Source organism: Canis aureus, chromosome X (genome assembly GCF_053574225.1).
Source record: "Canis aureus isolate CA01 chromosome X, VMU_Caureus_v.1.0, whole genome shotgun sequence".
Classification (NCBI taxonomy): Eukaryota; Metazoa; Chordata; class Mammalia; order Carnivora; family Canidae; genus Canis; species Canis aureus.
The window spans coordinates 79549819-79693997 of NC_135649.1; the positions used below are offsets into that span (position 1 = coordinate 79549819).

The window sequence follows — 144179 nt, forward strand, 5'->3', positions numbered from 1 at the left end:
GTGTCCCAAGCTTCTGGGCCCCCTGGGACCTCTTCATGCTTCCTTCAGCTCTTGCCTATGTTCTCCTGTTCCCTCCTCATTGCAGCATCAGCACTGGGCTGTTCCTGACCCTGCACCCTCACCCTCCCACCCCCACTCCCCGGAGCCTCACCATCCAGACTGTGGAGGGGTAATTCTGCTCCTCACCTCCCCATTTGTTTGAGGGCCTGAAGACAAGAAGCCCAGTGGCTGTCCGGCTATCAAAGGTTCTACTGCCAATCTCTTTGGGAATGTAGATGGCAACAGACAACACACAACAAAAGACAAAGGTCCTAGACTCTCACAGCATTCTTTGTCCTAGACTAGCATTGTCCAATAAGTCTTTATGTGATGATGGAAATGTCCTGTATTTGCACTGTCCAGTACAATACCCCCTAGCACATGTGGCTCTTGGGCACTTGAAATGTGGCTACAGCAACATAGGACCTGAGTTTTTAAATTTAAATATAAATAGCCACGTGTGGATAGTGGCTACCATATTAGAGCAGAACAAGACCTTCAGGAGTGAACAGCCTGGCGGGGATAATGTCCATGTGGTATAACAAGTACAGGCCCAGAAGGAAGCACAGCATGGATGAGGGGGTGCAAAGAAGAGGGAAAACCCAGCTTGGGGTGGGTGATGGGCAGGCAAGGAAGGAACTGCCCCTTTAGCCGAGTCTTCAAAGGTGAATAGGAATTACCCTGATAAGGAAGGGCATCTGTCAGAGGGAACAGTGTATACAAACGCCTGGAGGGGTGTGAGTGTGTGATGTGTTAGTGGCATAGTGAGGAAGGAATGAGAGAGGGAAGCCCAGGTGGTAGGCCTGGCATATCCTGAAGCACAGTGGCTGGCAGGCAGCATACCCTCATTCCTCTGTTGCCAATAAGTTTTTTCACCTGAGCCTCATGAGGACCTAAGTAAGACCCGGTGACACATTGAACTAGACCTAGTGTCCCCATTGCACAGTTACTGTTTTCCTCTTTGTAATAAATGAGCATCTTGTGGAGAGCTACATCGACATCATATAAATATCCCGTTCTCCTCAAACTTGCACCCACCAGTTTGAGTATTCACTGATGATTCTCCAGGTTGCCAAGTGGTGATTTTCAAATGCCATCATTCTTTTGACATGGATTAGTTGGCTTTCCACTCTAAGGGAGAACTTTCCCTTCTTCTACAAGTATTTGTTTATATCCTTGTGGACTCTTGATTGTCTATAGTATTCAATAGGTTATAACACATTAGTATCATTCTTTATTATGATGTTCAAAATGCCCCAGATCTGGCCAGCAGGAGGCCCTCCGGGAGCTGGCTGCTGTGTACTTTTGGCAGGTCTCCACCTTTTTTTGAGCACTTCCTTGTTTTCTGGCACTACAAGATGCTCCAGCCCCGTCATGTACTTTCCTTGCCCTAGTCTTGGAATCAGCCACTTTTTCCAAGGAGCCCTGGTTCTTTTTAGTAGAGAATGGCATTTAAGAACCAAGATTTGGGCCAAGATTTCAGTGTTATAGCTATGTTTTAATTAAGAGTTTACTTTTTTACTTGGAAAAAGTCTGAGCATCTATTGAGGATCTACTTACTCCATCCTTCCTTGAAAGAAAAGCTTTCCCTTTCCCTCATTTTATTTATGTATATCAGTGTGAAGTCATGGATTTTTATTCCACTCTTCAATGAGTTATAATCCACTGTCATAATTCATCTGGAATTGTCATTATTTTGAATATGTTTTATTGTTTTTTGTGCGTATATATCCATGAATTCACACAGATACCTTAATACCTTGAGGAGGCTCTTTTAATAATACAGGCTAGAGATAGGAAATGGCTCTCTGGGGAATAGGTTAGACAATGGCAAGGGAAGGAGAGGATGGATTCCAGAGCTCTTCAGGAGTCAGAACTCATAGCTCATACCCACATCAGAACTAAAAGGGATCCTATTTTACAAATCAAAAAAGTAAGGTACAAAGTCATTCTGATCCTGTCCATTCAGAAAACATGGATGGGGTGTGTGGTGGAGAGCTCAATCACTGCTTTGCACCAGCTCTGCGCCAGACTTTCTCTACCAGGTGGGTGGGTGAGGCCCAGGGTGAGCTCCCTGGTGCTTCCCAAATCTTAACTCTGCAGTGGCCAGATGCGGATTGATCTCCAGCAAGACCAGAGGGTTGGGCAAGGAACCCGTTTCCTGAGCACCTTACTGGGGCTGCGGGGTGGGGGTAGAGGGCACCATCTGAGACTTTTACAGGCAGACAGGTCGGTTTGAATACCAGCTCTGCCACTTACATATGACATGATAAGTTTATACTTTCCTGAGCTTCAGCCCACTTATGTGCAGAACATGGATAACTATACCTATTTCATGGCACTAGGCCCTTGATGAATGGCAGTTATCATTATCTCTAATTTTCATAACTACTCTGTGAGGAAGGGATTATAGAGCTTCATTGGATAAATGAGAAAATCAAGGCTAAGGGAGAAGAAGTATCCGGCAGACCTCTGTTGGTGAATGCTAGCTTCAGGAAAGCAGGGCCCCTATCCATCTTGGTCACTATTATATTCCCAGAGCCCAGAAAAGTGCCTGGTACATAAGAGGAATTTAATAAATATTCATGAATGAATGAATTAGATCTCACTGGCTTTAAAGATTCTGTGCAATTTCCATTCGCCCTTCCAGGATGCTGGGGGTGGTGTCTGGGCTCAGGACCTCAGGCATGTGGGCTGAACTGAGGTCCTGAACCTGGTCTCCTGACTCCTGATTTATGTTCTTTGCCCTTTGCTGAGCTGCATCTAGATGGAAAGGCTGAACTTCCTTCAGCCTAGAATTTGACATATTTCCCACCTTCTGCATTCTCCTCACCCTTCTGCCTGTCCTATTCCTAGTGAGAGCAAATGATAGGAAGAGCATTTGACCAGGAGTTTAGCAACTTCCCGTGTAACAGTAGACAAGTTGTTTAATCTTTCTAGAATTTAGTTCCTCATCTACAGAATGGTTAAGTTGACCTACATCTTTCCCAGGACAAAGGTTAAGGGAAATTGCAAAGATTAATAATAATTAAAATAATTAGGCCTATCTGATCCTACAGTGTGAGCTCCTAGTGGTGTGTGCTGCTCTATCAGGATGTCTTCAGCTCAGCCCTGAAGCAGGTAGAATGATGTACCTAACTGGGACATGGTACAGTTAACTGTTCCTGCTTCAAACATATTTAAGCTTGTAACAGATGCTTATTATACACAGGAAGTCTTTGCAAAGAGCATATATTATTTTCAGTCAATATATACTAAGGATACTCAAAAATATATACTCATTTTTCTTTTGTTTACTCAACATTTACTGCTTACCATGCCAAGTGCTAAGGACATATAAAGCCACATGGTTCCTGCCCTTAAGAAATTCAGTCTGATGCGGGGGAGGGGGGGCACAAATTAAGCATTTAATCAGCACGTACACAAGTACTCTAATATGTGCGTAGTAGGTGTTCACCCTGTGTGCAATAGTCCCACAACCAATGAAAAATATCCTCAAATGCAGGAGATGCCTGATGTGTGGGCAAAGTGCTGGTTTGATATTCAAAGTAGTTGCAATAAACCTATTCAGAAACCGCTCAATGGTCACGCACACAATAGGAGTAGATGCATACATAATAGGTACTCAAATGCATATGACAGGTGTTATACACAAAAAATACAACCCATGTACACAGATGTTTGATAAGTACACTGTAGGCTCACAAATGGTATATGTTCCATACAGTAGGCACTAGTAGGCGATAGATGAATATGCTGTTGCTAAACACCCAACAGTTAAAATATATATTCACTCGAGCATGTTTTATAGTACATTCCACAAATGTGAACACAATAAAAGTGCATACAGAACAGTTCAAAGTGTTCATTAAAATGCTGACTGACAATGACTCGTTGGGGGGTATGAATGGAAGCCCCATCTCTGAGAGGCTTCTACACATAACCTTGGATGAAATAAATATTTCCTTCCTTTCCCTGGGACCCAGCATTCCCAAAATCCATAATCCCCAGGGGGTGAGCAGCATCTTGCTCTCCTTCTTTCAGAGGTGTCAGTGCCTAGAGCTGGGAACTCCCTGTCTTTCCCAACCTGTTTGTCAGAATAAGGGATCCCTCGTATTCAAGCACCCAAAGCCGCCTTCTTTGGCCCACACCGGAAGGACCCTGAAGAAGAAAATGTTGGGGCGGGGCTCGGGCCAGAGCTGAGGTCATAGAGGGGGAGCCAGTTTGGGCCCACCACCCACCAACGCCAGCTCCTCTTCCGGTCTGAATTCGTAGCGCGCATGCGCACCACTGGCCTTTAAACGTGCGCCGCCGGTCCATCCGGAAAAAGGACCCGGCGGTTTAATTACAATATTGCTCCTCCGCCGCCGAGGTGGACTATTTGCTCTCAGTCTGGGAGGTACTTTTGAGTTCCCGCTTCCAAACAGGGAACCCACACTTGCAGATTCAGCTCAGTCCCCACGGGATGAAAGTTTCCTAGGGCTTGGCCTCACGCAACGTACACGAGGCTCGGAGGGACACACCGCGGAAGGATCCGGTTTGTTGTGGTGAGGAGGGGGGGGGAGACGCTGACAAACCAAGATGGCGGCGGCGGCGGTGAAGGCCGCGGCGGCAAGGAGGTAACTGTCGTGTTGAAGGCTACAGTAGTTGGGAGGCAGCGGCAGAGTTTGGAAGGAACAGAGCAGGACGAAGAGGCGGTAGCAGTAGCGCCAGCCTGAGCCTCTCGGAGCGCAGCAGCTACACGCCCCCCAAAGCCCTCGGCGGGCGGCGGCCGCCCCGCGTAGGGCCTAGTCCCCGAGCAGTGCCTCGGCTTCATACAGCGGCGTCCGCCATGAGTCCTTAAGGGTGGTCCGAGCCCTCCAGTTCTAGGGCCCACCATGGAGCCGGGGTCCGACGACTTCCTGCCGCCGCCGGAGTGCCCGGTGTTCGAGCCTAGCTGGGCCGAGTTCCGAGACCCTCTAGGCTACATCGCGAAAATAAGGCCCATCGCCGAGAAGTCCGGCATTTGCAAGATCCGCCCACCCGCGGTAAGGCCCGGGGTCTGTGGTCGCCGCAGGCGAGGCCGGGGATGAAGAGCTAGGGTAGCTGGCTGAGAATTCTGGGGCGGAGGGCATCTCGAGGTGTGGGGAAACGGGATTGCTGGGACTGCTGTGGATGTGGCGGTGGGTCGGAGAAAGGGTGATGGGGCTAGGGTCCTCTCGTGGTATGAAGCCCTCAAGGGATCTGGGGTCAGATACCCACCCTCACTCCCACTCCGACTTTTAGGTTCATTCTTGGTAAGGTTCAAAAAAGGGATGCCGAGTGGGCCGAGGAGCGTTCAGAGAAGTACCTGCACATCTCTTAGTTACCCTGGACCACCCAGGTCAAGGCTGCACTGAATAAGGCCATCTTTCCGTTTATTGTCATCGCTTCCCTTAAGGCAGGCAGTGTGGTGTAGTGGAAAGACCACAGGTGTAAATGGAGACAGACCTGAGTTCAAAATTCTGTGCAGCTTACCAGCTGTGTGACCTTGGAGAAATAACCTAACTTCTCTGAGCCTGTGAAATGAGTCCCGTGAATGGTTATTTTGAAAATTGGATTAAACTAGGTAGAGTCTGTGTAGTAGGTGCTAGGTAAGCGGTAATTATTGTGACTGCGAAGGTGTTTGATGTGGTCATTGGTTTGCTTCTATGTGGGTTGATTCATATTTACTCACACCCTGCCAGACCAATCCATCTATGATAAGGTCCTGGCAGATCAGTCAGGAAATCAATCTCTGGGAACGTTCTGTCTGGCTCCCCTGAGATAGGTTTAGGGAATTGTCCCCTTCTTTTCCTAGTGGAAGGCAATATCCTTCCCTGCGTATCACCCCCCAGCCTTGACTTCTACGGATAGGCTTGGACCAGTCAGCTTGGCAGCTTGGTATGGGTCCTTCTCAGATTTGTATGGTGTTCTGTCCCAGGATATAGCAGGTCCCAGACAAAAGGGTATTCTTGGACTTCCAAAAACAGAATGGAGCTATGGAAGTCTGTCTCCTTTGGAACACTCGATTCCCAGAGGTCAATGACAAAGGGCATATCTTTGTTCTTAGGCCTGGCTTCAGGCTGCAAGAAGTCCCCCAAGGGCTAGGATAGGCTGCCACCTTGCTGGCATGGAGGAGAAATGATGATGTGTGTTGCTCAGTCACCACTTGGGATTCCAAAGGCAGGAATTGAGTTTGGAACAGGGTGTTTTTGAGTGGGCGTCTCCCGTCTGAAAAGGGATAGGAAGCCTGACTGCCACCTGAGGAGGGCACCACAGGCCTCCTTATCCAACTTGGTGTTTTCTGGTGTTCAGCCACAGATCTAGGCTAGTTTCAAATGGATCTTTTGGGAGGTGTTGCGTAAACCAATTTTTTCCTAGTTGGAGCCTGGCCACTGATCTCTAAGGTATCCTTGTTCATGGTGAATGAGTGGCATTAGGTAGTTAGAAGTCAGGAAGGCACTAAGCAGAAAGGAGAGGTTGGAGTCCTGGGCAGCCTCAAGGAGGCACTCCCTGGAGTGGTCCAGCATGCCTGTGGGAAAGAAGTATATCTGACACAGGGGGTGGCTGAGGCCTGTATTTCTATTTTTCTGCCTTGAACTTACGGGCAGGCTGGCCTCATGCAGGTGTTACCCTTCCTTAGGGGACCGGGAAGGGAAAACGTGACGTGTGTGTGTGTGTGTGTGTGTGTGTGTGTGTGTGTGTGAGAGAGAGAGAGAGAGAGAGAGAGAAAGAGGGAGAGGGGGAGAGAGGGGGGGAAACCCCCCCCCCCCCCCGCGTGACCTGCAAGGGGCCATCTTTTGTTATGCTTCTCCTCTCCTCTTTACCCCAATAGTGTATTTTCTTTTCCTCCAGTCCTGGAAACCTGGTCTCTTTGGTTTTGTTCAGTTTTTTTTGTTTTGTTGTTTTTTTCCTCCTGTAGGGCTGCTCCTACGCCACCTTTAGGCAGCCAGGCCTTTTGGCTGGAATTTGAAGCACTCACCCAAGTTGTGCTTGGGCCCACAGTGGGAACCTTGTATGGGTGGGTGCTTGGAAATTGGAGGTTTGCCTAAGGGAAGGGTGATTTGGATTTTGAGTTGCTAGATGGTTGACTGCTAGTCTTGGGGAAGATGGGTAGGAGGAGAATGTTGGTACCCGGAGTAGACCCAGGGGATCTTGGAAGGGCCTTGCTTCCTGTATCACGTAGCCAACTTTTTAATCACCATCCTGATAATACCGGTGTGTTTGGCACACAGGTGTATGAGACAAAGGCAGGATGAGGGAGCTCATAGGTCCCATGGAGAACAGGGCAGGGAGGTTTGCTGGACCTTCCACACCTATCTGTTGCACCCACAGCTCCTTCTCTAGGATTCAGTTTTGCCATTTCCTGTCAGGTTGCTTGATGCTGTACTTATATAGAACTCGATTCAGCAAAAAAAGAAGGGTGCCTGGAGTTTTGAGGTTGAATCCCTTTCTACCTGTACTAAGGGGACTGCCCTACTGATGGCTGGCAAGAGGACATGGGGCGCTTGTCTGGGCATGAGACATACCATTTTAGTCTTCTCTCTCCCTGTCTCTATCTCTCTCCTTTTTTTTTTTTTTTTTAATTTGCCCGTGCTTCACTGAGCCCTAGGTGTTTGCTGCAAACCTCTCTCAGCTGAGGGGTTGAGGGGACTATATGTGCATGCAAGTGAGAGTCCTCTGGCCTCTGTTCTAAAAGAATGTGTGCAGAAGAGGCCGACAGGTTTTTTTTTTTTTTTTTACTACCTCCCACTTCCATATGTATGCATGTGTGTGCGTGTACGAACACTGGTATCCTGGTGTAGTGCAAAGAGCCTTGGACTGGAGGTCAGAAGACATGGGTTCTAGTCTTGGCTCTGCCACTAAATCAGCATGTGACGTTGGAGAAACCGCATTTCTTCTCTGGGCCTCATTTTCCCCATTCATAAAATGAATGGGTTACTCGAGGTTCTTTTTACCACTCCCCAGGAGCTGAGGCTCTGGGGAGGAGAGGACTGTGCAAGGTTTGGGGAGGCCATCAGTGAGGGGGTCCCCATAGCCACCCTTTGGGTAGGACACAACAAGCTTAAACATGGCAGGACAGAGTCACCCTCCCCACCCTTTTCATTATCTTTCCCTGACTTCCTTCCTCTCCAAATTCTCCCATTGGCCACCACAGTTGGGTATTCCATCACTTATCTCCCCTGTCCCCCCGACCCCCCACCCCCTGCCTCTTCCTGTACTGGGCAGGTGTTTGAGAGAGGACCCACAGGAAACCTTCCAGACTGGGTGAGTGATGCAGATTCTTGCTTTTCCCTGCAGTGTCTGTCTCAGGCCCTTTAAAGTGAGAGAACAGACGTTAAAGGCCCGAACCTTTAAATCCTGCTAGGATCGGAGCTGAGCTGCTGTGCATGTGTATTAGGTGGTGGGGTCAGCTTAAAATATCAAGTCTTAAGGACAATTCCTTTGGGGATAACATTTTCATTTTCATTTGAAAACCAGTTTAATTTTCCATATCAGTCTTATGAGGAAGCCAGGGCAAGTGTTCATATTCCTGCCTTACATGAGAAAACCGGCCCAGAAAGGTAAAAATCCCATAGCTCATAAGTAGTAGAGCTAGAACATGAACCAAAGTCTTCTGACTCCAGATCCTTTGTGCTCACCAGTAGTTCTAGCCTGTGTTCTATAGCACATGCCTGGGGAATAAGGAGTTAATGTTGATGTAGGGAGAGTTTGGGGTCAACTGTTTTGGGTCCCCTATCTCTATTTCTTGAAATCTAGGCACTGTACTGTTGAGAAGGACTTGGGAGAAATTTTCCAGGACATGTGCTTAGGGCATTGAGTATGGACTTGAGGGGCTGCTAGGGCCCTGTCGTGAATCCTGGGCAGTGGGTAGTGGGTTGGGTGTTTGCCAGGTTAAAGAGTCGGGTGGCCAGAGGTCTGGGGAGGCACGAATGGGATACTGAGCCGCTTGTGGTGCCATCTGGTCTTACACTCTGCTGGAATAACCCAACTCCCTTTCCCCTCTGTAACTCCCCCCCCCCTCCCCCAGGACTGGCAGCCACCCTTTGCTGTAGAAGTGGACAACTTCAGGTTTACACCCCGAATCCAGAGGCTGAATGAACTAGAGGTGAGAAGACTAGCAGCTGATGGCGGGATTGGGCGAATGAATACCTGAGCTCTGATCCCACTTCCCTCATTCCTTCTCAGGCTAAGGTACTTTACCCGACTTGGCCTTTATTCTCTCTTCTGTGAAGTTGCATGGAGGTCATGGAGGAAGCTTTAGAGCTCTGTATATAACCAAGAGCAGGAGCATTTAGCATCTCCAGTCTGATAGCTCAAAGACTGGGTATCTCCGTTTCCCTAAAGGTTTGCTACTTCTGAGACTCCTTTCGGCTAATGTACCATACCTGAGTCAACAAAAGGGAAATGGGTTGGCTGAGCCCTTTCTTTCTTGGCCAGCTGAGTGTGGCCTCATTATCCAATTCATCCACAGCACTGTGCTTCCTTCTATGGGGCTTGATAAGGTGGGACATGAGGTGGATAGGCAGAAACAACACAAGAACTGGTCTGTTTTGAGGCTAGAGTGGTTATAAATTTGAACAGGGGTTAGGCAGACAGGCTTTTCCCTCTCCCTTTTGTTCTGTACAGGAAGTCCAGGCCCTTTGCATGGATAGGGGAAGTTCTCCACTAAGGGCTTGAGAATGCCCTGGGGGTAATGAGAGTGGGTGCTTTGAAGCCAGTTCCAGGGAGGATCCTGGAGTTTCCCACAGAAGATGTAGTTTACAAGTTTGCTACCACTATTCAGTCATTGTTATATATCCACAAACCTTACTAGATGTCCTGGGGAGAGGGCGTATTAGGGCCAACTGGAAACCCATGACCTAAAGCCTTACTTGTTTCTAGACCACAGTTCCTCAGCCTTGACACTATTGACATCTTGGCCCAGATAATTTTTTGTTGTGGGGGGACTGTCCGATATATTGTAGGATATTTGTCAGCACTCCGACTTCTACCTGTTAGATGCCAGTAATATCTTTTCCCAGTTACAGCAACCAAAAATATCTCCAGGCATTGCTAAATGTCTCCTGTGGTGGGAGTAGGGGGCAAAATTGTTCTCCTCATTGAGAACCACTATTCTAGAGTCTGTCTGTATGCTGTCCTGGTCAGACCAAAAGTCCTCTCATGAAGGGGTTATAAGTTCCTTAAAGAAATGGATCTGAAAAAAAAAAAAAAAAAAAAAAGAAATGCATCTGACTAGGTCTGTGAAGGTACAGCTAAGTGCTATATGATGTTACCTAGTATGGGACAAGAGTAGGATTTTTTATTTTTTTTATTTTTTATTTTATTTTATTTTTTTTTTGAGTAGGATTTTTTAGAGGTACTGTGCTGGCTAATGATGAGGAAGAGCAAGGATGAGGCCAAGATTAGAAAGCTAAGTGGTTAAAGTGGAGGGAGTAGAGTTCCTGGCCTCTTCCAGGTTCTCATAGCTAAAGAGCCATAGTTTGTTTATTTCTACAAACAGACCTTAGTTTTCCCCATCTATGAAATAGAACTGTTTCTATTCCTCTAATAGGATCCAAGCAAGGTGGAGAATGGTAAGGACTCTAGTTCTCCCTAGAATCAGGCCCTCCGACCAGTGCAAGGTGTTTCTAGACTTGGGGCTTTGGAGAGTCTTTCTTGGGCCACTGAAATTTCAGGGAAGCATGGTACATGCCTTGTTCCCAGGATCCTTGGCCCTCAGCAAGTCCTGGTTTGGCCAGGTCCCAGCGCCGCTTTGGTACACTATCTTAGTTCTTCAGGCCAGTCTGCCTCCAGCATATACTCTCAACCATCAAGCCCCCACGGGACAAGTTTGGTGGTGCATAAGAAGAGGTAAATGTGCTCTTTTGGAGCCTTCAATCTCTGAAACATGCCAAGAACTTAGATGTAGTTTTGGATATTCCAGAAGGCCTCCATTGTTTTTCTTGTAAGTCCACCCTTCTGGGGTAAGTGGACTGGGCAATTATTTTATTTTCCTTTTATAATCAGTAGATGGAGATCCAGAGAGTAGAACCAATTTGTTCAAGGCTATACAGCAAATCAGCAGGGAACGGCTAAAACTTACTTGACATTTGGGTCTCTTGGTACCTGCTGTTTGACTTAAGGCAACAGAGGCTCTCTGTAGAAGAGATGATGATACATAACCCTGACAGAGATTGAGAGGGTGTGTATGTAAAGCTTTGGCCTTGTGCCGTGACCTTCTCTGTTGGGCTTTTCCTATTGACGGTGGCAGAGATGAGAGAGGTGGGCTAAGCACTGCCTACACTTTGGGACCCATTTCATGGGAGAAACCCTGGATGGTGAGCTGCTCTGTATGCCCTTTCAACTCTTCTAAAATTAGGCCAGAAGACAGGGGTCAGGTGGAGGGGGAGGCCAGCCTCTTTGAGCCATTTCTTTTCCAGGCCCAAACAAGAGTGAAGCTGAACTACTTGGACCAGATTGCCAAATTCTGGGAAATCCAGGGCTCCTCCTTAAAGATTCCCAATGTAGAACGGCGGATCTTGGACCTCTACAGCCTCAGCAAAGTAAGAAAAGGTTTTTCTCAAAACCCTCCCTACCCCTTAATATCCTTGATACTCTGGGGACTCCCTTGGTTTGGATATTAGATCTCTAGGCTGCAGTGGAAGGGGCACAGTCTGGTAACACATGTGTCACCAGAACTTCTTGGCATCTCTTACTGCAATCTGAATCTGATCGGTGGTGGTAGGAGGAGGGGTTAGCCCCCAGTGAGGTAAGGGGCTGGAGTTGTCCTCATCACCCTTTCTGCAGGCCTACTCCCTTATGTACATACACACAGCACATCCACATCCCTTCCTGCTTGTCCCTGCAGATCGTGGTGGAGGAAGGTGGCTATGAAGCCATCTGCAAAGACCGTCGGTGGGCCCGGGTGGCCCAGCGCCTCAACTACCCACCAGGCAAAAACATAGGCTCCCTGCTACGCTCCCACTATGAACGCATCGTTTACCCCTATGAGATGTACCAGTCTGGAGCCAACCTGGTGGTAAGGATGCCAGGCTGGGGTGGAAGAAGGCTTTCCCCCACACCAGATGCAGATTTCTCATACTTGCTCTTAATGGAACTGGTTCAGTGGGCTGGAGACCTGGGAGCTAGACTCTACCCTTTTCTAGTGATGCTTATACTCTTCCCATACTGCCCAGGGTCACACGTCTTGGGGTCGCCCACAGAACGAGCCTACTATCCAATATGTGACAAGGTTTTAACTGATAAAGGAATAGGAGGGAGAGACATTTTGGGCTGGAGAGGTCTGGGAAAAAATGGCATCTGATTTAGTTAGGGAGGTGGTTGTGGGAGGTGGTTTGAAAGTGGAATGACATAAGCAAAGGTAAGAGAAGAATTCTCAAAGTGTGTGCTGGTGTCGTTGATAACGACCAGTGGAACAGGGCCTATTGTTGCGGGTCAGGCAGGTGCAGCTCCACAACTTTGTTTGCCATCAGGTAAGGATAGAGAGGAGTCACTGATGGTGGCCGGGGCCCCATTCCCTGACCCTTACTCGTCACTTGTCCCCAGCAGTGCAACACACGTCCATTTGATAATGAGGAAAAGGACAAGGAGTACAAACCCCACAGTATCCCCCTTCGACAGTCTGTCCAGCCTTCCAAGTTCAATAGCTATGGCCGGCGGGCCAAGAGGCTGCAGCCTGATGTGAGTACTCCACTTCTAACTTAGAGCTTTGGGGGTGGTGATGGGAGTCCACAAAGTTCTGACCAGAGTTCTGTTCCCTGTTTTACTCTCCCTTCACTCTATTTTCCTGAGTTCCGAGCAGTGGTGTGCCCCCCCCCCCCCCCCCCCCCCGGTTTCTTGATCTTTCTCCTTCACTCTCAGCTGAACTTCTGAGCTGTGTCTTGATCTGCTCATTCACTGTCTTTTTCTGTGTCTGCCTTTTTTTCTTACCTGTCTTGTTCTTTCCAGACTCACTCTGCTCCTAGGGCTAGAGCTCTTCTTTTCCCTCATACCTCTATCCTAGCTTGAGGCAGCAGCTTATGTGCCAGGTATTGTTCTAGGCACTGGGGGATACAAGAAGGAACAAGATGGACATTGTCCCCTGGGCTCACCGGAGCATGTTGTATAGTAGGTAATATTAGTCACTGCCATTTACTGGTAGTGCCAGACACTGTTAGATTTCTCTCTCTGTGTTCTCCCCAAGCCCCTTTGTGAACCTCCTTGGAAGGTAGGACTTAATATTCTCATTTTACAGTTGGGAAAGCTGAAATTCCACCTTAATTTCTTTCCAAGAGAGAGCTAATGGGGGAGCTCACTTAACCCTAGTCTCCAAAAAGCAGCCGGCCTGCTTCTGCCTCCTGGCATGAGCTCAAGCAATATATAGTCCAAGCTATCATTCTTTTAGGTTGGAGCAGTTTGCCTCAGATAGAAGACTTAATTCATTTCCTTTTTTTCCCCTCCCAGCCGGAACCCACGGAGGAAGACATTGAAAAGAATCCGGAGCTGAAGAAGCTGCAGATCTATGGGGCAGGCCCCAAGATGATGGGCCTGGGCCTCATGGCCAAGGATAAGACATTGCGGAAGAAAGGTGAGGCCTGACAGGCTGGGGCAGTGTGAAGGATGGCCTCACCTGGGGAGAGGAGGCGGGGCCCTGACTGTTCTAGACCTGTACTTTAGAGCCACTCTTCCCTCTCCCAGATAAGGAAGGGCCTGAGTGTCCCCCCACCGTAGTGGTGAAGGAGGAGTCAGGCGGGGATGTGAAGGTGGAGTCAACCTCACCTAAGACCTTCCTGGAGAGCAAGGAGGAGCTGAGTCACAGCCCAGAGCCGTGCACCAAGATGACCATGAGACTGCGGAGGAACCACAGCAATGCCCAGTTTGTAAGGACCCAGCCCTGACTTCCTAATGCTCTGCTTCTCATCCCTTCAGCGAGCATTTCCCCAGCATGGCTCTGGACCAGGTTGCATTAAGCAGAAAAGTGGGCCTGGTGGGCCCTGCCCTCAGGTAGCTCACTTAATTGGGGAACCAAGGCCAACTCACATGGAACAAAGGACGAGAAAGGGTGATCAAGTGCTGTCAACATGAAGTGCTGGAAGGGTCCAGAGAAGGAGGCTCCCTCCATTGCTTCAGGATAAAGGCTAAGCTCCTCATTATCATGCATGATCCAGTCCCTGCTGACCTCTAGCCTCATTCCCCAGCACTGCCCACCTCACTCCTCTGCTATAGCCACACTGAACTACTTATAGGTATGTTCATTTTTTCCCCTGAGATGCACCATGCTCTCTTTCCCCCATCCCTTTGTACCTGCTATCTCTTCTACCTGGAAGAGTTTCCCTGTGCTCTCCCCCATAGCCAGACTTTAGTTTGCCTGCAGGTTTTAGTCAGTTTCAAATGTCATTGTCAGGTATCACCTTTTCAGTGAAGTCATTCCTCAAAGCTATTCTCCTTATCTCCAGCTGATTTGAGTGCTCCCTTCTCTAGGCTCCCCTGGTACCCTCTATAGACTGATAGTGGCAGTTTCCACACTACCCTTTAATTTTTATGAATATATGTCTCTGGAATACCATGTGCCTTTAGAAGGCAGATGTCATGTCTTATTCATTGCTGTATTTCAGAGTCCAGCACAGTGTTGAACATGTAAGTGCTCAGTGTTTACTGAATTAATAAAAATGGGAGATTTCATGACTGAATGATAAAGACTGCTCTCACAGCTCTACCAGTTTTTTTGGGGGAGATGGTATGTGCATATAGTTAAACTCCAAAACTAGCACGATTAGCCTGTAACAGAGCTGTGAATGATCTAGCCATCAGGCACGGTGGGTTTCTAATGGAGAGCTCTGTGGACTAGGGTGCTGTCTGGAGGACAGGGCTTAGATTGATGAACCGTTGCCTCCTTTTCCTGGCAGATTGAGTCATACGTGTGCCGGATGTGTTCCCGAGGAGATGAGGATGACAAGCTTCTGCTGTGTGATGGCTGTGATGACAACTACCACATCTTCTGCCTGCTGCCTCCTCTGCCTGAGATTCCCAAGGGTGTCTGGCGGTGCCCAAAGTGTGTCATGGCGGTAAGGCCCTCCCAGCCTCACTTCACGTCTGCCTCATAGGGTATTCTTGCCTTCCTTCATCAGGCCTTATTGACAAACTTCCTAGCTCAGCCACAATTCAATGTTTTAGAACCCTGGGGAGGCCAGGCTGGGCAGAGTTTGGGGAGAGAGAAGAGGAGACCTAGCCTTTGCTTGTGTCCCCCTGGGAGCCGCCAGACTACCTGGGGAGGTGAGAGTCATAATTGGATGGATCCTTTGCCGATGTAGAATCATGTGCTAAATTATGTGTTAGAAACTCTGAGGTGTAGAAGTTCAGAGGAAAGGAAAATGACAAAAGGTAGCAATCAGGAAAGGTGACAGGAATGAGATTTGGAGGATAGGAATATGAAGGAAAAATTGTTCTTTTAATTTCCAAGCTTTTTATTCTTTGGTGTTTTTTTTTGTTTTGTTTTGTTTTGTTTTTTTAAGAAAGCTTGGAAAATAGGCAAATTACCTATCATTTCACCACCTAGAGACAGCCATTGTTAATAATCTGGTATATTTTCTTCTCATCTTTTCATTATTGCGAAACTATCTTTAACAAGTTTGGGCTCTTATTACATATTTTCATTTGCTGTCTTATAATCATTTTTCTATGTTGTTACATTTATTCATGGGCAGTGATTTGTTTTTTCTTGTAGGGGAGGGTCCATCATATGGGTATAGTCCTTAGTTCATTTTCCTTTTGTTTTGGTAATTTCATTAGTTTGTAGTGATAATAAGCTTTAACTGGAAGAGGTGGGCAGGCTTTGTAAACTTGGGATGGAGGTGTGCTGGAGCAAGGATGTTTGGGGAGGATGCACCTTAGGGTAAGAGGGGCGGTAAGGAGAGCACCTAAAGCAGCAGTGAGGGCTGAGAGGTCCAGTAAGTCTGCCAGGTCCGTTCCATTAGCTTGCTTCCTTCATCCAAATTCTGGGCACTCATCTACATTTTTCTCTGGGTTTCTGGAGAGCAGATATTGATGGTCTTTTGTCTTATCTTAGGGACTCAAATGTGGCCCTAGAGACCAGGTATGTGTGTATGCACACATATACACACAGCTGAGAAAAGAGACCAGGGCAGTGCATAAAGGCCTTGGAAATGGTGGGAATTCCTTCAGGAAGGAGTTTGGATACCAGGAGCATCATAGACAGTGAAGGCTGTCAGCTCTACTTGGCTCTAAGTGGTTCTGGTCCAGCAGACCAGATTGACATTGATTTTTCCAGACATGAGTGAATCTAACTCTGGGATACATACAGCTCTCACCTAAAACCATGAACATAGGTACAAAGCAAGGTAGTCTTACGTCCTGTCTTCTGAAACAGTCTAACGAACAGGAATAGTGTAGAAGCTAGTGCCTTTGACTTCCATCCTCTGAGTTACTGGAATATTCAGCGCCATTTTCCCAGGCTTGTAGTTCCAGTCTGGGCATAAGAAAGTTTCCTTAGGCACCCTGTTTAAACTCCCTGTTTTAAGCTCAAGAGGAAAACACGGTGGCAGAGGAACATAGGATAGCATATCTAAGTCAGAGTTCATGATTTCGATGGTAGAGTCCTAAAGGAAGAGAAGAGCAAAAGCACAGCAACAGTGCCTGTGGGGAATGAAAAGACTAAGCCACAGCACTGGGAAAAAAAGGTGGAGCTATAAAGTGAGGCCTGCCTCAGGGGCCTTGAGTGCAGACCTAGGGCTCTTCTTCCTCCCTGCTCCTATCCCATATTCCAGCTCCGCTCCTTAGGGTTTTCCACCTCTGTACCCTCTGCTGTGGTGACATGTTCTCCTTTGGGTTTCAGGAGTGTAAGCGCCCCCCTGAAGCCTTTGGCTTTGAGCAGGCTACCCGGGAATACACTCTGCAGAGCTTTGGCGAGATGGCTGACTCCTTTAAAGCCGATTACTTCAACATGCCTGTGCACGTAGGTGACGGAGGGCTGAGGTAGCATCAGGGCTATGGTCATAGATGTTGGTGCCTGAGAGGCTTGGCTCTCTTGGGTCATTGGGGCCAGGATGTGGTGGGCCACAGTCATCTGCTACCCCTGTTCCCCAGATGGTGCCTACAGAACTCGTGGAGAAGGAGTTCTGGCGGCTGGTGAACAGCATTGAAGAGGATGTGACCGTCGAGTATGGGGCTGACATCCATTCCAAAGAATTTGGTAGCGGTTTCCCTGTCAGTGATAATAAGCGGCACCTAACTCCAGAGGAGGAGGTGAGTGGGTGATTCACGGTTATGTCAGCTGTGTGAGTTTCAGCAGGTCATTTAGTATCTCTGTTGGGGTAGGGGGTAATTATACCTGCTTCAAATGGTTGCTGTGAGATGTAGATAAGATGGTATATGTAGAAAACAGCCCGATGATCTGGTATGACATCTCTAGCCATGAGATGGCTATTTCTTTCTAGAACGAGGATAGTATCTACCTTACAAATTTGTTACAAGAACTAAATGAGAAGGTGTATGAAATACTTGGCAGGGTGCCTGGCTCATTCATAAGAAGAGTCCAGTGACTGGTATTGTATGTGTAGGAAAAAATGAGGGCCCAGGCCTACCTCAAGAGAAGGGTGCATTTTGGTCCAGAGCAGGGGCTTTTAGCTTGCAGATATTTTGGTGGGTGAGTATTTCTATAAAACTTCCTAAAATCGAATGGAATTGAAATCTTGTATGTATGCATTTGGCTAGTCGGGGTGGGTAGGAGGTGGAGAAAGTCTATGGTATCTCAGATGTGTCAAAAGGTCTGTGACCTCAAAATTAAGGTTCCCTGGGCTAAAGATCTCAGCTCTGTAGCATAACCCTCATCCCCTTTCCACAAATACCCAACCTGACAGGAGTATGCTACCAGTGGTTGGAACCTGAATGTGATGCCAGTGTTGGAGCAGTCTGTACTGTGCCACATCAATGCGGATATTTCTGGCATGAAGGTGCCCTGGCTGTATGTGGGCATGGTCTTTTCAGCCTTTTGCTGGCATATTGAGGATCACTGGAGTTACTCCATTAACTACCTCCATTGGTGAGTGGGGCCCCTGGGAAGCCAGGGAGGCAGAGTAGGTTCCCTCAGGACCATGTGCATGACCACCATGTGTCCCCTTTCCATGTGACCAGGGGTGAGCCGAAGACCTGGTATGGGGTACCCTCACTTGCAGCAGAACATTTGGAAGAGGTGATGAAGAAGCTGACACCTGAGCTCTTTGATAGCCAGCCTGACCTCCTGCACCAACTTGTCACCCTCATGAATCCCAACACCCTCATGTCCCATGGTGTGCCGGTGAGTGCTCAGGAAACAGGAACAAGGGGTAGGAATGATGTAGCGATGTCCTTTGTGGTGGTGGTAATGGTGGTGGTGGTGGTGGTGATCTTCCAGAATTTACCCCTGCCTCTTTCTCATTCCTTTTCTATCTTAATTTGACAACTCTAGAGACTGTACATAATAGTGGTTAGATAGGCAATGTGGTGGTGAGCCCTCTGGACCTTGTGTTTGAGGGCAACACCTCAGGATGGCTTCTTTTCATGTCTGTATTCTAGCCAGTGGAAGAGGGAAATGGGAAAAGGACAGGGCAAGACAAGTCTCCTTATTTTTAAAGTCTTACATCATTTCCATTCATCTTCTGTTAGTCACACCTTAGTCACATGGCCACATCTAGCTGCAAGGAGAACTGGAAAATGTGATTTTTATTCTGAATGGTCACATTCCAGTTACAAATTCATATTGTTGTGAAAGAAGGTAAGAATGAATATTGGGGGATAACTAGCTGTCTTTGACATGTAGCACTTCTGGGAGCAATGGGTGCTTTTATTTATTTATTTATTTATTTATTTTTACTTATGTAACAAGTCAGGAGTTCTATGGTAGTAATTATTTTGTAACATCTAAGTGTATTAAGTCAACATGTTGTACATTTTAAACTTATACAGTATTATATGTCACACATCTCAGTAGTGCTGGGAGAGGAGTACATAACTTCTTTTTAAAAAGGGCTAATATCTGTCAACACTTAAAGTTGAACCCAGAGTGCTGGACTGAACCTATCCTCCTCTGTGGACTCCATAAAACACTTTGCTGGTTATACAGTCTGGCTTGTCTGTAACAGAATTTCGAGCATTAGCATCAGTCAGTTTTCTGGTGTGGATCTTCAGACAGCCTGATCAGTTCTGTAGGAACAGTAATTAGTATATCTTCCACCTGTGCTTTGAGTCTTATTCTATACTACTTTTCCTCCCAACCCCCGCCCCTCCCCACCACCTTGGCTTCCCTGCCACTTAGTCTAACACATGGGACGTGGTAGGCAGTCACTTCATACTGAATTAATGTCTCCTTGATATCCCCGATCATCTATATAGTAGGGCTTTGGACTAGGTCAGTGATTCTCACCCACAGTTCTTGCCTTCACCTTGATTTAATGCACTACATGCCCTATAATATTATTCATTATATACTACTATATATACTAAGCATTGAGGGATCTAGAGAATTAGAAGAAGTGTATACCACAACAATTCAAGCAGCCTTCCTCCACACAAGATGGTGGGGGTGGGGGGATGGGCATCTTTTTCCCTCACTGCCTCACTCCGTTTAAAAACTACTGGACTTGAGGGGTGGAGATGATTGCAGGCCCTTCCACTTCTCTTCATAAGTAGGCATTGGGTCTGACTTTTCCTCATACTCCTTTCTTCCTGACCCACAGCACGGTGTTAGTCCTTGCCTAGTGTCAGGAAAAATTAATTGTAGGAGTGGAAGAGGATCCTTAAGGATTTAGACAGCTAAGATATATATATATATATATAGATTATATATATATGTATATAGATTATATATATGTACTGTATATATCTATATATATGGCTGTTTAATCCTTACCTCTTTTTAAGAAAACTTGAATACAGATTTTTAAACATGTGCTCTTTGCTTCCAGCTCCACAGCATTTGTCCTGCTCATGGCTCGCCAGCTGCTGCTTCACCCCCCACCCCCATCCCCTACCCTGCCCCTCCTATAGGTGGTTCCCAGCATCTCCAGACTCTTTGGACTTGGCAGTATCCCCTCAATCCAAGGCATCTGATTTTCATATTCTCATGCTGGCAGGTTGCAGTTTAGCCAGCTGAAGCTCCCCAAGGAGCTATCTTTAGCCCAACCCCTCCCCCCTTCCCCTTTGGTGGAAGGCGGCCATTTCTTTTTATAGCTATATAATGTAAGTATTTATTTTCATTATAAAAGAAACCTACCCCCTTTTCAGAAGATGGAAATTTAAAGTGGTCATCCCTATTTCCTCCACACTTTGATACATTTCTGTTATTCTCCTATGTAAATTTTGACATAACAATAATTAGTGTGTGGATTTTATCATCTCTTTTTAAGTTTAATGATCTAGAACAGCACTGTCCAGTTTGGTAGCCACTAGCCACATGCGGCTGCTGAGCACTTGAAACAAGGTTAATCTCATCTGAAATGTGCTGAAAGTATAAAACACATTGGATGTCAAGACTTAGTATGATAATATCTCACGAATACTTTTTTTATGTACCATTTGATACATTGAAATGGTAATATTGTGGATATATTAAATAAAATACATTGAAGTTAATTTCACCTGTTTCTTTTTACTTTTTTAATGTGGCTACTAGAGAATTTAAAAGTACTTATGTGGCTGGTGCTATATTTCTGTTGGACAGTGTTGATCTAGAATGATTTTTGCTTCCTTAGTATAAACTGTTTATAACTATCTTTTTAAAAAAAACCTTATTGCAGTATAATTTCCATAAAATTCACCCATTTTAAGCACACACAGTTCAGTGATTTTACAGAATTGTGCTACCATCACCACAATCCAGTTTTAGGACATTTATCACCCCAAAAAGATCCTCATGCCCTCTTGTAGTCACTCTCCATTCTAACTCCCTAGCTCCAGGCAACCACCAGTCTGCCTTCTGTCTCTAGAGGTTTCACTTTTCTGGAGAGTTCACGTGAATGGGATAATATGTGGTCTTTTGCATCCAGCTTGTTTCACTTAATATTTTCAAGGTTTGTCCACGTTATAGCATGTGTCAGAACTCCGTTCCTATTTATGGTGGAATAATATTATATTTTATGGAAGTACCACATTTTGTTTATTCATTCACCACTTGATGGCTGTTGGGGTAATTTTTAACAGCTGCAGAATGTGAGGAGAGCTTTATGAGCTAACCACATAGAAAGTGGTGAAGGGATATTGATTGCCAAAGTGAGGGTGCAGGCTGAGATGAAGAGTCAGGAGCCTTAAGTTCTCTTTCTGGCTCTGCTATTTGAAGCTTCTCTCGGACTCAGTTTTCATATCTATAAAATTACAGCTGGGTCTAGATCATTTAGCAGGTGTTGCTAGAACTCCTTCTGTGTACAAGGCCTCTGGCCAACATCTTGGAGACAAATAAACCAGTCCTTGCCTTCGGGTATGTGCAGTTGAGTGGAGCTTGGAGGTGAATAAATGTTAGAGGTGCTTCAAAAGAACAACAGACTGGGTCGCTAGGAAGAGGGAGTCAGGAAAGCCATTTGTGGAAGTGGTGATCTTTGGGGGAAGGTGAGAGTTGGCCCATTGGAGCCGTGGCTTCATCATGTGGACATGGGGTTTCAGGTCAAGGGTTCTCAGCAGGGGCCTTGCTGATCAGATTTGCATTTTTTGAAAGATCATTCTAGTGCTTGGTAATGGAGGCCAGTGCAGTAATCCAGGCAAGAAATGCTGATGTTACCCTTCAATAGGGGTAGATTTGAAAAGAAAATGTATTGGAGGTGGGAGCTGATGTATGACCTGAATAAATGTGGAGATGTATTCATGATTGGGAAGATTCAATATTGTGAGGATGTTAATTCTCTCCACATTATTCTAGAATCCTAGCAGAGGAATTGTTGGGTTGAAGGGTATAAACATTTTATACCTTGATCTAATTAGCAATTTGATTTTCCAGATAGTAGAAGTTACTGGTTCCATTACCAACCTATTGGTACAGGTCCCATTACCTGTACCTATTTAACTGTGTGTTCATCAGCATTGAATGTTCATCTTAATGAGACTTTTAAAGATGGCAAATTAAACACACACATGGCTGCTTCCATTCCTTACTGAAACCACTTAAACAGCACAGTTTCTTTTTTTTAAGGTTTAAAAAATTACTAAAATGGAGAAAATGAGACGATACAATAAAATTCTTGAAACTAAAAAACGGATGAGGAAACTGAGTCTTAAGCCAGTATTGAGACATCTGAGAACCAACCAGCCTGATTTATACCTCAGAATATCCCCCAAAGGTTCAGTAGTCAGTGACACTGGGTATTCTGGGAGGAAGGATGAATGAGGTGAAAATAAGGATTGGTTCATGTCTATATAGGAAGCTGTGAGATTCCCCTCCCACACTGGGCAGCTGGAAATGTGACCCTTCCTCACTAAAGTAAAAGACTTTACTTTTGAAGAGGTTAAAACATCTCTGGACTGAGGTCTTCTAGGTACTGTTGAGGGTGGAGGTAGAGTGAAAATAGTAGGATTCATCGTTGTATACATAGTGGATGCTGAGGTTTCCAGCCATCTTCTTCCACTTGGCTCTCAGAACATTGGCAGCTAGATCTTTTTCCTTCAGCCAAAAAAATGGGAGAGTTTTCTCTGGAGAATCTCAGCAGCCTTAAAAGAAAGACCTAGAGTTTCCCAAACTGAATGGCACTTCCAGATCGCCCTACAGTGAAGCTCACAGTTGACAGACTTCACCTATATACTCAGAACTTCCATTCAGCTTTTCCATTTCTTACTCTTAAAAGTTGACAGTCACAGATAAACAAACAGCCGAGGAACCTCTAGAAAACAGAACCAAACAAGGCAACTTGGATAAATAGGTTGGGCAGGCAGAGAATTAAACTTCAAAAAGAAAAGGGAAAGAAACCTCAAGATCTTCAGAGATAAGGGTGCCTGGGTGGCTCAGTTGGTTAAGCATCTGCCTTCGGCTCAGGTCATGATCCAGGGGTCCTGGGATTGAGCCCCATGTCAGGTTCCCTGCTCAGTGCGGGGGAGCCTGCTTCTCCCTCCTCCTTGCTCATGCACTCTGACTGTCTTTAGAGAGGAGTATATAGCGCAAACAGGATACTATTTGAAAACATCCTGAGAACAGAAAAGAGCTCTTAGAAATTATAGTAAAAGTGGAAGAAAAAAAGTTTAGAAGATAAATGGTTAAGGAAATCTCTCAGAAAATAGAATAAAAAATAAAGATGGGAAATGGTAAAGTTGAAAGAAAATTTGTTCAGGATGTTCAGTATTCAAATAATGAGTTCTGAAAAGAGAATAGATGAAAACAGAAGCAAATCATTAATGAAATTCAAGAACATTTCCCTGAATCAGAAGATTAAGTTTTCAGAATCAAAGGGCCAGCCCAGGACATGAATGAAAATAGATGCATACCAAGGTATATCTGATGAATTTATATATCAAACACTGGGGTCAGAAAAGTCCTACAAGCTTCCTGAGAGAGAAAACAAGTTTAATTCAAAGCATTAGAGACCAAAATGGCTTAAGACTTCAAAAACAACACTAGAAGACTAAAGCCATGCCTTTTTTTTCCCTCAAGATTTTATTTATTCATGAGAGACCGAGAGAGAGAGAGAGAGAGAGAGAGAGAGAGAGGCAGAGACACAGAGTAGCAAGCTCCCCACAGGTAGCCCGATATGGGGCTCAGTCCTGGGACCCCAGGATCACACCCTGGGCCAAAGGCAGACGCTTTAACCACTGAGCCACCCAGGCGTCCCGAGCCATGCCTTTACGTTGGTTTTCAATTTAGAATTCTAGAAGGTCAAATTATGAAGCACTAGAGTAGAATAGAGACATATTTGAAAAAAAGTTCTTCCCATCATTTCCTGGGAAGCTAGTGGAGGATGTACTCAAGTATAGTGAAAGAATAAATACCAAGAGAGGAAGACCTGGGATCTAGGGAATGGAAGAGATCATCGTGGGAAAGTGAAGGTCCAGGGAGGACAGATGGTTTGGGTTGGAACAGATCATAAGACTGCTACAGAAAGGTGAGAAGTGATAGGCAAGAGGAGGGTTAGACACTTGTTAAAAGGTTGGGATTGGATTACTAATACATGCACAGAAAACTAAGCAAACTGAGAAATAATAGGCTATCCTTAAAGTCTAGAGGCATTTTATTTAGGGCTGTTAAGGTAAATGCCAAAATAATCAGAAGAGGTGAAAGTGATTTGCTCTGGGGATTGGAGAATCCTGGGCCTGCTGATTTTCAAACAAATCTTGTAGAACATTTGGCTCTTGGAACTGCATGTGTGACTGATAAAAATAATTTTTAATGAAAAGTGATATATTGCATTTTTATAAAAATTACAAGGAAAGTTGAAATATGTTGGTATGTACGTTTCCTACTTTTGACTCAGATCTTCCTGTTGCTGCCAAGGTAAACTTCAACTTTGAGAGCAGAGGCCAGTTGTCCTTCCTTTTAGAATCGGAGGATCTGAGGATCTGTCCTCACACTGTTCCTTCAGGCTCTCCTTTTTTCTCCTTAAGGATCCTGCACTTAAATCAGGTTTCTCCCAACTGTGGAAAACTGTCTCCATGACCTTGGCTGCCTTCTTCCCCAGGTTGTCCGCACAAACCAGTGTGCAGGAGAATTCGTCATTACCTTCCCTCGTGCTTACCACAGTGGCTTCAACCAAGGTTACAACTTTGCAGAGGCTGTCAACTTTTGCACTGCTGACTGGGTGAGTCTGGAGTGTGGTGGGCTGGCTGACAGGGAGAAGCAGGAGGGTTGTGGGGAAGCTGAGGCACCCTGGCCTTCAGACTTGGCCACACTCATCCTTGAATCTGCCCACAGTTGCCGGCTGGTCGCCAGTGCATTGAGCACTACCGCCGACTCCGAAGATACTGTGTCTTCTCCCACGAGGAGCTCATCTGTAAGATGGCCGCCTGCCCAGAGAAGCTGGACCTGAACCTGGCAGCAGCTGTGCATAAGGAGATGTTCATCATGGTGCAAGAGGAGCGGCGCCTACGAAAGGCTCTGCTTGAGAAGGTAGGGTGAAGGGGAAAGTGCCCTGAACTAGGTACCCTATCCTGGCAGAAGTGGGAGAAGGAAGAAATAGATGTAGCCTCTCTTCTTGGGGTGTAGTAAAAAAAGAACTGGATGCATCTGGGTTGGAAATCACATTCCATTCTCTGCCATTTATCAACAGCCATGAGCAAGTTAATTTACTTCACTGTCTATATCCATATCTGAAAAATGAGTATTATAATGTTTATCATTTTGGATAGTCAAGTAGATTAAAGATTATGTTTGTTAAGTAACTGACCCATAGCAAGTGCTGGTGTCGCTGCTATTTGTCATCTGTTTAAATAACCCAACAGCACTGACGGGCACATGAAACCCCCACTGCAGGTTACTTAACCTCTCATGGTCTCACTTCCCTGCTCTGTAAAATGTAAAGCTTGAGGAAGGTTATTTACATCAAAGTATCTATTAATTGTACTTGCATTGTAACAGCTGCTTTTATTCGTAATTTTAATTCATGAAAAAAGAGATTGAAATATGGAACATTTCTTAGGAAATGTCATCTTAGTACATTCAAATGATTCAGTAGCTCAAACCAGGGTGATACTACCAAACACAAGGCAGTCCTTTAATTTAATTAAATTTAATTAATTAATTTTTTCTTTTTTAAAAACTTAGAGAGGGAGTGAACAAGAGAGAACACAAGCCAGGAGGAGGGCCAGAGAGAGAGGGAGAAGCAGACTCCCCACTGAGCAGTGATCCTGATGCAGGGCTCAATCCTAGGACCCTGGAATCATGACCTGAACTGAAGGCAGCCCCTAACCAACGGAGCCACCCAGGCATCCCTATTTTATTTTACTTTTTAAGGCAGTGTTCCTTTAATAGATTTCTCATAAGCATGTGGTCAGTTGTGTTTGTAGATGAGTGGGATTGCTACTCATGTAGTTCAGTGGCCTTCTTAAAGCTCCACACCTGCCCTGTTAGATAAGTGACTTAGTGAGAGTCCTTCATAGTATTACAAAGGAATGCTCGTCCTGAGGGACCCCTTGCTGTCCATTTAGGATAATACTTTCTTATTTTAAAGCTCATTTATAACTTTCCCATGAGCATGGGCTGTAAGGAGAATTGCAGCTATGGTAATGTTGAAAGTCTGTGGTGTTAGTTGGTAAGCCCCGGGTCTTTTCCAGGCATCATTTTCTCTCTCTGTTCAGTGCTATTATTAAATGATGACTCTGGGGTTGTACCAGACTATAAGAAGCCAAAGCAAGGTGGGAAGACTAAGTATTCTCATCCTGATGTTGAAAATTTTTTATACTTGGCTCTTACCTTAGAGGAGGGTTCTGGACCCCATAGTCTTAAAAATCTGTAAAAGATTGTGTGTGTGTGTGTACTTTTATGAGGAGAGGGTGTGTGTGTGTGTGTGTGTGTTTGAGTACTTTTATGAGGAGAGGGCTCCTAGCTTGCATCCAATTCTCAGAGGAGTCTATGATTCCTTTGGAATATCCAGAAGTGAGATTGCTAGATCATAGGGTAATTCTATTTTGAATTTTTTGAGGAATGTACATACTGTTTTCCAGGTAGCTGCATTGATTTACATTCCCACCAATAGGGCACGAAGGTTCCCTTTTCTTCACATCCTTGCTAATACTTATTTCTTGTCTTTTTGGTAATAGCCATTCTGACAGGTGTAAAGTGATACCACATTATGGTTTTGATTTGCATTTCCCTGATGTTCGTCACATGGAGCATCTTTTCATGTACCTCTTGGCCATTTGTATCTCCTTGGAAAAATGTCTGTTCAGGTTCTCTGCCTATTTTCTTATCGCTTGTGGGGGTGGTTTTTGCTGTTGATGTTGGGCGAATTCCTTATATGTTTGGATATTAGCTCTTTATCAAATAGATGGTTTACAAATACTTTCTCCTGTTCTATAGGTTTCCTTTTTATTTTGTTCATGATTTCTTTTGCTGTGCAGATACTTTATAGCTTAATGTAGTCCCATTTACGTAATTTTGCTCTTTGCTTTTTGTTGCTTGTGCTTTAGGTGTCCTATCCAAGAAGTCATTGCCAAGATCACAGGTCAAGGAACTTTATCGCTGTTTTCTTCTAGGAGTTTTACGGTTTTAGGTGTTAAGTCTTTAATCCATTTCAAGCTAATTTTCTTGAGTGGTGTAAGGACCAAAATTCATTCTTCTATATGTGGTTACTCAGTTTTCTCAGTGCCATTTATTGATGAGACTGTCCTTTTCCTATTGAGTATTTCTAGCTCTCTTATCAAATGTTAGTTGGCTGGGATCCCTGGGTGGCGCAGCGGTTTGGCGCCTGCCTTTGGCCCAGGGCGTGATCCTGGAGACCCGGGATCGAATCCCACATCGGGCTCCCGGTGCATGGAGCCTGCTTCTCCCTCTGCCTGTGTCTCTGCCTCCCTCTCTCTCTAACTATCATAAAAAAAAAAAAAAAAAAAAGTTAGTTGGCTGTGTATGCAAGTGTTTATTTCTGGGCTCAATTTTGTTCCACTGACTGGTCTGTGTGTCTGTTTTTAAGCAAGTACCATACTGTTTTAATGACTATAGCTTTGTAGTATAGTTTGAGATCAGGAAGTATGATGCCTCCAGCTTTGTTCTTCTTTCTCAAGGTCAAGGTTGTTTTGGCTTTTAGGGGTCTTTTGTGCCTCCACTAATTCTAAATGTTAAAATACTTTACCAAGTCCTTAGTTGCCGTACCTTTGTTAATCTTCATGACAATACAATGAGGGTATATTATCTCCCATTTTATAAGACAGGGAAACGGAAACAGAGAGGTGTAAATAATGTATTCCATATCATACAACCAGTAAGTAGCAGAGAGGGATTTGTAATATACAGCGGACTCATCTGATGCAGAGGTTAGACGTTACAGTCAATATAGAACGAAAACTTAGCCAGAATTTCCCTTTAAAAATCCCTACAACTAGCCATAATGCATAGCATTATACTGTCTTTTAGTATAATGAAAAGCAAAGCTGGCTTTTCTTCCATTTTTGGAACAGAATGCTTTTTTTCATCTGAGTAACAGATGAAGTGATTGGCATAGGTTTGGAAGCCATGTTGTTGAAAAAAAAATTTATCTTTAAACACTGAACACAAGCACAGAATTTTATTTCTGTGAGTTTTATATGTGTGTGCAGTGTGTCCTGTCTGCCAAGCTGCCAGCATGGTGCCTGGAACACTGGGCGCTGAATGACTGGAAGCCAGCATTGTTCCCCTTGTACGCAGTTCTCTTGGCCACTCCCACATATTGCCACCTCTCTGGTGCCTTGGCCCATCACTTTCCTCACCCTCTCTTACCCTAAAGGCCCTTTCTGCTGATCTGAATCTTACCTCATTTTTTTTTTCCTCTCAGCCCACACTGATCTTGCCCTGGTTCATCCGATTTCCCCAGTTTCGAGAGTTTGAACTTCACAGAGGTAGTCTATTCTGTGGAGTTTGGCCTCCACAACTCTCAACCCAGATTATTAGAGTCTAACGCAGGGCTCAGCTGTGGCAGAGACAGGGCCATATCTGCAACCCCGTTCTGATTCTGTATAATGTGTGTGGGTTGAATTTGCCCCCAGGGCATCACAGAAGCTGAGCGAGAGGCTTTCGAGCTGCTCCCAGATGATGAGCGCCAGTGCATCAAGTGCAAGACCACGTGCTTCCTGTCAGCCCTGGCCTGCTATGACTGCCCAGACGGCCTTGTCTGCCTTTCCCACATCAATGACCTCTGCAAGTGCTCCAGTAGCCGGCAGTACCTGCGGTGAGCAGGGAGGGGGCCTACTAAGGAAGTGGGCTGAGGCAGGGATGCAGAGAGCTGGGCTAGATGTGTGCTTCCTTGCTGTCTGCCTGCAGGTATCGATACACCTTGGATGAGCTCCCTGCCATGCTGCATAAGCTGAAGGTTCGAGCCGAGTCCTTTGACACCTGGGCCAATAAAGTTCGAGTGGCCCTGGAGGTGGAGGATGGGCGGAAGCGCAGTGAGTGATGGGGGGATGGAGGGACTGCACAGGCAAGTTCTCTTCCCTTTTCTTCTGTACCCCCACCCCCACCTCCTTCCTCTCCCTTTACTCAATACTGCCTACTCCTTGCTGCTTCCATTCTCTCCCCAGGCCTTGAAGAGCTGAGGGCACTAGAGTCTGAGGCCCGTGAGCGGCGGTTTCCTAACAGCGAGCTGCTGCAGCGACTAAAGAACTGCCTGAGCGAGGCGGAGGCTTGTGTGTCCCGGGCTCTGGGACTAGTCAGCGGCCAGGAGGCTGGGTATGGCAGTGGGGGGTGTCGGGCTCAGATAGCCTGCTGAGGAGCCCGCGCCTAGGAGTAGACTCTGAGTGCCATTGAGCAGATGACATCAGCAGGAAGCTGACAAGCACTGCAGTGCAAGGTGGCCTAAGATGTTGGGAGGGCAAGGAGATCAGGCAGCTAGAATGGAGAAGAGTGCCTTGGTGCTGGGAAAGCTAGAAATTGTTCTTTTTATCAGTATCTGGAGATTTCAGACAGGCCAAGGGATTTTGTGGGCAGGGAGGAGTTGTGGAAGGTTTAGGGACAAGAAAAGGACACAGAAGCAAAAACCTGATCAGAGAGTTCACAGTAAAGGATGGGTTGAAAAGTCCAGCTTCTGTTACAATCATTTAATTTCTAGACTCCCCCCCCCCCCCGCAAATATATCCTATATCCCACCCTCCCCCCATCATTCTTTGCTCCCATCATATGAATGTGCTGATATCTTAAAACCCTCCCTCTAACCTGGACAGTTGGGGGCACTGTGAGTAGGAGAGCTCAAGGTGGGCAGGTATGAGGAAAGGTGTTGGATCTGAGCATGGAGATGGAGGGAGGGAACTCGGCTTGGACCTGAAACCCCACATGTGAAACTCCACAGCCCCCATAGGGTGGCTGGTCTACAGATGACCCTGGCTGAGCTCCGGGCCTTTCTGGACCAGATGAACAACCTGCCTTGTGCCATGCACCAGATTGGGGATGTCAAGGTGAGGAGGAGTGTACTCAGAGTGCTGATGAGGGTTCAGGGGGATTGGGAGACCTGAGCAGCAGGCCACTCTTGGCTATTTTCAAAAAGCATAAGGTGTTTGGGCAAGATAGCATGCATATGTGAGAGGAACAGGAGCTAGGAGGCAGAGGAGGCTTATGGGGCAGGTGACAAGATGCGGAATCAAGGGAAGGTGTCCTGGTGGAGGTAGAAGAGGAGAAAGGAATGAGGATGTCTTTGGGCCTGGAAAGCTAAGTCAAATTCATTAAGGGAGAGGAGAGGTGGGATGAAGAGGGCCGTGGACACCAGTGAGAATGTAGGGGTTTGTGAGAAGGCCAAGCATAGCAGAGTGTTTTTAGGGCAGGGAGGTCTCCTGGTGTTAGACCTCAGAATCCTCTGGGGACTTAAACCATAGATTCCTGGCCAAACCCTATTAATACTCTAAGATCCCTGGGTGGGGCCCAGGAATCTGTTTAACAAATTCCCTGGGGTATTCTGACAGGCAGTGAGTGTTAGGAACCATTGTCTTAGGGCATGGTAAAAGAGGAGAGCGCAGCCAGTGTTAGATGCTCTTCCCAAATACTGGAGGGTGAGAAGGTAGATGGGGCAAAGGTATTTGGTGGTGGGACCTCTAAGTGGCCCCAGCTGAGGAGTTTGTTCTTCCATCTGTATCCTGGTAGGGTATTCTGGAACAGGTGGAGGGCTACCAGGCTGAGGCCCTTGAAGCCTTGGCCTCACTGCCTTCCAGTCCAGGGCTACTGCAGTCCCTTTTGGAGAGGGGGCAGCAGCTTGGGGTGGAGGTGCCTGAGGCCCAGCAGCTCCAGCGGCAGGTGGAACAGGCACGATGGCTGGATGAAGTGAAGCGGACGCTGGCCCCTGCGGCCCGAAGGGGCACCCTGGCTGTTATGCGGGGACTGTTGGTTGCGGGTGCTAGCGTAGCCCCTAGCCCTGCTGTCGATAAGGCCCGGGCTGAGCTGCAGGAGCTGCTGACCATTGCTGAGCGCTGGGAGGAGAAAGCCCACCTCTGCCTGGAGGCCAGGTAGGTCTAGCTTCCACCCCTCCCTCCTCTGCCCCAACCTTCAAAGTTTAGTGGAAGAGCTGACAGTGATTCCCATGGGTGTCCTTGGGTACCAGACTCTGGTGTTGGTGTATTGACTTTCTTCCCCTTTTTTAGTTCCCTAGCTTCTCTCTCTCTCTTTTTTTAAAACTCCGTGTATACATAGAGGCAGAGATAAGCTTATGGGGAAGCAGGGATGGACAGGTACAGAGATGTATAGTGGACTAACTCCACAGGCTCACGTGGGCACACACACACACGAGTACAAGTACATCTGCACAAGTACTAACAGGCAGATGGACAGATGTTGATAGAAGCCACACACTGCAGTGCCAGATCACTAACACCGGTTGTATAGGCAGCATGAACAGGCTGATAGCCTGGTAGATGAGCAGAGGCACGAAGGCTATGGCAGAAGTTGGGTGGGTGCGTGCAGTCTGGAGCAAGCAGGGACTGGCAGCCCCCTGTAGGCAGAATGCTAGCAAGTAGGCCCAAGTGGCAGCTCCGGGGGCCCATGCTGATATATCTGGTAGTCAGTTCAGGCTGCTGCTCAGGCAGATCACTCTAGACTCAGGCCTCTTTTTCCCTTATCTTTAGGCAGAAGCATCCACCAGCCACGCTTGAGGCCATAATCCATGAGGCAGAAAACATCCCAGTTCACCTGCCTAACATCCAGGCTCTTAAGGAGGCTCTTGCTAAGGCTCGAGCCTGGATTGCTGATGTGGACGAGATCCAAGTGAGGACCCTATTGCCCCCTGACCATCCACCCTAGACCTTCACTCCTGCCAGGAGGGCTGGCATGCATTTGGCTGTGCTGAGTTGGGTTGGCTAGAGAAGCAGGCACAGTACATTGAGAGGAGGCAAAACGTGCTTGGCGGCAAGCAACGTGAGGAGGGCTCACAAGGCCAGCCTGAGGGTGGAGAGGTTGTGGAGAGGGTCAGAATGATAGGGGCAGGGAGGATGGAAGAGGCAGACCACAACAGAATGATCAGTCTGATGGTCATGGAGGCTGAATGCGGGTGGAGCCACTGAATGTGGGAGTTGTAGGAGTGCTTTCCTTAGGATGATCCCTGTTCTGTTCTGCCCAAAGACCGCAAATCTGGTGCCTCTTCGCAGCTCTGGGCTGAGCACAGAATGACATCCATGGATGTTGACAAGTTGACTTGAGCTTTCTCTTGCCCCTGTCCCAGAATGGTGACCACTACCCCTGCTTGGATGACTTAGAGGGCCTGGTGGCTGTGGGCCGGGACCTCCCTGTGGGATTGGAGGAGCTAAGACAGCTAGAGCTGCAGGTACTGACAGCGCACTCCTGGAGGGAGAAGGCCTCCAAGACCTTCCTCAAGAAGAATTCTTGCTACACTCTGCTAGAGGTGAGGCCTGGACCCTGACCCACAGCCTCTCCAGCCTCCGGCCCAGCTGCTATGAGATGGCTTCTAGGAGAACATGGGGCTTTGGGTGCACTGGGAGTGAGGGGTAGGGGAAGTTGAGGCATCTGCACCCTGTCTGCCTGCCTTAGGTGCTCTGCCCATGTGCGGATGCTGGCTCAGATAGCATCAAGCGCAGCCGGTGGATGGAGAAGGAGCTGGGGTTGTACAAATCTGACACAGAGCTTCTGGGACTATCTGCGCAGGACCTCAGGGACCCAGGCTCTGTGGTAAGGAACTGGGGCCTGTGGTGATCAGTGTCTGAGTAGGGCAGCCGTAGGCAGACCACTTGCTCCCTGGGCCTCTCACTTCTCCTGGTTTGGGAGTAGGGTGTTAAGGGTGTCCAAGAAGGGAGGGGATGGGCTGCTGACCTCCTCTCCTGCTGTCCTGGGTATACCAGATCGTGGCCTTCAAGGAGGGGGAACAGAAGGAGAAGGAGGGCATCTTGCAGCTACGTCGCACCAACTCCGCCAAGCCCAGTCCTCTGGCATCATCAGCCACGGCTTCTTCTGCAACCTCTGTCTGTGTGTGTGGGCAGGTGCCAGCTGGGGTGGGAGCTCTGCAGTGTGACCTGTGTCAGGACTGGTTCCATGGGCGATGTGTGTCGGTACCCCGCCTCCTCAGCTCCCCGAGGCCCAGTCCCACCTCATCCCCACTGCTGGCCTGGTGGGAGTGGGACACCAAATTCTTGTGTCCACTGTGCATGCGCTCACGGCGCCCACGCCTGGAGACCATCCTGGCACTGCTGGTAGCCCTGCAGAGACTGCCTGTGCGGCTGCCTGAGGGTGAAGCCCTGCAGTGTCTCACAGAGAGGGCCATCAGTTGGCAAGGCCGTGCCAGGCAGGCTTTGGCCTCTGAGGATGTGACTGCTCTGTTGGGACGGCTGGCTGAGCTTCGCCAGCGGCTGCAGGCTGAACCCAGACCTGAGGAACCCCCTACCTACCCTCCAGCCCCTGCCTCTGACCCTCTCAGAGAAGGTAGTGGCAAGGATATGCCCAAGGTGAGCTGCCCACCCCAGTTCTTGCCCTCCAATTACCATCTCCTAGCCCCCTCCCCCATTTAGGCTCTAAGCCCTGTCCCTGCTCTCTGACTTCTGATCTTTCTTGACCCGGCCTCCCTTCCCCCTTGTGCATTCTGTCCAGATCCCCAGACTGCTCCCTGCCACAACCTTTGCCCTCCTCCTCCAGGAGACAGAATGTCCCGAGTCTGGGGTTGGTGGGAGCCCGGTTCTCTAGTTACCGCTACCCATCCTTGCTCTCCTTGATAGGTCCAGGGGTTGCTAGAGAATGGAGATAGTGTGACCAGTCCTGAGAAGGTAGCCCTGGGGGAAGGCTCAGGTAAGAGAGGTAGGTCTAGGTGTGGGTAGGCTGTTTCTTGGGTATCCCCAGTGACCCATGGGGTCCTCGGCTCTGTAGTGAGGCTACAACCGGGAGCAGCTTCTAACCCAGACTGTCCCCTCAACCCCCTAGACCTGGAGCTGCTGTCCTCGCTGTTGCCACAGTTGACTGGCCCCGCATTGGAGCTGCCTGAGGCCACCCGGGCCCCTCTGGAGGAGCTTATGTTAGAAGGGGACCTGCTTGAGGTAACCCTGGATGAGAACCACAGCATCTGGCAGTTACTGCAGGCCGGGCAGCCTCCAGACATGGAGCGGATCCGCACACTTCTGGAGGTGAGGACAGGGATCATGGATAGGGCCAGGAGGTCAGGCCAAGGAGGCAGGGAGCCCAGGCCTGACCACTTGCCCACACCTCTTTCTGCCTGTCTGATCACAGCTGGAGAAGGCAGAGCGCCATGGGAGCCGGGCACGGGGCCGGGCATTGGAGAGGCGGCGACGGCGGAAGGTGGATCGGGGTGGGGAGGGCGATGACCCAGCCCGAGAGGAGCTAGAGCCAAAGAGGGTACGGAGCTCAGGGCCAGAGGCCGAGGAGGCCCAGGAGGAGGAGGAGCTGGAGGAGGAGACTGGGGGTGAGGGCCCCCCCCAAACCCTGCCCACTACTGGCAGCCCCAGCACCCAGGAGAACCAGAATGGCTTGGAGCCTGCGCTGGCCACTTCAGGCCCCTCAGCCCCTTTCTCTACTCTGTCTCCTCAGCTGCATGTGCCCTGCCCACAGCAGCCACCTCAGCAACAGTTGTGACAGTGGCTGAGCCTAGCACAGACCCCCCAACAAAGACCCCCCCCCTTGGCCTCAAGGATCCTCTTTCTGACCATCAAGCCTGCTTCTTGGGAGGTGGGCAAGTAGGGGGGATGGCCACCCCCCACCCCCCAAGCCCATCCCTGAATCCCTTGACTTTTATATTCTGACTCCAAGGTATTGTTCAGACCTCAGCTCCTGGGGGCCGGCCCCTGGAGTCCCCCTCCCTGGTAGCCTCTAACCAGCATTCCCAGACACCTGAGGCAGATAGACAGATGGATAGGCAGGTGGGCAGGGGGGTGGCTGGGGCTGGGCCAGCACCATTCCAGAGACAAGGCCAGTGCATATGCAAACTGGGGGAAACTCCTCTCCCTTCTCTCCCCAGTTCTGGCCCTGGCCAGGCCATGCTACACTAACCTCACCTCCCTCTCACTCTTTCTCCTCTCCCCTTTTCCTGCCTCCCCCCATCCCACTTTCTCCCTCCTTCTCTCTCCTTCTCTCTCCTTCCTCCCCCCTTCCCCTGACTGTTCTACCCAGGAGGAGGAAACTTCACATAGCTGTGCTCACAGTTGTTTATTTTCAATGAATTTGGTTGGGGAGCTGAGCAGGCTCCCTATGATCTGAAGAAAGCTTTTGGTGCTTGTCCTCACAACCACCTCAACCTTCTCTCCCTGTCCTGCCCTGTCTTCTTTCCTCCTCCTGGGTTCATGTTGTAATAAAAGAAGATTGTTGGTGTGTAATTAATTTGTTCAAAAAAAAAAAAAAAAAGAAAGAAACAAGAAACTTGGTTCCAACTGAAGCCTATTTTAATTTTATTTTATTATTTTCCTCTTGTTAGAAATAAAACCCTTAGCAACATTTTTTGGAAATATGTTTCTGAAGTGCATTTCTCTTTGAAGGGGGAGAACAGTGCCTCCATCACCTGTCAGTGGAGCAGCTGCAGTGCTGGCGGGAGCACTAGGGCTGAAGCCTGGGAGCTCTGGGTTCTGAAAACAAGTTCTACCAGGTTCTCCTTACCTGTGGGCAAGACATCCTGAGGCTCCCCTACCCATCCCCAGACCAGTTTTCCCCATCTTCCAGCAGATGGGCCTGACAACCTCGCAACTAAGCTTCTGCCATAGCCCCCTCCAACTTTATGCCCTCTGGTCTGTCCTCATGCCCCCTGCCCCCAGGGGGATTTTTGGTTTTGGCTTTATTGAGACATAATTTATACATCATAACATTTACCTGTTTTTAAATGTAAAATTCAGTGATTTAGAGGGATGTTTCCAAAGTACAGATCTCATCATGTCACTCTTGCTGCTTAAAACCATCCGTGATGCTTTATTGCCCTTAGGATCAAGATTATATTTATGATCTCATTCTTTCTGGAATGCTTTCCTGTCCGACCCATAAGCCATGTTTGGGGAGGCTTCCCTGACTTTTCTCTACCCTAAAGGGTTTTTTCTGCCCCTGTGAATGGAGACTAAAACTCAGATCTATGGTCATTTGCAGCCCAAGTTCACTTTTACAGCTTTATTGTGATATGATTTACATATCCTACAGTTTACCCACTTAAAATATACAATTCAGTGGCTTTTAGTATAATTCTAGTTGTGCAACCATTAATGCAAAAGATTTTAGAATGTTTTTTCATCATTTCAAAATGAAACCACACTCCTTAGGCATCACCCCCCTCCCCGGCCCTTCAACCCTAGGCTACCACTAATCTATATGGATTTGCCTATTTTGGACATTTTATATAAATGGAATCATACAATTTGTGATCCTTTGTGACTGTGTTCTTTCACTTAGCATAATTGTTTCAAGGTGAGTTCACTTTTAAGTATAGATATGAATGGTATCTTTATATTGGACAGATTTTCCCCCCATCTGGGCTGGTTTTTTTTGGTTTTTTTTGTTTTGTTTTGTTTTGTTTTAAGATTTCATTTATTTAGAGAGACAGTATGTGTGGTTCTGTGTGTAGAGGGGAGGGGCAGAGGGAGAGAATCCCAAGCAGACTCCACACTGATTGTGGAGCCTGACATGGGGCTGGATCTCAGGACCCTGACTGAGGTCACAACCTGAGCCGAAACTAAGAGTTGGACACTCAAAATTGACTGAGCCACCCAGGCACTTCCAGAGTCAGGAAAATGAAGGTGTTGGACTAGATCAGGAACTATCAGTACTCTGCCCTTTCTCATCTTGAGTGCTCGCTTAATGGCTTCATTTTGCTCCATTTCTCCCCCTTCCCAAGATTTCCGGTTGATAGGAACCTAGTGATGAATGAGAAGGCCCACCCTCTTCTGGTAGGTTTGATTGGTGGGAGGATCTGGCCAGCCCTGCCTCTAGTCTTCTGGTCAGGAGACACTGGGCTGTATAAGTCAAGGGGAGGGAGGCAGGGGCCAACACACCCCTGCTGGATCCAGCTCAACCCCAGGCCCCAATCTAGGGGGGAAGGGCTGGCTTTTTACCTGCCCACCTGTTTGGAATTGATCATGAAAGCAGGGTTGGAGGAGACAACTCAGAAGAGACAGGCTTGCGAGCTATGATGGACAAGGAAGGGGCTCAGGCTCAGCACTTTACTACCATTCCCACCCCAAGGCTGTCTACCCCTAGAAGTGGCCCAACAGGAGAGGAAAAAGGGTACCTGTGGCCTGCAGCAGCTTCCAGGCCAGCAAGTGCTGGGCCCAGACGGGTCCTTTAGGGTACGACCTGGCCCTCAGCAGTCGGCAGACAACCTTTTCCATCTTGGCACTGCCTGTCCCATTCCTCACAGTGGACCTACATCTGGAGAGTCCTACGGGTGACACCCTAACTCTGATCCCATAAGACCTAGGTCAAGCGTGGCCTCTTCAGAAAGCTCATTGGTGGCATATATGTCCCCCTTTCTCAGGCACTCACCTAGAAAGGGAGGAGTGATGTGTTGGGGAGGGGTTGGGGAGAGGGGGCAGATGAGTGGGAGATGGAAAAAAGGATCCAGGAAGAAGAGAGTATCTTCACTTTGAAGTAATTTTCTATAGTGACACCTCCTTGCTGCTGTTGCATCCTCCCAAACATGGCTCAGGATGGCTCCCGGGTCTGCAAGTGGCAAAGGTGGGAAGAGACCTCACTTCCATTAGGGACTTACCCCAAGTCTTCTCAGGCCCAACTGACACCTTTCCTCCTAGTGCTTCCAACTGTGCTTTACATGGTGTCTGAAACACTCTGGGATTAACAGGTCTGTCTCTCCTGGGAGCTCCTGGAGGGAAAGCAAGGCCCAGGCCCAAGTCCTCTGTCTTGCACAGAAGGAGGGAGACAGGAGCAACCTCTGAAGCCCCATTGCATATGAACTCTATTCCCTTTGCACTATGTAAACCCCACTGGTAAAGGTGTTAACCTATGAAGGTGGGGTCTAGGGTCCAGGTCCATGGTCACTGGGGGCCTAAAGGAGCAGGCACTGACCATGCTTCTCAGAAGTCCTGAAATTGTTGATGGGAGGAGTTTCAAGACAGACACGAACCCTATCCCTGGGACATTCTTAGGAAAGGGAAGGGAGCAGTTCCTTGTGAACTCCCTCTTGGGTGCCAGCCCCACGTAAGACATTTCACAAAGTTCCTGTAGGACATGTGGGGAAACAGACCCCTGGAAGAATAGGCCTAGTGTGGGCATATCAGCCTGGCAGAGCCAGGATTCCCACCAAATCTCTGAACATACTGCTCTGTGCTACATGATAGAAGGGGTCCAAAGTAATCAGCCTGCACCCAGGAAATACTAGGTAGCGGGGGCTCGTTATCGATCTCTGTCACTGGCAGGTGGGAACTCAGCAATGCTACAGCCAGATTGGCCTTGGTAGGTAAAAGTCCATATTGCTGAACTTGGGCATAACCTTCATGCCTGCCTATATTCATGAAGTATTGTTGAGTAACAAATTATTTCCAAAATTTAGTGGCTTTAAAACTATGCCATTTATCTCAATTCCTGTAGGTCAGAAATCTGGGCACGACTTAGCTGGGTTCCAATTTTGGGGCCTCACAGGCTGCAGTCAAGGCGTCAGCCAGGGCTACGGTCATCTCAAGGCTCAAATGGGGAAGGATCTGCTTTCAAGCTCACTCACGTGGGTGTTTGCAGGATTCAATTCTTTGAGGGTCTTTGGACTAGGGCCTCAGTTCCTCACTAGCTGTTGGTTGCCCTAAGTTCCTTGTCTTGTGGGCCTCTCTATAGGGCAGCTCACAACACGGCCACTTGCTTCATCAGGCCAGTCAAGTGAAATGAGAATTGCATGAGTGCAGGATGAAAAGTCTTCATGACCCAATCTCTGAAGTGACATCCCATCACTTTTGCAATATTCCACTCATTAGGAGTAACTCACTAGGTTCAGGCCACACTCGAGGGAAAGGGATTACACAAGGGTGCGAATACCAGGAGGTGAAGATCCTTGGTGCCACCTTGGAAACTGATTACTGTAGTTCATTGGCCCCCAGTGACTTGCATCCCTTTCACGCATTCCCACTTCATTTCAGCATCACCTCAAAGTCCAGGATCCCCTCTAAATCAGGACCAGGTGTGAACATGGCTCCGTGTGTATTCCTTAAGTATGGCTCCTTGAGTACTATTTTTCTCCACCTGTAGATCTGTGAAACTTATGACACAAGTTATCAGTCTCCAACACACCCAAGATGCAATGGTGAAACAGGCACAGGATAACTACTACAGACATTTCAGTTCAGAAAGGGAGGAAATGGGAGACACAAGGAAGTCCCTGCTTTATAGCAAGTCTGAAATCCATTTCGGCAAATGGAAGTTCCTTGATTAGGTCATACTCAACTGCAAGGGACATTGGAAAATGTAGTCTGAATAGGAAGAGGAAACAGGCTTAATGACTACCTAGCTAGTCTCTGCTGCACCTCATAATGTATTTCTCAAAGCCCTTGTAAGAGGAATGTCCACATGGCCAGAAGGTGAGTTAAATGGGTTACACATGATGAGTTAACACCAACATTCTTATTGCCCTAAATATTTGGAGAGCAGCTACATTCACCACTATGCTATCAATACCCTTGGCATTTAGAGATTCCTCCCTCTACATTGTATATCTGGCATCTTTACCTCATTTAACACAGGCTACTGCTGAGTACAGCTTTCAATCAATCAATGGAACAAATCTTAGAAATATTCCTAGCTGCTTCAGCTAGCAGTATATCCAGGATTGCTGATAAGTGCCCCCATATTGAAAAGTTTGACCCTACCAATCAAAAAACTCCCCAGAAGGAAAAGTCCAGGGCCAGAGGGCTTCACAGGCAAATCCTACCAAACATTTAAAGAAGAGTTAATAGGTACCTATTCTCAAACTGTTCCAAAAAATAGAAAAGGAAAACTTCCGAATTCATTCTATCAAGCCAGTATCACTCTGTTACCAAAACCAGATAAAGACACCCACCACAAAAAAAAAAAAAAAAAAAGAGAGAACCACAGGCCAATATTTCTCATGAGTATAGTTGCAAAAATCCTCAACAAAGTAGTAAATACTGGGTATTTACACCCAAAATACAAAAACACTAATTTAAAAGGATACAGGCACCCCTATGTTTATAGCAGCACTACTTACAATAGCCAAATTATGGCAGCAGCCCACGTGTCCACCAATAGTTGAATGGATGAAGAAAAAGAAGTGAGACACACACACACACACCCTCCCTAAGATACTATTCAGCCATAAAAAAGAATGAAATCTTGCCATTTGCAACAACATGGATAGAGCTAAGGTATAATGCTAAGGGAAATAAGTCAGAGAAAGACAAATACCATATGGTTTCACTCATGTGTGGAATTTTAAGAGAAAAACAAGCAAAGGGGAAAAAATGGAGAGAAAGAGGCAAACCAAGAAACAGACTCTTAACTATAGAGAACAAACTGATGGTTACCAGAGGGGAGGTGAGTGAGGGAATGTAAAAAAAGAGAAAAGTTTGAGCCTGCCAAAACCAGATAAAGACATCACAAGTAAAGAAAATTATAGATCAATTATCCCTAAGAATGTAGATGCAAAAGTCCTCAACAAAATACTAGCAAACCAAACTCAACAGTATATTAAAAATATTATACACTATAATCAGCGGGATTTATCACAGGAATGCAAGAGTGGCAGAAAAGGCATAGAGCTAATAAATTCAGCAAAGTTGCAGGGTACAAGATCAACACATAAAAATCAGTTTTGCTTTTATACATTAGCAATGAACAATCCAAAAATGAAATTAAGAAAGCAATTCCGTTTACAATAGCATCTAAAAGAAATACCTAAAAATAAATGTAACCAAGGAGGCCAAAGACTTGTTAGAAAACGTTGTTGAAAGAAATTAAAAGAGACATTCTGTGTTCATGGATTGGCAGACTATATTGTTAGGATGTCAATACTATCCAAACTAACATGCAGATTCAACACAATCTCTTTAAAAATTTCAACAGCCTTGGGATGCCTGGGTGGCTCAGTGGTTGCATGTCTGCCTTTGGCTCAGGTCTTGATCCCAGGGTCCTGGAATGGATCCCCACATCAGGCTTCCTGCATGGAGCCTGCTTCTCCCTCTACCTATGTCTCTGCCTCTGTGTGTGTGTGTCTTTCATGAATAAATAAATAAAAATAAAATCTTTTTAAAAATTCCAACAGCCTTTTTGCAGAAACATGGAAATGCCAATTTGCCAAGAAGAACATGCCAAGAAGAACAAAGTCAAATGGAGAAGTGGTTCTCTTTAATTAAAATTGAAATGTAATTAACATACAGCGTTATATTAGCTTCAGGCATACAATATAATGATTCAGCAATTCTATACATTACTCAGTGCAAGAGTACCAAATCAATTCGATGGGGCAAAGACAGTGTCTTTAACAGTTGGTGATGGTTCAACTAGATTTCCATATGCAAAAGAATGAAGTTGGACCCATACCCACTATTTTTTTGTAGCTAATATTTCCATTTTTCCGTGCCTGAGAGTAGGGGGTAAGAGTAGATCTCATGGAGAAGGTGGTGATGAGCTATTTGGAGAGATGAACAGGAGTTTGCCCGATTATAAGAATAAAGAGGAGAATCAACCTGAAGGTTCAACAGTAGCTAAGCCTGGAGACCAGACAACAGGGCTCAGCTTGTCTTGGGAATAACTAGAACATCGGAAGTAGGGTGGGAGGGACATGAGGTGGAGAATACTTTATAGAGCTATGGTCTTTGAGGCAGGTGGAGAGAGCTCTGAATTGAGAGCCCCACAGATGGTGACCTCCAGAAAGATGGCAGCTTCAAGGCAGTGTTGGAGGACACGCAACTCCCCCCGCCCCCACTTCATGTTCCAGCTCCAACCTCCTCCCCTTGGGCCTCTGCCAGAGGTCCCTCCTTTCTTTCCTGGAAAGGGAGATGAGATGGGGAAGGAGACTTGGGCCCAGGAAAGTTGCCTACAGAACCTGTGGTGAGATCTGAATTTTGTGGGATGCTGGGGCAAGGGGTGGGGGAAAGTGGTTCAGATAAGGAGAATAGAGGAAGGCAGCCATGATAAGGGCAGGAATCTGTGTGTGAGAGAAAGATGGTGGGGAGATACCAAAGAGCCTGCCTTTGAGCCTAATCTGAAAGAGTTTGGATGCTGAGGCTGATGAGGGAGGGGCAGACCCTGGAGGTACCCAGAGGGCCATAACCGTCATTTTCCAAAAGCCATTTCTAGGTCATAATTACCTCTCTCCCTCCCCTGGCTGTACCACCCACTGCCTCCTTCCTAGTGGTTTCCTGACAGGCCCTAGCCTCTTCTGAAGTTCTTCCATCATCCACACACACCTCCCTGTCCTTGAGGAGAGGGTGTCCCATGTTTTTTCCTCATGATCTGCTCTAGGTAAGTAGACCACGGTCTTGAGAGGAGTGAAACCTCCTTTATTCCCTGCTCCACTGACAGATTCTACAGTGCTTCCTTCCCCTGAAAGGACTCCACACAGCATCTTACCAGGGGATTTTAGACAGTGGGGTGTCTATGGGGGTATTCTGATAAAGGGTTGGCTCTGGGGAGGGAAAGATAGCTTCTGAATAAACACAGGGCTGACTGGAGGTGTGTGAAGGGCATAGGAGTTGCATTCTCAGAGTCAGTAGAGAGGTATGAATAGTGACTTTACCGTGGTCTTGATCCAAAGGGAGACTTTGAAAAGAAGGTGATTCGGAGGATCAGAGTTAGGGAAGCTAGTTTGAACAGGTCAAGAAACCAAAGATTGGAAGGCATGCAAGTTCCTCACAGTATAGAGTATAGAAGCCCTGGTTTGGGTCCAGGCTTCCCACAGTACTGGGACTATCAGTGTAGCCCTCACAGAGGGCAAGCTTTGACAATACCTTCAGGTGCAAACAGGTCTACAAAGGATATAAAAAGGCACATGAAGAAATGCCCAAACTAAGTAGCTATCAGATAAATATAAATCTCAAAAAATATTATTAATAAAATCTTTTTTAAAAAGGGATGCTTGGGTGGCTCAGTGGTTGAACATCTGCCTTCAGCTCAGGTTGTGATGTTGGGATCCTGGGATCGAGTTCCACATCGGGCTCCCTATGGGGAGCCTGCTTCTCCCTCTGCCTGTGTCTCTGTCTCTCTCTCTCTCTCTGTGTCGCTCATGAATAAATAAATAAAATCTTAAAAATAGAGATTATTTAAAACCTATTAGACTGGTGAAAAGAATTTTAAAGTGAAATAAGGCCAAATGTTGAGGTGTATGTGTGTGTGTTTGTGTGTGTGTGTATAGGAATCCTCATGAACTGTTGATAGGAGTGCAGATGCTGCAGCCATTTTGGAAAGCTTAGTCAAATTAAGAATATACTCTATGGAAAAAAGAGAAAGAATATACTCTATGAACCCACAATTCCACTCCTTGATATATATCCCAAAGAAATTCTCCCAAACGTGCATAAGGAGACATGTTGGAGGATGTGAATCACAACAAAATTTGTGGAATGGCAAAGAATTAGAAGTAACCTAGGTGACCATCGCTGGTGAGTAGACAGGAAAAATAAGGTATTTGAACACCATGTAGTGCTGTGAGGTAGTTGAGGTTGATAGAAGTCCTACTCAGTCTCTTGAATATATACCTTACAATACATTGTTGCCATTTTTCATCATAGCCAAATAAAAATGGAAATAACTCAAAATGTCCATAACTGATGAATAGATAAGTAAAATATGATCTATCCATATAGAATGGAATATTATTTGTCAATAAAAATGAGTGAAGGACTGACTCATGCTATATAAAAGGATGAGCCCTGAAGACATTTTGCTAAGTGAGAGAAGTCAGACAAAAAAGATACATATTTCATGATTTCATTTCAATGAAAAGTCCAGAATAGGCAAATCTACAGAAGCATAAAATGGATTAGTGGTTGCCTAGGAAGGTGGTGGGGAGAGATTGGAGGGCAATGGGGAGTGACTACTAATGGATGCTAGTTTTCTTTTTGAGGTGATGAAAATATTTACTTATTTATTTATTTATTTATTTATTCATTCATTCATTCATTCATGAGAGATAGAGAGAGGCAGAGACACAGACAGAGAGAGAGGCACAGAGAGAGAAGCAGGCTCCATGCAGGGAGCCCGACACGGGACTCGATCCCGGTCTCCAGGACCACGCCCTGGGCTGAAGGCAGGCGCCAAACCGCTGAGCCACCCAGGTGTCCCGAAAATATTTTATACTTAGATTGTGATGATGGTCAAACAACTCTGTAATTTACTCATTTGAGAGAGAGAGAAAGAAAGAGCACAAGCAGGAGGAGCGGCAAAGGCAGAGGGAGAAGCAGACTCCCTGCTGAGCTGGGAGCCCAATGCAGGGCTCGGTCCCAAGATCTGCAAATCATGACCCGAGCCGAAAGCAGATGCTCAACCATCTGAGCCACCCAAGTACCCCTCCCTTTTTCATTTTCACAATACATTACAAATACATGCAAACACAACAGTATACTTTACCAGAACACGTACAAACAAAAAGGTTATACACTAAAACATTAGCTTGATTCCCTGAGAATGGCAAATGGGAAAGGGGGAAATCAGTCATTCAGTTTATAAGGAGATGAAACTTAGGCACTATAAGGTTTCCTAGAGGGTTTGGGATTAGATTTGGATCTTGCAGGATGTATGTAGGGACTTGGGAGAGTTAAGGGGTGGTCTGAAGTCACGGTAGTGGCAAAATATGCGAAATGGAGCTAGATGGGGTTTGGAGGTGGTGCCAAGAGTCAGCCTTGGTCTGAGAGGAAGGACCAGGTGCAGAGGGGTTGGGAGATGAGACTGGCTAGAAAGGCTCAAGCTCTGGAGATGGCTTCTGGGCCAGTCTCCTCTCTGGCCATGTCATCTCCTCAGCTACTGCCAGGAGGTGCTGCTGGTATTGAACACTTTTCTGCCCTTTTCCTGCTATTCAGGTCTCATTCTCTTCTAAGGACCTTCCCCCCATAATGGTATCCATTGTGTTGTCCTATGATCAGCTCCACATAGGGGGTTGGTAAAAGGCCAGACCTTTCCCCTAGACTAGGGATTAGGGTTGGGCTGGAGCAGGAGCTGGTGCCTCCATTACTCCTTGCTTCCCTTAACTATAGACCTGTGTCCCCAGCTGGGCCTGTCCCGCTATGTGGCTTATGTGGTCATCTGTACAACCTATAGCTAGGCCTGGGACAGCCTCAATATAGGATCCTCTCACAAACAAGCATTGCAGATGAAAATCTGAGGCCCAAAGGGAGCATAAAGGGGCCCAGAAAGAGCAAGCACATAAAAGCATACTCAGAGGAGGAACCACCCACCCAGGAACTACTGAACTGCCTGAGTGCAAATAGTGCCTCCACCAGTTATTGGCTATGTAATTTTTTTCACAAATTAATCTCTAATAGTCTCAGTTCCCACATGTTTATATTGAAGGAGAATAGCTGAATTATAGTACCTATCATGGAGGGTTATTGTGAGAAGTAAATGAGATTATGTATTTATGTATGTATTTATTTATTTATGTATTTTTTTGAATCATATTTCTTGAAAAATGAATACAGACAAACACAGAGTGGGTGCCCAGCGCCCGGGGCTGCTCCTTTCCACAGGCCCCTGCATCATGGGTTCTCATAGCTGGTGTGAGACATGACCCTGGCTGTGGCTATGGCTCTACCTCAGAGGAGTTATGGGGTATTGAAAAAGGATGGGAAATGGGCTTGATGAAAACATGTACTACTTTGTATTTATTTTATATAGTTATGATAAGGGGTGTCTGGGTGGTGCATTTGGTTAAGGGTCTGACTCGGTATTGGCTCAAGTTGCAATCTCAGGATCATGGGATGAAGCCCTGCAACAGTCTCTGCACTCATCTCCAAGTCTGCTAAAGTTTCTCTCTCCCTCTCGCTCTGCCCCTCCCCACCTCATGTGATTGCTCTCTCTCTCTCTCTCCAATAAATACATAAGTGATTACAGCTTGAATATAGTTTGAAGTTCAGAATTGTGATGCTACCAGCTTTGATTTACTTTTTCAACATTCCTCTGGCTAGGGTCTTTTCTGGTTCCATTGCAAATTTTAGACTTATTCGTCCAGCTCCATTAAAAATGTCAATGGTATTTTGTTAGGGATTGCATTGAATGTGTAGATTGCTCTGGGTAGAATAGACATTTTAACAATATTTGTTCTTCCAATCCAAGAGCATGGAATGTTTTTCCATTTCTTTGCATCTTCCTCAATTACTTTCATAAGTGTTCTGTAGTTCTTGGTTAGGTTTATTTCTAGGTATCTTAAGGTTTTTGGTGCAGTTGTAAATGGGATTGATTATTTAATTTCTCTTTCTTCCATCTCATCAAGACAGTATGGTACTGACACAAAAACAGACACATAGATCAGTGGAAACAGAACAGGACCCAGAAAAATGGACCCTCAACTCTATGGTCAACTAATCTTTAACCAAGCAGAAAAGAATATCCAATGGAAAAAGACAGTCTCTTCAACAAATGGTGTTGAGAATTGGACAGCCACATGTAGAAGAATGAAACTGGACCATTTTCTTACACCATACACAAAGATAAACTCAAAATGGATGAAAGACCTAAGTGTAAGATAGGAATTCATCAAAATCCTAGAGGAGAACACAAGTAGCAACCTCTTTTACCTCAGCTGCAGCAACTTTTTGCTAGACACATCTCCAAAGGGAAGGAAACAAAAGCAAAAATGAATTATTGGGATGTCATCACGATAAAAAGCTTCTGCACAGCAAAGGAAACATTTGACAAAACCAAAAGACAACCTAAGGAATGGGAGAAGATATTTGCAATTGTCTTATCAAATAAAGGACTGGTATCCAAGATCTATAAAGAATTTATCACATTCAACACCCCAAAAACAAGTAATCCAGTCAAGAAATAGGCAAAAGATGGGATGCCTGGGTGGCTCAGTGGTTGCATGTCTGCCTTTGGCTCAGGTCTTAATCCCGGGGTCCTGGAATCGAGTCCCGAATTAGGCTCACCACCGGAAGTCTGCTTCTTCCTCTGCCTATGTCTCTGCCTCTCTCTCTGTGTGTCTATCATGAATAAATAAACAAAATCTTTTTTAAAAATAGAGCTACCCTATGACCCAGTAATTGCACTACCAGGTATTTACCCAAAGACACAAATGTTGTAATGCAAAGGGGCACCCGCACCCCAATATTTATAGCAGCAAAGTCCGCAATAGCCAAACTATGGAATGAGCCAAGATGTCCACTGACAGATGAATGGATAAAGATGATGTGGGATATATATAGTGGAATATTACTCAACCATCAACAGGCTGAAATCTTACCATTTGCATCGACATGGATGGAACTGGAAGGTACTATGCTAAGGGAAATAAGTCAGTCAGAGAAAGACAATTATATGGTTTCACTCAAGTGTGGAATTTAAGAAACAAAACAGGATCATAGCGGAAGGGAAGGAAAAACAAAAAAGATGAAATGAGAGAGGGAGACAAACAGTAAGAGACTCTTAGCTAAAGGAAACAAACTGAGGGTTACTGGAAGGGAGGTGTGTCAGAGGACAAAGTAAATGGGTGATGGGCATTAAGGAGGGCACATGATGTAATGAGCACTGGGTGTTATATGCAATGAATGAGTAACTTAGCTCTACATCCGAAACTAATGATGCACTATATGTTAACTAATTGAATTTAAACTAGTTTTTTTAAAAAAGAGGAAAAAGATAAACAAATCTTTAAAAATATACATAATTATTACAAAAAATACACAGTATTAAAGAAGATAGTAAATCTTTAACTTATATAAATATCTAAGTATTTTCACATTTTTAATGATATAATCGAGTATCTTTTGTGAATATACATTTTACATAAGGTTTCATGCTGGAATATGCACACTGTTCCTGATCAGGACTTTTTACTAATGACTTCTTCAAAATCTTGATTGTTGCTATTAATGAGAAATGCTTTTTTTCTCAAGTAGAGGTAGGTACTTGTAAATGGAAAAGGAGACCTTAAAAAAAAAAAAAAAAAAGAAAAGGAGACCTTTTTTATTAGCCAGAATTTCTATTTCATTATTGAAATAATTTAAATCCAGTTGAACATTTTAATACTTTAAAAATACTTATTCTTTCTTCAAGTTATTCACAGATGTTACTCTACTTATTTCAATTTTTTCTTTATGATTCAAACTATAATAGCAACATTACCAGGGGATGATTTTTTTAATAAAATAATTTTTATTGGTGTTCAATTTACCAACATACAGAATAACACCCAGTGGGGGATGATTTTTTTTTAACCTCACTTTTCCAAAGTTGAATTTTTGCTTTGAAAAGAAAATCAAATCTTTGTCAGTGCACATTAATCTATTTTCACATGGCCCTTCCAAATTTTTTTTAAGATTTTATTTCTTAAAATTATTTATTTGACACAGAGAGACAGAAAGACAGAAAGCACAAGCAGGAGGAGTAAGAGAGGGAGAAGCAGGCTCCTCACTGAGTCAGATGTGAGGCTCAATCCCAGGACCTTGGGATCATGACCTGAGCTGAAGGCAGACACTTAACCCATTGAGCCACCCAGGTGCCCTAGTCCTTCCAAGTTTCTTTTCTTTTTTTTTTAAGATTGTATTTATCTATTCATGAGCGACACAGAGAGAGAGGCAGAGATACAGGGAGAAGCAGGCTCCCCGCAAAGGAGCTCGATGTGATACTCTATCCCAGATCTCGAGATCACACCCTGAGCCGAAGGCAGATGCTCAAGGGATGAGCCAAGGATGGTGCTGAGCCACCCAGGCATCCCTTCAAGTTTCTATAAAGTATATTCAGGGACCAAAAAAAGACAGCTAATATTTTTTTCCACAATCTACCAGGTGAGAATGCTTCATGGAAAAAAATATTTTGATTTTTTACTTACAAATTTTTGAAAATATTCTTTCTTTGGATCAGCTCACACACTTATGAAACAGTAAACCATAAACATTAGGATTATGTTCTAATCCTTTGTCTTAAAACAAAGATAAAAAAACAGGTGGGATGTTAGTACCTTGTATTTTAATTAGATCATCATACCAACAGTACCATTCCCCATGGAAATCAGATCAAAAGGCAGACTCTTACAGATAAAGATTCCTCTGTATAAAACAATAAATAAAACAATGTATTGGGCAGCCCAGGTGGCTTAGCGGTTTAGCGCCGCCTTCAGCCCAGGGCCTGGTCCTGGAGACCCACGATTGAGTCCCACATCAGGCTCCCTGCATGGAGCCTGCTTCTCCCTCTGCCTGTGTCTCTGCCTCTCTCTCTCCCTTTCTCTCTGTGTGTCTCTCATGAATAAATAAATAAAATCTTTTTTAAAAATGTATTACTAGAATCTCAGGGTTTTTAGAACAAACTCTAGATGCAAAGCCTTTATGTGTCCTTATCACTGTGGTCTCACTACACAAATTTATTTGTTTCAAAATATTCATAAAAATGTAATGCATGATCCTGGATTGGGTCCTTTTGCTATAAATTACAGACATTATTAGGAAAATTGGTAAAGTTTGAATGAAATATGAGGATTAGGTTGTAGTGATATATTAACATTGATGGTTTTATTGTGATTATGTAGGAGAATGTCCTTATTTATAGAAAGCACACGAAAATATTTAAAAGTGATGGGTGTGCAACTAGGTCTGCAACTTGCTTTCAAGTGGTTCAGGAAAAGAAGTTCTCTATATTGTTCTTGCAATTTCTCTTTAACGTTGTGATTGGTCCATAATAAAAGATAATTAATAAAATATTTTCTTGGATATTTTAACCTGGAAGCATCTGCTTAGCATTGTTGCTTCTCTTGATAATTTTCCATACAAATCAGACATTTAGCCTGAGGAATGAGGGCTTGTAGGGCACCCAAGTCCAAACTTTTTTTTAAAAATAAATTTATTTTATATTGGTGTTCAATTTACCAACATACAGAATAACACCCAGTGCTCATCCCGTCAAGTGCCCCCCTCAGTGCCCGTCACCCATTCACCCCAACCCCCCGCCCTCCTCCCCTTCCACCACCCCTAGTTCATTTCCCAGAGTTAGGAGTCTTTATGTTCTGTCTCCCTTTCTGATATTTCCCACACATTTCTTCTCCCTTCCCTTCTATTCCCTTTCACTATTATTTATATTCCCCAAATAAATGAGAACATATAATGTGTGTCCTTCTCCGATTGACTTATTTCACTCAGCATAATACCCTACAGTTCCATCCACGTTGAAGCAAATGGTGGGTATTTGTCATTTCTAATAGCTGAGTAATATTCCATTGTATACATAAACCACATCTTCTTTATCCATCATCTTTCGATGGACACCGAGGCTCCTTCCACAGTTTGGCTATTGTGGTCATTGCTGCTAGAAACATCGGGGTGCAGGTGTCCCGGCGTTTCATTGCATCTGAATCTTTGGGGTAAATCCCCAGCAGTGCAATTGCTGGGTCGTAGGGCAGGTCTATTTTTAACTCTTTGAGGAACCTCCACAAGTTTTCCAGAGTGGCTGCACCAGTTCACATTCCCACCAACAGTGTAAGAGGGTTCCCTTTTCTCCACATCCACTCCGAGATTTGTGGTTTCCTGCCTTGTTAATTTCCCCCATTCTCACTGGTGTGAGGTGGTATCTCATTGTGGTTTTGATTTGTATTTCCCTGATAGCAAGTGATGCGGAGCATTTTCTCATGTGCGTGTTGGCCATGTCTATGCCTTCCTCTGTGAGATTTCTCTTCATGTCTTTTGCCCATTTAATGATTGGATTGTTTGTCTCTTTGGTGTTGAGTTTAATAAGTTCTTTATAGATCTTGGAAACTAGCCCTTTATCTGATAGGTCATTTGCAAATATCTTCTCCCATTCTGTAGGTTGTCTTTGAGTTTTGTTGACTGTATCCTTTGCTGTGCAAAAGCTTCTTATCTTGATGAAGTCCCAATAGTTCATTTTTGCTTTTGTTTCTTTTGCCTTCATGGATGTATCTTGCAAGAAGTTACTGTGGCCGAGTTCAGAAAGGGTGTTGCCTGTGTTCTCCTCTAGGATTTTGAGGGAATCTTGTCTCACATTTAGATCTTTCATCCATTTTGAGTTTATCTTTGTGTATGGTGAAAGAGAGTGGTCTAGTTTCATTCTTCTGCATGTGGATGTCCAATTTTCCCAGCACCGTTTATTGAAGAGACTGCCATTCTGACAGGTTTAAGGTGATCATCTCATTGTAGTTTTGATTTGCATTTCCCTGATGATAAGTGATGTTGAGCATCCTTTCATGTGTCTTTTGGCCATTTGGATGTCTTCTTTGGAAAAACATCTATTCAAATCTTCTGCTTATTTTTTAATCAGATTGGTATTGTTTTGTTTTGGTTTTTTTTGTGGTTGCTGAGTTGTATAAGTTCTTTATATATTTTGAATACAACCTCTTATTAGATATATCTTTGGCAAATAAATATCTTTTCCCATTTAGTAGGTTATCTTTTCCCATTTAGATGGTTTCCTTTGCTGTGCAAAAGCTTTTTATTCTGGTGTAGTCCCAGTAGTTTATTTTCACTTTTGTTTTCCTTGCCTAGGAGACATATCTAGAAAAATGTTAAAATGGCTAATATCAAACAGATTACTGCCTAGGTTTTCTTCTAGAAGTTTTATGGCTTGGGGGCTCACATTTAGGTCTTCATTTTATTTTTGCATATGTTATAAGAAAGTGGTCCAATTTTATTCTTCTGCATGTAACTTCCCAGACTACCCAGCACCATTTATTTTATTTTTTTAAATTTTTTTATTGAAGTTCAATTTGCCAACATATAGCATAATAGCCAGTACTCATCCCGCCAAGTGCCCCCCTCGGTGCCCATCACCCAGTCACCCCAACCCCCCGCCCACTTCCCCTTCCACTACCCCTTATTCATTTCCCAGAGTTAGGAGTCTCTCATGTTCTGTCACCCTCACTGATATTTTCACACATTTTCTCTCCTTTCCCTTTATTCCGTTTCACTAATTTTTATATTCTCCAAATGAATGAGACCATACAATGTTTGTCCTTTTCCGATTATTTCACTCAGCATAATACCCTCCAGGTCCTTCCATGTCGAAGCAAATAGTGGGTATTTGACGTTTCTAATGGCTGAATAATGTTCCATTGTATACATAGACCACATCTTTATCCATTCATCTTTCAATGGACACCGAGGCTCCTTCCACAGTTTGGCTATCGTGGCCATTGCTGCTATAAACATCAGGGTGCAGGTGTCCTGCCGTTTCACTGCATCTGTATCTTTGGGGTAAATCCCCAGCAGCCCAGCATCATTTATTGAAGAGACTGTTTTTCCCTATTGTATATTCTATATTATCACCTCCTTTGTTGTAGATTATCTTTTTTTTAAAGATTTCATTTATTTATTCATTTATTCATGAGGGACACAGAGAGAGAGGCAGAGACATAGGCAGAGGGAGAAGCAGGTTCCCTGTGGGGAGCCCAATGCAGGACTTGATCTCAGGACCCCAAGGTCATGACTGAAGGCAGACACTCAACCACTGAGCTACCCAGGCGACGCTTTTGTTGTAGATTAATTGAGCATGTAAGTGTGGGTTTACTTCTGGGCTCTCCATTCTGTTCCATGACTGCTCTACTTCAAAACTTCCTTTGAACTGCCCCCACCAATAGTTGATGACAGCAGATAACTTCTGTGGGGCGGAATGCATGTACACACCTGGTCAGACGGCTACAGCTCTTGGAGGGAGGGTGTGCAACAGCTTTGGCAGCATGTTTTCAAATTAGCCAAGCACAAATACTCTCACAAAGGCTCACCTGGACATTATGTCTTCAGGCTAATAGAGAACAGGTGGGGCTGTCTTCTCCTTACAGGAGGGAAGTACTAAAGGATAAATGCTGTGGGAGTGGGTGACTGAAGACAAAAAGGAATATACGACTTCTTTTTACTTTCTCTTTCTCATTTTATTTATTCTCTATTATCCACACTCCCGTTCCTCTCCAAACCCTGCCACATAGACATCTCTTTGAATGTGTTTAACCTACATCTTTTTGCTTAGTTGAGTTCTTGTAAGATGTGTATTTGGTATGTACGTGCATGCATTTTTAACTTATGTGAATAGTGGTTGGGTTTTTTGTTTTGTTTTGTTGTTTTAAAGATTTTTTTAAAGCAACCTCTACACCCAACATGGAGCTCAGACTCACTATACCCTGAGATCAAGAGTTGCATGGTCCTCCAACTGAGCCAGACAGGCACTCCGTGAATAGTATTTTTTTTTTAAGATTTTATTTTTCATTTATTTATTTATTTTTGCTTTACCAATAGTCTTTAATAAATTTCAGGGTACATATAAAGTGCAAGTTATAAAACTTATGCCAGAAAATGAAATGAAGGATTCCCTTACCTATTTTCTTTTTTTTAATAAATTAATTTTTTACTGGTGTTCAATTTACCAACATACAGAATAACACCCAGTGCTCATCCCGTCAAGTGTCCCCCTCAGTGCCCGTCACCCACTCACCCCCACCCCCCACCCTCCTCCCCTTCCACCACCCCTAGTTCGTTTCCCAGAGTTAGGCGTCAATAGTATTTTGTTATATGGTTTAGTTTTTTCTGCCCAGTGCTATGTGCTGGAGATCATCAGTGTTGCTCTGTGTATATCTAACTCACTGATCTAACTGCTGAAAGGCTATAGAGTGCATTCTTCACTATTTCCCTTTGCACTCCCCTGTGATGGGCACCCAGAATGCCTCCCTACCATTGCAAACCACACCATAATGAACATTCTCCTGCATTACCCTTTATGGATCTGTGTGAGAATTTCTTGAGTCCACGGGGGTAATGAATTTGACTGTGTACTGCCACATTCAGCAATGGGATGACTGCCAAAGTTTCTACAAGTGCATGGGGGTCCCTATGCCCCTGCATTCCCACCACAGGATTTGGCACGATTCAACTTTTTAAAATGTTGAGGGACCTATGAGACCTTAAGTGAAATCTCATTGTAGTTTTGTCTTGTATTTCTCTGATAACTAATGCATTTGAGCATCTTTTCTTCTGCCCATTAGCTTTTTTTTGGATTTTAATTTCAGGAAACTGCTTGTTCATATCCTTTATAGACCTGTTTGTGGAGGCCCCTCCAGTGTTTTCCCTCTCTATGTGGGCTCCTTTCATTATCCTGATCCCATGGGAAGGCTGGATCCTAACCAAGGCTTCTGTGTGGTGCCCTTGTATTTTCATACAAATTTTAGGATCAGCTTGTCAAATTCTGAAAAAAAAAAAGCCTGCTGAGATTTTTATAGGTATTATGTTGAATCTATAGAGCTGTTAGAAGGAATCGACATGTTAGCAATACTGAGTTTTCCAATGAGTGAACAAGATATTCCTTTCCATTCATTTTATTCTTTGTTCTTTCTCTTAGCAATACAGGTGTACACGTCTTTCACAGATTTTGTCAAATTTATTCCTAATTCACATTTTTAGATATGAATTTTAAACTGGAACTGGAATTTTAAAAATCTGGAATTTTAAAAATCCTTATGTCTAGTTGTTCATTGCTATATACATTTGGTATAATAATTGTTTTATGTATATTGATCTTGTATCTTGCAGCTTGCTGGATTCATTTATTAGTTCTAGAAGGGCTTTTTGTTGCTTTTTTGGTAGATACAATGGATTTTCTACACAGATGATCATTTCATCTTTAAATACAGTTTTACTTCCTCCATTTCAATCTGGGTGCCTTTTACTTCTTTTGCTTGCCTCATTGCACTGGTGAGAAGCTCCAGTACAATGTTGACTAGAAGTAGTGAGAATGGACACCCCTGTGTTATTTTTGATCTTGGGGAAAAAAACATTCAGTCTTTCATTACTAAATATGATGTTAGATGTGGGATTTTTTAGATGCCCTGAATCAGGTGGAAGAAGCTCCTTTTCAGTCTTAGTTGGCCAAGTGGTTCTTTTCTTTTTTAATCAGAAATGGATATTGGGATTTGTCAAATGCTTTTCTGCATTATTGCAATGATCATATGGGTTTTTCTTGTCTTGGTTTATTGACATGGTGAATTGCACTGATTTTCCAATGTTAAACCCACCCTGTATTCCTGAGATAAACCCCACTTGGTCATGATGTCCTATCTTACTAATATACTGTTCAATTTTTAAAAAAGATTTTATTTATTTATTCATGAGAGACACACAGAGAGAGAGGCAGAGGGATACAGGCAGAGGGAGAACCAGGCTCCATGCAGGGAGCCCGACAAGGGACTCAATCCCGGGACTCCAGGATCATGCCCTGGGCTGAAGGCAGGCGCTAAACCGCTGAGCCACCCAGACTGCCCTATACTGTTCAATTAAAAAAAATTTTTAAATGAAGTTCGATTTGCCAACATGTAGTATATAATGTTCAATTTGATTTGATAAAGTGTTAGTTAAAATTTTTGCATCTCTTGAGGTACCTAAGTGGCCCCGTCAGTTGAGATTCTGACTCTTGATTTCAGTTCAGGTCATGATCTTAGGGTCATGGGATCAGACCCCATGTCAGGCTGGGTGTGGATCCTGCTCAAGATTCTCTCTCGCTCGTTCTTTCTCTCTCTCTCCAAAAAAAAAAACCCATTTTTTGCATCTCTTGAACTTTCACTTTTGATACTGTTTCTTCAAATTTGCCTCACCACCAAGTACTTATCTTCAGTATGAACCCCTCGTCCCGTCCAAATCCTCCAGATCGTGTCTGGGATGGTTACTAAGTCTGAGACTTTTCCCAAACTCAGAGAGGGTCCCAGAAAATTTAAGACAGAGACTGAAAGCATTTCTGATTGGCAAGTCCTACCTCTGGAAGCATGAATCAAATCCTGGCAGCAGCCTTGCCCCTCAACAGATGCAGGTTCTCAGTCTGAAGAGCTATCACACCCTTTAAAGCCTCTCAGTACCTGACAGGTTTGTTCTGAAAAGAAAAGCATTATTAAATGCTTAAGAAATCCCTTGCCCTGAAATAACGCCTCACTGTCACTGTTCCCCCACTTGGTATTGCTCTGCACTAAGGAAACAGCCAATATAGGTCATCTTCTCAAGAGGGGTCCACCCTTAAATACACTACTTCCTGTCTTCCCACTGAGGAATCCTATCCCATTCTACCTAATGAATTTGATATCCCACACCCTCAGGTGCCCAAAACACTGCTTCAAATTCTTGACTTTGTGGTTTTTGTGAATGACCTTTGTCTCCAAGACACTGTCACAGGACAGGATACACTCTCTGCTTTTCTCATTGCACTAAAGAAATTCTACTTCGGGATGCCTGGGGTGGCTCAGCGGTTAAGCGTCTGCCTTTGGCTCAGGGTGTGATCCTGGAGTCCCAGGATTGAGTCCCACGTCGGGCTCCCTGCATGGAGCCTGCTTCTTCTTCTGCCTATGTCTCTGCCTCTCTCTCTGTGTGTCTCTCATGAATAAATAATAAAATCTTTAAAAAAGAAAAAAGAAATTCTACTCCCTTCAAGCGCAAAAGTAATGATGGTAATAATAGCAAACACATAGAGAGCTGGACTTGGACTCACTGTGTGTCAGACACTACTCTAAATTAACTCATTTAATACCCTCAACCACCCTATGAAATAAGTACTGTTATTACCCTCATTTTTACAGGTGAAACTACAAATAAAGAAGTCCCCTGCCTCCCCTATGAAATGACAGATCTGGAATTTGATTCCAGGCAGTCTGCGCCAGAATCCACTGCACTACTAAGGTCTCGAGTGACAGAAGTGTGGCACTGTTCTGTACTTGCACACTAGGAGAGGGGCCCCTTCCCACCCCTACTATTTATACAAACTCTAAGACTTCAGAATATATCGTGTCTTTGGAATCTCTGGTGCCTCAGGTCAAATCTGACATCAGTGAGTTTCCCACTGCTGCTGACACCCAAATATACATATTTGGAAACAAAGACTTGGACTGAAGACTGAGGATTTAATGTCCTCAGAGTGACATGAAAAAATACTGCATTCATGAAGCAAGATCAGGAAGCTCTAAAAAGAAAGGTTCATCCCCTCGGTATTCTCAGGCCCTAGAACATGGCCTCTCAACAAATATTCACTGGAACATTTATCAGATGATCAAAATTATCAGGAACAAAACAGGACTACCTGCTACTACCATATACTCAACCTTGTCTTGGAAGCTATAAAGGAACAGTAGGGCAAAAAAATGAGGTGACTGGTATAACACTAGAAAAGCAGAGATAAAAAACCTATTTGTTGGGAACCCTGGGTGGCGCAGCGGTTTAGCGCCTGCCTTTGGCCCAGGGCGCGATCCTGGAGACCCGGGATCGAATCCCACGTCGGGCTCCCGGTGCATGGAGCCTGCTTCTCCCTCTGCCTGTGTCTCTGCCTCTCTCTCTCTCTGTGTGACTATCATAAATAAATAAAAATAAAAAAAAACTTAAAAAAAAAAAAACCTATTTGTTGCTGATATTATTTTATGCCCAGGAAGCCCAAAAGGTTCTGATGAGAAAAATGCATTAAAATGAATATACTCATGAGGTGGCTTATAAGTTAAATGTATAGAAGTCAATAACCATTATCTATTTTAATAATTGCCTAGAAAAGCAATGGGGGAACTTTTTCCATTCATAAATAAAGGAACATATAGAGAATGACAACAAAAAGCTTTTAGCATCAACTCTGGGAAACGAACTAGGGGTGGTAGAAGGGGAGGAGGGCGGGGGGTGGGAGTGAATGGGTGACGGGCACTGGGGGTTATTCTGTATGTTAGTAAATTGAACACCAATAAAAAATAAATTTAAAAAAAAAAAGCTTTTAGCATCAAGCAATAATCAAAGAAGGATCTTCAAAGCATCCAGAGAAAAAGGACACCTACAAAAAAAAAAAAAAAAAGATCAATCAGACAATAGCAGACTTCTCAACAGCAATAATGGAAATCAGAAGACAATGTCATAATACCTTCTAAGGGTTTAGAGAGAAAAATATAATTTAGAATTGAGTACTCAGCAAACCTATCTTTCAAGAAGAATAAAAAAATAAATGCATTTACACATTTACAGATAAATACAGTTTGAGACAGTTTACTGTGAAGAGATTTGCACTAAAGGATCTTCTAAATTATATACTTCAAGAAGATGGAAAATCATCCCAAAAAAGGAAGACTAAGGTATAAAAAGGAAGCTGAGCAAATAAAATAGTAAACAAGTATTCAAATGTAAACAAGCACTGTGTGCATAAAATAATATTATTAACGTCTATTCTTTCAGTATGTTAATAGCTTCCTTAGGAAAGAAAGCACTAAAATAGTGAACAACAATAACATGTAAATTGGGAGACAGTGTTTCATGAAGTCCTTGTATTGTTTGGGTGGGAGATTACAATACTGGTTAACTGATTTTAGATTAAATACATATGGTAAAATTTTAAGACAAACCACTAAAAAATCTTTGGAAGGACCAATCAAGGAAAAAGAGAAAAGGCACAAATAAGTAATGTGAACAATGTAAAAGATATGGCCGAAATAAAAAAAAATAAGAGAATACAATTAATTTTATAACTTAGATGAATTGGACCTATTTCCAGGAAAATTCATTTATTTATTGGATGAGCCCACTCTACCCTTAACCAGACAAATACAGTAAGTGACCAAAGATGCAAAAATCCTAAACAATTTATTAGCAAACCAAATCCAGGGTGAGTAAAAAAAAAATAATAAATAAATAAATAAAAAATAAAAAAAATTTAAAAAGATTTACTCTAACATGACAGGGTTGGGTCTAATTCCAGAAATGCAAGAGCAGTTTATCATTAGAAAGTCCCATTAACAAAGTGTCCCCATGACTCTGAGGGAGAAGCTCAGTCCTCTTTGTCAGCCCTAGGGAGAGGGGTAGCTGAGAAGGGGACAGATTTCCTGGGGAGGGGGTCTCTGAAGAGGACAGGCTGGGGAGAGGCCTGGAGCCTGTGAGAACATATTATACACTGCTATAATAATATATACACATGGCAACTCTGAAGTAGAGGCACTAACCTCCTTTTGAAAATGTAAAAAGTAAGGCTAAATGAGGTTAGAAAACTTGACCAAGGTCACAATGCTACTAAGTAGTCCAGCAGCAATCCAAATCAAGGTTGATCTAGATCTATGGCTCATGTTCTCCACCACTATGCTGTTTTTCCTTTACTGTTGACTGTGGTAGACATTCAATAAATGGTGGCCATGTGCCAGGTACTTGACATATGTTCTAACAGACACAAAAACTGTCCAAGGTAGGGGCACCTGGGTGGGTCAGCTGGTTAAGCATCTGACTGTATCTCAGGTCAGGTTTTGATCTCAGGGTTGTGAGTTCAAGGCCAGTGTTGGGCTCCCTGTTGGACATGGAGCCTACTTAAAAAAAAAAAAACTGTCCAAGGCATTAAACTCATTTTACTGATGAGAAAACTGATACTTGAGAGGATTAGTGTAAGGTCACACAATCAAGACATGGGGGTTCCTGGCTTGGAAACTGGGCTTGCCAGACTCCACAGCCCACTTGTCCTAGATTGTTACAAGGTGTGAATGAAACCCAAGTGGAGATGAATCTCAATGTTTGAAGTCAAGATAGGCAGGCCCTCTTCACTCCTTGAGAGATGAGGGTCTCTACATCACGGTTAGTGTCAGGAGTCAGAAAAACTCCTCTCCACAGAGATCTCTCTACCCATAGAGCTGAGGGAGACCCTAATCTCCAGGAGAGTGAGAATGACTCCAAACCCAGGGAGGTCTAAAGGAAGCAGGTCACATCAGCAGTATGGTCTAGATACGGAAGCCAAGGACATTGGAAGCTAGTATGGACAAGCTCATGGGAAGTCATGTCTAACCAACTTTTCATTACTTTTCTGAAGAGTTTGAACACAGTATGTCAGGAGGGCCACAAACTCCTCATATCCGGGTTTTAGTGTTAGAGTATCTTAGATGATCTCATGGACAGGTGAACAGTAAGTGTAGTTAGGCAGGTTAGTGCATATCATGCTGCTTCCTATCTTTGAGCCTTTGCCCATGCTGTACCACTTGCCTGGACTGCCCTCCTCTCCTCTTGTTAGTCATCCAGTAGATTATTACTCAACTCTTTAAAGCTCAGTTCATATGCCATCCCTTCTAAGAAATCTTCCCTGGTCTCCTGACTTGGGTCCTATATTCCTCAGAGACTCTCACGTCTATTGTACCCACTGTTACTGCACTGGCCACACTGAATTATGGTTCTGTGTCTGGGGACATATCCTGTTCTTTTCTGGGTCCTCAGTGTAGAGCAGGAGGCCTGACATGTAGTAGGTGGTCAGTTGATTTTGCTCAATTAGACTTATAACTAGTTGGATGGTTACATTGGTAGTGACTAATGAATTCATATTGGTCTGGAGAGGGAAATCTCCAGTGGCGTGCTACAGGGCCTTGTTGTATACTGATAGCATTCTGATGAAATCAGTGGGTGACCAAAAAAAACTAAGGGAGTATGTTACATATTAGACAACAGAATTAGTATCCCAACAGTCATGGGCAAGTAGATACACTGGAGCGACATTGGTCCCAGGACCAACGAGTTTAGGGGAAAAGTCAGGACTGAAACCTCACAACCTATTGCAACCTTGACAATGGAAGAAAAGGAGTTTTGGAGCTGAAACTTAGCTCCCCATGTTGTCCAGCATTATAACAGTACTTACTATGTTCCAGGCTTTGTACCAGCCTCTGTACCACCACCACTTCCAGCCCAGTAACAGAAAAAGTCTAATGGGGGTGATTGGCTCGACCTGGGACCAAGAAACAGTTTCTCACAGAGCAGGGAGAGGGGGATCCTAGCTGGGATCAGACGGCTCAGTGAGAGCTGGGGTTTTGGTTTTCACCAAGTAATAGGCAGGCATGACAGTGCAGTGGTTTGAGGGCTGTTTGAGAAAGAGGTCCACCTTCAAGGCCCTCAGGGCAGAGAGCCAGTCATAGAGAACATGGGCCTTTGTCACCACCCTACCAACCAGGAGCTTGCTTCTCCAAAGAACCCAGGAGCTATCCTTACTGCTTCTTCACAACCCTCACCCTTCCAAACAATGACATCCATGCTCCTTAGCATGGTATGAAGGGCCTTCATGACTAGCCTCATTCTCAATGCATTTCCCAATCATCCACATTAATTATTTAATTAGTTAATTAATTCAGTTTATTCCATAAATATTTATTGAATGTCTACTAAATATTACTATGCACTGTTCTTCTTGGAACTGGGGATACAGTTGTGAACAAAACAAAGTCCCTGCTTTGTGGAGCTTACAGTCTACTGGGAAACAACAAACACCAATCACAATAAATAAATACAAAATATATCAGGGAGTGATCATCACTTCGTACAAAAACATAAGACATCAAGTAGGATAATGGGGTTAGAAAACACTGGTGAATGGGACTAGTTTGGTCAGGGAATGCTTGTCTAGGGAGGTGACATTTGAGCATATGGGAAGTGGGTGGGAAACTCATGAGATTATCTGGAAAGAAGAGTGTTGCAGGCAGTGAGAACAGCAAGTACAAAAGCTCTGAAGGGGGAGGGCACCTGACATGTTTGAGGAATATCCAGGAAGCTGGGGTGGCTGGAAAAAAAGTGAGAAATGGGAAGAGTAACAGGATAGGAGGTCAGAAAAAGCATGGGGACCAGACTGTGCAGGCTTTTGGGCCATGATGAGGGCTTTGACTTTTATTCTGGGGGAGCTGGGAGCAGGGAGAATTTCGAGCAGAAAAGAGACATGAACTGATACAGATTTTAAAAGGAATTTCAAAGAATTAGTAATACTAAGCAAAAGAAAAAAAGATGATTACTAAGAAAACAAAAAGGCATACAACAAAGGATCTATAATTAGAGTGTACTGTGTGGTTTAGACGTGAACAATAATTATAATGTCATACTTACGCAAACAATGATTATTGGTTGAACAAAATAGTATAAATTTTTTTTTAAATGAAAGATGCAACCACAAAGATGAGCAAGCAACAAGAGACTATGAAGGATGACAAGGCAGATTAGAAAGCGAAAAATATGCAGCTTGTACACGTGAAAAATATACTTACTGAAATAAAAAACTCAGTAGTCAGATTAAGCACACAGAGTTGACAGAGCTGAAGAGAGAATCCATAAATTGAAAGATATATCTGAAGAAATTGCTTAGAATGAAATGTAGGAAGACAAGGAAATAGATTATATCAACAAGACATTATGAGATATGGAAGATACAATGAGGCTTATGACTAACTGGATTCTGAGAAAGAAAATATAGGAAGGATGGAAGAAAGGCAATATTTGAAAAGATAATGGCTGAGAATTTTCTAGAAATTATGAAAAACATGAATTCAAAAGCATGAAGCACATTTTTAAAGTAGAATAAAAAAGAAATACATGCCTAAACATGTTAGAATGAAACTGCATACCCTCTGCAGATCCCCCTCTGAGAGAGAGTGAGAGATAATTTCTTAAAAGTAGCTTAAGTATAAGAAAATAAAAACACCTACCAAAAATAGCCATTAGACAGCAGACTTCTAAATACCTATAACAAATTGTCTTTTAAGAATGAGGATAAAATAAAGACATTTGCATATCACAACAACTGGGAGAATTTAACACCAAGAGACCTGTTCTAAAAGAACATCTAAACATTGTATTTATGATAAAAGAAAATGATCCCAGAATCATAGTCTGAGATGCAAGAATGTATGCATGTAAATCCAAAAAAAATACTGTCTATATAAAATAATACTAATGATGATGCAGAATCTGTGAGGTTAAAAAAAAGGAACAAACTGACATACTCAAGACAATAGCATGTGGCAAAGAGAGGAATGATCAGAGATGAAGTTTCCTGCATTCTTCAAGAGGGAGGTTAAAATACAATTTCCTTTAGACCTTGTAAGTTATGCATGCATGGTAAAAGTTCAAGGATAACCACAGAAAGAATTTTTTAAAAAAGAATGCATAAATAAATTTCAAACAGTACAGAGGAAAAAAGTGAATAAGAAAGCAAATAAACAAATCTCCAAACTAAAAAACAGGCCAGAAAAAGAAAAATGAAGCATAGAAAAGGTGGTGGTAGGAAATAGAAATAAAAAAAGTATGATGTTAGAAACTAGCCCAAATATATCATAGAAAATGTAAACAGACTAAACTCACCCATTAAAAGGGATCATCAGATTAGATTTTTTAAAAAGGGTCCAGCTATATGTCATTTTTAAGAGATATTCAAGGATAAGGGTATGAGAATGTTGAAAAATGAAAGGATGGAAAATTCTTCATCACACAAATCCAAATAAGAAGAAAAGCTTGTGTTGTGTGATTAGATAGACTTCAAAAATGTGTTATTGAGAATAGAGAGGGTCATTACATATTTACCAGGAACGTATAACAATTCTTCATTTGAATATTCCTAATAAAATATCCTCAAAATATATAAAAATTGTTAAAAAGAACTCTAAGGAGAAACAGACAAATCCACCATCATAGTTGAAAATTAGCACACCTATTACAATTATTGGCATAGCACAACCAAAAAATCAGTGTAGAAAATTTGAATAATACAATTAACAAACTTGATACTAAACATAGGTGGAACTCTGTGTTCAACAATTAGAGAACACACATCTTATAAAGCACATAGGAAACATTCAAAAATATTTATCATGTACTTAGCCACAATACAAGTCTCATAAATTTTAGAGTTGCTACCACACAGACTGCATACTCAGACCACAATCCAATTACGATAGATTTCAATCACAGAGAGATACATTAAAAATTGCCCGCACATCTAGAAATTTAGAAACACACACCTCTATATAACTCACCAAAGAAGTAACCATGGTGGAAATGCTGAAGTACTCGGAACTGAACAATAATGAAATGGGACATGTTTGAATGTGTAGAAAAGTAGTATTTGGAATCTACATCCTTAAATGCACACACCATGAAACAAAAGAGGCTGAAAAATAATGAGCTCCATGTCCAACATAAGCAATTAGAAAAAGAACAACAGAATAAACCCAAAAAATGTGGACGGAAGTAGGTCAAAAAAGATGAGAGCAGAAATTAAAGAAATAGAAAACAAAGACACAATAGAGAGGAGTAACAGGGCCAAAAGTTGGTTCTTTGAAAAGACTAATAAAATGGACAACCCTCTGGTGAGATTGATCAAGAAAAAAAGTGAGAAGGCACAAATAACCAATATCAGCAATGAAAAAGGAGACATAGTTACAGATTATACACAGCAGAGGACTTTAAAAGGGGGGCCTTTATGCCAAAAACTCTGAAAGTGCAGATAAAATGGACCAATTCCTAGAAATTGATAACTTACCAAAATTGACTCAAGAAGAAAAAACAAATCCTGACTAGCCCTCTGGCTACTAAAGGAATTAAAGAAGTAGGTAAAACTCTTCCTAGCCTAAAACAAACACAAGAACAAAAAACAGGAGGCTGAATTTTCCAGTCGATGTGTAGATCACGGGTAGGTGAAAAGGTATTGGATCCCCTCAGCCCTGGAGGCATCCACGTAGGACGTAAGGCAGTGGAGAACCTAGGCAGGCCAATTCTCTCTATGGGCAGCCTCCTGTGGAGATCTTTACAGGGTGGCCCTTTGTGAGACAAGGCCTGACAAACCCCTCTACAGTTCCCGTAGGTAGTGAGCACGAATGAGTAACATCCAGCACTCAGCTACTGCTCTGTGGTAAATGTGCTAAGCAGAGTCAAGGAGGAGCTCTATCACTTGGACAGCCTCTTCAGTAGCCAGCTTCTGTAGTCTTCTGATCACTGAGGACAAGAGGGGCTGTGGAGCTGCTGGAGGAGTCTGTGTCCCAGTTGCCAAGAAACACCACACACAGCCCAAGTTGTGACTGGCTGGTGCAGGGCTGGGTGCAGGGAGGCCAAGCAGGGGTTGCTGGAGGGTGTAGCTCCAGGTGGTAGCCCTGAAACTCTGTCTTCACGAATACCAGACACTTCTATCCGTTTGTAGCTGATGAGCCCTTTTAATGGTGTCCAAGCTAGCTGCAGGGTGATGGTTCTAACAGTGATGCATGTTCTGCAAATAAGAGCTTCATCATTATTTCAAAATAATTAGGATGAAAGAGTTCAATTGGATTCGAAATCTAATTACACTGTCTCAAGAAATTTTAACAATACACTTGGTCAGTGAAACAAAAAGGGCTGATACCATTTCAACTGTTAAACATTTTTTAACAGGTTTTAAAATTGGCTTTAAATACTTTATTGCTTAATTGTACAAAGGAAGATTTTTGTTGAGGATTCAAATCTCTGTTAAGGATTTGAAGAACACATTAAAAAGTCTTGATTGGGATTTGTGTGTAGTCACTTCAAGCATAAAACCTGACATAAAAATAAGCATGTTATGGAAGCAGATGTCAAGTTTCTCATTTAAATTTTTGGAAAGATTTTATTTAGAAGTTTAATATTAAGTCAATGTTAAAAAGCAAAACACCAGGGAAAGATGGTTTTATAGGAGAATGTTACCAAACAAGTCATTCCAAAGTCATTTAGCATCTTCCAGAATATTGAAAAAAGGGAACACTAACTCATTCTATGATACCAGCAGAACTTGAGGCCAAAAGCAAATTATGATAGCAAAAGAAAGGAAAATTAAAGACTGATTTTACTCATTGACACAGATACAAAAACCCTAAACAAATATTGACAAACTAAATCTGGTACTATATAAAAAGGAAAAGATCATGACCAGGTTGTGTTTAAACCAGAAATGCAAAAGTAGTCTTCCATGAGGAAAATCCATAAACATCATTTACCGCATTATTACATTCCTGGGGGGGAAAACCCCATGATCATCCTAAGAAATAGAAAAGGTAGCTGACAAAAAAAAATTCAACACCCTTTTGTGATTTAAAAACAAAAATAGAAACTTCTTAGCATAGTGACAGGTGGGCACTTGCTTGAATCTGATAAAACCCAGAGAAATCCACAGCAAATATCATTCTTAATAGGGAAAAAAGTTAGTGGTGTTTCCTTGAAAATACCCAACAAGAGACGGATGACCATTACTGTTTTTTCTCTTGAACACTGTACTGGAGGTCCTGTCCATCTCAGTAACACAAGAAGAATAAATTAAGGGCATAAAGAATGGAAAGGAAAAAAACAAAATGATCATTATTTATAGCTGATATTGTTGTCAACATAGAAAACACAAAAGAATATACAGACAACTTAGAAGAAACAAGGGCTCCTCGAGAAATGGTCAACATAGAAAACACAACATAGAAAACACAAAAGAATATACAGACAACTTAGAAGAAACAAGGGCTCCTCGAGAAATGGTCAATTCTAAGGATGGAGCAGGAAAATAAGATGAGTAGGGAGGATCTTATAGTGCCAAAGCAAGGAAGACAGTGCTAAAAAACAAAAGATGGAAGCATGTCAAAGGGACGCTGTAGCCAACCTGAAAGAGCCCCCAGTGGCCAAAGTTAGAACAATTTGAGCAACAAGACAAATGACAAAGGATTGGACTTATAAGTCAAATTCTTAAATAAATATGCAAGCGTTCATATGGATACAAACAGGCACCTGGGTACAAAAGCAAATGGGTAGGTAAATAAACAAATGAGAAGAAATAAATAGTTTTTACAGAAGAATTCCAAATACTACATGTAAATGCACCCCCCTTTCAGAGGGGGGGGCTTAAATCCTCTCCCTCTCCTTGAAGGTAGGCTAGATTCTTCTAAAGAACAGAAAATAAAAAGGGAAAAATAACAACTTCACAGCGGAGAAACTTGGTGAACACTGTTTTAACCGGTGATTAAGGCCAACATTGGTGATGTCATAGGGATATCACATACCTCTGATATAATGTGATGAAAAGGCCACTTCAACTCTATGGTATTCTTTCCAAAAACAACCCCAGTCTAATTATGAGGAAAACTTCAGACATCCAAACTGAGGGACATTCTACAGTACGCTTCAAAACTGTCAAGGGCATGAAAAGCATGGAAAGACTAAGAAACTGTCATAGACCAGAGGACAACAGAGGTGACAACTAAATGCAATGTAGTGTTTTGAACTGGATCCTAGAACAGAGAAAAAGACATTAGTGGGAAAACTGATAAATCCATATAAGGTGTGAAGTTTAGTTAATCATAATATACCAATATGGCTTTCTTAGTTTTGACAAATATACCATGGTGAGGAATACACAGGAGCTCTCTGTACTATCTCTTTACTTACTTTTCTGCTGTAAAATTAGTTAAAAATAAAAAGTTTGATTAAAAAGTTAAAGGTTAGCAAGGTGAATGGTTGTAATATTAATATAAAAATCAACTTCATTTCTATACACCTGCAAATGAGATAAAACATGTTAAGTAACAAGATCTCCTTTATAGTAACAACAAAACCATAGATACCAGGGAATAAGCCTAACACAAGATATGCAAGTCCTTATGTAGAGAATTAGAAAACTATACCAAGAGACATTCAAGAATTTATTTAAAATGAAAGGTATATCATGTTCATAGCTAGGAAGACTCATCTTCATAAACATATCAATTCTCTTCAAACTGATCTAGATTCATTGCAATTCCAATATTCTTGTAGGACATGACAAGATGATTTTAAAATGCATTTGGAATAACAAAGGGCCAGGAACATATGATATTCCTGAAGAAGAATAAGATGGGAAGACTTTGCTGTACTAAATGTCGAGATCCTTTATGAAACCAAAGTAATTAAGGTAGTGTAATTAAGATAGTGTGATACTGGTTCAGGAAACAAAAAGTTGGCCAATAGCAGAGATCTCATAAATGGAACAATATAAATATGGGACTTTGGTGTATGACAGAGATGGCACTTCAGATCATTAGGTTATCAGTGTGGAAAGTAATGAAACTGGCTCCCTTGAGGCACCTAGGTGACTCATTTGGTTAAGTGTCTGCCTTCAACCCAGGTCATGATCTTGGGATTATGGGATCAAGCCCCTTGTCAGGCTCCCTGCTCAGTGGGGAGTCTGCCTCTACCTCTCCCTCTACCCCGCCCCCCTGCTCATGTTCTCTCTCTCAAATAAATAAAATAAAATCTTTAAAATTTTTTTTTATTTTTTATTTTTTAAAGATTTTATTTATTTATTTATTTATTTATTTATTTATTTATTTATTTATTTATTTATGAGAGACACAGAGAGAGAGGCAGAGACATAGGCAGAGGGAGAAGCAAGCTCCATGCAGAGAGCCCGATGTGGGACTTGATCCTGAAATTCCAGGATCATGCCCTAAGCCAAAGGCAGACGCTCAACTGCTGAGCCACCCAGGCTTTCCAAATGAAATAAAATCTTAAAAAAAAAGAAACTGGCTCCCTACCTTATATCTTTATACCACACAAAAATCAATTCCATTTGGATTAAGGACTTAAATAGGGAAAAAATGCTTTTAAACTTTTATTTGAAGAAAATAAAGAATGTCTTTATGATCATAGGTTAGGTAGGACAACACAAAAAAGTGTGCTGGCTATACAGAAAAGATTGAATTTTTCAACTCAACTAAAAATAGGAATTCCTGCTCATGCAAAGACACCATAAAGGAAAAAAAAAGCCACAAACTGAGAAAAGATATTCAACACATATAATTGGCAAATGATGAGTATCCAAATGATCGACTCCTACAAACCAATAAAAATGATAAAAATACCAATTTTAAAAATAGGCAAAAGACATTAGCATTCACTTCACAAAATAAGAAACATGAATCGCCAATAAACATGAAAAAAATCTTCAACCACATTAGTGATTGGAAAAATGCTAATTAAGTCCACATCGAAATCTCATTTTACACTCACTATAATGACAGAAATTAAAAAGTGGGACAATATCAAGTACTAATTAGGGTGTGGACCAATGGGATCTCTTATAAATTGCTGAAAGGTATATAAATTGGCAGTCTTCAGATAGGAATACATTTTGGCATAATACTGTCAAGCTGAATGTTTACATTGCTACTAACTTAATTCTATTCCTAAGTGTATACATTAGAAAGATGGGTGTGCATGTGTAGTAGGAGACATGTAGGAGACAACGCACAAGAATATTCATAGTAGCACTCTTCCTAAGGGCAAAAAGCTGGAAACAATCCAAATGTCTATCATCAGATAAACAGATGAATAATTTGTTTTATGGTCACCCAATGAAATATTATACAGCACTGAGAATGAATAAGCTAGAGTGACACGCAAAAACACAGGTGAATCTTTGAAACAATAACGAGTGAAAGAAGTCACAGAAGAGTGCATACAATATGATGCTATTTTACAAAGCCAAATAAATAATCTATTCATTAAACATTTCCACAAATATGAAAAACAATGTATCAAAAAGAGCAAGGGAACATTAAACATAAGACTTAAGAGAATGGGACTTTATGGTGGGGGATAGGGGAGACTAGGACAGAAAATGACATAGGGATAGACACTATCATTAATGTTGCTTTTGGGTGGGGTTGTGACTTCTTCAATTTTCATCATATTATTTCTTTATAACTCATGTATATAATTTTTTATTATATATCTAATATATTTTTCATGAACAGAGAATAGAAAAGTAGGAGGAAGTGAGGAATGACAGCTCTTTTGGAGAGTTTTGCTGTTAGGGGAACAGGGAAAGTTAGTTGCATGGGGATGTATGATGAATACGGTTTTAAATGTTTTTAAAGATGGCAGCAATAGGATATTAATGGAATGACAGAATAAGAGCTTTGGTGAACTGGCTTTCCCTTTAACACAATAAAAATATGGGCAAACCAAGTAAAATCAACGATCTCAAAACCTGCAATTAATGAAAGACACAGAATGACTTGGAAATCATCTAAGAGAAACTACAGAATCTTGGTATGACAATGGGTTCTGTGACATTTTAACTTGTAGCTAATTCCATCCTCCTTCCCTCTCTAGCTCAGTAGTATATAGTAGGCAAAGGCTGACTATATTGCAGACAGCAGAGAGGCCTGACTGCTTTGGCCAGGAATTTTTTTTTAAAGATTTTATTTATTTGTTTATGAGAGACACACAGAGAGAGGCAGAGACACAGGCAGAGGGAGAAGCAGGCTCCTCGTAGGGGGCCTGATGCGGGACTCGATCCCAGGACCCCAGGATTATGACCAGAGCCAAAGGTAGATCCTCAACCACGGAGCCACCCAGGTGTCCCTTTGGCCAGGAATTTAAAAGGAAATCCCAGAGAATGAGACAACCATAAGAAACTTTGAAAAGCTCTGATACATTCCCAGGTATCTAAAGGGCTGTGCACATATTCAAAGCTATGCACATGCCAAAAAAAGAGCTGGAAAAGGAAAGGCCCCAAGTCACTCACTTCTGGCTGACTGTAAGCAGAGTATGAAAGTTAAGGCTGCCTTTTAAACTGGCTAAAGTTTGAAAGCATGCTTTCTTGCACAGATCCCCTTGGCAAAGGGTGGAAGACATGTGGACAAGACATTTTTTTTAAAGATTTTTAAAATTTATTTATTCATTCATGAAAGACAGAGAGAGAGAGAGAGACAGAGAGAGAGAGAGAGAGAGAGGCAGAGACACAGGCAGAGGGAGAAGCAGGCTCCATGCTGGGAGCCCGACATGGGACTCGATCTCGTCTCCAGGATCACGCCCTGGACCAAAGGCAGGCGCCAAACCACTGAGCTACCCCAGGATCCCCGTGGACAAGACATTTAAAGGAAATCCAACCAATCACTGGCTGACCACCAAAGTATATTTACACAGGTGTGACCTCCTAGCAATCCAGGCTTAAAAATAAAAACAAGAAGTTTTTAAAAATAAGCTAGCAGAGAACTCAGACCACATAGTGCAAGGAATATAGAATCCACTGAATTAGTTGAGAAAAGTAACTGGACAACTAAACAGCAATAAGGAAAATAACAAGGATAACCATACATACATACACACACATTCACATATTCCCAGAAAAACAAACCTTGAGGGTTTGTTTTATACCAGAGTTGTTAGAATAGAGTATCTAAAATGCCCAATTTTGGGGGCACCTGGCTGGCTCAGTTGGAAGAGCAAGCGACTCTTGATCTCGGGGTCATGTGTTCAAGCCCCATGTTGCGTGTAAAGATTACCTAAACAAATAAAAGCTTTTTTAAAATGCTCAGTTTTTGACAAAAAATGATGAGATATGCAAAGAAATAGAAAAATATGTTACATGTACACATAAAAAAAGCAGCCAAAAGAACTTTTCCCTGAGGGAGTCCATGTTTGGAACTTAATAAACAAAGACTTTAAATTATTACTATATTTTCAAAGAAATAAAAGAAAGTATATCTATAAGAATTAAGGAAAAGTTTGAGAACAATGTCTCACCAAAGAGAGAATATCAATGAAGACACAGAAATCACAAAAAGAATCAAATAGAAAATCTGGAGTTGAAAAGTATAATAACTGAGCAGCCTGGGTGGCTCAGCAGTTTAGCGCTGCCTTCAGCCCGGGGCATGATCCTGGAGACCTGGGATCAAGTCCCACATCAGGCTTCCAGCATGGAGCCTGCTTCTCCCTCTGCCTGCTTCTCCCTCTGCCTGTGTCTCTGCCTCTCTCTCTGTTTCTTGAATAAATAAATAAAATCTTTTAAAAAAGTATAACCAACATATGCATAATGGGAGTACCAAAAGAGCAAGAGGAAGAGAAACCGCCAAAACATTGCAAAATTGATGAAAAACATTAATCTAGGGGCACCTAGGTGGCTCAGTGGTTGAGCATCTGCCTTTGGCTCAGGTCATCATCCCGGGGTCCTGGGATCGAGTTCCACATTGTACTCCCCGCAGGGAGGCTGTTTCTCCCTCTGCCTGTGTCTCTGCCTCTCTGTGTCTTTCATGAATAAATAAAATATTTAAAAAAAACAAAAATATTAATCTGTACACGTAAGAAGTAAATGCAAGTAGAATACGCTCAAAGAGATCCACAACTAGACATATCATAGTGCAACTGATGAAAGCAAAGACAAAAAGAAAATCTTGACTACAGCAAGAGAAAAATGACTTATCACATATATGGGACCCTCAATAAGATTAACAGCTGACTTCTCATCAGAAACCATGGAGATCAGGGATCCTTGGGTGGCGCAGCGGTTTGGCGCCTGCCTTTGGCCCAGGGCGCGATCCTGGAGACCCGGGATCGAATCCCACATCGGGCTCCTGGTGCATGGAGCCTGCTTCTCCCTCTGCCTGTGTCTCTGCCTCTCTTTCTCTCTGTGTGACTATCATAAATAAATAAAAACTTAAAAAAAATTAAAAAAAAAAGAAACCATGGAGATCAGAAGATAGTGTGATGGCATCTTCAAAATATTTACAGAAAAAGACTATCAATTCAGAATCTCTGTATCTAGCCAAACTGGTTCTTCAAACATAAAAGATAAGATAAACAAAATCTGAAATAATTTGTTGCTAGCAGACTTATCCTACAAGAAACACTACTTTTAGGCTTAAATTAAGGGACACTAAATGGTAACTTGAAATAGGTATTATGAAAGAAAGTATTTTTGTTTTTAACTCTTATTTTCCTATCTGTTTTAAAATACAACTGTATAAAGCAATAATAATAAAACTGTTGATGGGCTTATAATGTAAGAAGGAATTCATATGATAATAACACTACAAAGAAGGAAAGAGGGAACAGAGGCATATTAGAACAAAGTTACTTTTGAAATCAGAATTAATTTGAAATAGATTGTTTCCAGTTAAGATCTTTTTTTTTTTTTAAAGATTTTACTTATTTATTTATGAGGGACACAGAGACACAGAGAGAGGCAGAGACACAGGCAGAGTGAGAAGCAGGCTCCATGCAGGAAGCCTGACGTGGGACTTGATCCCAGGTCTCCAGGATCACGCCCTGGGCTGAAGGCAGCGCTAAACCGCTGAGCCACCGGGGCTGCCCAAATATCCAGTTAAGATCTTAATTGTAGTCCCCAGGGCAACCATTAAAAACCTAAAAAAATATAATTAACAAGAAAATTTAAAAGTTAAGGTAAAAAATACTTAACACAAAAGAAGAAAGGAACTGAAGAACAAAGGAACAGAAAAGACAAATGACAAACAAAGCATATATTAATTCTTCACAAACTCTTCCAAAAATAGAGGAGGAAACACTTCTCAACTCATTCTATGCAGCCAGTATTACCCTGATACTAAAACCAGACAAAGACATCACAAGAAAACTATAGACCTATATACTATATGAATATAGATGTAAAAATCCTCAACAAAATACTAGCAAATGAAGTCCAACAGTGCATAGAAAGTATCATGTAGGGGATGCCCAGGTGGTGCAGCAGTTTAGCGCCTGCCTTTGGCCCAGGGCGTGATCCCGGAGTTCCGGGATCAAGTCCCACATCAGGCTCCCTGCATGGAGCCTGCTTCTCCCACTGCCTGTCTCTCTCTGTCTCTTTCTCTCTCTGTCTTTCATGAATAAATAAATAAAATCTTTTTTAAAAAGTATTATGTAACACGACCAAGGGTGATTTATTTAAGGAATGCAACATTGGTTTATCATCTGAACTAACCAATGTAATATACTATATTAATAAAGTATAAATAACAGATGATCATCTCAATAGACACAGAAAAAGTATTTCAAAAAAATCCAACATCCATTCATAGCAAAAAGACAACAGAAAACTAGGAGGTGAAGGAAACTTCCTCAACTTGATAAAGGATATCTATATAACACCCACAACTAACATCACACTTAATGGAGAAAGACTCAATACCTTCTAAGATCAGAAGCAAGATAAGAATGTGCACTCTTATCACTTCTAGGCATCACTGTACTAGATAGATCTAGTCAGGGCAATTAATCAAGAAAAGGAAAAGAAAAGGTATCCAGATTAAGAAAAGTAAAACTGTATTTGCAGATGACATGATCTTATATATAGAAAACCCTAAGGAATCCACTAAAAAACTATTTGAACTAATAAGTTTAGCAATGTGACAGGACATAAGATCAAGAAACAAAAATCAAATATATTTTTATGAACTAGCAATGAACACTCTGGAAGTGAAATTAGGAAAATAATTCCATTTATAATAGTAGCAAAAAGAATAAAACACCTAGGAATAAATTTAACAAAAGAAGTGCAAGATGTGTACACTAAAAACTACAAAAACACTTCTGAAAACAATTATTTAGATCATGTTCATGGATTGGAAGGCTTAATATTGTCAAAGGCAATACTTCCCTTTTTAAAATATTTATTTATTTATTCATGAGAGACACACAGAGAGAGGTAGAGTCACAGGCAGAGGTTAGAAGCAGGCTGCATGCAGGGAGCCCGATGTGGGGCTTGATCACAGAACCCCAGGATCACCCCCTGAGCTGAAGGCAGATGCTCAACTACTGAGCCACCCAGGTGTCCCAAAGGCAATACTTTCTAAATGGATATACAGATTTAATATAATCCCTATAAAAATCCCAGCTGTTTTTCTGCAGGAATTGACAAGCTGATCCTAAAATTCACAGGGAAATGCAAGGGACTTAGAATAGTCAAAACAGTCTTCAAAAGAAAAAGTTAGAGGACTCCCATTTCCTGATTTCAAAAGTTATGACATAGCTATAGTAATCAAGACAGTATGGTCTGGCATACTGACAGACCTACAGATCAATGGAGTAGAACTGAGAATCCAGAAAATTAACCTTTACATTTAAGATTTATGGTTAGTTGACCTTTGACAAGGGTTTCCAAGACGATTCAAAAGGGGTAAAAATATTCTTTTCAACAAAAGGTACTGGGACAACCAGATGGCCATATGCAGAAAAATGAAATGTGGACCTCTGCCTCACACCATACACAAAAACGAACTCCAAACGGATCATTGATCTAAATATAAGAGCTAAAACCATACAATTCCTAGAAGAAAAAGCAGGAAGAAACCTTTGTGACCTTGGGTTAGGGAGTGCTTTCTTGGGCTATGATGTAAAATACTCAAGTGACAAAAAATTGACAAATTGGACTTTCCTCAAATTAAAAACTTTTGTGCATCAAAGGACACCATCAAGAAAGTCAAAAGATAACTCACGGAATAGGAGAAAATATATGTAACTCTCATATCTGACAAGAGACCTGTGTCCAGAACATATAAAGAACACTTACAACTCAACAATAGGACAATCTAATTTTAAAAGGGCTAATGATTTGAATAGACATTTCTCCAAAGAAAATACTCAAATAGTCAATAAACACATGAAAAGATGTTCAACATTATTAGTTATTAGGGAAGTGCAAATCAAAAACAACGAAGTACCCCTTCATACTCGCTAGGATGGCTATAATGAAAAAGACAGACGGTAAAAAGTGTTGGCGAGGATATGAAGAAATTGGAACCCTCATACATTGCTGATGGGAATTCAAAATGGTGCAGGCACTTCTGCAAACAGTTCCCCCAAAAGTTAAACATAGATTTACCATAGGACCAAGCAATTCCCCTTCCTAGGTATCCACCAAAGGGAAAAGAAAACACACGTCCACACACAAAAAGACTTGTGCAGAAATGTTCAGAGCAATATTATTCAGAATGCCAAACATGGAAACAACTGAAATGTCCATCAGCTGATAAATGGATAGAATAAACAAAATGCAACATATCCATATAATGGAATATTATTTGGCAGTAAAAAGGAACACTACATCAATAACATGGATGAACCTCAAAAACATTATGCTGAGAGGAGTCAGTCATAAAGACCAATATATTATATGATCTCATTTATATAAAATGTCTAGACTATGGGACGCGTGGGTGGCTCAGAGGTTGAGCATCTGCCTTCGGCCCAGGGCATGGTCTTGGAGTCCTGGGATCAAGTTCCGCGTCAGGCTCCCTGCATGGAGCCTTCTTTTCCCTACGCCTGTGTCTCTGCCTCTCTCTCTCTGTGTCTCTCATGAATAAATAAATAAAATCTTTTAAAAAATAAAAATAAAACGTCTAGACTAGACAAATCAATAGATAGGGACAGAAAGAAGATTAGTGGTTATCTATGCGGGGATCAGAGGAATGTGGTGGTGTCTGCTAATGAGTAGGAAGCTTCTCTTTGGGGGGCATAAAATGTTCTAAAATTAATTGTAGTGATGGGTGCAGCAATTCTGCGAATATACAAAAACACTGAACAGTATCCTTTAAAAGGGCAAATTTTGTGATATTAAATATATCTCAATAAGGCTGTATAACAAAAAGATGGGAACAAGAGCAGAATGTCTGCGTGCTAATGGGAACAATCTCATAGAGAGGGGGAAATTGATGAAGCAATGTCTTCAAGTAGGTATAAGAGGGTGGAATCTAGTGCCAAAGTAGAGGGACTGGATTTTTGTGACAGCAGGGCCAATTTATCCGTAATAACAGAGAAGAAGGCAGAATCTGTGAATACAGATGCTGTTTGGTGGTGAGATGTGATGATGGGAATCTATGCAGGTTTTCTTCTGATGGTTTTAATCCCTCAGTCAAGTAGGCAGCTTGAGCAAAGGATGGGAGAAGTGGTAGCAGGAGATTTGAAGACAAAGAAGATAACAAAATAGTCAACCAGGAAGATAGGAGAGTGAATAGCCCAGGGAAGAGCAGTGGAGCCAACAGAGTTGGATTTAACCAGGACTGGGGTTCTGCCCTATAGATGGGCTGAGGTACAGAGGGCCAAGGAAGTGAGGATGTATGCAAGGGAATGATTGCCATGATGGACCTTGGAATCGAGGCTAGCTAAAGGAAGGACACATGAACAGGGAGGAAGTAAAGGGTAGTGAAAATTTTCCATCTTGGTGGTGTTGAGGGATCATTGGAGTTGAGGGGTCAGAGTACAGAGTACACTAGAGGATAAGAAGCACTGGCTGGATGGCAGGATGCCTGAAGCAGAGTATGGAGGCGATGCAGTCATAGGTACTGATAAGAGGGGTTAAAACTGTTGTAGAGGGTGGCTGTGGGAGGATTGAAAGGCAAAAGCGTTAAAGGAAAGCAGATCACAGAACTGAGAAACAGGAACATTGGAAGGATCATCTATGAGGATATTAAACTACCCAAGAAGTGGGACTGGGGTAGTGTTCAAGAGTGTCAGTGAGCTGACAGCTAAATTCTAGGAATGAAGTATGACTGGGGCAGGTATGTGTGTATGTCTGTACCTGACTATAACACAGACGGGTGGGTAATGGTATAATGTGATGATCTGAGATTTAAAACAAGGTGGTTGTGGGATGCCTGGGTGGCTCAGTCGGTTGAGTGTCTGCCTCGCAATTTTGGCTCAGGTCATGACCTCAGGGTCAGATACAGTTCCATGTTGGGCTCCACCCTGGGTGTGGAGTTTTTAGAGTTCTCACTCTCTCTCTTTCTCTCTGCCCCTCCCCCACTCCCTCTCTCTCTCTCAAAAAACAAAGCAAAACAAAACAAGGTGGTTGATATTTACATAATCTTAAAGTATCCCCCACAAATTACTTATTACAAAGGAAAAAAGAGGGGGATCCCTGGGTGGCTCAGCGGTTTGGCATCTTCCTTCGGCCCAGGGCGTGGTCTTGGAGTCCCGGGATCGAGTTCCACGTCAGGCTGCCTGCATGGAGCCTGCTTCTCCCCCTGCCTGTGTCTCTGCCTTTCTCTCTGTCTCTGATGAATAAAAAAATAAAAAATATTTTAAAAAAGCAAAGGAATAAATAAAAAATAAAAAATAAAAAATAAAAAAGCAAAGGATAAAAGAGTAACCATACTGGAGAAACCTGGCAGACATCACCTTAATAAATAAATAGTCAAAGTGAATAAAACTAGTATCAAGACAAACTGAAATCGTGTGCTTTTTGATATAAAGCACCGAAGACACATCTCTTCTGTGGTATTCTTGCCAAAATCACATAACTTAACTATAATCACAAAGAAACATCAGACAAACCCAAATTCTGTAAAATAGTTGGGCAGAATGCTTCAAAAGTATCAAAGTAAAAAAAAAAAGTATCAAAGTCATGAGAGACAAAGACTAAAGAACTGTCCCAGATTGAAAGAGCCTAAGGAGACATGACAACTAAATGCACTGTGGAATCCTGAATTAGATCCTAGAAGAGAAAAATTATATTTGTGGGATAACTGATGAAATCTGAATAAGTTCTATACTTTCATTAATAGTATTTTATCAAGATAAACTCTCTAATTTTGAGAATTGAACAAGAGTTGAATAATTTATTAACACTTAAAGAATCTGAGTGAAGGGAGATATGAGAATTCTTTGCCTTATTTCTACAACTTTTTAAATCTGAAATTACTTTAAAACAATTTTTTAAATTCTTTTTTATTTATTTTATTTATTTATTTATTTATTTATTTATTTATTTATTTATTTATTTATTATAGACAGAGAGAGAGAGAGAGAGAGAGGCAGAGACACAGGAGGAGGGAGAAGCAGGCTCCATGCTGGGAGCTTGACGTGGGACTCGATCCCGGGACTCCAGGATCGCGCCCTGTGCCAAAGGCAGGCGTCAAACCGCTGAGCCACCCAGGGATCCCCCCCCTTTTTTTAAATTCTAAAAGGAAAGTTGTTTGAGGTGGGAAGAGAGAAAGTGGGAAGATGAATTCAACTGAGGACACCTACCTTCACCTCTTGGCCTCCTGGCAAGAAGGATATGAGGGGCTCCTGGTGAGCAGCGTGCTCAGGGGAAAGCCAATTTCTATTCGAGCAATGGTTCTCAGCAGGGCCATAGACAGTCAAGGAATGTTTGGGGGCATTTTTTATTATCACAGTAATTGGAGATCACTAGTGACATTTAGTGGCCATGGACCAGGAGTGCTCAGTATCCCACAGTGCACAAGACAGCACCACACAGCAAAAAAATTGTACTGCATCCCATACAACTTTAGAATGTCCCACCAGACAATAATCTCAGTGAAAAACCTGTTCATTTCACTCATTTATTCATTCAACAAACATCTATCGAGAGTGCCTATTATAGGCTAAGCACTGTTTTTAGGTAATAGGGGTACATCAAGCACAGAAAAGACAAAAATCTCTGCCCTTCTGGAGCTTACAGTCCAGTAGGAGAGTCAAACAATAAACAGCAAACACAATGAAGGTGTTGATGATACATTATTGAAGAGGGTGAGGAGTAGTATGGAAAAAATAGGTTGGGGTATATCTTAGGGGAGAGTGGTAATTTTAAACAGTATGGTCAGGGTAGGCCTCATTGAGAAAGTGACATCTTAATAGAGACCTGAAGGAAGTGAGGTCATGAGCCTTGTACATATTTGGGGGAAACGCATTCTAGGTCCAGGGGATGGCCCAGTACAAACACCTGAGGTGGAAGTGTGCCTACAATGTTCAAGTATCATAAAGGAGGCTAGGATGGGTAGAATAGAGGGAACAAATGGGGAGAATGGTAGGAGAGAAGGTCAGAGAAGTTATGGAGGCCGGACCATGGATTTTAATATGTACTGACTTTTCCAGAAATTCAACAAATTGAAGGAGGATTGCACTTTGTTTAAAACTTTATGAAGAATTATTCATGACATGGAAAATCACATCATCATGGTTTCTAAGTCAGCAATCAACACATATGTGTCACATTCCCAGATACAAGTATCATTACATGCAAGACCATTCGTTATGTCTTCTAGTAAAATTATATTTTAGTCTTTACATATTGAAACACATATTGTTTTATTAGAAATTACTCTTCCCTTGCTTCCTTCTTATATTACAATTAGGACATTACATTGGTTGGGGAGGGATTATGTGTGTAGGCAGATTATGTTCTCTATGCACTTCATTTCAGAATAGTGAAAGAATCTCAAAATATAAATTATAAAAATGGAATGTTGGGTCCAATAGGTATGAGAACCACTAAAGCATGACAAGACAACAAAGAAATTGTTCAGAAGCCAGAGTGAGGATGAAGATTTCGCTGACGCCTGATAGTGAGTTCCAGAAGGCCTGGTTAAAGAATTTCAGGATGGAGACAGAAAAGAGGGAATTCAGGGCTGTGTGGAGATGTAACTAGGAGAATCCTGGTCTTCTGGTGGTGAAAAAAATTATAAAGGATAAAGGGCCTGGTTCACTTTTTCATCTAAGTTGCTTCCCACTCTGGAGGTCTCTGCCTGTTTAACACAGTAAGGTGAGGAACAAAGAAGGTTCTCTCTACAGTGAGGCCAGAAGCAGACCAAGGCCAGGCTCCATTCCACACCCCCCCCCCCACACACACCACAGAACAGTCTAGAGCCCCAGGCTAAGCTCTAAGGCCTAACTCATTGCTATAAACAATGCACCTCTAATCTGCTTAGAAATGGGAAAGAGACAGAAAGATGAAAAACAGGAACAGAAAAAAGAAGCATTCAGAAAGAAGAATCAATGAGAGTGGGTCAGAGACAGGGAGAAAAAAAAAGCCAAAGACCGAGAGAGATTTTTTTTCAGTCACGACAGTCATGATTTATTGAAAATGTTCTAGGGGCCCGGCACAGGGCAAAGTGATGCACATATATTCTCTCAGGTGGAGATTATTAGACTCCCATTTGACAGATGAGGAAACTGAGGCCCATACAGGTGATGCAGATGGCTCAAGGTCTCATGGTTTGTTTTAATTGGCAGGGTCAGGGTTCAGCCTTCTAGGTCTGAGCTGTCTAGTATGTCTCAGAGAAGGAAACAGGGAGAAATATAGAGACACACAGAAAGATGGAGAGGGAGAGGAGCGGCAGAGAGATGGAGACTTACAGGCATGCAGATGATCACGTGAGCTGCAGACCAGCACAGAACCCTTTCCCAAGAGACAGGGGTGGGCATGGGTAATGAGCTCCGCGGGGGTACTCACCTGGTTGTTGTCTGGGGCTGCAGGGGCACTCGCCATCCCTTTGCTACCCGCACGATCCTCCGATACCCGCTGACCTAGGGTTAAGAGGCCGCCCAGGTAAAAGCTCCCCCAGGCCCCACCCCTCATGCGATCCAGCCCGGCCTCTTTCCCTCACATCCCCAGCCCCCGTAGCGTCATAGCGTCTCACCGTCTCACCAGACACCTCCTGCCCTCCGCGCCACCGCTGCCGAGGGGGAGCAGATTCAAGGGGCCGGCGGCTGGATCTAGCGAATACCCTGGACGCGTCCCTCCGGCGGGCTGGAGAGCTAGCGGGGGTAGCAGGCCTCCACAGCCACTGACCGCTCTCGGGCTCCCATTGGAGGAGTGCGCTCCTGCCTTCTCTGGGATTGGCTGGAGGTGGAAACGTTTTAGTTTTACCCCTCAGGCAGAGATCCAGGCCAAAGAAAACTCCGCCCCCTTGGGGGTCTCTGATTGGTTTATGAGCCAAGCCCATCCTTTTATAGGATTGGCCAGGAGAGGAGGACTTGTCATTGCCTTTTGCCAGTCTGTTTGACAGGGCTTCGGGAATTAATTGGGAACACGCAGACGCGAAGCCCAAAGTAGGCTGGGCGCGAGTCACTCACTGAACAATCGTTGATCCTCGGCTTCTTGACGTCTTACTGTCTGTAAGCCACCTCGTGTAAGACAAAGCTCTGCTAAGAGACACTTTATCCGCCACCTGTAGGGATTTCTGAGCCAGATTTCTTTTGCTCAAAATAAGCGTAGTTCCTAATTTCATCCCTGGAGAATGAGGTGGTTATGGGGGGCTGGCCAGTCACCCACCAGCCCCTGCTGCTAAGACATTGGTCAAGTGACAACCTTGCTAGGAGCCTCTGTTTAACCATCTGTGACATGGGAAGATACTTTTAAAATCTTTCCTAACAAGGCCGTTGTGAGGATTGAGAATACACAAAATAATTGCCTGGAGCATATATAGTTAAGGTCTCTCCTCTTAATTCTTGCCTTTCCCATTGTTTCAGAATGAGGGAACTATGGCTCAAAGAAGCAAACTGATTGGCTTGAGGTCACTCAGCAATAAGACCCTGAATAAAACCCAAGTTCTGTCCTCCAAAGGAAAGCTATTTAAGAAGGAAGGAGAGAGAGGAAGAATATTTCTCTTTTTTAAAAGATTTTTATTTATTTATTTGAGAGAGAGAGCATGGGCACAAACATGAGCAGGGGAAGGGGCAGAGGGAGAAGCAGGGTCCCCCTGAGCAGGGAGCCTGATGCAGGGCTTGATACTCAGGACCCTGTGATCATGACCTGAGCCAAAGGCAGCCACTTAACAGACTGAGCCACTCAGGCGACCCAGGAAGGACATTTCTATTATCAGGGGTTCTTACTTTGGGTTGATGGATTTCCAATCCAGTCCAGGGACAGGGTTTGGAGGGGTGCATGAATTTGGATGGGAAAAATATACACATCTTTATTTACTCTGATTGAAATTTAGCATTTTTTTCAGTAAAGAATGTAACATAGTAATAGTACTTGTGATTCTGTCACCAATAGAAATCACAGATTTTTTCTTTTTTTAAAAGATTTTATTAATTTATTCATGAGAGACAGAGAGAGAGGCAGAGACACAGGTTTCCTGCAAGGAGCCCGATGCAGGACTCAATCCCGGATCCTGGGATCACATCCTGAGCCAAAGGTAGACGCTCAACCGCTGAACCACCCAGGCATCTTGGAAATCACAGATTTTCATATCGCATTATAGATGTTGTAGATCTGCTGAAATATCATGTATCTCACCTCTATTTTAATATTATGATAGTCATTAGACCCTCCACTAAATCTTATGATTTAAGGGATTAGTGAGGAGCACATATATTATCATAGCACATATTTGCTTTTTCCATATTTTAATAACTGTATTTCAATATAATCAGTTTCTTTTGTAACTCTAGGTATTTTATGTATTTAAAAGACATTGTTTTCTAAAGAAAGGTCCATAGGCTTCACCAGATCATCAAACAGGTCCATGGCACAAATTGTCTTAAACTCTGGGAAGGAAGATAGACCTGGTTTATCATGTTTCTTTATTGAACCCCTATCACCCAGTTTAGTATTAGATACACAGTAGGTGTTCAATAAATGTTTACTGAATGAGTGGAATTCCTCCCCAACCACCCTCCAATCAACCAAGAGAGCCAGTGCTGGCACTCTTGGTCACCTGGGAAGGAGGGATTTTGCCGAATCTGGTTTTGTCCCTGCCAATATGCCTTTGTTCACAGAAGTGGGTGGAACTTTAAAAGTCTGGTCCCAGGAGAACCTGGTCCCTGGGAACCTCACCTCCGGGAGCAGGGCCCTCTGCTGCAGAGGAGTGGTATAAGTTGTGAAGGATACAAAGACAAGTAGCTTCACCATGGGAACAGGCCCTGGGGCTCATTGCACCCTTGACTCCTCATCTTCCACCTGGTCCTCCTGGTTTCTGTTTAGGATCCCAGCAAAGGGGGCCTGTCTTCTCTGGTCTTCTGCAAAGACTATATTTTGGAGTTGGATGTGACCTTAAAGACCTTTGAGAACAGCTCTTCCTTTTGGAGGCCAAGACTCGGCAGGACCTGAAACCACACCACACAGTGAGGAGTGAGGACACAGGGAAAAGATGTCACTCTAGGTAAAGAACATCTCCTCCCGTGCCTTAACACAAAACATGAGCACCCTAGCAAACTACATTAGAATCCTAAAATGGGCTCCTAACAGTGTTCCTGAAGCCAGAGGGTGGGTCTCTGATAGGGTGAGGGAAAAGGAGCCTCAAATGCCAGGATGAGGGGCTGGGGATTTGATTAGGGAGCAGAGAGGAATCAGGGAAGAGCATGATAAGGGCCAGGCTTCAGAGGTCTGCTTCAAGACTAGTCTCCATCTTGGAATCCTAGGCAGGTTGCTTCTCCCAGGCTGGTCCTCCAGTAAGATTAACCTAAGTCTGAAGGTGGGAAAACTCAGGCCCTCTAGTGAGGGTGATGGAATCATTGTGAGGCAGAGCACACTGAAGGAAGGATACCCAGGCCATCTGTCTCTCAGATTGGCTGGGATCCTCTTGCTAGGGTGACCTCTTCTCCTGGCCAACTCAAGGCCCTTCGCCCCTGCTGTTGTCCCCACGATGTCACCACCTGCTCATTGGGACTGGCTCCTGATACTGCATGTAGGTATCTCCTCCCTCTGCACAAGATGCCTTTGACTCAGGATCCTGCACTCTGAGCTCTGGCCCTGAAGCAACATGTTTTCCTTTCCAGGCCAGAGTCTCCTCTATCCATCTCTGACAGTGCAGTCCCAGGTCAGAACCAGATGCATCAGGATCTCCCCCAAAACATTTATCAGAATCATGAGAGTATATCCAAGATCTGGTATTCCAACTATTTCATAGAGGTGGCCTAGAGAGGGAAAGGGCCTTGCCAAAGGTCCCACAACAACCTGGCAGTCATCCCTGATGCTTCTCAGTCCCCTCTTTTCCCATATCTAAAGCCCATTGGTTCCAGCATCTAAAAAGCTTTCATAGACAGGTTTCTCATGCAGAATTCCAATTAATTTATGTAGATTCTTCCCCCCTCAAGGAGATGGAGCTTAACACCCCACTCCCTAAGCATGGGCTACATTTAGTGGCTTCCTTGCAAAGAGTAGGGTATGGAAAGGGGGTTGGGGGTGGGGAGGAGTAACTTTACAGTGGAAAAGCCTGACATAGACTATTACCTCGGTCAGGTGATCAGAGTTAAAATCAACAGTGATAAGGCATATTGATAGCATGTACCCTTGATATGAGAATGGCAATTTCCTTCTGTGGTCTTCCTTCCCCAAACCCATAACCTCAATCTAATCATGAGAAAATAAACATCAGACAAATCCCAATTCAGGGGCATTCTACAAAATATCTGACGAGCATTGTTCAAATGTTGATGATTCCAGGGAAGTCTGAGAAACAGTCAGTTAGAGCCAAGAGGAGACTATGGAGACGTGACAACTAAATGTAACATGATATTCTGGATGGCATCCAGTAACAGAAAAATTACATTAAAAATTAAGGAAATCTGAATAAAGTACGGAGTTTAGTTAATAATAATGTATTGAGGGACACCTGGGGGGCTCAGTGGTTGAGCATCTGTCTTCCACTCAGGGCATGGTCCCGGGGTCCTGGGATGGAGTCCTACATCGAGCTCCCTACATGGAGCCTGCTTCTCCCTCTGCCTATGTCTCTGCCTCTGTGTGTTTATCATGAATAAATAAATAAAATCTTTAATAATAATAATAATGTATTGATATCGGTTCATTAATTATGACAACTGTACTATACTAATGCAAGATGTTAACAATGGGGGAAACTGGCTGTGGGGTATATGGGTACTCTCTGTATTACCTTCACAATAACTCTATAAATCTAAAACTTTTAAAATGAAAAATGTATTTTAAAAAACTCCCAAATCCACCCATTATACCTCTCTCACCTGAGGAATAGCGTCAACTTCCTCATTGCTCTCCCTCCCTCCAATCCATTCTTCTGGCATCCAGCAGGGGGCATTCTCTAAAACTGAAATCTGACCGTGTCTGAAGTCTTCCATTAAAACATGGGCGTTGGATGGAAAATTCGGAAGGCATATTGCAGAAGGCTAATCTGGGTATTTGTATAAATTATTTTTATGAGCTACAAAGAATCTGTAGGTATTTCTGGTGTCTGCCGAAATAAAGGTACTGTATCCAAAATCTAAAACTTGGCCTTTCCAAGGTCGGTTTTCAGACGCCCACCTCCTGACCCCAACCACCCCCTCCCCAATCACACAGCTACATAGTAATTTCCCTTTGCTTTTCCCTCTCTATGCACTCTTTGGCTCGAGCCATCTTTTTTTTGCCTTCTCTTCTAAGCCCAGTTCCTGGGATCCTGCACCCTCTCTCTAAAACGAGAGTATTCCTGCATTATTAGGATGTAGACGTCTCAACAGATTATCATTTTTTAAATACTACATGCAAACAAGAAAAATGGATTCCAACGCCTTCTCACGCCCAGCTCACACCAGGCCTGAGGAAAGGTTTGACGCACGATAAATAAAAAGATGAATCACTGAACAAATGGGTATTCTAAGGCGCAGGGTATTTCTGTGCGCCTGCGCGAGAAGGGGAGGCGTGGGAAGCTGTTTGCTACCTGCCGGGGTCCACTGCAGCCACTGGTAGGGGGTGGAGCTTTCTCAGCCTCGCCCTGCCATTGGCCAGGATGGTCCGCATTGGTCTGACGCAACACCTCTGCGGCCTGCAGAGTTCTCCCCTCAAAAGCTAAACAGCCCCCACCCCCCCACCCCCCCGCCCCCCCGCCCCCCCGCCCCAAGCACACCACCATCTTGCAGCCCAGCACGTAGAAGAGACAGCGATTTGAGGGTCTGTGGAAGGGAAACTGGTCCTCGGGATGGCTCGCCAAGCGGGACAAAAGACTGGAAGCAGCACTTTCAATTTGCTCAGAATTTTATTAGGATTAGGTTCACAAGGAACAAGGAGGGGCTTCTGGGGGAGGGGGACAGGAATACCGCAATGACAAGCGGCCTTGTATAGACACCACCAAGGCTGGCTGGCGGGCTTGCGGGCACAGCGTGGGGGAGGGGGCGAGGGACGGAGGGAGAGGTTTGGGAGAACAGGGTGGCAGCAGAGCCCCCCAAGGCCACAGCGGCCCTCCCCGCTTCGGGATCAAGGGTGTCCACTCCACACAGCACGAGGAGGGGGATAGAGGGGCCCTGACCAAGGCATCACAATAAATACGTGTAGCAGCACACAGAAGCCTGCAGGGGAGGAGGGCCAAAAGGAAGGGGGAAATCCCCCTTTCCCTCCCCCCGAAATAAGAATTCTGCAATTACTAAACCATAAAAATAAACTTTAAACCCGTGTACGAAGTCGGTCACCCCCCAGAAGTGCAATGTGGGGCCGCGCGGCCCTAGCTGAGGGGGAGGGCAAATGGGGAGGGGGGAGAGGGATACAGAGAGGCAGCCCCTGCAAAGGTAAAATGTTTATCCAGTTTTGCCCCTCTTCCCCGGGTTGGCCCAAACGTTCTGGACCTGAAGCACCTCCTCCATGTCGGGATCTTCAGAGTCTTCCCCTCCTTCTGAGTCTTCTTCAATCCCCTCCTCCTCATCACTTCCTTCCTCATTATCACTCTCCTCACCTTCTTGTTCGCTGTCTGCACAGGGGGAGAGAGGCAAGCAAGGAGGGTGATTAGATGAGCAGGTAGATGTCATTCTTTTTTTGTTATTTGTCTAAACAACAGAAATTTATTTTCTCACAGTTCTGGAAGCTGGAAGATACCACTCTTCCCGGGGAACAGAGCCCACAGCCAGGGCTTTGGGGACCTGGAACACTAGCCAAGCACCTGTTTGGAACAAACACCACTATGTGCATCTGCGTGTGTGTGTGTGTGTGTGTGTGTATACTCAAGCAAGTAGGGGGTGAGGGAGGAGTAGGAGGGAAGCAGAAAAGCAGGGTGGGCTCAATGCCTCTGGCCTATCAAAATTGATACATCTCTGAAAGTAGCTTTTTCTCTCCATGTAATGTGTCAATGTGTGTGTTTTCCTGAGCTCTGACCTCAGCTGAATAAACCTACTGTTCATTTCAAGGCAGCTCCCCCGCTTCTTCTCCATAGTCTGATCCAAACAGACCCCAGTCTGTCTTCTTTAGTCCAATTCCCCACCCCCACTCCCACTCCCACTCTGGAGCTGGGCAGATAGCTCTTCCTCCCCTTCTCTCAAAGATGCCATCCGGGGGCAATTCCCTCAGTTTCCCTACTCTAACTGAATACATGTCTAGATTGAATCTACTCTTATTCAGTGCCTCCTTCCTTGCCTTTGCCCTCAATGGAAATTTGCCAGAGAACCCATGGCCAAAACCCCCAGGAATGGTTGGCCTTCCAGCTCCTTCCATCTCCCCCAGGAGCCTGCCTCTCCAAAGTCAGCCTGCCCACAGTCTGGCTCAAACATCTTCTTGCCCACACTCCATCGTCCCCTTCCTAGCTAAGGTTTGACTCCATTGCCTTGCCCCTTGCTCATTACCTCCCCCTACCCCACTGTGGTCTGACTCTGACCCCACTAATCCATTGAAACTAATCTTGCCAAGGTCACAGATAATCTGTTTAGTTCCAAATCCAACGAACACATCCCAGTCCTCATTTACCTAGTCTTTCAGCAGCACTGAACACTGCTGACAATCCCCTCCTTCTGAGAACGCTCCATGACCCAGGTATTTTCCTAATTCTACCCTCTCAGAGCCTCAGTTTCCTCATCTATAATAGTACCTACCTCATAAGAGCTGCTGTGAGGATTAAATGAATTCATAAAGTAAGTAAATCACTTAGAATAGTGCCTGGCACATAGTAAACACTAGGATTCTGCTCTGGCTTTACCCCTTTATTTACCTCTTCTGACTTCCCAGACATATAATCAATCACCTGCCTGGGCTACCTATATCTTATGTCCAACAAGCCTTTCCAACTCCATGTTCCTGCCACCATGTCATTTCCCATCCTAAGAAATGGCACCTCTGCTTGCCAGTCCAGTCATCCAGGCCAGACCAAACCTGGTAGTCACCTTAAATACTGCCTTTTCCCTCAAACCCCATATACAAACCTTTCTTAACATTTCCTAAAATGCATGCTTCAGTGAATAGTGAACAATGGCTTCTGTGGTCAAGAAGTTAGGGAAATGCTGAGATCCACAATATTTAAATAGGTTTCTCATAGCAGGACTTTTCAGAGCCTTTAAGGTACTAATATACACGTCACCCTACCTGACTATATTAATGTATGCAGTATGTTCCCAACATATCTGACTACTGGACCTGTTTGTGAGAAGCAGTTTTTAGGACTGGTGAAGGATCCTCAGAAGACAAAACAAGCCTGGGAGTTCCCTGAAGCCCTGGGCTGGGTGTAGAGTGTGCTAAATTATAATGTGTTTGCCATTTTTCCCCTTTCTGTGTGTGAACTTGTCCTCCTTTTCTACCCACCTTCTCCTTATCTCTTCAGTTTTCATGTATCTTTTGCTCTGTTACAAGTATCTACCCACCACCTACAAATGGTATTTGTTTCTTTGGTTCTGTTATATTTGTCAGTTAAAGGTTCCCTAGCCTTGCTTTATTTAACAAGCAAGTTGCACAAAACGCTTTTTCTTTTCTCCACAAGAGCAGACTGTACTCATGCCTTGATACCCTGACCCTGGCCAGCTTTTCTCTGTCTGAGAAGACTAAGGAGGGAAAATAAGAGGGGCTCTAGGCTCACCTTCCTCACTGCCCTCTTCTTCTTCCTCCACTGATGATTCTTCAGAGATGTTCTCTACCTCATCCTCATAGTCATCCTGTTTGTTGCTGTTATCTTGATCCTTGTCAGGGTCATCAGTGTTATTCTTGTAATCTTCAATGTCTCTGTCGTCATCGTCACTGCCTTCATTGTCACCTTCATTGCCATCATCATCACTGCCTTCGTTATCGCCTTCATTGCCGTCATTATCTTCATCATCACTGCCCTCATTGTCTCCCTCATTGTCACTGTCGCTGCTGTCCTGGTTGTTGCCGTTGCTGCCATAGTTGTCACCTTTGGGGTTCTCATCATCACCATCAGGGTTCTCATCATTGTCATCAGTATTCTCTTCATTGTCATCAGTGTTGTCTTCAGGGTTCTCATTGTTGTCATCAGGATTCTCTGATGACTGACTGTTGTCAGTGTTCTCACTGTCATCAGAGCTCTCATTATTATCAGTGGTCTCACTGTCATCAGGACTCTCGTTGTCAGTGGTCTCATTGTGGTCAGGGCTCTCACTGTCACAGAGGCTCTCGCTAATGTCAGTTATCTCATTGTCAGTAGTCTCAAAGCAGTCGGTGGTCTCCATGAAGTCAGAGATCTTGATGTCATGAATGGTCTCATTGTCGGTGATACCATCACTGTCTGAGGTCTCGCTGATAATGTCTTCCATTACATGATAGTCATCAGAGTCTTCCAGGATCACTACCTCACACTTGTCCCTGTTTTTACTGTGGAGAAGCCTGGGATTGAGTATAGGGTTGGTGGGAGGCAGGGAAGACACAAAGGTAGTAAGTAACTGGGGAGGCAGTAGGCTATGAGGAATCCCAGGGATGAGGTTAGGGTGGGGAAAGTCCCATTTCTGCTCCTGACTGACTCAAGCCAATTACACCCCATTTAGGGGCATCATTCCCCACTTGCAAAATGTATTGGACCGAATTCTCTCAAAAGTCCCTTTGGCTCTATAACCTGTGTGACACTAGCCTAATCTTCCTCCCATCTCTAACAAAGCACCTCTCAGCCACCAACCCCACTCACCTTTCTTCCTTTTCTTGCTTCTTTCTGTTTGCCCTGTAGCCCCCTTCTCCCATCATGTAGTAGCGCAGAGGGTTAACCCACAGGTCATTTTTGATAATCTGTGGAAAGAAAAGTGGGGGAGGGGAACAGAGTTACGAGTACAAGCCACAAGGCCTACTCCCAATTCCCCAGTATCCAGAGGCAAGCCTAGCAAGGCTTTCTCTGGCAATGCCAGGAGGGGCCCTACCTCAGCAATCCTGTCAGCCTCTGGGAGGCTATGATTTGAGAACCAGCTGAAGAAGCTGTGGTTGGTGTCCTGGTTCCTGTGCCTGCGGGCCTGGGGCTCCTGGCCCCGGTGCCAGCGGATTGGGGTTGAGTGAGACACCAGCCGGCCTGGGGGAAAAGGAAGCTATGGAGAAGGCTGTGGACAAGGACAGATGGGGGTGGGATGTGGATTTTCCCTATGATTGCCTCTTACCTGAGCGGTTGCGCTGGAACTCCTTGACAATCACCATGTTTGTGAAGTAGGGGTTTGTCTGGAAGTACAGCTTCATCTTGTAGCCCATGGAGATATGTCTGAGATCCTGTACCTGCTCAGGGTACAGGTAACATTGGAATCCCCACCGCACCAAGGCCCCTCCCACCCAAGCCCCCTCACCTCCAAAGGCCAGAGTCCTTGCCCGATCCTAGTAAGAAATATATCTTTGGCCTGACCTGCAGATTGGTCAAGTAGCGGAAAATGTCTTCATCTCGTTGGTTGATCAAGATTGAAATTTTGGGGTGGTTGAGGAACTGATGGAGGGAGCAGTTTAGGTCAAGGAGTGACTGTTCAATGAGAGAAGGAGGGAGGGAAGGCCAGGCAGGGAAGAGCAAAAGAGAGGCTGGAGCAGAATTTCTTCTGTGTTCATGAGATGTGTGTAGAGCAAATGGTCATGGGACATAACCCACATTTTTCTTCCCATGTGGTGAACCTGTGTTTATGCAACGTCAAACCTCTGTATTAGGTTGCCTTGCCTTGGCTCATATTTGCTGTATGTCTAGGCGCTAAGGGTCTCTGTCCCTGTGACATTGTGTCCCTGGGAGCTGACAATTTGTATTCAGGAAACATTGTGTGCCCGTGAGCTAAAGGCCCATACCCAAGTGATGTTACACCTAGTTGCTTAGGGCCTGTAGTCACATGATGTTGGTCATTTTGGTGTTACATGTCTGTGTCCACATGATACTGTGTATCTGGGTCTGAGGGTTTGTGTCTAAGTGATGCTGTGTCTGGGTGCTGAAGACCAATAGTCACACGATGCTGTGTCTGCATGCTGAGGATCTGTGGCCACATAATACTGTGTGTGCGTGAGTTCCGACAGCTTGTGATCATGTGATACTTCGTAGGAGAATGCCAAGGGTCTATATCTATGTAATTCCACCAGGAAGTTAAGCTCACATGTTCCTAACGTGTTGCATGTACGTATGTATGTGCCCCAGAGATAAGCTTTTCACCAACAGTGAATGAGATTCTTCTTACTCTCTTCTTCCCTTAATTTAACTTCTTGATCTTCAATTCTAGGTACCCCTTCCCCTGAGCCTTTAGGGGCTCCGGCCCCTTTCTCTCCAGCTAAGACTGGGATCTCCCTAATATCTAAGCAGAGATCTAGCCTTGCAGAGCCATGAGTGACTTAGGCACCCTTTCTGGGCAATTTCTCTGTTATGTGCCCTTCCCCTCCCTCTTCACCATCTCTGAGTCAGTTTATCTTCTCTGTGCCCCTCCCCTCCTCCTTTCACCATCTCTGGTCTAATTTTTCTGCTGTGTGACCCTCTAATACCCTCCCCATTTCACTGCCTGCGATTCATTTTTTTTATATTATGCTTCTCTTCTCCCCTCCTTCCCATCTGTAGTCCAGTTTTTATGCTATGTGACCCTCTTCCCCCTTCATTACCTCTAGCCCAGCTTCTCTGATGTTTTGCCCCTCTCCTTCCATTCCTCCTCCAACCAAATCTAGTCATTTTTCCAAAAGGGGTCCACCCCCACACTTTTTCTTTCCCCTCCCCTTCCCACCTCCCCCCTTTTTTGTCATGGGCTCTTGGTCCATGAATACAGATGACAAGGATACTGCTTTGACCCAGAAGCCTGGGATATGTTGGATGATGAGGTCTCTGCGCTCCAGGAAGGGTCTTCGCATCTGGATGAACTTGCGCTTCAGACGGAGGAACGCCTTGCCTGCTTTGATGTTCACCGCCTCCAGGTCCAGTTGAATGTTTTCCAGTGCCTGCAGGATGCACTCTATCTTCTCGGCATTCCTCTCCTTCTTCACCTTCCTCTGCTTCCTCTTCCTCCTCCTCCTCCTCTTCCTCACACTTTCCTTTTCATCCTCGTCGTCATCTTCCACTAAGATGATAGCCTCTTCCTTCCCCCTCGGGCCAGCTAACCCCTGGTACTCCCACTCCTCTGCGCTACAGGTTTCTAGGGCCTTCTCTCCAGCAAAACTGCTGGGCTCCATAACCTGAAAGTCAATCTCCAGACTTCCCCCAGAAGCCTCCGAAGGAGAGAATGTTTCTAGGCTCTCCGTGGGAGGGGGCGCCTCCCCGTACCCTGACTCCATCGCTGGCTCCCAGCCGGGACCCCCAGCACCCAGGGTGAAGTATGCGCGGATCCCTCCCTCCTCCAGAATGACATAGGGCGGCGGCGGGGGCAGAGTGGGGCCCAGTCCCACCCCCCTCATGTCAGCCAGCACCTGTGCCGCCTCGGTTTCCTCCCGGAGCCTCGGGCGCTGCTCCGGTGGAGGCAGGGGCAGTCGCAGGAGCGGAGGCGGAGGCGGCGGCGGCGGCGGCGGCGGCAGCTGGTCGAGCTGAGTGGGCTCTGAGCTACTCAGGCGGCGGGCCTTGGCTGGAGGCCCCTCATCCTGGCGGTCCATGGTGACCGCGCTCACAGCTCAGGGGATCGCACTGGCTTCTTCGTTCTCAGCCAGGCCGCCGCTGCCTGTCACACCTGAAGCCGAGCCGCAGGACCTCACGCCACCAGCTCAGCTCACAGCCTCGCTCTGGCGTTCCCTCCCACAGCGCCTGCCCTACTCCCTCCGCGCCAAGCGCCCAGGACCCGCCCCCTCCCTGATGTAAGGGACCGTTCTGTCTCTCCATTGGCTGCCAGCCGCCGCCGGTCGCTCGCGCTCCCTCGACCTCTGCCCGCTCTCACGCAATCCGCTTGCCAACACCACACCTCATCGCTTTCCGATTGGCTTCACTTGGGCCTGCCAATCATCGGGCTGAATGCCCCAGCGACTAAAGGGAAGCTGCTGGGCGATTGGCTGCGAGGAAAGCTGAGGGAAAGGAGCCCCTCTCCCTCACCCAATGGGAAAAGTACCAGTGGCTCTTAAGACCAAAAAACAAAACAAAAAAACAAACGCAGGCTCTGAGCATAATGTGCTCAAACAAAATTGGGAGAGCCTCGCTGTCGTCTTCCCCCTTCTCTGCCCTCCCCTCAGCAACTACGCACTTCTTAAATCTGCCCTTTCCCCTAGCCCTGGCGTTAGCCCCTGTGGCGAACCGTGATGTGGCCCTAAAGGAGCCTGGAATTTAGAAGGCTAGGACCTATGGTTTGGGGCCAGGTTTTGACGTGGCGTTTTCATCTCCGCAAAATGGCTCTAGAAATAATCGCACACAAAAAGTAACTTTCTCTGCGTCATTAAAATGATTGCGATTCCGTTCATCTGCTACATTTTTCTAGGACTTTATATCTCTTCATCCACTGAATACTTGGTCTCCTTCCAATCTTTTCCTCACCTTTTCCCCAGTGTATGATGTTTTTAATTGTATTTTAAATTTCGGGGGGCCAGATGGATGGTCTTTCCTGAGCCATGGTGGTAGGGTTCTGGCTTTAGGTCTGGGATTCACACCACGGGTCTGCTCCTTACTTTGTAACCCTAACCACATCATTGCCTCTCTCTGAGCTTCAGTTTCCTTTCCTCTAAATTAGGCATCCTTAAGACATGTAGGAAACTGCCCATTGTAGCCTTTCTGTGGTAGCATAAAATTGGAGGCAGCTTAGAGACCCATCACCAGGGGAATGGATAAGAAAAATGTGATATATGTAGAAGATGGACCACTAGAATGAATCAGATCTACGTGCAGCAACAAGGCTGGATCTCTCAAAAACTGAATGTTGAGTGAAAAAAGAAACAACAAGATTTATAGTACAATACTGTTTATGTAAATTAAAACACATAACAATACCATATATTTTTCACAGATACACAGATATGCAAATAAACACATGAACGGTGAATTGGAAGGACATACATTAAATACACGAGAGTGAGTGCCTATGTGGGAGAGGGGATTGGATCAGAGGGGATTGGATTGGGTGATGGAGGGTATGAAACAAAACAAAGAATAAAGGGGACTCGCATGGACCAACGATGATGTAGTGTGCCAAGAACTGAGGAGTATGGTCAACTCAATTCTGTGCACCTGAGAGAATAAGTAAATAAATAGTAAAGTGAGTGCCCAGGGAGCAAGCTAGCTGGGTAGACTCCCCGGCTTGGCTTTCCCCCACCCTGTAACATGCCTCCTCCGAATTTAGTCAAAGCTTATACCGAAGTTCCAGCTGTATACAGTGGGAGCCCTCTTCAGAAGGGCTCTCATCCCAGACTGAATAGCCCCTCCAGAAGCCATTACTTTGTAGGGGGCATTTTCTAACCTCATTAGTTCCCCCTCAACTGTGATCCCCAAATCCCAGTCTCTATTCTCCAAAGTGGTCCACTTTTAGGAACACCTTGTGTGCGTTTTGGAGAGGAGACTGATACAGAAGTTGGAATGGTACCTGGGGGCTCCAGGCTTTGGGAAGAGGTGGGGTTCTCAAGTATCCTGTCCCCCGCGTTCGTGTTCAGAGCCTGGGCCACAGGAGGAAGATTTTACGAGATGGAAGCCCACCCTCTTGCTGCATACATACGTACATTTAAAAAATTCTATGCTCTGACCACTCTACTTCCTACTGCAGGCACATACTTTCCTTTGTCTTCTTTTAATTAGGTACATACGTGTGTGTGTGTATGTGCTATACGTCTCCACATACAGGCATTTGCTCACATGTGTGCACCAGGTAGTGGTGCCTTCCCACACAAAGTCACACAGAAACAGTCCCATTCAATCATACCTCCCCACATGTGGTCATGCAAACAGGACACACACACACACACACACACACACACACACACACAGAGTCAAAAAGAGAAAACATCCAATATAGCATTGTTCTTTTCAGTTTTCCATTTACAAAATCCAATGGTGAATCCAGGCAGTTAGAAAAAAGAAATGGAGGAAAACCCTCCAGAATGTACCCTATCTACTCCCACCCCTGTGGTCCCCCCACCCCACTCCCTGGGAAAGGCACTCCCATCACTATCACTGAGAGAACAGGTACCCTCACCCCAGCCTCTCAGCCACTCTGGCCTGCCTTTCCAGGGCCACCCCACAGCCAGGCTCATTAACGTCTCTCCTGCCTAGAGTGCCCTCCCCATTCCTCTTGGGCCAAGGCTTCCCCAGTTCTGGGGCTGTCTTGGGGATAGGGAGGGAGCTTAGGACAACAGCTTCTATCAGGAAGGGAAAGGGCGTAGATAAATACAGATCTCCCACTCCCCCAGGAAATGATAGGGGGACAAAGAATCTGGGCAAGGCCAGGCAAAGGAATGCCAGCTTAGCTCACCATCCATAAGAACTGGCAGTGATGTAAGCCCAGAGTGGACTCTGCCCTGGAAGGGAGGCTTGGGCTCTCCCACCTGGAGAATCTGGCTGCAGTCTGCTCCACTTTGGGTGGAGGGAGGAAGGGGGAGAAGGCTACTCAGGGGAAGGAAGTTGTGGGCTGAGGGCCCAGGAGGCCAAGGGCTACCGAGAGGGGCTTGAGGCCCCTGAGGCTTGAAGGGGACAAAAAGAGGTCAGATAGGAATGGACTCAAGTCCACAGTGCCTTGGAGCTTATACCACTATGTGTTACACCAAGGCCACCCCCTAACTTTTCATCTTCCATAGAATAGTGTGAACCCAGGAGACAATTCTGGGGTTGAGTTCTGCTCTGACCCCAGGCACTGGGATCCAGTTACTCTGGGGAGTTTGGCTCTCTCCCTACACTTCCCTGGGAGAAATGCTCCTGCCTGTATGGCACCCACATCAGCCTTAGTGGGGCTGGAGTGGATTTCCATCCTCAGGAAGAGGAGTTGGGGGCTGGGGATCCAGGAGGCAGCTCGAAAGAATGCAGCCAAGCTTGGGTCTCTTCAGCTTGAGGCGTGCAGCTCACATCCCAGGTCCTAGCCTGGGCCCATCCTAGGGGTCCTTCTCCCTCCGCTTCTGGCTTCTTGAACAGCTGCTCAAGAAACATTTAGGAGGTCTGGACATGGTAGGAAGTGAGAAGAAACCAGGCTTGGGACCAGGGTTAGCTTAAAACAACATTGCACACAACATAGCAATTAAACATCTCTGCTCCCTGGGGACCCAGCACCCCCTTTGGTCCCTGTTGTAAGCAGATGAATTTCTCCCCAACATCCAGGCCTTGCTAAAGGACCCAGGAGGGGAGGGTGCATGGGAGCAGAGGGGGCAATAAGAGCTCTGGAAGTCTATTTTACAGGACAAATTTCTGCCTTCTGGACAATGTCAGAAGGAGAGACATTAAAGCAAGAAAGCCTGTCTTCTCAACTGTTAGTAGAAAACCCTGCATTTTCAGTCTTGTTTTCTTTTTCTGAATTGTCACTTCTGAGAGAAAGAGGAAGAAAAAGAGAGAGAGAGAGAGAAAGAGAGAGAAGAAAGGAGAGAGATCGTAGAAGTGGAGAAGGAGGCAGGGGAAGACAGGCCCCACAGAATTAGAAACACCTCTTTCCCAGTCTCCCACTCCAGGCTCCAACCCTGGGGAGGTGTTGGCAAAGGTGCCTAGATTCCAGGTGGTTCGAGGGGCTAGGGCTGGAGCTCAGAAAGAAAGGCTCCTGTGTGGGGCTCACCCTTCCCTTACTGCTGGCCCCATCACGGTAGCCATGACCTTCTCCCTGCCTGTCTGCCTACCAGCTTGCTTCACATGACACAGTAGGGTTCTCTGGGGGCCGGGGCACCTCCTGTGCCCCAGCAGGGGGCGTGAGTCCTCAGGCACTTCTTGAGGTCCTTGTTGAGCAGGAAGCAGACGATCGGGTTGACAGCAGCCTGGGCGAAACTCATCCAAACAGCGATTGCCAGGTAACGGTGGGGCACGGCACAGGCTTTCACAAACACTCGCCAGTAGCAGGCCACAATGTATGGTGACCAGAGGAGCAAGAAGAGCAGTGTGATTGCGTAGAACATACGGCCCAGCTGCTTTTCACCCTTGACCTCGTCCATGCCCAGGAGCCGTCGGCTGGCTGCGTGCCCATTCTGCCTGATACCCAGCAGGGTTGGTGGCATGGGCCCACGGCCAAAGCCAGCGATCCAGTTGGCAGCAGCCTGGCCGGTGGCCCCAGGGCCATGGAATGTCCAGTTCTGGCTGATGGCTGGCACCATCTGCACTGGCTTCATCTTGCGGTGACGATACTCGAAGAGGAGGAGCTTGCCATAGACAGCATGTGTAGCTGCCATGAGCACAGCCAACATAAGCATGAAGCCCAGCGTGTCATTGGCCTTGAAGTAGCGATGCTCAAAGATGCACTGGTCCTCCTCACGGATAAACTTGTAGGTGCCCACATCAAAGACGGGTGGGAAGGCCATGGCCACAGACAGGGTCCAGGCCATGCAGATGACAGCTGCGCATGTCCAGAGTGTCATGCGCTTAGCGTAGAAGCGGTGGTGGGCGATGGCCATGTAGCGGGTGACACTGATGCAGAATAGCATGAAGGCCGCATGGAAGCAAAAGAGCACGGCCATAAAGGCGACAATCTTGCAGCTGAGCGCACTGAAGGTCCATGAGGAGCCGTGGCGCACAGAAGCCAGCACAAAGGGGAAGCAGACAGCAGAGCGTATGCCGTCAGCCAGGCACAGGTCCAGTAGAAAGTAATAAGGAGCTTTGTGCAGGGCACGCTCCTTGAGCACCAGCAGGGACAGGATGGCATTGCCTGCCAGGCTTACGCACATGATCAGTCCCAGCAGCACCAGCTTCACGTAAGCTGATGCCGATGGTGGGGACAGTGCGCCGCTCACCTCTTCGGGCTCTCCAGTAGTGTTGGCCATACTGAGGGGCAGGTGCTGCTCCCAACCCTACGGGATCAGCCAGTCCAGTATTATTCGATGGGCCCTGGGGGACTCCATCAGTTGTCCTGCTCGGCTGCACCTGTAAATGGGGATAATGAGGGAGACACAGACACAGAGAGATAGAGAGATGAAGGCAGGAGAGAGCCAGAGACAAAAACACAGACAGAGGCACAGCATGAGAAAGGAGAGAACAAAGAGAAAACGGTGACAAAGATATAAATGGATACAAATTGAGATGGAAATGGGAGGATGAGTGTGAGAAGAGATAAGAAGAAATGGAACCAGAGAGACAGGGAAAGAGGGAGAGGGAATACGGAGATAGAGATGGAGAGAGAGAGAGAAACACAAGAAAAAGAAACAGTGAGAAACAGATGGAAAGGAAAGGTGAGGAAGAAACAGAAAGGGCAGTGTTAGTGGCCTCTGCACTTACTCCCCGGCTGGTGTCATGCACCTGCCCCTGGCCCATTGCTCTCCTACCCTCTCCTTGCTGGGTGAAGGAGGGTGCTTCACCTCTCTGGATGTCCTCTGTTACCTGTTTCCTCCATTGGTAGGTCTGTGAGGTGGGGATGTTGGTGCAGCTCTTCTCCCCCTTTGCAAAGCCCCAAGGTTATGTTCTTCAGACCATTTTGATTTCTGCCCATAGTAAGCCATACATTTTACATCATAACCCCATACATATACACATGCATGCACACATAACTGAATCAAAAGTTTCGCAAAATAGCACTGATCTTATGTGTGATGTACCCCATTAGTTCTATTCTATTTCATGATTTGTTTTCATTAATGCTGGCCACTAAATAGGTTACATAGGTTTTTATATTATTATTATTTATGATCTGCAGTGTGCTTAGGATGCTCAGGAAAGAGTAGGAAGACTAGTGTGGTGGAAAAGGCTAGGCACAAAAACAGCGGTAGAAAGTGAAATCACAGAGATATCTGGAGCCAGACTGTATAGGGCTGTGGGCCATGACAAGGACTTGGGTTTGTATTTTGAATGGGGCAGGGAGTACCATGAATATCAAGATATGTGTATGCTTGTGTGCATTCATTCATTGAAAAATGATTTATTGAGCAGCTACTGTGTGCCAGGTGCTGGGGACACAGCTGTGAACCAGATAGAAAAGGATCCTGGCCCTTATGGAGCTGATATTCTAGATAATAAAGAATATATACAGGTGAGGTACAGTAGGTCAGATGATGATAAGCTTCTAAAAAGAAAAGTAGGGCAGCCCAGGTGGCTCAGCGGTTTAGCGCCACCTTCGGCCCAGGGCATGATCCTGGAGACCCGGGATCGAGTCCCACGTCGGGCTCTCTGCATGGAGCCTGCTTCTCCCTCTGCCTGTGTCTCTGCCTCTCTCTCTGTGTTTCTCATGAATAAATAAATAAAATCTTTAAAATAATAAAAATAAAAAGAAAAGTAAATGAGGGAAAGAGGCTATGAAGTGCTAGGGGTGGGGGAAGTATACTTTTAGATGAAATGGACAGGGAAGGCTTCATGGAGGAGGTGTCATCTAAGCAAAGTCTTAAAGGTGGTGAGAGTGAGCCATGTGGATACTGGAGGGAAGAGAAGTCCAGGCAGAGGGTACAACCAGTGCAAAGGCCCTGAGGTGGGAGCACATGTGGTGTATTTGGGGAAGGCAAGGAGGCCACTATGCATGCAACGGAATGAGTGATCATAAAGTGGTGGGAAGTGAGGTCAGAAAGGTGGTGAGGCCAGATCACGCAGGCCACGGTAAGGATTGTGACTTTTACTCTGAGTGAGATGAGAGCCACGGGGGCAGAGGTGAGATGTGATATGACCCGGGATTGAAAAGGATCCCCCTTGCTGTGAGGAGGCCAGGTGGGGCAAAGGTGGAAGTAGGGAAAACTACACAGGAGGCTCCTGCAGTAATTCAGGTGAAAAATAAGGGACACTCTGTGTCTCTTACCCTGCTTTATTTTTCTTCATAAAATTAATTTTTCTAATGCACTATATAATTTACTTAAAATTCGGTTTATTGTCTGCCTCTCCGTATTTGAATGAAAGCTCCACAAGGGCAGGGATTATAGATTCAGACATCCTCCTCTAGAGGAGCAATGCACAACGCATAGTAGGCCCTTGGACAAAGGCTGTCAAAACAATTGGTTGAGGGACTAAATGGGCTGGTGGCTCAGGGAGGGAGGCCTGGAGGCATCCAAGGAGGATTTGCTGAAAAAGCAGCCTAGGAAGTAAAGGAGTGGGAGAACACGGGCAAAGCCTTCCTGTTGTGTGTGAGCTGGGGGCAGGGGAGGGGAGTGTGATAATGTAACATTGTAGGTCCCAGAGGGAAGCTGGAGAAGCTCAGAACTACTGTTAGGGCTGAGACAGCCTTGAGGTTGAAGGACAAAGGGCTGAGTGGAGCCTTTCTACCCTCTCCCTCCCAGGAAAAAAAAAGTCACCCCTCAATACTGTTTCCCAGCTCAATCCAGCCTGGCCTGCCACAGCCATCTGGGGCCAAGCTTTTTTGATGACACTCCGAAGTCTCAAATGCAATGCCAATAGACCATGAGAAGGTGCCAGGGCAGGGGCTTGGGAGAATTGGGGTTGGTAGACGCCCTTTTAGGTCCTCAAGGCCTGATAGCTCCCACAGAACTGCACCAGCTGACAGCTGGGTATGTGTAAATGTGTACACACACAAACACACACACACACACACACACACACACACACACACCTTAGCCTTGAGGAGAAGAAGGGGGAAAGCATTACAGACAGAGAGAGATTGGATATAAAAGAGAATCAGAGATACACAGTGTTCAAGAAAAGAGGTTTGTGAGAGAGAGAGAGAGACAGAGAGACATAGGAGGGAGAAGGGGGGAAATAAACAGAGAAAGGAGAGCAGGCCTTACCCACAAACAGGAAGAGATAGAAATAGAGACAGAAAAGGGAAGAAGAGTGAGAAAAAGAGGCAGAGACACACAGAGAAACAGAGCACAAGAGAGAAGGAAGGAGGGAGGGAGAGAGAGACAAGGAGAGGGATAATGCCAGGAAAGAAAGGAGAATAATATAGAGATATAGAGACGGGTTGGAACAGAGGGAGAGATAGAGACAGGGAGAAGCAGAAATAAAGATGGTGAGAGTGGGAGACACAGAGAAACACACTAAGATCAAGAAGGTGGATAATTCATAGCCCAGAGCTTTGGTGAAAACAAAACCAGACACTAAAATGAAACAAAACAACACAAAACAATAGCAGCAAACGAACAAAATCTGGGGTAGCCTGGAAAGCTGGGGTAGCTCTAGAAGGGAGAAGGTTCTTTTGAGCACACGGGTGGCCATGGCCTGGGCCCATCCTGGGCTAAAACTGTGAGCGCATGCACACAACATATACACACCTGCTCGTGCCCAGACCCCCTCAGAAAGATAGGTAGACACTCACAGACACATAGGCTACTGCTGTGGAGACCTATGGACAGTAACCAGTTCACTCACAGGGACATCGCCTTGCAAGCATGTACGTGGTCTAGGGGGCCTTCCGCAGGCACAGCATTCAGTCTGAACAGTGTGTCGTCTTCAACAAAGGCGTTACTGCCCCCTAGGGGACATTTCGGAAAGTTGTAGGAGCAGTTTGGGTTGCCACAATGCACGGGCATAGGATATCATTCTAACCGAAGGGGTCCGGGGAAGGATGCTGGCCATCCAATGATGTGTGGGGCAGTCCCACACAGCCAACACATGTCTTGAATCCGTAGGACTTTGGCCTAGTAATGAACTGAACCTTGAATCTAATAAGTCTATTTCGCATATAAATACAAATTTCCCCCTAGTTCAATATACCCTGCATTACCCAGGAATACAGCTGACAAGTAAGTCCAGAGGAGACTGCACTTTGTTTGGGGGAGCACTTTCTTTGAGTTAACTATTTTGGAAAATCTTACCCTTAGGCCTTTGCCTGTCATTTTCCTGCACTTTGAGCAAGGGGTAGCTTCTGATTTTTCCTCTTCCAAACCCACATTTACTCATAAGATGTTACAAGCCTCTAACTATCTTATTGAATTTCCTGGGGATTGCCATGTCTAACACATTCACATATCAAAATACAAATTACTTCCTTATAAATCACTTTCCATTTATTTATTTATTTGTTTATTTATTTATTTATTTATATTAGAATTAATACAACATGCAGATTGCATGAAGTACTATAAGGATTTTCTTTTGAAATTATATGTGCAGAGAGACTATATTACCTAAGAACTTCATTTCCGTATAGTAAAGGGGTGTTACAAAATGTTACATAAAAGAGGGTGTTAGGTATGAGAGGGATGAGAATTGCTCATATACACAGACACACTCAGACACACCTATGTGCAATGGCTCATAAACCCACAATTCTAACCCCCCTAACACACACACGCACACACACACGGATGAACACTCAAATCCTGACAGATACACATACTCAAACCTACTCACACATAGACTCATATATACAATTACTCGATTTTTCAAATCTCACATAGTCAGACACAGGCACGGACACAGTGGCATACCTATATCATCACATACACTGTTACACAAATTAATACTCAAAGTCACTTACATATACCACCATACTCACATGCACTTGAACTCTGCCACATGCATACACACAAACACACACATGTATGTACACACAGACAGAATCCTCCTCAGATATCCACAAATATATCTGCATGGAGAAAAAAACAGACAAGCAAATAGCTGCTCACATATACACACATGATGTACTCTAACACACAGAGGCCAAGTGATCCAAACTCTTTCACATACATTAGCCATACTTGCCAAAACAGACATATAAATTCTGGCACATGTACACACAGATACCCATTCATGCACACACTCACTTATACAGGAAAGTATACCAGCTCCAACAGACACAAAGAGAAAACATGCAATATATAACACAACCAACCACAAGGAGAAAAACTGCCCATGTATACAAACATACTATTGCACAAACAGACACGTGTACATACACAAACTTGCTCACATTACTTGATATACACACCCTGAAACAGGTATACACCCAGAGACAAACCCACATATGTGCACATACCAGCCAATTCCTTCAGGCACAGGTGGAAACAGCAGAGTTGCTTGGCTGGTGGGCACATACCATAGCAGGGAGTCAGACCAAGAAAGATTCTAGGGGGTCAAAGGGAGATTGTAAATGCTTGGATCCCTTTCTATTGAAACATCCCAGATAGTCTGTTATTATTTATTTTTATTTTTGTAAGATTTTATTTATTTATTCATGAGAGACACACACAGAGAGAGGCAGAGACATAGGCAGAGGGAGAAGAAGGCTCCATGCAGGGAGCCCGATGTGGAACTCGATCCTGGGGCTCCAGGATCATGACCTGAGCCAAAGGCAGACGCTCGACCACTGAGCCACCAAGGTGCCCCAACTCTTTTGTTAATTGCCTTGATTTCTGCTTCTTTAGAAAAAAACTTTTTTTCCTTCTAAAACATTTCAGATATAAAAAAGTATAAACTGTAAAAAATCCAGTAATGAACTTCAGTGCACTCATCGCCCAGATTCACCAATGATCAACCCTTATGGTCTTGTTTTGCCTATAACCTCACTTACTTCCCCCACTTTCCAAGTATTCTGAAGCATATCTATTATATCATTCATCTATAAGTATTTCACGGTATTTCTGAAAGGACTCTTAAAAATGTTACAATATATTTTTTATTATTTCTTGGTTTATTTGCTGATTTGCTTGTGACTGGCTTTTATTTATTTTATTTTATTTTTTTGTGACTGGCTTTTAATGTTAAAAATTAGCCAAATCTGATTCTTGGTGGGATTTCATAATTTATTTCATAATTAATTATTACCTTTTGTTTTTAGGTAAAAATATTCGTCAATAAAAGAATAAAACCTGACTGCAATTGAATTGATTCATTAAAGGGAAAGCTAGGCCTTTTTTTTAAAAAAATTATTTATTTATTCATGAGAGACACACAGAGAGAGGCAGAGACACAGGTAGAGGGAGAAGCAGGCTACACTCAGGGAGCCCAATGTGGGACTCAATCCTGGAACCCCAGGATCACGCCCTTGGACCAAAGGCAGGCACTAAACCACTGAGCCACCCAGGCGTCCCAGGAAAGACAGGCCTTTAAGGCTTTGCTTCCAGAGCACTACTCTCTTAAGAATGCAGAAGACCTCAAATTTGTTTTTTTAAAAAATCAGTTTTTGAAGATCTGCTGGCCCCCTTCAATACTTCACATTCAAGTAGATTTAGATTTTTTTGTATATTTTTTTAATTGGAGTTCGATTTGCCAATATATAGTGTAACACCCAGTGCTCATCCCATCAAGTGCCCCCCTCAGTGCCCGTCACCCAGTCACCCCATCGCCCTGCCCACCTCCCCTTCCACTACCCCTTGTTCGTTTCCCAGAGTTAGGAGTCTCTCATGTTGTGTCACCCTCTCTGATATTTCCCACTCATTTTCTCTCCTTTCCCCTATAATCCCTTTCACTATTTTTTATATTCCCCATATGAATGAATTTTTAAGATATTTCTTTTCCCATCAAAATGGGCTTTTTGATTAAAGCTGGAAAATCAGGAGACTCAGAAACTCACAAGACATATTCCCTTCCCAAATAATCCAGGCTGTCCCTAATTTAAGCAATTTAATGAGGATTGTCCCAAATTTGGATTCAGTTGCCAAATAAGCCCTCTCATCCTCACCCTAAAAGTCCAATTTGCGTGGAAAAGTTATCAAAAGAAACTTCATTTCCCAGTAGGCTATGTTGATCAACTGTCCATGAAACAAACACTCTCACAAAGAGAAATATTTGGACTTTTAGAAGCATCTCAAAGGGGTACCTGGGTGGCTCAGTGGGTTAAGCATCTGTCTGCCTTCTGCCAGGGTCATGGTCCCAGGGTCCTGGGATAGAGCCCTGCATCCAGCTCCCTGCTCAGCAGGGAGTCTGCTTCTCCCTTTCCCATTGCCCCTCCCCGCTGCTTGTGTGCTCTCTTTCTCAGATAAATAAATTAAATCTTAAAAATTTTTTAAATATTTTATTTGTTTATTAATGAGAGACACAGACTGAGAGAGAGAGAGAGGCAGAGACACAGGCAGAGGGAGAAGCAGGCTCCATGCAGGGAGCCCGATGTGGGACTTGATCCCGGGACTCCAGGATCACGCCCTGGGCCTAAGGCAGGCGTTAAACCGCTGAGCCACCCAGGGATTCCCTAAAAAAATTTTTAAAAATTAAAAAAAGGCATCTCAAAATGCAAATTAAGAGGCCTGGCTCTTTTATGAGATGGGTTAGAGTATTCTTTTTTCTTTTTTATTCAGGTTAGAACATTCTTAGATGGAGCTCAACCAACTCGTGACAGGGTTGCATGATTAACAAGTAAAGCTAAGATGTCCCTCCCAGTAGAATCTCAACGTTCTGTCAGGAACATTCTAGCAGTCTGCCAGGAAATTGTCCACATCATATTTGGGACCAATGGAGTAAAAAGAATAAGAAAGGGGTCACTTTCAACTATTGCTACTAGGAGACACAGTGATGACGGGTCAAAGGACACTGAAATGTCACTAAGAAGATTGAATCAAAAGGGTTTTCATTTTATATTGATGCATCTCTAGATGTTGATTAATTGTGCTCAGCTCATAGTAAGGAAGTGCTCGGTTCATAGTAAGAAAGCCTGAAGAGAAATGCAAGAAGCACCAAAATAAACTAAGGTTGAAATATTCAAAGTGATACATGAATATTTTCTAATATCATGGAAACTCTGTATTAGTCCATGCACTGCTGCTGCTGTTGAGATGGCATGAAGTTTACATTCTGGAATTTGTTCTGAAAATGCCGAGATTCATGCACTAAGGAGCATTCATGTATAAAAGTTTGCCTGTAGGTCTAATTTCCACAATAAATGATGCTAAGTGAATTTGATTAAATCCGAGCTACCACCCACCGGTGTGTTGGATTTCTGTGAAGCTTTGGGGTCAGTACACTTTTCTCTACTGTTTTAAACCTAAGTGTTTAAGGATTTTGTAAAAGATTTATGAGCTAAAAGAAAATTTTCAGCATTTTTTGTGAAAGACTCGCATTTGCAGCTTTGATGCTTACTCCTTTCAACAAATGGCTCTTTGAGCATATGAATAAAGTTATAACAAAAAATTTTTAAGACACCTGGGGCATCTGGGTGGCTCAGTGGTTGAGCACCTGCCTTTGGCTCAAGTTGTGATCCCATGGTCCTTGAATGAATCCCGCATCAGGCTTAGCGCAGGGAGTCTGCTTCTCCCTCCGCCTGTCTCTGCCTCTCTGTGTCTCTCATGAATAAATTAATAAAATCTAAAAAAAAATTTAAGATAGTCAAAAATATATGAAAGTATACTGTCAAGGTTTATGGATTCAAAGCAAAATTAAAACTTAGAAGCGAGGTTATATATGATTCCCTGGGCGATATTTAGTTGGTGTTTTTAAGTTGAATACTAAAAAAAAGACTTATTTGTCTGTGTCTACTTAGGACAAAGGTTTCATCAATTATCCAAGTTCTGATTATTGCAGAGAAGGGAGTTTTAACTACTAAAACAAAACAAAAAAATCTTTGACCATTTGCTGCCACCCACTCATGCAATACGTTTCCTGTTGATGGTGACCACTAAGAGACAGCAGAGATCATTAGCTATTTCGAGTATAAAACCTGGGTCTTGGGGCACCTGGGTGGCTCAGTGGTTGAGTGTCTGCCTTTGGCTCAGGTTGTGATTCCGGGGTCCTGGGATCGAGTCTCGCATCGGGCTCCCCGCGGGGAGCTTGCTTCTCCCTCTGCCTATGTCTCTGCCTCTCTCTGTGTAGCTCACGAATAAATAAATAAAATATTAAAAAAAAACCCTGGGTCTCTACCTGGCCATGGTAAAAACAAGTGAGTTATGAAAGGGAGGTGAAAGAGAGAGGGACTAATAAGCAGTTAGCTATTGTGTTTCTTAAGAAAGGTTGGTATGGTGTGAAAGCTTCAGAGAAACCAAACTGGCACCCGATGTCCTCAAAGCTAATGCTTTTCAGGTGAGCTTTGCTAACCTGCAGAATCATGCAGCTATGTTTCATACATTCAAGCTAATTACTGAGGACATTAGGGCTAACTGTGCCTGCACGACCACCATGGACTAAATCTTACTTTCAACACCAGGCTTTCCAAGATCAAGAAGTAGCAGGTCACAATATAAGCTTATATCTGTGTCAAAAGTACTAATGGTTATTTGTTTCATTTGTTTTGTTTGAATTTTTACCAAGAAACACAGTAACTTGATGTAGAATATCTATGCCCAGCACAAACTACATTACCAAGTCATGATGGAAATGTTCATAAATGAGTCAAATTACCATAAAATAAAGTAAGGCAGTCACAACTGAAGGCTCAGAAGTGGGCATGAATGTTGACCACTACAAACTTGCATGAGTGAATAAAAGTTATGTTTCCAGAAGTGAGTTTAACTGTGCTATGAAAAAATCCTGAAAAGATTTCACTTGAAAGTTGTATACAAATTCAGTATTTAGTAACTCCCCTCAAACTTTGCATTTTTGTATTTCTCATCATAATTCATATAATATAAAGAAAATATGGGGCACCTGGGTGACTCAGTCAGTTAAGCATCTGTCTTCAGCTCAGGTCATGATTTCAGGGTCCTGGGATCAAGCCCCGCATCAGGCTCCTTGCTCTCAGGGAGCCTGCTTCTCCCTCTCCTCCCTGCTCGTGCTCTCTTTCACTTTCTGTCTCTCAAATAAGTAAATAAAAATAAAGAAAATGTAAGGAATTTCTTTTCACCCTAGTACCCCTAAATCTTCTTCAGTTTACTCTAATGTGCTATATAGATATTTCACCCTTTCCATGTGCCAAGTTGGGAATGCCCTAAGACATTCACATCTAGTCACATTGCACAAACACACTAGCACACATGGACAGATATGTGCATACAAGCACACATGTACATTGAGATTCAAATTTGCACTCACATCCAGACTTACGCCAGCTTATAAGCACAATCAGGTATATGCATATATGTACACACACACACACACACACACACACATCTCCTCTTCTACACAGAAAGTAGGCATGTGTGTAGGCACCCACCTACCAGCAAATCATGCAAAGATATACAAAACATGCACACACACAGATAACCATCCTTAAATAGAAATATAGGGGCCTAGGCAGAGAAAAACTCCCCATACATATGGACACATGCAGACACATACATACCAAATCATATGGACCTGGGGTGCCTGGGTGTCTCAGTCAGTTAAGCATCTAACTCTTGATTTCGGCTCAGGTCATGATCTCAGGGTCATAAGACCAAGTCCCACTGGGGTCCAAGCTGGGCGTGGAACCTGCTTAAGATTTTGTCTCTTTCTGTCCCCCCTTGCTCGCTCGCTCTCTCTCTCTCTCTCTCTCTGTCTGTCTTAAGAAAAATAACCAAACTGTATGGACCTACATGCTTTCACATACAATCATGCATGCATAGACATAAGAACTGACATTCAGGCACAGGGTAAGTCGATTCACATCCTGTAGATCCAGTCCTTCCTCCACCCCAGGCTCTTATATTAAGAGATTAAAATCCACTCTTTTATACAAACTTTGCCCTGGTACACAAACATTATACACATAGTACAGACATGCTCGCACTTATTGGCATATCGCTCAGGTTCACTGCTACACACGCAGAGGCAGGCAGGCAAATATAGAGCAATGCAGACTCACATATACATAGCCACATAGCCACCAATGCTTATACACAGACACAAACCCTTAGATGCACACACCCATTCACACCTATGCATTCACTTACACAACACAAAAACATACATCCTGATACATGGCCATATAAGCACAAATCCTTTATACACACACACCATCATATATAAACCTGGATACTAACCTTATGTGTATAGACTCAACAGAAATTCACATGTATACTGTTTCAGCCTGACTACTACAAACCTATTTACATATTTAGATAAAAACACAGTGATGTGTGTGTGCACGTGCACAACACACACACACACATGTGCACCCCTATATGCAGCATACCAGCAACACAGGTAACATCTGCACTCACAGGGACACACATCACCATAGATACAGATGTGTACATTCATACACCCAGGTGTACACTGGGAAATACACATGCATGGCCAAACCCCCTCCATTGACCTCCTAGACACACACTTCCTTTCTCATACACTCATGGGTTTATACACACACTGGGATACACATAAGTATAAAGCCAGTTTTATATACAATAACACATATACACAGAATCTGCTCACTTTCTTACACATACACATGGATACAGATGTGGCAAATATGCACATAGAAACTATTCCGTTGCACTTGAAGATGGACACATACTATTACTTATACACCAGGCACATGCAATAATTGTAGTACTAGGTAACACTTGATATGGCACAGAGGAGTTATTATGTGCCAGGCACTGTCCTAAGCACTTTTCAAATATTAACTTATCTGATCTTCACCCTATGAGATACATACTATTACTACCCTTACTTTACAAGTAAGAAACTGGCTTAATTTCTTACAAGTAAGAAGCTGACTTGCCCAAAGCCCCACAGCTAATAAATGGCAGAACTAGGATGCAAACCCAGAGCCTGGCTCCAGACAGCTTGCCCACTGAACTTACATGGAAAAACACCTCTCTCTCTCTCTCTCTCTCACACACACACACACACACACACAAATACACACCACTCTAGCACAAACCCATGTACACATAAGCCATGTACCAACATACTTGGATACCAATAGCCACACACATGTAAGCACATACACAAACATGGATATGGTCACATTTACAGACACTTTAGCAGAGGCATATATGCCCTAGGAAAGATATACACATTCCTACACACACCCACAATCACACACCCCACCTAGATACACCCACACCATCAAACACACAAAACACCCAAGATATACCACCTACGCACCATCTGGATGAATCCACACTCACATGCAGATACACCCACATTCTCAGAAACATTCCCCACTCAAATACACCCAAACACTCTCTCACACACACTATCCAGATATACTCACATGCACACACCCCACACAGATTGACCTATATACTCGCTTTCACACACTACCCAGATCTACACTATCTGTCTCTCATACGCAAGACAGAGAAGCTTCTTACTTAGATACACCCACACTCACACCCAGATAGGTGCACATTATCTTTCTTATACATCAAGACACACCCACTTTCATACATACCCAATACTGATACAGCCACACTCTCACATACATCCCATCTGAACACACTATCCTCATACACACACATCTCTAATACAAATACACCCACATTCACTCCACCCAGTTACACTCACACTCTTATATGCAATATTAGGTATACTCAAACCCACAGACATCCCTAACCTAGAGCCTTCATATTTGACCCAGGTGCACCTACAATCTCACACATGGTACCATGACACACACACCATTCAAAGACACCTACACAGAGCACACTCACAAATTCCCAACCAAGTATATTCACACACACAGATACCTACACATTATCCAGAGACACCTGTTAACACACAAATCCTATCCATTTATACTCATATTTTCTCTCGCTCACACACTCACATACCCCAAACACAGACCCACTCACACAGCCCAACCCAGACACGTCTACTCTCTAAAACATATATACACTATCTAGATTCATTCCAAATGGACCGCTGATACACACACACATCAACTAGATACAATTCACTACCCTCTAGATACATCTCCATTAACACACACACATCCCACTCAGATATATCCAATTCTAACACATGCCTCCCAGACGCATCCCAGATACATCCATGCTCTCATCCCCTCCATGCCACTCAGATGCACTCGTACTCTGAACACACACTTCCCACCCAGAAATGTCCCCCAAACTCTCTCACACACCCCATCCAGTTATAAACACACTCACACACATATCCAAGTACATACACACCCAGATACACCACCAAAAGCTCTTACAACACACCATCCAGATATAGTTTATTACACATTCCACCACCCAAATACACCTGTGCTTTCACCCACCCACCATTTAGATACATTCATATTCAAACACACTCTACCCAAACTATACCCATACAACACTGTCTCACACACAGCCCACACATACCATTACACTCTCTCTTACATGCCATCCAGGTATATCCACACCTCACACACATGACATCCAGATACATCCACTCACACCCTCCAACCCAGCAAATCCCACTTACAACCATCCAGATACACCTACACACTCCTCCCACCAGATATATCCATGCTATCATAAGCCTAACCAAACTCAGAAACTCCTGCACTCTCTTTTACACATACACAAAATCCAGACTGTCCCCCTCTCTTAATCACCATCATCTAGAATACTCACACTCCACACACACGATGCACATACACCTATAATCTCTCACACACATTATACACACTTCTCATCCACATACACACCCACGTACCAGCCATAGATACTCCAATTATATACACACTCACATATACCCCTATAATCACCCAGGTGTGCCCAAATTCTCTTTTACACACACACACCATCTAGATACATTCTATCATACATTTCCATTGCCTAATAGACTTATATGCTCACCCACTTACACACCATCCAGATTTACCCATACTTAAATGCTCCCACCTCATCATTACACTCATACTCCCTCATGCACACTCTACCCAGAAACACTCATACTCTCTCTTAACACAACACAGATACATCTACACTATATAACACATACACTATCCAGACACTACACCACTCTCTTGCACCATCCAGATACACCCATACCCACATACTCCTCGAAAACGCACATCTTCACACATATTCCCACCCAGCCATACCCAAACTCTCACTCACACCGTCCTCCACCCAAATAGGCTGATGTTCTCATAGCACCTCACAAATGTACCATTTCCATACTCCCACATTCACACTCACCCCTCCCAAATACAGCCAAATGTCTCACATACATATCTTACCCAGAAACACCCAGACTGTCTCTTACATACACGCAACCCAGATCCTTTCTCTCCCTCTGCCTCTCTCTCATTCTTTTACCAAATATACCACTTTCTACACACACACATAGCCCACACTCTGCCCAGATATACCGTTACTTATACATATATATTGACATCTAGATTTCTGCCTGGATGGCATAATTTGGGTGCTCTCTGTGAAAACCATTTACCAACCTTAGACACTATACAATGCCATTTTGTCCTGGCCTCTCAATGGTGGGGGGTGGGGATGGGAAGGGAGGTCTTTGTGTTTCAAGAAATCCATTTCTGGGATCCCTGGGTGGCGCAGCGGTTTGGCGCCTGCCTTTGGCCTAGGGTGCGATCCTGGAGACCCAGGATCGATTCCCACGTCGGGCTCCCGGTGCATGGAGCCTGCTTCTCTCTGCCTGTGTCTCTGCCTCTCTTTCTCTCTCTGTGACTATCATAAATAAATAAAAATTAAAAAAAAAAAGAAATCCATTTCTAAGGTCACAGGCCCCCTTGCCTAGGAGGACATCAGTGATGATTGGTCTCTACTTCTTGAGTGTGAATGATGACAAGAATTATCCTGAGACACCCCCTCCGTCACTGCCCTGCAAAAGCCCAGCACATGGTTGAGGCCAGGGAGGTCCCAGAAAAGGGTCATGTATTGCTCAGGTGTTATAGCTTGCCATCCTGTAGGATGTCTACACAGAGCCAGATATGGTCTAGCAGGGTGCCACTGACTCTTAGACATGCACATCAGTATATGCTGGGGTGTACACATAGCATCACACAGACTCATAAGTACCCTCCTTTATCACTTCCTCAGGGATTAGGGCTATCTGCATAAGCCCAAGGCCAAATCTCTCTCACTCACACACATATACCATCAGACAGGCACATGCATAAATGCCTACACTTATCCCTACACATCAACACACTCATAGCAATGCACATTCACCTGCACTTGGTCCCACATGTGTACATCCATTTACTCTCAAACACAGGCATGCATACATGTGACATAATGCCCACAAATGACATACATTCACTCACAAACACAGGTATACATACAGGTATATTTCCACATGTCCACAGACAGGCAGACTCTACATCACACCCAATGAGACAATGAACAAATATGACACACAGAGGTGAGCTCCCAAATGTAGACACACACATTCCCAGACATGACCACATAAGCATTTTCACACATGCTCACGTGTGGGTGTGCCCACATACATAAACATCCAGATGGGTACATGCTTGTCAATGAGATGATGTATTCACATACAGACATTGAAGCACACGTAGACGTTTATACACAACTGGGCATGCATGCCTATAAGCATATTCATATGCACATAGATATGCACATCACTCATTCCTATATGCACACACAACCAGACACGGAGACACTAATTTACTGACAAAACACACTCACGCAATCATAATGAGAATGCACACTACGTATGTTCACATATGTTCATACTCATATAAGAAGCTATGCAAACAAAGATCCATTTATACCCACATTCTCAGATAGGCTTGGACACACACATGCACACATGGAAGAATGCTCAAATATTCTCAGATACTTGTACGTCTTCATAGGAAGAATTGCTAACACTTATCACATACACATGCAAAGACATCCACACACACAAACATACATATGGCATGCATATACATTCACTCACACTTTTCTACAACATATGCTCCAGAATAAATATAAACATGCATATACAAATAATTAGAACTACACAAACTGGTACATTCACACACCTGTACACTCAGACAAATATAGGCAGGCATATTCACACACACACACACACACACACACACTCAGATGTGCATGAACACATGGGCAAATATAAAGACATGTTCACTCAAATGCATACACAGCCAGATGTTCACACATCCTAGCATACACACACACATATACACTCATGGTCACTCACAGGCATATCCATACTCACACATTCACACTTGAGCTCAGAAAAACACATACTGAGCTCATACTGAGCACATACTGAGCTCAAACAAAACACATACTGAGTTATGCACACTAAATATTTTGAAATGTATTCACTCATGCATACCACAACCAGACTTGCACTCACACAAACACAATCAGACATGTATATAAATGCATTCTTTCACTTATGCACACAGCCTCTTGTGCATATATACACAGGCATAGACCCCCCTCAACAGCCATACCCGTATACATAATCAAATGTGTACACATGGGCACACCCACAAAATATGTTTTCATGCACAAAATGTGTGTTCACACACTCCCCCCACACACAATTAGTTCTCTTTATATAAGGGTGATCATCTACACTAACATTTCCCTAATTAGATGTGGACCTGTAGGTCCATCTATAGACAATAGGTACTCAGACACACACAGGCATACACACAATTCAAAATGCTGGACAATCCACACGGACATTAACACACAGGCCATATTCATACACATACATGACAGACACACCCACACAGAAGCATATTGACACACACATACCCTCCCATACATGCATGGACACACACACACACCCTGACACTCCCAAACACACCATTCAGATAATCCTACACTCATGTGCACACATAGGCACACACAAATTATGCAGATAAAGCTAGGCATCACCTAACTGGGCATGCATACCCCAGCATTCTGAAACCCTCATACTTATATGCATATAATCAGACATGTACACTCAAAGACAAATGGATATCACACACATATACAACTAGACATTCAACAGGCCTGTTGGCTCACAGAAACACAGTTTCACTTAGTCTCAGAATCAAACATGCCCATTTGCTTACCCACTCAGACATGCAAAGTCATACCTACTCCACTGTACACACACAAGCCTACCCAGACACTCACACACTTGCACACGCCATCGTGTGGTCTGGCTCACACACAGATTCATACACACCCACAATGCCCATGGACAGACACAAATACTCACAGACTGCACACATTCACAGTTATACATATATACCCATTCTTAGGCCCAGATGCATCCAAACCACAGGCTGGGTTCTCTCCCTTCTATATCAAATGCTTCTTCAGAAAAGTCTACTCTATACCCAGAAGCCCCACCCCTTCCTACCCTCACCATGGGGTCTTCTTGGTCTCAGACTTTCCCCTCCTCCTCCCCTGGCCTTAAGGACCTTCCTCCAGCCACCCACCCCTCACTCAATGTTTCACCACATCTCCACATCCGGAAACCAGCCAGCAGACCCCACTGCCCCCCGCCCCAGTTCAGGCTCTAGGTTAGCAAATCCCTGGGACCCATCCCCCAAGGGTCTGGCTGCTGCATGGGCCACACCCCAGCTCTACCCAAAAGCCCTGTGATCTCAGAAGCTTCAGCCTTGTCTCCAGGCACTGCCAACCACTGACCACAGGCCCAACTCTTGCCAAGTTTCCCCTCAACAGAGAGATGCCTACATCACCAGGGCCAGGAATGCTGCAGGCTGTAAGCCAGGCCTCTGCTAGCTCATGGGAGTTCAAGCCTGTGTCTGTGTGTTTGTGTGTGCATGCGTGCGTGCACACACACACACACACACACACAGGGGCAAGTGCAGGGAAAGGAGATTGGAGTGGAGTGGGGGTGGGAGGCTCTGCCTCTAGCCATCACTCATCACCCCCTACAAAGGAAGAGTGACAACATTGAGCCCCTCCTGCCTCCCTTCCACTCCCCAACCCCCATTTGCCTACCTGCTATCCTCCCTAGATCTCTGCCAAGACCCTGGAAAAGAGGGACCAGTCCCTCCTCCAAATAATCAATAACAATATTAATCATGAATAATCAGCAATATTGACTGTGAGCTTTGTTGTTGTTTCAGGGCCACTACGATGCACCTCCTTTATTTGCATGCACCAACTCATTTAGTCACCCCACACACCCATGAAGGGAGGGTTACTGGTCTCTCTGACAGATGGAAAAACTGAGGTCCAATAAGTGGCACACTCTCACTGAAGTTAGGGGGTACTTGGGGGAAGTGTCCCAGAAGAATCCATGTTCTCCACATATCAGGCTTTCCTACTCCTCCAGACATAAAGACCATTGGCCACTGTGCACAAGGCCATAAGACCTGAGGTTCCCAGATACAACATGGGCATCCGCAACAGATAGCCTTAGATAGAGGCTGGGGCCCCCACTGTGGCCCCTTGCAGGTTGTGTGGCATGGTCCTGGCCTCCCCAGAGCCATCAAGCAGCCTAGGGCCTAAAAGTGCTTCCCACATGCACCTCACTTTCCCAGCAGTGGCTTCCTCCCTTTAGCTGAGAATCACAGCAATATCCTCAATGGGGAGTGAGCACAAATCTGTGCTACCTGTAGGGAGATACAGGGCAAAGTAGAAAGAAAGGAAAGCAGGGAGGGCGGGGAGAAGGAAAAGAGGAGTGGGTGGTGGTCTGGGCTGGAATCAGCTTCTCTGTCATTGTCTACCTACCTGCCTGCTCACACACAGAGACAGAAGCACATACACCCTGCAAGCAGGCCAAAGAACCTGGAGAAGAGCGGAGGAGGAGGAGGAGGAGGAGGGAGAGGGAGAGGGAGAAGAGGCAGCTGCAGGAGGCTGAGCCTGCCTGGGGTGCAGGCATTGAGGAGAGCACTGCAAGGTTCTCAGGCATGCCTTCCAGAGTCAGCACACTAGGGAATATTAACACGGCCTCTCACCCCAAAGCGACCATAATGATCAAAACAGACCCTGTGTGGGGTGTGGGGAAACAGGTGGTAGTTCCTCTCTCATGGGACATTTGGGATTGGGGAAGATGGAGATGGCTGGAGGACTCTCCAGGCTTGGGTGCCCAAGTAGTCCTTGTGGTAGAGCGGGAATGGGGCGTGGGGGACACAGTAACACAGTCAGAGAGAGAAAGAGAAAAAGAGAGAGAGAGAGAGCACGGCAGTGATGGAGACTCTGAAATATATGTGGGGAGACAGAAGAGAAGTCTCGGCCTCCCATCCTTGGTGGAGAGATGCTGACTACTTACCTGGGTTCTCGCAGCAGGGCTGTGTTGGAATCCAGGGAGGGGGTTCAGGCTGTCTCACCCACGATAAAACACTGCCCAGGCCACATTGTGGGACCCTCAGTGATCTGGCGGCCAGTGGCACTCCTGCTTCTGTTGCGTGGATATAGCAGCCGGCGGGTCTAAAACGCAGACATCAGGGGAAGCAGGCACCGAAGGGGTGCACCAGGCAGGATTGGGGGTGTTGGGGAACACCAGGGGGGCAGCACATAGCATTGGGGTGCCCAGCTAGCTGGCAGGTGAGGGTCCAGGCAGGTGCTTCCCCCACTACACACTCCCACCCCCATCTTCATGCCACCGCCAAGCTGGGAGGGGGGCCAGCGCTGGCCCCTGCCACCCGTCTGCCCGCCTGGCTGCCGGTCCCCCCTCCCCCGCCCCGTCTGCCTGCTGGCCGCCGCCTTTTGTCCTCAAAAGACACGGTCCCCGCGGGGCCTCTGCCAAGCTTCTAGCAGATGCTCAGGGGCCAAGGCTCCTCTCTGGGAGCACTCTGGCCATGGCCTGGGAGAGCCCCAGGCTGGGGGGCTCTCATCCAGGCTCACCCCGCTCCCTGGGCCTGATGGGGATGGGGAAAAGGTGCAGGTCTACAGCCAGAGGCAGCAGCAGAGGTGGTGTTGGGGAGGGGATGGACGCCAGAAAGAGGGGGTGGGGTAGAGAGAGAGGCTGGCCTGATAGCTGTGTCCCGGGTTTTAGATCCGGGTTGAGGAGGGTGGCTCAGAGCATCCGGGGGGGGGGGGTCCAGATGCAAAACGGGGGTAGTGTGGGTCTGCCGCAGGCATGCTCCTGGCCTGGGAACCACCCCGGCTCACGCAGATCCAGGTCCCAAGATGTTGGGGACACCCAGCCTAGATGGGACATCAGTGGGGAGCCCAGGGCTTTAAGCTGGACCCCATCCGGGCTGCCAGTCCCCCCTCTCCTCGATTTGCACGGTCCCTGCCTCAGGGGCGGGCGGGGGAGGAAGGCAGGCAGGGAGGGAGAGGGAGGGAAAGAGCGAGGCTGAGCAGGCAGACTCCTAGCCGACTGCTTGGTCCTCCCTGGGGCGGGGCGGGGGCGGGGGCGGGGGCTGGGGCGCAACCGGCTGGCGTGGGACCGTGCGGCCAGGACAATAGCTGGCTGGGGAAGTCAGACTCCCAGACGCCTTTCTGGGACACTTGAGGGAGGCACGCGTGGAGGTGGGGAGAGGTGGCCAGGGGGCTGCTGAGAGTGCAACTCACCTGGGCCACAAGAGCAGAGGAGGCAAGGATAGGGGTCCGGGGTCGGGTCGGGGCTGAAAGGTCCTGTGGAAGTTTCTCAAAAGCTTTGGAATGGAGGGATGCTTAGAGCTCCGCTAGGTAGGATAGATAACCTCATTGAGAATGGGTTCTGTGGGGATTTTCCCCCCAAGGCCCGTGGGCTGGTCTGGAAGGGGCGGGGTGCGGCGGTGGAGAGGGTCAAAGAGCGCTGCTTAGCTCTGAACAGCTGCTCTCAGGACGCCTCTCGTGCCACCCTACTTTCTCTGTGCTGATATACAGGCACATACTCATACCTAAAGCGACGTTCCAGGACCGCAGACCAACTGGGACAGGTGAGGAAGAAGCTTAGTACGCAGAGATTTGAAGACAAGTAAAAAAATATTTCTGTCCTGAATGGATTACATTGGGACCAAATGATGCCCTCATCATTTGTTCTTCACTAATTCACAGCACTCAAAAACTCCAAGTCTCTCAATAGAAACAATTTTCTTATATTTGTTTCCTTCTCTCACCCATTGTCTTACTCTTGCTAAGAGTAATGCTAAGCCCAGTGGTGGGCACTGGAGAAACAGGGGAATCAGACTTGCCCTCTGCCCTTAGGAAAGCCTTGCTGTGCTACCAGACTGTAGTCCTGCACCCCACCTGCATCCAAATGCCCTGCAGAGCCTGTGAAGTGTGGATCCCCAGACCTACTTCCCAGAAATAATAATCTAGGAGGTTTGAGATAAGGCTCCAAAATCTGTATTTTGACAAGGCCTTCAGGTGGTTACTTTTATGCCTACTGAAGTTTGGACACCGTGCTCTGGAAAAGGAGGAAAAACCCATGAGTCAAAGATAAATTCACAGTGGAAACTAGAAAATATTTTGAACTGACTGATCATGAAAATATTACATTTGAAATCCTGTGGGGTGCTGCTAAAGCTATGCTTAGCAATGTATAGCCTTAAATTATATATTATTTTTAAGATGCAGCAAATCCATCTCAAAAAGTTAGAAAAGTAAACTACACTTAAAGAAAGTAGAAGGAGAGAAGTAACAGATGAGGGTAGAAATCAACAAAATAGAAAATAGAACTATTACAGAGAGGATCAACAAAGCTAAAAGTTGGTTCTTTTAAAAATCTAGGAAAATGATAAATCACCAAAACTGATCCAGAAAAAATATGTAGAAGGCACATAACTAGTATCAGGAACAAAAGAAGGAAGCACAACACCGTTCAAGGGTATGTTAAAATCTAAGACAATATTATGAAGAACTTTATACCAACAAATTTGAAAATTTTGATAAATGGGAAAATTCCTGGAAAAATACAATACACTAAAACTCACACAGAAAATAATTTAAATATAAATAAACCTATAACTATTAAACAATTGAACTTATAATTAAAAGGCTTTCTGCAGTCCTCCAGATTCAGAGACTGTCAATGGTGAATTCTACAAGATATTTAAAGAAGGAAATTTGGCAATTTTCTAACCTTGCACAAATTCTTCCAAGGAATTGAAGAAAAATTGTATGATCACTTCAATATATGCAACAAAAGGGATGCCTGGGTGGCTCAGCGGTTTAGCGCCTGCCATAGGCCCAGGGCGTGATCCCAGAGTCCCTGGGATCAAGTCCCACGTCAGGCTCCCTGCATGGAGCCTGCTTCTCCCTCTGCCTGTGTCTCTGCCTCTCTCTCTCTCTCTCTGTCTCTCATGAATAAGTAAATAAAATCTTTAATATATATATATATATATATATATATATATATGCCAAAAAGCATCACAATAAAGTTTACTAAGAATATAAGGGAGGGGCACCTGGGTGGCTCAATGATTGAGCGTCTGCCTTTGGCTCAGGTCGTGATCCCAGGGTTCTGGGATCGAGTTCTGCATCAGGCTCCCCACAGGGAGCCTGCTTCTCCCTTTTCCTATGTCTCTGCCTCCCTCTGTGTGTCTCTCATGAGTAAGTAAATAAAAAAATTTAAAAAGAGTATAAGGGAAATTTCTTAATTTAATACGTGTTATCTATCTGAAACCTATAGCAAATATCATACCTAATGAGAGATGTTGAATGCTTTCTGTAAGGATGCCCATCATAACTACTTTTATTCAAATTGTAATGGAGTCCACTAATGAAAGAAAAATAAATAAAAGACATAAGGATTAGAAAGGAAGATGTGAACATACAACATTAGCCAAGAAAATAAGCAATAAGTCAACACCCTAAAGAGACTAAAAGAAAAAGACAATACTGAATATTGCTGAGAATGTGGAGTGACTGGAATTCTCATACAATGGTGATGAGAGTATAGATTGACGTAATAGTTTGGAAACTGCTTAGCAATATCAACTAAAGGTGACCATATGTCCACCCCATAACCCAGCAATTGTTCTAGATATATGCCCAACAGAAATGCTTATATATGTTTACCAAAAGACATATGCATCAACGCTCATAAAAACACTATTTGTAATAGTCCAAACTAGAAATGACTCAAATGCCAACAGAAAAATGAGAAATTAATTGTGGTATATTCTCACACTGGAATACTACACAATGAGAAGAATTGCCCCACATCTACATATATTATGGATGAATTCTACAAACATTATGCTGAGCAGAATTACCAACATACAAAAGAGCACCTGCTGTATGATTCCATGTAGAGAAAGTTCTGAAACAGGTGAAACTAATCTATGGTGATAGAAGTCAGATTCGTGATTGCCTTTAAGGACTGAGTAGGAGGCCTAAGGAGACTTCTGGAATGCTAGAACCTTGTGTTTCTTGATTTCCACGCTGATTTCAAGGGTGGTTACTTAGTAACAATTCATTGAGAGTTGTGTATTTATGCCTCCTTGTACTTTATGTGTGTCATACTTCAATCAAAAAAAGTTTTTAAAAATGAAGGAGTAAAATAAGCAGTCAGATTGTTTCATCCTAATGGGAGGTAAAGGTGTGAACTGGGAGTTGTGGGAGCTCAAGGATGTCAGGGGCAGTTGGGGAGAGGTATTGATACCCAAGATAAGTGTAGAAGAAGTGAAAGTGAGTTGAAAGAAGTTTAAGAGTCAATAGTGTATGCCTAATAGCATTTACTCTAGCTCCAGGCTCCTGGAAGTTAGGAATCCCTGCCTCTCACCCTCCTTTCACCTCAAGTTCCTTATCTGTTAACTTGGGGTCATAATAGTGCTTACAGCATAGGGTTGTGAGGATAAATGAGGTAGTATTTGTAACATGTTTATAATAACGCCAGGAGGGCAGCCTAGGTGGCTCAGCGGTTTAATGCCGCCTTCAGCCCAGGGTGTGATCCTGGAGACCCGGGATCGAGTCCCTTGTTGGGCTCCCTGCATGAAGCCTGCTTCTCCCTCTACCTGTGTCTCTGCCTCTCTCTATCTATCTATCTCTGTATCTCTCATGAATAAACAAATAAAATCTTTTAAAAAAAACCAATATAATAATGCCAAGAGAGGGGCACCTGGGTGGATCAGTGGTTGAGCATCTGCCTTTGACTCAGGTTGTGATCCTGGGCTCCTAAAATCGAGTCCCGCCATCAGGCTCCCTATAGGGAGCCTGCTTCTCCCTCTACCTCTCCCTGTGTGTGTCTCTTATTAATAAATAAATAAAATATTTAAAAAAATAACACCAAGACATATAATTAGTACCATGCACATCTTGATTAAATAAAAAAGTGGTTGTCTAGGAAAGCAGAACATCCTATGCAGAATTTTGAGGATCCCAAAAGGCAAGATGTGCTTGGAGCATGGAGAAAGCAATTTGCTATGGCCTGGATGAGGGATGTTACTCTGGCATGGGCCATACCCTGAATGCCAGGCTGAGGATCTCAGACTTTCTCTTGAAGACAGAGATACTGACCTTGACTTCTGCTATCTTGGTTTCCCCTCAGTTAGCTTCCAACCCATGTCCTTCTAAGGCCCTCAGGAGAAAGGATTGTTCTGATGAGGTCACTGGAGATAGTGAGGAACAGCGATGAGGAAGGAGGGGGGCATAGAAGAGGCCAGCCGAATTCAGGCCCCCCAACCCTATCCTCTGCCCTGAAGCAGCCTTCTTCCCTTGGCAGGGGGAGGAAAGGGTTCTCTCAAAAGGCCTGCCTATGAGATAAGCACATAGGAACCAACAGGCAGAGCTGTAGGGGGAAAAGACAGGGTGAGTGAGTAAGTCATTCACTTATAGCTAGTCTCCCATCTTGAGCCAACTTCAACATTCTAGGAATGGGAGACCCCTGCCTTTCTTCTGCTTATGCCCCTCTGTTTACTCCCTGAGCAGGTGGGGACATAACCACATTTTTAAAGGATTGTAGAAGTTCCTTTTTCCCTGTTGTCCCTTTCTCTGAAATGACAGTACTCCACCACCAGGTGGGCAAAAAACACCTTAGAAGGGCTGCTGTGTTCTGCTTAATGGGTCTAGTCTCTATCAAATTGAGAGAAAGAGTGCCATGTTGTACCATGCAGTTATGCTTTCAAAAGTTAAACATTTTAAAGTGTGAAATGCAATATACAGATAGAAATGTATATAAGATTTATGCATGCAGATGAACAAATAGTCATACAGTGAAGACCCATGTAACCATGGCTCAGCTCATGAAATAGAACGTTAATGGTATCCAAGCCCCTAGCATGAATAATTCTTTTATTTTAAAGAAGAAAAAAACCACATTCCTATCATAAGGAATGTTCTACCTGGTATCTACTACTGTCGTAGTTACTGGATCTAAACGAGACTTTTACTCCAGGCTTGAATAAAAATGCTTCTTTCCGATTTTTTGGACAATTTTCTTAGGGCTCTCGTTCATTCTCTTAACAAACTTTAATTTTTTATGAACGTTTCAAACATATAAAGTGGAGAGTAGCATGAACACACAGACACGCACACACACAGTACACCATGAAGACTGGACAATGAATAAAATTCTGCCATATTTTTCCATCTTTTCCACTTTTCTCTTTTTTTGAAGTATTTCAAAGCAAATCCCAGATATCACATCACATTCTGATATACCTTAGTATACATTTCTAATAAGGGACATAATTTAAAAACCCCTAGGCCAAAAAAAAATCCTAGGCCATTATTATACCTAAGCATAACAACAATTCCTTGTTAATGTCTAGTAATAAGCAAGTCCACAAATTGTCTTCATAATGAAATGTCTTTTTTCAGTGGGCTTGTTCTAATCAGAATACACTGCAGTGTCTGATGTGTCTCTTGAGGGTCCCTTAATCTAGAGCATGTCCTCTCTTCCTGCTTTATTGTGTGTCATGTTCTTGACTTGTTGCAGTTGTGCTATAGATGGACTCATATTCTGATTTTGTATGTTTGCTTCCTGGTGGTGTCATTTACGATGTTTTTTACTCTCCATTTTTCCTGGAGATGGAAATTCGCTCTGAGGCCTCTATTGCACTCAGATCATTTACTATTATTATTATTAGTCTTGCAAAAACACTTCATTAGTGAGGTTCCTATTTCATCACACCAGGAGGCATACGATATCTGGCAGGTCCTACTTTTAATGCTGTTAAGGTTCATCAGTGGGTTAAGGTGGTAATAGCCTGATCCCTCCATGGAAAATTTCCCCATCATCCATTTATCTAATGATCTCATCTGTTGATGATTGTTGCCTGAATCAGTAATGTTTTGAAAACTTTTCTAAAATTCTATTAATTTTCTACATTCTTATGTAAGTAAAAACTTTCCTTCATCAACTTGGGCTATTGTGTTACCAAAAATACAGTTAAGACAAGATAGAGATGTAATTCTCTCATTACAAATGCCCATTTTATTTATTTTTTTATTATACTACTTTTACTTTTTTAAAGATTTTATTTATTTATTCATGAGAGACACACACAGAGAGGCAGAGACACAGGCAGAGGGAGAAGCAGGCTCCATGCAGGGAGCCTGATGTGGGACTCAATCCCAGGTCTCCAGGATCACGCGCTGGGCTGAAGGCAGCGCTAAATTGCTGAGCCACCTGGGCTGTCCACAAATGCCCATTTTAGAGTAATTGATGTTTTATGGTTCTGATGGTTCAAATGAGGTTTTGTTTAGACTATTTCTTTGTTTTTTGCTCCTTCTTGGTTTTATTTTTTTATTTTTAAAATATTTTTATTCATTTGAGAGAGAGAGACAGGGAGAGAGAGCAAGAGCTTGAGCGGGGGCAGACAGAAGGAGAGAGGGAGAGGAAGAGGCCAACTCCCTGCTGAGGAGGGAGCCAGACTCTGAGCTTAATCCCAGGACTTTGAGATCTGGACCTGAAGGCAGATGCCTAACCCACTGAGCCCCCCAGGCCCCCCACACCTTCTTGTTTTCAATGTCATTTGGAACTTATGGGTTTTTAAAAGTACATATTTGGTGTGTTTCAATCCATTGTAATCATTATTCTGTTTGGTGTTTCAATTATCCCTCATTCAGCCAGTGGGAAACCCCTTCAAGTTTGCTGCTGTGCTTTTTTGACATAACACTGGTAGTTTCTGATAGTTTTCTTGGTTTCTAGTATGGAAAGAGTCTGGGACTCATATTGGGCATTTCCTGCTCCAGACCTGGAATATATATAACACTCACACTTTGCATTCCTCTCCTTTCTTAAGCTAAAGGCAGAAGACTGGATATACTTCTTTACACCTTCTACAAGCATCTACTGAGTGGTTATTATATTTCCAGCACTGGGCTGAGCAACTCAGGCAAGAACAATCCCACTTATCACCATGTTCTAGTGCATTTTTCGGTATTAGAGTTAATTAGGCTGCTGCTGTTATCTCTGTCTTTCAGGAGAAAGTGCTCCTGGGTGCCACCTCAGTGTGATTTATTTATCTCTTACTATCTTGCAGTAAGCACTGACAGTGACAAACACTTGTCCCTCAACATGTCAAAAGAGTAAACATATTTTTAATTACACAAGTTATGCATGAGAACATGCACATTGTGAGACGCTTGAACAACACAGAAGTGTATAGGATAAGAAGCCATTGTCTGCCTTCACTCTCATCCAATCCCACCACACTCGACTGAAATAATTATTCCGATAGTGGTTGCCAAATGGTGATTTTCTAACTCCATTATTCCTTCTACATTTATTAGTTCACGTTCTACACTAAGGAAGAGCTTTTTCTTCTCCTCCGTTATTTATTTATTTGTTTGTTTGTTTAATTTTGTCATAGGGATTTGTGGGCTCTCATTTATTTTTTTGAATGGGTTATACATTGCAGCATTCATTATTTATTTTGATGCCCAGACTGCCCCAGAATTTGACAAGGGGCATCGTTTCAAGCTTGTTTTTGTGTCCTTTTGATATGCCCATCATTCCTTGAACACTTCCTTATTTTCTGGAACAGTAAGATGTTCCAGGCTCATCTTGTATTGTTCCTGCCCTAGCTCTGGAATCAGCTATTTCTCCAAGAATTCAGCCTTGGTTCCTTTTGGTAGAGATACCAAGATATGGGTATCTAGTGTACTCGTTTCTTCTAGGCCATTTCAGCGGACAGAGCTAGTATAGGAACATATACATGTACATACACACTGCCTATGTCTATCTATCTATCTATCATCTATCTATCTATGCAATCTCTGTCTTTGTCTTAAAAATCATCAATTCATCTTGGTACTTCAATTCCAATCTCAAATCATGAGATTCATTGTAGCCTTCTCCCTTTCTATATTTCTAATTCCTTTCTCTAACAGTGAGAAACCTGGTTCTCATTATCCACAATACACTCACTTGTTCAATTCTAAGATACACATTCAGTACTTTCAGAACTGCCAACCCACACCACTATGAAAAATAAAGCTATTAACTAGGGTTTAATATTTGTTTACAGTTCTTTCTGGTTTTCCTCTTCAGTGTAGTTATGTTATTCTTTTGAATTAAGCTTATTTGTATCTGTTCATATTCCATTTCATTTTCCCCCCCATTGTTGATTGGGTGATTGTGTAAAACATGAACATAATTTAAAAAGTCAAATATATACAAAAAAAAAAAAAACCAAAGAAGTGGGTATAATTCCCATCCTCTGTACCCATTCCCAACCGCCATTCTTTCCAACCCATTCCCACGCATCTTTTGTGGATAATAAATCCCACTAGTTTCAGATTTACCCTTACTGTGTTTCTTTTTGCACAAATAAACAATATGTATTTTTCATTTCTACTTCTTACACAGAATATAGCATACTATACATCTTGCACTCTGCTCTTTTTTGTACTATTTGTTTTACAAATACATCCTGAGAATGTATATACTTATAAAAACACTTTAGTGGTAAAATATAATACAGAAAAGTACATAAAACATACATTCATTTTTGAAGACTAATTATATAACCACCATGCAGTTTAAGAAATAGACATTGTCAGCACCCTAGAAGTCCTCTGGGTGACTTCTGTCAGTCATGGTTCCCTCTCTTCTCATCCTGAATGTTATGGTATTTATTTCCTTGCTTTTCTTTTTTCTTTCTTATTTTCTTTCTTTCTTTCTTTCTTTCTTTCTTTCTTTCTTTCTTTCTTCTTTCTTTTTCTTTCTTTCCTTCTTTCTTTCTTTCTTCTTTCATTCTTTCTTTCTGTTGTTGAAGTACAACTGGTAATTTCTTTGCTTGTCTTTATGGTTAACCACCTTAGTTTAGTTTTGCCTTTATTCAAGGGTAACACGCACAAAAGCACACAAAAATTATGGGCAACTTGATAAGTTTTCACAAAGTGAACATATCCAAGTCAAGAAACAGATCATGACCAGTACTCAAGAAGCCCCAACTGTGTTCAACATCCCGCCCCCCGCAACCGGTCACTTTCTACTTTAGGGTAGCCACTAGTCTGACTTCTAAGAGCATGGTTTATTTTTGCTCTTTATATAAGTGTAAAGCTAAAGGAGTATGTGTTTCTTTTACTTATGTTTGTGAGATTTATCCACTCTGCTGTCTGAAGATAATTCATTCTTATTGTTGAGTAGCATCCCATTGTATAAACATACCACAATTTAAAAAATTGGTTCCACTGGCATTGTTGGGAACTTGAGTTGTATATATATAGCCTGTAAATGAAAGAAAAATAACCTGAAGATCACAGCCTCATAGGTGAGACAGACAAATGAGGTAGAGTTGCAGAACAAGCTCTCCATGAGGGCTATACATGTGGAGTTATGGATAAATGGACTTTGAGATGCTGAAGGTAAGTTTTGAAGGATGAGAATATAGGATCTCTCTAAGAAGATATATAGAGACAGACAGAAAGAGACAGGGAGCTTCCCGGCAGAGGGAGGGCATGGTGAAGATCGGGGAACTGGTAGCATTTTGGGAAGGCTGAGTCAGAGGGAGCTGCATTTAGAGGTGGAGGGGAAAGCTGAGGTTGCAGGGTCGGTTGGTAAGGCAAAGGATGTGTCACAAAAGTCCTAGGGTGCCAGAATAAAAAATGAGACATTATCCCTTAGGGAATTGGAATGCTACTGAAAGACTGTTTTCTCTCCTCATTTGTTTTTGTCCACTTATTTTTTTAAGATTTTATTTACTTATTCATGAGAGATACAGACAGAGAGAGAAGCAGGCTCCACGCAGGGAGCCCAATGTAGGACTCGATCCCGGATCCCGGGATCACACCCTGAGCTAAAGGCAGATGCTCAACCACTGAGCCACCCAAGCGTCCCTGTCCCCTTATTTTTACAACGGGGGCATCATATGGACGAATTTGCAGTTTAGAAAGGTCCCTCCGACTGTGGCAGGAATGATGGACTGGAGGGGAAGAGCAGGAGGCTAGGAGACATATTTGTGGTTAAGAGTGAAAGTCTTGGAATCAGTCTTCCAAATTTTATCCAGCCCAGTTCTCTTTTGATCTCTAGACTCTCTCTCTTGGGATCCCTGGGTGGCGCAGCGGTTTGGCGCCTGCCTTTGGCCCAGGGCGCGATCCTGGAGACCCGGGATTGAATCCCATGTCGGGCTCCTGGTGCATGGAGCCTGCTTCTCTCTCTGCCTGTGTCTCTGCCTCTCTCTCTCTCTGTGACTGTCATAAATAAATAAAAAAAAAAAAATTTGATCTCTAGACTCTCATATCCAACTTTCCACTCAACATCTCCACTTGAATGTCTAATAGGCATTCTCAAACTCAACACAACTAACAATGAACTCCTGACCTTGCCCCTAAAACTGGCTCCTCTTCCAGGCTTTCTCTTATTGTGTTGGCAACTTCATCCTTCTGGTTGTTCAGGCCACATTTTTAGAGTTCTTCTTCACTCCTCTTTCTTTCATACCCCACATCCAATCCATCTTAAAGTTTACTAACCTATCCATTTGCATTTCCTAGATTCCATATAAATGGAATCACACAATATGTTTTCTTCTTTTTTGCCCGCCTTCTTTCACTCAGCATAGTTTGAGATTCATCCTTGAGGTTGCGTGTGTCAATAATTCATTCCTTTTAGTGCTGAGTAGTATTTCATTGTATTTATACACCACAATTTCTTCATCCATGCACCTGTTGATGGACATTTGGGTTGTTTCTAGTTTTTGTCTATTACAAATAAAGTTGCTATGAGGGCACCTGGGTGGCTCAGTTAGTTAAGCGGCTGCCTTTGGCTCAGGTCATTATCCCAGGGTCCTGAGATGGAGTCCTGTGTTGGTCTCCCTGCTCAGTGGGGAGCCTGTTTCTCCCTCTCCTGCTGCAGCTCCCCCTGCTTGTGCTAGTTCTCTCTCTCTCTGTCAAATAAATAAATAAAATCTTTTTTTAAAAAGCTGCTGTGAAGATTGGTGCACACAGCTTTGAATGGACATATGCTTTCATTTCTCCTGGGTAAATACATAAGAATGAGTAGGCTGAATTGCATAGTAGATGTAGGTTTAATTTTTAAAATATTTTCTTTATTTATTTATGAGAGACACACAGAGAGAGGCAGAGACATAGGCAGAGGGGGAAGCAGGCTCCCTGCGGGAAGCCCAATGCAGGACTTGATCCCAGGACCCCGGGATCATGTCCTGAGTGGAAGGCAGATGCTCAACCGCTGAGCCACCCAGGCATCCCATTTTTGTAAGAAACAGTTAAACTGTTTTCCAAAATAGTTGTACTATTTCATTCCCATCGGCAGTGTATGAGACTTCCAGTTCCTCCATATCCTTGCCAAAACTTGCTATCCTCAGTCTTTCACATTTTAGTCATTTTAATAAGTGCGTAGTAGTACTTAATCGTGGTCTTGATTGGCATTTCCCTAATGACTAATGATGATGAGCATTTTTTTCACATGCAGGTTTGTCATCTGTATATTTTCTTTAATGAAGCGTCTATTCAGATCTTTTGCCTATTTAAAAAAATTGAGTTAACTTCCTATTATTGAGTTTTCAGAATTCTTTACATATTTTGGATACAAGTTCTTTATTACATATATACAGCATTATTCACAATAGACAAAGCATGGAAACAACCTGTGTCCGTCAACAGATGAATGAGTAAAGAAAATGTGGCTTGTGTGTGCATTATATATGTATATATATTACATATATACATGTATACACATACATATACACAAAAGTTATATATATTTATATATGTGCATATATATGCATACACACACACACAGAAGAATACTATTTAACTTGAAAAGAGAAGGAAATCTTGGGGCACCTGGGTGGTATGAGCAGTCAGTTGAACGTCCCACTCTTGGTTTTGGCCCAGATCATGATCTCCCAGTCGTGGGATGGAGTCCCATGTCAGGCTCCATGCTCAGCCCAGAGTCTGCTTGAGACTTTCTCTTCCTCGCCCTCTGCTCCTCCCCCTTCTCTAAAAATGGATGCACAAATCTTTAAAAATAAAAGAAACCTACTTTAAAAAGAAGGAAATCTTGCCATCTGCAACAACATGGATGAACTTGAAGAGCATTATGCATGATATCGCTTATATGTGGAATCTATTTTTAAAAAGTTGAAGTTATAGAAATAGAAAGTAGAATGGTGGTCGCCAGGGGCTGAGAGGTGGGGAAAATAAGGAGAAGCTGGTAAAAGGGTACAAACTTTCAGTTATAGGATGAATAAGGTCTGAGGATATAATGTATAACATGGGGACTACTATAGTCACTAATGCTGTGCTATATAGTTGAAATTTGCTAAGAGAGTGAAACTTAAATGTTCTAAAAAAAAAAAAGAAAGAAAAAAGAAACCACCAAAAATCAAACAGGTTAATATGTGAGGCAATGGACATGATGGTGGGAATATCTTCACAATGCAAACATATCAAATCATCATGTTGTACACTATTTTTTTCTTTTTTAAAATTTTACTTACTTTTAATTCAAGTACAATTAACAGTGTTATAATAGTTTCAGGTGTACAATATAATGATTCAATGATTCTATACATTATTCAGTGCTCATCACAATGAGTGCGCTCTTAATCCCTTTCACCTATTTCACCCATCCTCCCACCCATCTCCCTACAATTCCATTTGTCAATTATATCTCAATCAAGCCGGAGAATTTTTTTCTGTCACCCCTTTTTATTTCTTCCTTGACACAATATTTAGAAGTGTTATTTTGCTTCAAAATATTTACATATTTCCCAAATATCTTTCAAAAATTTATCTTCAATTTAATTCTATCGTGTTGAGAGAAAATATTTTGTATGATTTCAATCTTTTAAGCTTATGGAACTTTGTTTTGTGGTCCGCAATATGGTTGTATTCATTCCCTAAGGCTGCCATAATAAATCACCACAAATTCTATAGCTTAAAACAATAGAAATTTATTCTGTCAAATTCTGGAGGGCAGAAGTCTGAAGTCAAGGTATAGGCAGGGTTGGTTCCTTGTAGAGACTCTGAAGGATAATCTGTTCCATGCCTCTTTTCACCAGCTTCTGGTGGCTTCCAGTAATACTTGCCATTCCTTGGCTACTAGATGCATTACTTCAATCTCTGCCTCTGTATTCACATTGCCTTCATCTCCTTGTCTCAAATCTCCCTCCACCTTTATTTTGTAAGGACAACTGTCATTGGATTTAGAGCCCACTCTAACTGCCCTGACTAGAGCCTCTAGTCACTTTAGCTTGTTGCTCTCAGAGAGCCACCAGCTTTTTCTTAAATGCTTATCAGCAGGATGTCCATTGTTTTTGAGAGTATACTTAAGTTTGAACTTCTACAGATCCTGTTTCAAATAAAATCAGTTTCTTTGAGGATAAGCTGGAGTTCTCCCTTATGAACTGCCTCTCTTCTTGGGCAAAATCTCTGAGCCACGGCTCCAGGCACTGAGTGAGGATCATAACTTCTGCTTTTCCCAGCTGAAACCTCTTCTCATGAGTGAGCTGGGGCAAAGGCTATAGAGGCTCTAGTATTTTTGGCCTGCTGTGCCTGGGGTAAGGTTTCTACCCTAGGAGTGGAGGCTAGATGGAGGAAGGGAATACCAGACCTTTCAGACACTTTCACTAGGAATTTGGCCTCTGCAACAGAGTGGCAGTGGATGAGAAATGTTGGTATCAGGCCCTTTCCAGTGAGATATTATATCCCTTGATTGGGAGCTGAATAGAGAAAGAGTTCCCTTTTTTTTTTTTTTTTTTTGGCCACATCTTCCCAAAGTGGATCTTCCATCTACATGAATTGGGGGGTGGAGGATGGAGTGGGTCATGGCTCAAGTGCCACAGACTCTCACTGTGAGATTTAATAGATTTTCTTGAATAAATATTTCCTTATTTGTTGTATTCCCTTAGGACAATTTCTGGAGACTTTAAATGTTTTGATTGTAAAACAATAATTTTTACTAGTCCGCAGAACTTATGTTGCCTTTCTGGAAGTGGAATCCCCTGAGTGGCCTGTCCTTTTACTTTTAACTTATTTGTATCTTTGCATTCAAATTGGGTTTCTTTCAGGCAGCATACAATTGAATATTGCTCTTTTATGTAATCCTACAATCATTGTTTTTTTTGAAGACTTTATTTATTTATTCATGAGAGACACACAGAGAGAGGAAGAGACATAGGCAGAGGGATAAGCAGGCTCCCTACAGGGAGCCCAATGTGGGACTCGATTCCCAGACCCCAGGATCACAACCTGACTGAAGGCAGACGCTCAACCACTGAGTCACCCAGGTGTCCCATCATTGTTTTTTAATAGAGTCATTTAAACTCTTCACATTTAATATGATTATTGGTATGTCTGGGTTTAGACATTCCATATTGTTATTTGTTTTCTATTTGTCCCATCTGTTCTTCATTCCCAGTATCCTCTTTTTTTTAAAGATTTTATTTATTTATTTATTTATTTATTTATTTATTTATTTATTTATTTGACACGGTGGGGGTGGGGGGAAGAGGCAGTCAGGGAGGGGGAGAAGCAGGTTCCCCACTGAGCAGGAAACCTGATGTAGGGCTTCATTCCACGACTCTGGGATCATGATCTGAGCAGAAGGCTGACACTGAACCACCCAGGCTCCCAGTATCCTCTTTTTATGCTTTGTTTTAGATTAATGTAGTGGTTTTTTACTCCATTTTACCTCTTTGTTGATTTTTTGGGTTATTTGCTATACTCTTACTTTTTAGTAGTCAATTCAGGGTTTATAATATATATCTACAATTTATCATAATATACTCTAAAGTAATATTATACCACTTTGAATAGAGTATAAGAATTTTACAACTATATAATTCTATTTTATTTCTTCTAGGCTTTTTTTTTGCTTTTGTTGGCATATATTTTGCTTTTACTTATAACTCCCCGATATATTATTTTTGCCCTAAACTGTCAATTTTTAAAGTTATTTTTAAAATTAAGAAATGGATGGTTTATATTTATCACATATTTATCATTTCTGATGCTATTTCTTTGTGCAAGTCCTAATTTCCATCTGGCATAATTTTCATTCTATCTGAAGGATTTTTAAAACCTTTTTTTTTTTTTTTTTTTGAGAGAGAGCATGAGTGGGATGGGGGAGAGGCAGAGGGAGAGAAAGAATCTTAATCAGGCTCCCCGCCTAATGTGGAGTCCAACGTGAGGCTCCATCTCACAACTCTGAGATCATGACCTGAGCTGAAATCAAGAGTCAGACACTTAACCAACTGAGCCACCCAGGCATCCCTAGAACCTTTTTTTTAACCCTGCATATTTGCTGATGAATTGAGTCTGTATCTCTAAAAAAGTCATTATTTGGTCTTCATTCTTGAAAATTATTTTCTCTGTTTTCAATTTTATTTTGACAATTTTTTTCTTTCCCTACATTAATGTTGTTGCTCCACTGTTTTCTGGTTCCCATTGTTTCTGAAGAGAAATGTGCTGTTATATTTTACCTTTGAAACATAATGAATCTCTTTTTCCCCACTGTCATCTTTTAAGATTTTTTCTTCTTTACAGCTTTTAATCATTTTGATTATAATGTAATTTGGTGTCGTTTTCTGTATATTTCTTGCACTCCAGATTCATTGAGCTTTTTGGGTGTAGGTTTCTGGTTTGCATTAAATTTGGAAATTTTTCAGCTAGTATTTCTAAAAGCATTTTTTCTGTCCACCTCCCTTTGGCAACTCCAATAATATGTATATTAAGCAATTGGAAGCTGTCCTATAGCTCATTATTGCTCCATTCATTTTTAACAAAGCTTTTTTTTTTCCTATGTGTGCTTCATTTTGGAAGTTTTTTTTTTTTAAATCCCATTATGTCTTCAAGTTCACTAATCTTTTCTTCTGAAATGTCTAATCTGCTGTTAACCTCATACAATGTAATTTTCATCTCAGGCCATATATTTTTTATCTCTAGCAGTTCAATTTGAATCCCTTAAAAATAACTTTATGTCTCCTATTAACATACTCACTCTTTCCTTTATCTTTTTCAACACAAAGAATACATTTATAATAGCTGTATTAATGTCCATGTCTATTCACTTTATCACCTGTGTTATTTCTGGATCTACTTCTATTGATTGATTTGTATCCTCATTATTGGTTGCATTTTCTTCTTCTGTGCATGCCTGATAGTTTTTTTTAAAGGATTTACTTATTTATTTTAGAGAGGAGGGGAGGGGCAGAAGGAGAGGGAGGGAATCTCAAGTAGATTCCTTGCTGAGTGCAGAGCCTGAGGTGGGGCTCCTCATGAGATCATGACCTGAGCTGAAATCAAGAGTGGGATGCTTAAGCAACTGAGCCACCCAGGTACCCCTGCCTAAGAGTTTTTATTGGATGCCAGACATTGTGAATTTTACCTGTTGGGTTCTGGTTTTTATAATAGTAATAATTCCTTTAAGCAATTTCAAATGTGCTGGGATGCAGTTAAGTTACATGGAAACATGTAACTTTTATCCTTTTGAGGCTTGCTTTCTAGCATTATTAGATGTAATCAGAACAGTCTTTAGTCCAGGATAAAATTTATTGAGTACTGAGAAAATAACTGACTGAAAGATCTACCCCATACCCTGCATATTTGGGGATTTTCTTACTCTGGTAGGTGAGAAGGTGAACTATTTCCATCCCTCTGTGAACTCTGGGGTTATTCCACCCATTCTTTTTCGGTGGTACTTTTCCATGACTTGGGTAATTTCTTCATACATATGCACTGATCAGAATTCAGCTGGAGATTCCAGGGGAATCCTATGCAGATCTCCAGAGTACATGCTCTCTCTCTCTCTCTCTCTCTCTCTCTCTCTCCAGTTCTCTGCCCTCCAAGCAGCTCTCTTTTTGCTGGTCCTCTACTCAAGGAATTTTACTTGCCTTGGCCTCCCTGAATTCTCAACTGTTTCCTCAACTCTGGGAGGCCATGGGCCTCTGTTTGGGTTTCCTCTCCCTGGGCTGAGGCCTGAAAACCCTCTTCAGGCAGTAAGATGGGGGATATTATACTACTTACTTCATTTCCCCCCTTCTCTCAGGTATCAGTGTCCTGAACTGCCTGTTTTACCATGTCTAAGAATCATCTGTTCCAATTTTTAAAAATTATTTAGAGTGGGAGGATAAGTCCATACCTGTTTCTCCATCATGGCCAGACACAAATCCTAAGTCAGTCTTGAATTAATCCTTGAATTCTACGTTAAGAGGATCAGCTATCAGGGCACCTGGGTGGCTCAGTGATTGAGCGTCTGCCTTTGGTTCAGGTCGTGATCCCGGGGTCCTGGGATCAAGTCCTGCACCAGGCTCCCCTCAGGGAGTCTGCTTCTCCCTCTGCCTCTCTCTGTGTGTCTCTCATGAATAGATAAATAAAGTCTTAAAAAGACCTAACTCTGGGAAACGAACAAGGGGTAGTGGAACGGGAGGTGGGTGGGGCGATGGGGTGACTGGGTGACCAGCACTGAGGGGGGCACTTGACGGGATGAGTACTGGGTGTTATACTATATGTTGGCAAATCGAACTCCAATAAAAAAATATACAAAAAAAATCTTAAAAAGTAAAAGAGGGTGGCGGATGGGGTAAATGGGTGACAGGCACTAAGGAAGGCACTTGACAGGATGAGTGCTGGGTGTTATACTTACTATATGTTGGCAAATTGAATTTAAATAACACTTTTTTAAATAAAATATTTTTTAAAAAGATCAATTGTCTTTCTCAAATGACATGTACACACGTGTCCTGTGATGAAGAGGTTCAAGGAAACTCCCAAAGTTCTATCAATGTAAAGGTGTTGCTATCCTAACAATTACCACTATTTATGATAATGAGGATGTTAGACAATTTTGTGTAATAAAGCATGTGGCATGTATGCACCATTAAAGAGCATCTGCTACTAGAGACAGAAGGGAGTGCTGTTTAGGTCTGTATACCTAGAGTCACAAAGTACAGTGTGTGAATCCAGGCTTTGCTGTGGACTAGCAGGGGGACCCTGGGCAAGTTGTCTAACCCTTCGGTACATAAGTCTCCTCATTCACTGCTCTATCAACAGAATCAGGAGCGAATATGGGCTTTGCACCCACTCGAGGGGAAGAGTGCCAGGAAGGAGGTTGTAAAGGTTCAACTGGATCCAGGAGCAGGGTCTCTAGAACATGGGACCTCAGCATGTCCCACGTGGCATTGCAGGGAGAGGTGGGTGTTGCTTAGATCAGCCTTGGACATGATTCTGCAAGTAGCTAAGAGGCTTCTGGACAACAAGACCCACAGGATGAATTCTACAGCCCATGGGGCATGTACAGGGAGGAGTGACTGACTGAGGTTGAGAGTACTCTGGATATCTAGTCTTTCCACATTATATTGTGGGGACCATATTTGTTTCAGGGTCTTTGCTTGGCTTTGGCTATCTTTATGATGACAGCAGCTACTGCTGTCACAGACACTGCTATTAAAAAAGGCACAACCAGGGGTGATGGACAGGAGCTCCGGGGTCAGACATACCTGGGAGTGAGTGTTGGCATCTCTTCTCCTGTCTCTGGTGAGCTTGAGTGAGACAGTTAGCTGATACATAGTATATCAGTTACTCACCTGTACAACAGTTTTTAATAATAATAACCATCTCTCAAGTATGTTATGACTATTAAACGGAGTTAAATCTGGAATCGATAATAATGACAAAAACAATAATAATACGGGCTAGTGTTTATCTTCTGTTATTCTGTGTTGGGCCCTGTGAAAACCCTTGCTGGGACCATCTCATTTGCTTTTCACTACAACCTATGAGGACTGGCACTATTTCATGGTGGAGAAGACTGAGGCACAGAGAGAGTGAGGGAAGATCCCCAGTCACACAGCTGATATGAAGAGAACAAGCTGGGGCTGACACTCAGAACACCAGAAACCAAGTTCCAGGCCACTGCCAGGGATAAGGGTAGGGCATGGAGTGGTCCATTCCAGAAGGGGCTCTGCTGGGACTGAAAACTCAGCGAAGCAATCAGAATGGGCTGCTGGGGGCAGTGACTACTGGGAAAACACATCAAGAAGATGAAGGGGTTAGAGAGCAAGCGATGATGCCCTCCAGACAGTGGGGATCAGAGTACAGATCCAGGACTTAAGAACAAAGGAGAAAAAGAATTGGGATGCATTGGTACATACATTTATCATTTTAATAGCATTTCCCAACCTCTTGCTGTGTTCTGAAAGGGATCCAGAAGGGTTTCAGGAAAATCTGTCTTGGAACAGAGGCCTCAGAACCAATCTCACTCCCAGACACATTGTTCTGTATGACTTATACAGAGCTAGCTGAACTACGATTTTGTGAATTTAATTTATTTCTATCATTTACAACAACAGGAGATGACAAGTACTCAGATTTCTGGCTACATTGGGAAAATCACAACCGTTGGCCCTGCAGGGATCTCATTCCTGCAAGGATAGTGGGTGGTAGCTGCACTGTGGATGCACCCTCAGATGGGGGCGCGATTAGTACCCACTCCAGAGGCTGATCGACAGGGAATGTATCATACCCAAGGGCTGCTCTTCCACACCTTGAGATGAGCTGGGTTCTCTTATGTACATTTGCTACATCGTCCCAGTACATGTAATTTTGAGAACTCTGTTCCTGGACACCCTTCAGACGCCCTCACAAACAAATGCTCTGTGGAGCAGGTATTGATTTCATCACATGACTTTGCTTTATAAAAAGTTCCTCAGGGCGCCTGAGTGGCTTAGTGGTTCAGCGTCTGCTTTTGGCTCAGGTCACGATCTTGGGGTCCTGGGATAAAGTCCTGCATCTGGCTCCCCATGGAGACCCTGCTTTTCCCTCTGCCTATGCCTCTGCCTCTGTGTCTCTCATGAATAAATAAATAAAATCTTAAGAGAAAAGAGTCCCTCAAATAACATGTGAATATGGGCCAAGTGTAAAAGATTCCATCAATACATCAGTGCCTGCCTGGGCCTACCCCTAGAGTTACTTCAGGGTGTTTCTTTCAAATATATTTCTCTATATTTAAACCATATGTGTGGGTGTGTGCACGTGTGTGTGCGTGCACACACACACACACACACACACACTCACCCCAGGTCCCATTATGAGTGTCTCCCATTTGTTCTCTCCCCCATTATTGGCATATCCTGAAAAGATCCCTCTGATCAGTGTAAACTGGTCCCTTCATTCAGTTCCATAGCCAGTGGGCCCTCCATGGTAACACATGAACCCTTCATCTCTTAGCTACCATCCAACAATCACTGACTATGAATGGACACTTAGAGGTTTCTCCTGATTGAAACCTACTACCTTCCTTGAATATACAGCTCTGATCATGTGGGGTGGGTGATGATTATACATTCTTTTAAGGGGAATTGCTGGGTCAAAGAGCAGTCATTCACTAATCCCAGTCAGTGCCCATTATACTATGTAGTGCTAGGCACTACAGAGACTAAGGATATTGAAAAGAAAAAGTCCTTGTCCTCATGAGCCTAGCATTGCAAGGTTTCTTTCAGGTGGATACACGCTGCCACGATGCCATCCCTAACTGGTCCAGGGGAAGAAAAGTGTATTGACTAGCATCCTCACATCTTTCTGGGGCAGGAGCTCTGAGGCAGGGTACTAGACACTTACAAATGTGACCCCATCAAGATCTTTAGGGCCTACGGATAAGACTGTTATCTAGGGGTGTGGTGGGGTGAGGAGGGTGAGAGACAGGAAAGGACTGGTTCACTAGTAATGAGGTGGAGAGAGATGGGAATCAGAGTTCACTCCGTCATTTGGGAGGGAGGGTGCGCCTGCTTAGAAATGAAAATTCCTGGGCCCCAACCCAGATATACTGGATCAGAAACTCTGGGGGTGGGGCACAGCAATCATGCCTGAATAAGACCACCAGGTGATCTTGAAGTTTCACATGAGCATCAGAACCACCAGAATGATCCACAGGACTTAAGTGAGAAATAGCCCCTCTGTGGTGTCACCTCCTAGGGGTGGACCAGGGATGAGGTGTGAAGATGAAACTGTGGCCTGTGAGACCTAGCACGCTGGTGCAGAGATGGACCACAAACACTACAGGATGTACCACAGGGGAGGGTGTGTTTATTATGTAACAATACAAATACTGTGTATGGAGGGACAATAAGTCCACCCTGCCCCAGGGTGATTAGCCCCAACCACTGACAGAGGTGAGGATGATGCCGTCTCACACCCCAGGCCCCAAGCCCAGCATGGGCAGACACCCATTCTAGGACATCCCCATGGGGCCACTCCAGTCCGATTTTTGCCACACCATCTCCTGCACATTTGAATAACACGGGAGGTGGCAGAGGGGGAGGTGGCAGAGGGGAAGGTGGCTGGGGGCGGGATGAAGCAGGCAAGAATGCAGGGTGGCTCTGGTGGTCCATCTGAAGACTGCCAGCTCTGGCTCTTGCAGGGCACAGAGGAAAGGAGCCCCAAGCCCAGTCTCTGCGCTCACATGATCAAGCGCTGTGCTCTATGGGCAGGCATTCGTAGTGAGGGACTGGAGGACCAGTTCGAGCCATTCTGCAGTAGTGGTCCCCTGTCCAGGCAACAGGGCTGAAAATGCTTGCCCACCAGTACAGGGTTTAGTGAGATCACTCTAGGAGTCAGAAGCACCCTGTGCACCTGGTTCTGAGTGTTAGGGGATCACTGATCTATTTTACAGGGTCCCGAGAACTTCCTAGGTGCCAGCTCACTTAATCCTCATTAGGCCCCCTTAGAAGAAAACCATGTCACACCGATGAAGACACTCAGGCCCAGACAAAGCAGGTAACAGACTCGGGTTGTCCTGCTACCTTAGGGCACAGCTGGCCAGAGGCTAAAGCCCATAATGACAGCCACTGGAACACTAATGTGATCATGCTGCCCCAGGGCCTCCCAGGGTCCCTTCTCCGTGCTCACAGACCCAGCCCTGCAGAGCGTCATCCCATATCCTGATGGGACACTTACTGCAGCTCCTTCTCTCAGAATACCTTCCCTTTACCCTCAGCCCAGGGGAATTGCCCCGGACTCCCAACGTGGGGCTAGCATTTCACCTGCATCCTGGAGAATGTCCAGTTCCTCCTTAACAGGGACCTTATGACAGACCCCTGCATTGTAGCAGGAAAGACTTCTATCCTGCCAATGTTGTGCACTTGCAGGGAACAGAAAAGGCCCTGAGTGGCTGCTCTGAGCCAGAGCTGGGGTGCTGGTTGACAGGACAAAAGGGGGAGAGACAGGGTGCACTTGAGGCCCTGTGATTAGGGCCGGGGAGGGGAGCTAAAGAGGCCCCTGGGGTGGAAGGGGATGCCTGGTGGCTGACAAGGGGAACAGGGAGATTTCTGCAGAGAGAAGGGGTGTAGCAGCTGCCACCAGAAAAGGTGGTTTGGGTGAAAAGACAGGGATGTTCAGAGGGATTTAAGGGGGTTGCCAGGGGCAGTGAGAAGGGAAGGCCTCTCCACTCTCCAGGATACTGTATCCTACCTACAGTGGGTGCTAAGAGATGGCAGAGATGACAGGATCCATGGGTCTCCTTTTGTGGATATAGGATTCACCCTAACCCCGAGGGGCAGGATGCAGAAGTTACTATGAACACAGGTGACCCGGGTGGGTCAGGTAACAGTCATCCCCAGGATCTAGACTTGAGAGGTCACTCTCAGAACTCTTCAGTCCCAGAGAAATCCCCATCCCTGCGGTGAACCTGATTTCCCAATGACAATGACATGCTGCTGACTTCAGACAGCTGGAGGGCTGCAAGACACCAGGCCTCTCCCCCACAGGGTGGACGGAACAGAGATTCACTGTCACTGCCCACATGGCAGCCCTGAGCTGAAGAGCTGTGGCTCTAGGTCACAGAGTGCAGCCGGCAGCTCTGTGAGGCCTCTGAGCTGAAGGGGAGCTATTTTCTAAAGGAAATCTCTTAGCCAGTTGGGTCTATGTTGTCAGGTGTGACATTTTTGAGCTGTTTGTGGTTAGTGTCTGGGACGAGAGGTCTCTGAATGACTTGTGGGTCTCTATCCCAGGATATGAGGTCTCTGAACTACTTGAGGGAAGGGGGTCTTTGTCCAGAGGGTTGGGTGTCTGAGGTAGTTCACGTATCTGCATCCGAGAATGTTTTTGAGAGGAAGGCAGGATGGACCTCACTCTCACAGGGCTTAGCACTAGGTCAGGGACTTCACATTTGCTGTGCTTTCTCCCATGCCCGCCCTGCTACCACAGGGATGAAAGCTTAGGCTCCCCATGCTCAGGGAGGGCCTTTCCTCAGTCATATAAAAGGAATACCTGCTAACATTACCCCCATCCCTCCTAGGGGCAAAACCCTGTGACAAACCTACGTATATATGTATTAACTCAGTTAATCTGCCCGGTCCCCAAGTAGAAGATCATCATTTGCAGGTGAAGAGGCTGAGGCTCAGGGAGGAAGGGCAATCTCAGCTCGTGAGGAGGAAGAAACTGGATGACTTAAGCTCTCTGAAGGAGGCAGGCAGAACTCAGCACAGCAAGGCCAGGTAGAGGGTGACCAGGAAGGGGGAATGGATAGGGTTGCCCTGGGCCACAGGATCCTGTAACCAACTCACTTTCAGGAGGTCTCTTTCTCTCCCACTCACACACCCTGTTCCCCAGCTCAATACTTGATGTATGAAATGTGGAGGAGGTGGTGGAAGGTAGAGAGCTGAGGGAAGTACCTCGGTGCATCAATTCGCCTAAAGCCTCAAGCAAACCTAAGGATTCCTGCCTTCATTTCCCTCCTTGCAGCATTTTGGGGCTCTGAGATCAGCAGGAGGGCAGGCAAGGGCATGAGGGGATGTGAGGAACCATGTGTACAACGTAAGCCTCCCCATAACAAAAACAGGTCCTTGTCCTGTGGGCAGAGGGTCCTGATGTAGGTCAAGGCAATGCAACTGAGGCCAGGCCACAGGCAGCTGAGTTATTACCTCAGGGGCATCTTCTGCTCTGGAGAGACAGGCACATTATCCAACAGCAGAGCTGAGGGCCCATAGGTGGGTACAAATTCAGTGGGGCCAGTGTGCTGCCAGAGAGTCTCTCTGTCCTGGTCTCACTAATGTTCTTCCTTTCTGTCATCTCTGTGCCTGTAACTTTGTCTCCGTTGCTACCCACCTGGGTAGGGTCTCACTCATGCCAGGGGGCCCTTGCCTGGCCTCTCCTGAGGTTATTATCCTTTGACATGGATGCTCATGGGGAACTGTTGCGGAGATGCTCACGAGTCTATGGAATTGTCCAAGGAAGGCATGTTCAGCTGCATAGGAGTAGAAGAAAGGTTCTCCACTGGGACAAGCAAGGAGCTGCTCCCCATACACTGGGTGGCCTGGGCCTCTGAAAGAACCCTAGGGGGTTCTCTACCAAAAACAACAACAAAAAACCCTCAAACCAAACCAACATACAAAAAAACCAAAACCCAAACCTCCATGACTCAAACAGTTAAAGTCAAAGCCCTCACCATGGCCCTGAAGGTGCTACAGGATCTGGCCCCATCACCTCTCTCCCTCAACCGTGCTCAGCCAGCCGCACCGGCCTCCTCACTGTACTTCATACAGCCTGGACTAATGTCCACTCCTGCACTTTTCCACTGGCTCCTACCTCTGTCTGGGATACTTTTCTTGCAGATATTCATCTCCTCTAGGTGTCCGCTCAGGGATCACATGCTTTGAAAGACCTTCCTTGACCTGTTTCTAGAAATTGACCCCTCTATTTCATTATTCCGATTTAAATTTAACCGCAGCAATTGCCTGACAACTTCTTATATTTTTGTGCTGTATGATCCCAACAGAACGTAAGCTCTATGAGACCAAGGTTTTCTTGTGTGTTTTTTTTTTCTATTTCCAGAGGATTGTATTCCTAATATCCATACTATTACCTGACACCTAACTTGGAGGGAATTAATGAATGAATAAGAGAATGAATAAATAAATGCAAGGCTGTGGTGAGACCCATAGCTGCACACGCCAAAGTATTTTCCTAGGGAACATATTCAGGGGCGACAGGATGGTGATGAACTCGGCGGACATGATCTCACTCTCTCAGTGTCCTCGGGCCTCCTGGGAGATGGCCCCTTCCTTAAGAGAACCAAAGCTCCTGCTCTCCTTCTGATCTATTACCGATAGTCAACCACAGAGACCTGTCCCACACCAGGCCCCTACCACAGTCCAGTGCTCTAATCCGTCCTGCCCGGTTCCCCCACTAGACCCATTCTGCATTCCCTGGGGAGACAAAAGCCAGCACAACGCCCAGCACATGAAAATCGCTTGTAACGCTCCCTGTTGCAATGGCGGCCATTGGAGGGAGTTAAATTTCAGCTTCGGAAGATTTTCTCCCGAGTCCAAGACTGCAGGGAGCTGTGGGGTGTGCACCCTGGCTTTGCCCTCCCTCCCCTTGGGGCCAGTTTAGAATGGCCCATAGCGGGTTGTCTCCATCAGCCAGCCGTTCCAGGTTCGCACCACCAAGGGGCGCGCGAGATGGAACAGGAAGAGTCACTGGACGAACCTCTCAGGGGCACAGAGGTAGGACCTCCCACACCTAGAGGGAGGTACCACTAGGGCAGGGGCGTCCGATTTTAGAATAATCCATTGGGTATGGGACAACACCGAGGGTCGGCATACCCCGCGTGTGGCATCAGCCACGGTTTCCAGCGCAGGCGCCAGGAGCCCCTCCGGGTACTTCCCCATCCGTCCCATTCCATTCTCCTGACGCATTTGAGCCCGAGTGGACACCCAGTCTGAGGTGGCAACCTCCA

At 44.3% G+C, this 144179-nt stretch overlaps 3 protein-coding genes and 1 long non-coding RNA gene across 18 annotated transcripts; 1 reads left to right on the forward strand and 3 right to left on the reverse strand.

Moving 5' to 3' along the window:
• The first annotated feature begins 4395 nt into the window (after positions 1-4395).
• On the forward strand, positions 4396-36435 carry KDM5C (lysine demethylase 5C). 10 transcript variants are annotated; one of them, XM_077887351.1, is made up of 26 exons: positions 4396-5066; positions 9071-9148; positions 11463-11585; positions 11891-12061; positions 12589-12723; positions 13486-13609; positions 13720-13901; positions 14928-15086; positions 16874-16993; positions 17125-17283; positions 17898-18079; positions 18172-18334; positions 24663-24782; positions 24896-25090; positions 28657-28838; positions 28931-29055; positions 29188-29335; positions 29952-30057; positions 30737-31095; positions 31711-31849; positions 32304-32483; positions 32630-32767; positions 32938-33537; positions 33805-33883; positions 34007-34206; positions 35569-36435. In XM_077887351.1, exons 1-26 carry the CDS (start codon positions 4917-4919, stop codon positions 35704-35706), a joined length of 4455 nt encoding a protein of 1484 aa, XP_077743477.1. In that variant the 5' UTR covers positions 4396-4916; the 3' UTR covers positions 35707-36435. The 10 variants fall into 10 exon arrangements, with proteins under 10 accessions (XP_077743477.1, XP_077743471.1, XP_077743472.1 ...); XM_077887345.1 differs by lacking the exon at positions 35569-36435 and adding an exon at positions 34310-35538 and having other exon boundaries at positions 4398-5066; XM_077887346.1 differs by lacking the exon at positions 35569-36435 and adding an exon at positions 34310-35538 and having other exon boundaries at positions 4398-5066; positions 12592-12723.
• A 20595-nt stretch (positions 36436-57030) lies between these two features.
• LOC144309151 (uncharacterized) lies at positions 57031-81282 on the reverse strand. 3 transcript variants are annotated; one of them, XR_013375246.1, is made up of 4 exons: positions 81060-81282; positions 80873-80946; positions 57532-57949; positions 57031-57324 (listed from the first exon to the last, which is right to left on the reverse strand). It is a non-coding gene; the product is annotated as an uncharacterized LOC144309151 (long non-coding RNA). The 3 variants fall into 3 exon arrangements; XR_013375248.1 differs by lacking the exons at positions 57031-57324; positions 57532-57949 and adding exons at positions 61229-65143; positions 66927-67053 and having other exon boundaries at positions 81060-81277; XR_013375247.1 differs by lacking the exons at positions 57031-57324; positions 57532-57949 and adding an exon at positions 61229-65143 and having other exon boundaries at positions 81060-81269.
• A 5053-nt stretch (positions 81283-86335) lies between these two features.
• On the reverse strand, positions 86336-93236 carry TSPYL2 (TSPY like 2). 2 transcript variants are annotated; one of them, XM_077888674.1, is made up of 7 exons: positions 92282-93236; positions 90894-90971; positions 90658-90769; positions 90427-90572; positions 90201-90298; positions 89145-89893; positions 86336-87059 (listed from the first exon to the last, which is right to left on the reverse strand). In XM_077888674.1, the coding sequence occupies exons 1-7, from the start codon at positions 93080-93082 to the stop codon at positions 86890-86892; spliced, it is 2154 nt and encodes a 717-aa protein (XP_077744800.1). In that variant the 5' UTR covers positions 93083-93236; the 3' UTR covers positions 86336-86889. The 2 variants fall into 2 exon arrangements, with proteins under 2 accessions (XP_077744800.1, XP_077744799.1); XM_077888673.1 differs by having other exon boundaries at positions 89145-89905; positions 92282-93235.
• Positions 93237-94351: 1115 nt separating this feature from the next.
• Positions 94352-118411, reverse strand: GPR173 (G protein-coupled receptor 173). Of its 3 annotated transcripts, XM_077888677.1 has the most exons (4): positions 117435-118411; positions 107961-108107; positions 103426-103514; positions 94352-98441 (listed from the first exon to the last, which is right to left on the reverse strand). In XM_077888677.1, the coding sequence occupies exon 4, from the start codon at positions 98339-98341 to the stop codon at positions 97220-97222; it is 1122 nt and encodes a 373-aa protein (XP_077744803.1). In that variant the 5' UTR covers positions 98342-98441; positions 103426-103514; positions 107961-108107; positions 117435-118411; the 3' UTR covers positions 94352-97219. The 3 variants fall into 3 exon arrangements, with proteins under 3 accessions (XP_077744803.1, XP_077744801.1, XP_077744802.1); XM_077888675.1 differs by lacking the exon at positions 107961-108107; XM_077888676.1 differs by lacking the exons at positions 103426-103514; positions 107961-108107 and having other exon boundaries at positions 117435-118410.
• Positions 118412-144179: the final 25768 nt, after the last annotated feature.

Excerpts from the sequence above, each read along its gene's own strand:
- KDM5C (XM_077887345.1), top strand. The coding sequence starts at position 4,917 with ATGGAGCCGGGGTCCGACGACTTCCTGCCGCCGCCGGAGTGCCCGGTG. Across the intron at positions 18,080-18,171 it reads TCCATTAACTACCTCCATTG|GGGTGAGCCGAAGACCTGGT; the intron begins GTGAGTGGGGCC and ends CCATGTGACCAG. Across the intron at positions 33,538-33,804 it reads GTGGCAAGGATATGCCCAAG|GTCCAGGGGTTGCTAGAGAA; the intron begins GTGAGCTGCCCA and ends TCTCCTTGATAG.
- TSPYL2 (XM_077888673.1), bottom strand. The coding sequence starts at position 93,082 with ATGGACCGCCAGGATGAGGGGCCTCCAGCCAAGGCCCGCCGCCTGAGT. Across the intron at positions 90,770-90,893 it reads GCTACTTGACCAATCTGCAG|GTACAGGATCTCAGACATAT; the intron begins GTCAGGCCAAAG and ends TACCCTGAGCAG. Across the intron at positions 89,906-90,200 it reads AAGCAAGAAAAGGAAGAAAG|GCTTCTCCACAGTAAAAACA; the intron begins GTGAGTGGGGTT and ends ACTCAATCCCAG.
- GPR173 (XM_077888675.1), bottom strand. The coding sequence starts at position 98,341 with ATGGCCAACACTACTGGAGAGCCCGAAGAGGTGAGCGGCGCACTGTCC.